Source organism: Cardiocondyla obscurior, linkage group LG07 (assembly GCF_019399895.1).
Source record: "Cardiocondyla obscurior isolate alpha-2009 linkage group LG07, Cobs3.1, whole genome shotgun sequence".
NCBI lineage: Eukaryota > Metazoa > Arthropoda > Insecta > Hymenoptera > Formicidae > Cardiocondyla > Cardiocondyla obscurior.
Genome location: NC_091870.1, coordinates 4,064,567 through 4,208,745, shown reverse-complemented (window position 1 = coordinate 4,208,745; position 144,179 = coordinate 4,064,567). Strand labels below are relative to the sequence as shown.

At 40.7% G+C, this 144,179-nt stretch overlaps 5 protein-coding genes across 5 annotated transcripts; 3 read left to right on the top strand and 2 right to left on the bottom strand.

The window, feature by feature from the left end:
* Nucleotides 1–42,893: 42,893 nt before the first annotated feature.
* Nucleotides 42,894–45,572, top strand: LOC139104046 (uncharacterized). Its single transcript, XM_070659274.1, has one exon. The coding sequence runs from the start codon at nt 42,894–42,896 to the stop codon at nt 45,570–45,572; it is 2,679 nt and encodes an 892-aa protein (XP_070515375.1).
* Nucleotides 45,573–45,842: 270 nt separating this feature from the next.
* Nucleotides 45,843–46,928, top strand: LOC139104045 (uncharacterized). Its single transcript, XM_070659273.1, has one exon. The coding sequence runs from the start codon at nt 45,843–45,845 to the stop codon at nt 46,926–46,928; it is 1,086 nt and encodes a 361-aa protein (XP_070515374.1).
* Nucleotides 46,929–60,060: 13,132 nt separating this feature from the next.
* On the top strand, nt 60,061–61,569 carry LOC139104043 (protein FAM200A-like). Its single transcript, XM_070659260.1, has 2 exons — nt 60,061–61,265; nt 61,503–61,569. The coding sequence occupies exons 1-2, from the start codon at nt 60,061–60,063 to the stop codon at nt 61,567–61,569; spliced, it is 1,272 nt and encodes a 423-aa protein (XP_070515361.1).
* Nucleotides 61,570–66,876: 5,307 nt separating this feature from the next.
* LOC139103867 (uncharacterized) lies at nt 66,877–117,857 on the bottom strand. Its single transcript, XM_070658948.1, has 6 exons — nt 117,759–117,857; nt 117,552–117,625; nt 86,228–86,384; nt 85,826–86,014; nt 67,525–67,633; nt 66,877–67,264 (listed from the first exon to the last, which is right to left on the bottom strand). Exons 2-6 carry the CDS (start codon nt 117,619–117,621, stop codon nt 67,073–67,075), a joined length of 717 nt encoding a protein of 238 aa, XP_070515049.1. The 5' UTR covers nt 117,622–117,625; nt 117,759–117,857; the 3' UTR covers nt 66,877–67,072.
* A 3,587-nt stretch (nt 117,858–121,444) lies between these two features.
* LOC139104042 (uncharacterized) lies at nt 121,445–122,680 on the bottom strand (the record flags this gene model as incomplete). The annotated part of the gene is made up of 4 exons (XM_070659259.1): nt 121,445–121,554; nt 121,700–121,859; nt 121,996–122,183; nt 122,434–122,680. Coding segments are annotated over 4 exons (705 nt in total), but the record flags the coding sequence as incomplete, so codon positions are not given.
* Nucleotides 122,681–144,179: the final 21,499 nt, after the last annotated feature.

Genomic DNA, 144,179 nt, shown 5'->3' with positions numbered 1-144,179 from the left:
CGGAGATGGATCGCACACTCCGCTGCCAATAATAAATACATTAGTTAATTTTTTTACCAAATCTTTTATTTACGCGATTCCACTTGCCATTTCAAGTAAATACATAACACTAGGAGTGTCTTCTTAAGTGAAAAATTCTCCTGGAATCCTCAGCGTGGTGCCATATAAAAATTCTGCCGGTGATGCTTTAATGTCATTCTTGTAGCACGTCCTCAAACCGAGAAAATTTGTAAGAAGTGCTTTAGTCTATTCTTGAGTTTCTTGGCATTTAATTGCCGTTTTCAAGGTGCGATGCCATTTTTCATTTAAGCCGTTGGCAGCTGGATGATGTGCTGTCGTACGCACTCGCTTTCCTCCTATCAAGTAAACCAATGCTGTAAATAACCTGCTCTCAAATTTTGCTCCTTGGTCAGTTGTAATAATCTTGGGCGTTCCGAATCTTGCAATCCAGTGTACGAAAAATGTTCTTGCCACAGTTTCTACTGTATGATCTTTGACTGATATAGCCTCTGGCCACCTTGAAATGGTCAATTATTGTGTTACGTCTCCGACTCCGCGTCTCTTTTTTTCGACATATATTAGAAAATTTAGTTAAGGGGGGAGGTAGACCGTAGTCCATTGCAATACAAAAGAAAACTTCAGAGCCTTTTAGAAGACAATTCATAAAACACTAACATATTCCGGGACAAGTTGTTGAGTGAAAGCTTAAAAAACATGCAACAAATTGTAAACGGGCGCCAACGAAAATCAGACAAAGAATTTGTCTAGACATAATACAAAAAATCAAAACCTAAAGAGCTCATAAATATTTCAACTCTGATAACCTGTTCGCCACAGGAAAAGAAAAAAAAAACTTTTTCTTAAAATTGTAATTGCGCATAGATCCTGAGCTTTAGAAAAACCAAGGGCGCGAGAGGCCCGTAATGACCGGAGTATGTGGTACAGACAAAAGCAATAAAGTCAGGTAACTATACGTCATACGGAAGGTAGAAGTTCCCCCACCATCCCTCGATGGAAATGATAGTAAAATTCTGGAAGGCTCGGAAGGGATAACTTGTTGAAGCGGGGGTGCTTCGTAGGCATATTATTTTCTTAAAACCAATGGATTTCGGGAACTCCTCACCAAAATCTAGAAACTAAGGGCGAAAACTTAAAAGTTTAAAAAAAAGAGAAAGGATGGGGTGCGAATGCCCAATAATTTTAAGATAAGAAAAGTGGAGGAACAAGCTCCGCAAATGAAAGATTAGAATTTCAGAAAACTGAAAATTCGGGAATAGTCCTCCCCTTTTCCGAGCTTATCAAATCTTGTGTTTTGGCGGAGCACGCTCTCTTGCATCTCAGCTACAGCCGCTAAAAGTTTATTTTAAATCGACGTGAGTGTCAGACAGTGCAAGACGAAGCATCTAGTGCAGAAGAAGCATTTAGAAGATCGCCTGAAAAGTAAGTCTCAACGTTTCATAATGTATTCCCGCGAAAATCGATTCCACTAAATGTACTATTCAAACCAATCGTTCTTTAATTGCAATCAAGGAGAGAAGAGAATGTCCGAGTCAGAGTTCCGAGGTTTTAATTCTGTTCGTTTGTTCCTGTGATCTATCTAATGTGTGAGAATGCCTGCTTCCGAATATCGGCCAGGATACGCTGTCGAATAACCAGCAATTTTCGGTGGTTTACGCCGCGAAATACTGCTGGAAGTTTGGCGACTATCCACGGCTAGAGAATCGGCAAGCGATTTTCGCCAAAGATAGATTACGTGGATTCATTCATGGACGAGTCAAAGGCTTCGGAAATCGTCGGTGACGAGTCTCCTTCGCTCTTTTCTTTGTTAACCTTGTAAAATTCTGTTCGAATAAAACTAAAATTAAATTATAAATTTTAGTGGAATCTAATAATAAGAAATCGATTAAGAAGAGCCGGGCGAGAAGGAATAAACAGACACGGAATCTGAGGGAGTTGGTCCGCCGTTTCTTTATACAATATCTGCTCGCGGCGGCGCCAAGCGAGGAGGTATTTGTTTTTCCTGCGCGCAACGAAGAGACCGTGGTCTCCACGTCCAGGCCCTCCGCCACCGTCGCCTATCCACGGAGACCCAGAGCCTTTATTCGGATATATCCTGCACGAGGAAATTCCTAACATCCAGCTCGAAACATCGGCCGGCAATCTTAACCTCTCAAGCCAGTCCACGGAACCGGGATCGGAACAATTCCGCCCCACGACTCCATCGTATATTCCGAATTCATCCCTCATCTCCGAACCACGTTTTCCCGTAGGTGAGCCACGAGCTTGTTCCTCTCCGCTCTCACTGCCTCCTTTTCCGTTCGAACCCGAGGAAGCCGACTCTCTGGGCGAAGATAAATCCATCTCTCTCCCAGAAGTAGACTTCCCCAATCAACCTCCATCTCCCGTCCTGAGTATTGAGGTTTTCGAGGAGCATCCGGAACCAAGAGAGGTTAGAGACCCTCTCCTGGAGCTCCTACGCAAGGCTTGTACTCCGTGGACAGATCTTGTTCCGGAAAGGGCCTTCTCCATCGGCCCTGACCATTTCGAACCAGAAGAGATCAGGAGACAAGCAGCTCGTTCTGCTCCTGATTCTCATTTTTTTATTTACTATCCAGGGGTGGAATTTCTTTTCCTGGCCCCGATGCGGCTAATTGATTTGGTCTTCCCGAGATCCACAGTGAGGGTGGTAGAGATCGAAGAGATCACATTAGACTGAAGACGTTATACATATACACACATACACACACACATTTTGTAAAAACTCGGTTCTCTGCCATGTTAAATTTATACTTATTTATCAGATTACAATCGTTCTCTTACTACTTGATTTTTTTTGCTAAGACATTAACTTTATTTTTATATTTTAAACGAAACAGCTAAATATTTAAAATTGTTAATTCTGCCTGTTTTATCGATCAATTTTCATTGTAATTTTAAACATCATGTTTATTATTAAATTTGTTAATTTTTGCGTTATTAAAATTATGAGTTAATTATTTTATAATTACCCTAATTATCCTCCATAAGCGAATAATCACGCCTGGTTTTATCCCAGAGAATAAGGATTCATTTCCTTTGTCTAAAAAGAAACCACTTACGCGCTGAATCTGAATTTGAAATTCTAGAAAACTTAATCTGCGCGTAAAATAGCGTGGATTCGAATCTCGAATCCCACGTAAAATTCGGTGGTACGTCATTTTCTTACCTTATCCACAAATACTTTTCCCGAGTATTTCCTTCAATTAACCATTTAATAAAAAATAATCTTCTTGACGTAACAATTGTTAAACAATGGGTGTATCCTTCACATGCTGTTAGTGGGCCAATAAGATCGATGTGAACGTGATCGAAACGTGCGTCGGTTACAGTAAAATTTTCTGGATTTAATCGGGTATGTCTGTTGATTTTGGCGCGTTGACATTTCAAACACTGCTTAGCTCAATTCTTGACGTCTCTACGCATTGACGGTCAAACGTATCGTTGACTAATTAGTTTGATTGAAGTCTTTCCACTGGGATGATTTAAATCGTGAAAAACGTTGAAAATTTGTCGTCGAAAAACTGCTGGTACGAATGGTCTAATATTGTGTGCTGAGACATCGCAGTAAAGAGCTTGATGGTGTCTTCTAAAAGTAAACTTCTGAAGTTTTAAAGATGTTTTGTTGTCTTGTAAAATTTCAGTAAGTTTCTGATCTTTCAGTTGAGCTTTAGAAAGTTCTTCAAAATCAATGATTGAGGGTAATCGTAGAGCATCAATCCTTGACAACGCATCTGCCACGACGTTATCCTTACCCTGTGTATACGTTATATTTGTTGTAAATTGGCCAATAAAATTTAATTGACGTAGTTGTTTAGGTGTAGCCTTGTCTGATTTTTGCAAAAAAGCATAAATTAGAGGTTTATGATCAGTTTTAATTTCAGCGTTTACATTTTCTTCGAGCCAAATTTTGAAAAATTTTACAGCATAATAAATAGCTGTTAGTTCTCTGTCATACGTACTGTACTTTGATTGAGCTGTAGAAAACTTCTTTGAGAAAAATCTGAGTGGTTCCCAAATACCTTTCTTGCTTGACTGTTCTAATACAGCTCCCATTGCGGTTCCTGACGCATCTGTGGAAAGTCGCAATTTGGCGTGAGATGCAGAATGAGCCAATAGGGCTGCATTGCTTACGTCTTGCTTTGTTTTTTTGAATGCATTAATAGCTTCTTTCGTCCAGTTGATAATTTTTTTGTCATTCTTTTTTGAGTCTCTGAGATATTCGTTTAACGGGGCTTGAGTGTTAGCTGCATCCTTTAAACTGCGTCTATAAAAATTAACTGCTCCCAGAAATCGTCGTAATTCTTAAACGTTATTCGACCTTTTATATTTTTGAAGCGCTTTGACCTTTTCTGGTAAGGGAGAAATTCCATCTTTAGTTATTAGATAACCTAGAAATTTTATCATTGTAGAACCAAAAACACATTTGTCGACGTTTATACTTAATCCATACTTTTTTAGTCGACTCAATACTATATTGAAATGCTTCTTATGTTCTTCCTGAGACGTGGGAGCTATAAGAAAATCGTCTATGTATATATAAATAAAATCAAGGTCTGCCATTACCTGGTTAATAAAGCGTTGGAATGTTTGGGCTGCATTCCTTAAGCCAAAAGGCATTGCCGTAAATTCAAATAATCCGAAAGGTGTAGTCACGGCTGTTTTTCTATATCCGCTTTGGCCATTGGTATTTTATGATATGCTCTAGTTAGGTCCATTGTTGAGATCATTTTATTATGCAGGATCATTGCAAAATCTTGTGCATGCGCGATAGGATATCTATTTGGCAGTGTTTGAGCATTTAGTTGACGGTAATCATCACAAGGTCTCCAAGTTCCATTCTTTTTTTTGACTAAGTAAAGTGAACTGGCCCACTGGCTTTTTGATGAACGGCAATAACCTTGTTCTATCATAAATTGGAATTCTTTTTTGGCCATTTTCAATTTTTCTGTGCACAATCGTCGAGGTCTCTCAAAAACAGGTGATCCTTGAGTCTCTATGTGATGCCTGACAGAATGGCATGGTTTAGTGATACCAATGTTTGGTTTTGTGACTTCCAGAAACTTTGCCAGTATAAAAGCTGCCGATCCCGTTTTGTCGAAATTATGTATCCTAGCAATTTCGCCTTTGTCAAGTTTGCCTTTGATTGATAATTCTGTATCGAGATATTTTAATGTTTTAGTTCTCAAGTCCGGTAGTAAATTATATTTGTAAAGTACATCCGCTCCTAAAATTGCGTAAGGTACCTTAGCTATCACGCAGATGCAGTGTATAGGTCTTCTTAAACCTAAATCTATAGAAATAACTCGTTCTCCGTAAGTTTCGATTTTGGATCCATTTCCTGAATAAAGAGTCCAGTTGGAGTTTGATTTTAAATCTGTTTTTCGTGGTGGAACAACTGTTATCTCAATTCCAGTATTAACTAAATAAGAAATTCCTGAAATCTTGTCTGAAACAAAAAGTCGGCGTGAATGATTGCTACCGTCGGTCGTCGCCGAATTCAACAACGGTGGAATTAGTTTTTCTTATTCAGGTTCTCTTTATTTCTTGCTGTTCACTTACATAGTTCGGAGCACTTTTGAGCCTTGTTTCCGCAGCGATTATGATAATAACAGATTTCTGGCTTTTTGTTTCTACTTTTTGATAAGTCTCTAAAACACCTGGAGTGTGAACGGGCATTTGAACGTAAACGCGGTTTTGAAGATCTGGATTCAAGTTTTGCCTGCATCTCAATAAGTCTTCTGGTGATGTCAGCTAATTGTTGCGCTAAACTATCTTCTACTTTCTGTACGGCCATAACTTCAGATAGAGTATTTACAAGACAATGTTCCATAATTTTGTCGGCTACCGATGCCAAAGCTTTAACATCGCCTGGTACAACCTGCACTGTCATGCGTACGTCGTTGGGCAGATATTCTAGGAAAAGTGTTTTCATATCCTTGTCACTAAATTTACCGGGACCTGCCAGTGACTGCATCTCTGCTAGCAACCTGGAAGGCTTTTTATTTGTTATAGAAAGTCCTGAAAGTAACTTTCTCAATTCTTGGCCTCTAGAGAGCGAATAGTGTTCAATTAATAATTTCTTAAGCGATTCGTATCTGTTACCTGAAGGAAGACCAGCGATAACATTACTAATACCATCATAGATTTCATCATCAAAGCTGGCTATTAAAGCTGCAAATTTATCAGCCTCTGATGTTCTGCGTTCTTTGAATTCGCTTTTAGCTATCTCAAACCAAGCACGTACATTAATTCCGGGTCTGAATCTACGTAACTTTACCTTAAAATCCGTATAGTTTCTGTATGAAGTAGGATATGCTGTTCCTGTTGGGAAGTAAGTATATCCAGCGGGTGCTCGAACTGGCTGTGACGCTACCTGAAACTCTGGCTGCTGTGATGGTACGAGTCTTGGTTCGTAGTACGCTATTTGACTCGATGTATCGCCTAAGTCTATCTTGTTCGCCGGTTCATAGCTCGGATCATTCAAATTTAGTTCGATGAAACCTTTATCTTGTCCTTCAGCTCCCCTAGTTTCGTCCGTAGGTTTACCGTTTATATTTTTCGGCATTGGAGAATGCATTACTTTCGCCGTACCGCCTTCAGCCATGCTCTTCTCTTCTTTTTGGCACTCGTATGTACAACCGGACCGCAAAGTCATGTGTTCGCTCATAAAGTATTTTACTATTTATACTTAATATATGAATGCTGTAAATCTCTGACGTACGTCGGAGTCACCATTTTATGAGGATTTGTATTGTCCAGAACGTCAGATTAATTAATTGAGAGAATGAGTATCTTTTATTCGGTCACAAGTTTTCAAGAGACACAGAATAAACGTTACAAAAGATCTGAATATCGCAAGAGTAAGAAGTGTAACGGTGTAGTCGGTGTAGTCGGTGTGTTCATTATATGTGTGGAGTCTCCACATTACCGACTCACCGGCGCAAACAAACTTTGATCCCGCGGACTTTGTTCTAGCAACCTTGCAATTTTATTAAAAAGGGTCTTCCCGGTGCAGATAATTTATTATAAAGAAGGTTCAGGGTCCAGTCCCCGATTTCAACAGACCGTCAGAGCTTTCCGGTCTCTTGTGCCATGCAAAATGTATTCAAATTGAACAATTGGTGGCGTAACCACCAAATTGATGAAGACGATGATGACGATAATGATGACAATGTATAATTTTTTTAATAATCTACTTTTGTATCACGTATACATATGCGCCTTTAGATTTTTTTTTTACCCTCTCTTAATTACCCTTTCCTAATTTTCTGACTGCGCTTTAATATATTCCCCACTCTATGCAAATTTTAAAAATGAAAGAGAGGATTTTTTCACAACCATCCTTGACTCGAAGTACTCAATCGTGCGATCAGTACGCTCTTGATCGCTTTGACCGTAGCAACGATAATGTTCTACACCGAGAGAAATTCTTACGAGGTACGTCGGGATGATTACGACGAAGCCACATCTCGCAAAAGAAAATTAAACGAGTAAGTTTTCTTATAATACAAAATAATATAAATTAATATAAATTAATATTATATTTTACTCTTCTTGTTTTTGATTTCCAGCGTCTCATCCAATCGAAGCGAAACGCGTTTACTCAGCAGGCGATACCCGCTGACCAGCACGGGATACAAATATCTCGAGATCGGCGTGAACGTAGTCCACCGAGTTTTGTGGAGATCGTCATAGGCGATCATCGAGGAGACGAGTTGTTGATGCCGCTCGACACGTGGAAAGAACTTTGCGAGCATAGATGGACTGTTCAGAATATGCCTCGCGACCAACTAAAGAGACCGCACAATTTTGCGAGCATAGATTCGCTCACCGTAACAGTTTGCTCCATGAACAAAGTTAAACTCGTACGACTCAAATCTTCCGACTTGCGTATGGCTATGATCGAGGCTACGTTTACCCGAATGCTCGATCTCGACGATTGCATCGCTTTAATGTTCAACGTTCTCACCAAAGCTCTCTTGAAGATCAACAACAAGTTCAAGCGATTCTATAAAATCGCATCTGCAGCGAGGAATCACACCGAGACAGTGAACGCTATACGCGACAACGATTTTGTCGACAGAAAACAGCTCGTAGATTGTGAATTGCTTGTAATAAACGTTTAGAAATATATTATATTGTATTGTATCGCATTAAAATATTTTTTTAAATAAATATTTTAATTAATAAGCAATTTTTTAAAAGATTTTTTCTCTCTCTCTATCCTTTTTTCACCGTTTTTTATTTTTAACATTATATACCGACGGCAACGCGAACGGCGCTTGTCGCGTTACCGACCGTAACGAACGCGCGGCTGCTCGCGATAAAAAACGCGGACACCTACACTCGCGAACGACCAACTACGAGCTTGCAAACAATCGCAGTAGACCAATGACAACGCGCGATTGAGCGTTTCCGACCAATGGTAGCGTGCGACCGAGCTCGCGGTAATATACGAAAATAATTATCTCCCTTCGTAAATATCAAATTCGCAAAAAAATAAAACATACTTGGCGCTTCTCACAAACAAGCACTTACGACGCAACGGTATCGGGTTACCGTAAATTTGCTTATAATTAATATTTAATAATATATATTCTCCGACAAAGAATAATATTGCCGACAAATATCAAATTTCATCTCACGTCACCATTTTTATCGCAAATTTTGTTTATATTAATTTTTATAAACATGCAGTTCCTAAAATTGCAGACAAAGGGCGATTCCAGAAAAATCACCCTTCCCCGCGTGATGTCATTACCTCTCGTTCTAGGTCACATGAACACACTAACACAGAGTGGTTTAGAACCCGCTTATACTTATCAACTTATTCCAGCAAAAGTTCCATTAAAAAAGAGCTGCAACCGGCCCCTATCAAGCTATAGCTATTTAAAGTACCGACATTTTTTTTATACCCATCATTAGTCAAGTTTTAAGGGACTATAGCTTGGCACGGATTAGTAGCAGCTCGCCGAGCCATAATACTTTTTGATAGAACTCTCGCGGGAGCAAACAAAATTCTTCTCAGAACTTCGAAAAACGTGAAAAAAATACTTACTTCTTGGAAATTCGGTACTTTGGAAGTATAACTCGTTAAAGGTTGATCAGAGTTCTTCCAGCCATAATACTTTTCGACAGAACTTTTGCACGAGCAAACAGAACTCTGTTTAGAATTACGAAATTACGAAATTACGAAATAAATAAAATACATTAATGAAACTGTGATTTCTATTTTTTTTACTTTTTTCAATTTTTAGAGGGGTAAATAAACGGAACTATTGTATTTATATTACTAATAAGAAACTCTAGAACTCTTTGAAATCTATCAAACAGAAAAAAAGAAGTATTTTCTCGTAAATTGATGAGCTGCGTAAAGTTAACCCATCATTTTTTCAAAAAATGTTTTGACCAATTTAGAGGATAAAACTTTTTCATAAAACTGTCAGAAACTAAAACTTTTAAAAGAAAATTTAAAACTTGTTTGTTTTTTTCAGAAATCAAAAACTGATGGGTTAACTTCACAGACGTGTGAAGCAAACAAAAGTGAGGCAAAATTGTCGTGGCACTTAATGTTTTTTAAAGACATTTATCAATTTATGTTATGTATTTATAATTATATGTTTAGAGTCATTAAATAATTTATTATTATTGTTATATGCGTCATAAAATCAGTTGATCAAGTAAGATGAGCTGAGATGCGTCAGAAGATGCATCAAGATGCTCCCTATTATTTAAAATATTAATTACTTTCTTTGTCTATCAAGACCAGCTTTAATAAAGACGAGTAGCAAACAAGAAGCCGGCCAAGCACGTCGTTCATTTTTATTATCTCTCCTTTCCTCCACGCATACTCCACGCATACACAATAATTATAAAATATTGTTAGCGTAAGATTCAAAGCGTATGCAAGTCGCGGGCTTAGTTACGCGTGCTATCTGTCAGCGCCCTTAATTAACTAATGTAAGTACAACGCCACACGTCCGTCCATTCTTCATTCGTCTCTAGTACCTCGACTACGCGTGTATAAATCCGACAAGCATTTATAATAAAGTTTTAGTGCCAACCCGTGCAGTTTTCACTTTGTTAAAACCGTGTACTTCCAACAAATATGAAATCTGTTAAACAATAGGTATATGATAAATAATTTAATTTTTATAAATAATTATATTAAATATTTACTGATAGTTTATGAAGCTAGTATAAGGATTTCCTTTTGTTAGAATTATTGCCAAATTGTCAATTCTTCCGGTATCAAGACGTTCAATGTTACATTTTATTTGAAAATTTACAGCGTTGTAGAACTCTTCTGTTATGTAAAACGCCAATTTGTTTCCCTTGCAAATCTGCGTAAGAATTGATGTGAAAATCTTAACACTATTAATTTCATTAATTTTATTTGATTACGTGATATCTCTGACTTGCTCAAAACCCTCTGACAATGTAGTTGGTAACTGAATATTTTTCTCTAGTAAATTGCGATACATTTTCTGCAATATGGCATCATCAACATACTGAAAAATTTAAGGAAAGTTATTTTAAAAGTATTGTAATATTCAAAGTATTCACAGTATACATAAATCCGTACAAAACCTTTTGTTCTTTAAAAAAAACTTTTTTTTAAGACAATAAATGTACGCATATACATCAGACAAGTTGTTATATATTGTTTCAATATGTCTGTTCAAAAAATAACAAACACGTCCTTGTTATTGAAAGATTTTTCAAATGAGCCTCCACTCAACCCTTAGTCTAAATTAAAATTTTCAACCCCTATTTTACCCTCGCTTACCAGGGAGTGGGGGATGATTAGTATCCATGTCATAAGATAGCTTTTTAGAAAAATCAAAATACGTGTTTTACAGTTTTCTGACATTTTTAATTTTATAAAAGTTATATAGGGGTTTCCACACTTTTAGGAAACCCTGTATGTATGCGTCATAGATTTGCAGCATAGTGCGTTTAACAATGGACAGTACCAAGCATACAAAAATGTGTGCGTGAGTGAATAAGCAAGTGGTAAGCATAAAAATATGAGATAATTCATTATATCTGTAGCAGAGAATAAAGAAGCTTCAATAGTTGCCCAATTGTCATAGCAAGCACATTTTCCGCTTCTTTATCCCACGCGATCTAATACATAACAACATGTTTTTAAAATTTTCAACAAATATGGGCTTTTTTCGTATTTCTATCCAAAGTGAGTAATAAGTTACTGTTGTGTTTTAAAATACTTTCTACGCTAGAAGTAACGGATAACTTACACTAGGCATTTCGTACTCTGCGCTGTTTTTTATGACGATAAATTTATAAGAACTATCCCGAACGTAATCCTCCAAAGTGGAAAAAGGTAATTTAGGTACAGAAAGCGCTAAAAAGCTGAGCAACGTGGCAGAATATACGGCCAAAATTACTATTGATGAAATGTAAATTGAAAGAAAAATTAATCTTATTGGTGACTCTTTTGGAAATTCTACGATTGTATAAAATACATATATCCATTATACATATTTCAGCAAAGCAATTTCAAACAATTATGCAAAATAAGTATTAAATATGTGTAATATTCATTACCTGGTAAACATTGCTGACAAAAAATGCCCAAAATATTAAAATAGTTATCAAACAATAATCTCAATGAAAAACATCTTTTTGTCTTTATAAAAGTTAACAGAATAGAAGCAATAATAATTATTATTATTATAGTTATCCAAACTTCGTAGCTGAAAGACTGGAAAATTCAGCGATAATAGAAACATTATTTTACTTTATTGATTATTGCTTTTTTCAGAGATATAATTAAATATAGTCAATAATTGTACTTCCTAATTTAGTTAACAAATATCCAAATTTTCTTTGTTTTATAATTTTAATCTATTATATTAATACACACATATGTAACTTAGTAGGTAAAAGTCTAATACAATTTACTAAATTATGCGACGTCTTGTCTAGATGGATAACTGTAGTAGCTTTCTCCGCTGCATAGCTCTCAACAGAACTAGTTTAAAAATAAATCAAGAGGTGGCACAACCATTGTGGACTTTCGCCACGTGTGGCGCCTTAATTCTCATTGTTATTCTGTTGCACATGCTGTTAACAGACTAGTGTGCGTTTTAGTAAATTATGTTTAAAAGTTTTATGTTAACAATGTCCCCATTGTCATCCTATAAATCACGGGAAGTCATCCTATAAATCACGCAAAAAGAAACGCTCGCCTTTGAGGGAGCGATTTCGACGTTGTAGGCAAAAATAGACAGTCTTATGGAAATTTTGACTGCTTCTTTAAGTGAGGTTAGAGAGCCTCGCCGCCTTCGGCATTCATCACTTTTGTCTTACCCCTCTCAACAGAAAAGAACGAATTTATTGCCGTCGGATGATATTACTGAGCTTTTTGACAAGCAGAGACAAGTGATGGTTGCTGGATGTTAACCAGATCTGCATTTGCGAAATGCAGGTGGCATACCGGCACAACCTTTTGTCATCATATGATTGATTCACTTTTTTTCCCCTTTCTAGATGCTGTAAGTATCTCAGACGAAATCAAGGTCTTTTTTTTATCTAACCCAGGTGAAGTTGAGGAGGATATTGGGGCCCTGACAAAGGAACTTTTTAGGGCAGACCTGCAGAAAGATGAAGTCCTGCCTTGGAATTAATTAGTTACGAGTAAGTGGCAGACTTTTTCTCGTCAAAGTTTACCAGAAGATCAGCGTCAAACTCTATTAAAGAGGTACCTTCCCCCTGTTATAATTACCTTTCCTAAGGCCCCTAAATTAAACCCAGAATGTAAAGCGGGTTTGAAGAACAATGCTGTCGTAAAGAGAGATTATTATAATAGTCCAAACCAAGATAAAGTGAGTATAGTCTTGTGTGCTTTAGGAGAAGCTTTGTCGGGGTTTCTCAAGCAAAGCCTACAGCAATCCTTGAGCCCTAAAACCCGCTCTGCTGTAGCGAAAGTGAATGACAGTGCAAAAATCGTAGTGGATCTGTTCTACCGTGTCTCTGTAGCTCGGAGAGCGAAAATTCTGCCTATTCTAAATCTCATTGCCAAGGGCACAGTTGCTCAATTACCAGCAGACAAGTTTCTTTTCGGTTTGACTTTCGGTGAAGAGATAAAGACAGCGACCACCATTAAAAAATCTAGTAAGGGCATTATAAAAGGAACACCTGCGATGCCTAGAAGAGTCCAATAGCCACTTAATGTATTCTCGCAAGTAACTTCCTCCAAGTCGGAAAACACCCAGGCCCCTGAACGGAGTTCAAGGACAGGTAACCGGAGGGGTTGTCACATACTGACAAACTCTTATCTTTTAAATTATTTATTAAAAATATTAAATGACATAAAATTAAATATTAAATCTATTTTTAAATTCTTATCTTTAAAAAACAATAGTTTATTGTTATCAGCTGGTACTGACCAGAGTTAACTATACAGGGTGAATCAGAGAGGATGGAAGTGCGATTTACCATATAAGACGGGTTACCGACTGCGACTGTAATTTTTGCTCCGCTCCATAAATTGCGGCACAGTAGAAGACGACCGCGCGTATCTGCTATCTCAAAATATTTATTAAATATTATTAATTATTTGTGGGCTTTAGTGGACTTTCATACCACCTTTGAGGTGCCACTTTTGGCGCGTTAATTTTTTTTTAAGTGGACTCTCGCCTATAGCTATATTGAACCACATTTAACGACCTATTTTGTCAGTATGAAAAACAAATAGATAAATTGAAGTCATATTGCGTAAGAGTACAAGCAAATGAAAACTTTCATTAACATGCAATCGTGCGCAAAATGTCCACAATTCATCTATTACTTCAGTAAATGCTCAAAGTGAGCCTTTTCCATTCTCTCACAAAATATAGCCCTTCTCAATATTGCGCTACGTATCCGGCGCAAGATCTGCGGATTTATTGCGCGGCAAGCTCGAACAATCCTGTCTTTCAGATCTTCTACGCTTCTCGGTCGCGTAGCGTAAACTTCTTGCTTAACGTGACCCACGATAAAAGAAAGATAAAAGAAAGAAAAATAAAAAAATAGACGAATAAAAAAAACATTTTTCAAATTTTTTTCGTTTATTTGTTTTTTTTTTAATTGTTTAAGTTTTTTCGTTTTTTTCGTCTATTTTTTTATCTTTTTTTATCGTAAAAACGAGCAATTTTCACTGAGGCCAAAACCATGGCACACAATTTCTCAAATAGTGAGTTGCTAGATATGATATTGTTTTACGCACAAAGTAACGAACAATCGTTTGTAGCCGCGAGGGAATATTTTCGGAGGTACCCCGAGCGGAGACAACCTCATTTTAAATTGTTTGGGAGATTAGTGACGAGGCTACGAAGCCATGGACAGTTTCGACCTATTAAGCCAGCAGGTAAATATTTAATTAAACTGCTTTTGTTAAAATAAGTTAATCTTTTAACATTACTTTCATATTTGTATAGGCCAATCACAGTGGATTAACACGGCCTTGATCGAAGAAGCAATGGCCAACGAGCTCACTATAAGTACGCGAGTCGTGGCCCAGGAAATTGGAATCAGTCAGGCATCGGATCACAGGGCTTTAAAGTCAGCTCGCTTCATTCCTTATAAAATCAATCTGACTCAAGAACTTTATAATAATGATGACATTCGCAGAATGCAGTATTGTCGGTGGCTTCTTAATGTAAGTAAATAAGACTATTATTTTGTAAAATACATTCTGTTTTCGGACGAATGTATTTTTCATAATAATAGCACGGTTAACCGTTAAAACTTACATTATTGGGCTACCGAGAATCCTTACTGGATGCAGCAAGCGCATTCACAAGTCCGGTGATGTGTGAATGTTTGGGTGGGAATTTTTCGTGACCACATTGTTGGACCTTACTTCATCGATGGTGAAATCGATGGCAAACAATACCGGAGGTTTTTAAACGGGACTTTGTTAATTTATTGGACGATGTGCCTTTAGAATCACGTAATAATATGTGGTTTTAACAGGATGGCCATCCTGCGCACACGGCCAATAAAACAAAAGCCCTGTTAAAAAGAAAATTCAGTAATCGCTGGATCGGTCTTTATGGACCTCACGAATGGCCGCTGCGTTCACCAGACTTTACACCGTTAGACTTCTTTCTGTGAGGTCACATTAAGCAAGAAGTTAACGCTATGCGAGCGAGAAGCGTAGAAGATCTGAAAGACAGAATTGTGCGAGCTTGTCGCGCAATAAGTCCGCAGATCTTGCGCCGGGTACGGAGCGCAATATTGAGAAGAGCTATATTTTGTGAGAGAATGGAAAAGACTCACTTTGAGCATTTACTGGAGTAATAGATGAATTGTGGACATTTTGCGCACGATTGCATGTTAATGAAAGTTTTCATTTGCATGTACAGTCACCGGCAATAATGGCCTGTCGCACTGCGGCGACGGCGGCTCCCGTGCGTGAGGTGGGGTAGTGTGCGTGAGGCCTCACCGCGGATCGCGTACGTGAGACGCGGAACGCCGAAAGGAGCGAGAGGACGGGGGAAAATTTGGTGGGGGGCGTTCTCATGCTCTCTCTCGCTCGCGACTCGTGAGTGTGAGAGAGAAAGCATGAGTGAACGTTAAGGAATTATTATAGGCGCACCTTTGCTCTCTCTCTTGCACGCGTTCGTGTTTATACGGATAGACAAGGATAGAAGTATATCGCGAGAGTACGCTATTAATTCTAGCGTATACTTTAAGACATTTCGCGACTTTTAACAATCGAAATTAAATACTCATGTTACTTAAATTTTAAATATATATTTTTACATTACGTATAATTTAATTTTGAGATAATTTTCGTTTTCTGTCTTAAGAAAAAAATTGTCTTTCTCAAGACAGAAAACAAAAATTATCTCAAAATTAAATTATACGTAATGTAAAAATATATATTTAAAATTTAAGTAACATGAGTATTTAATTTCGATTGTTAAAAGTCGCGAAATGTCTTAAAGTATACGCTAGAATTAATAGCGTACTCTCGCGATATACTTCTATCCTTGTCTATCCGTATAAACACGAACGCGTGCAAGAGAGAGAGCAAAGGTGCGCCTATAATAATTCCTTAACGTTCACTCATGCTTTCTCTCTCACACTCACGAGTCGCGAGCGAGAGAGAGCATGAGAACGCCCCCCACCAAATTTTCCCCCGTCCTCTCGCTCCTTTCGGCGTTCCGCGCCTCACGTACGCGATCCGCGGTGAGGCCTCACGCACACTACCCCACCTCACGCACAGGAGCCGCCGTCGCCGCAGTGCGACAGGCCATTATTGCCAGTGACTGTACTCTTACGCAATATGACTTCAATTTATCTATTTGTTTTTCATACTGACAAAATAGGTCGTTAAATGTGGTTCAATATGTCTACAGGCGAGAGTCCACTTAAAAAAAAAATTAACGCGCCAAAAGTGGCACCTCAAAGGTGGTATGGAAGTCCACTAAAGCCCACAAATAATTAATAATATTAAATAAATATTTTGAGATAGCAGATACGTGCGGTCGTCTTCTACTGTGCCGCAATCTATGGAGCGGAGCGAAAATTACAGTCGCAGTCGATAACCCGTCTTATATGGTAAGTTGCACTTCCATTGTCTCTGATTCACCCTGCATATACTTATCGATTTTTCGTTGCTAGTTGGGATTGTCGCGAATTAGTTATATACATTTATCGATTTTTATACCCTTTTATTTTTATTAACAAAGCGCGGTAACTAAGTCTCTAGCGGGGGACTTAGGGGTTTCAACTTATAAAAAGAGCAAAAAATTGTCGCAATACGCGTTATGACCAATCTTAATCAGTATTGTCTCACCAGTCAGACAAGACAGTTCTTTGAAAATCAGAGTGTTGAGTGAAGCATTTCTCAAAGATTCAATACAAATTATAAAACTCAAACCAACTCGAAAGAAAGAAATTGAAGGAAGTAAAGAGCTTGAAAAGAAAAAGAACTTAAAAAGAAATTTAAGAATTTGTAATTATTAAAGGTAAATTAATTTTTGATTTTTTTAAATTTTAAATAAAGAACTTTGTTAATTTTAATTTATTTTATATTTTTATTTAAATTTGGTAATCGATGATTGTTCAAAATTGCACGCACATTTTGAATATGGAATCGTGTTGCCAAGATCCTTGCCCTTCGCATAAACATTATCGCGGCCGTCGAGACCATGGGACCCCCCTTAGATAGGGTCTCCTGCACTATTACTGTAGTCAATGACACATGTGCAAGCTCGCACCGAACTTTCTCCGAACAATGCGTGCCTAGTCACGCTTAGAAACAGGATATGAGCAACTTAATAAACAGTTCTCGCAATCTGGATCTTCCCATATTTTTCCATCTCTTTCATAGTTGTTAAAGGCAATATCCAAGCCAGCTTTTGTTAGAGCAACTTGCGCTCAGTTCCGCCTTAGCTTTCCACGCGTGCAGACTACGTTGGTCTCTTAGTCTCGATCTGCAAGGATCTATTACTTTGCCGCAAGCAATCGCGCGCCGCGAACATTATAAATTTTGCCGGGTAGTGTACAAAAATAAATATTGCATAATTAACCAAGAATTTGCATTTGTACCTTTCGAACCTGCATTTTATTTCGAACAGTGATTAATTTCTTTACGTGTGTTGTGTACTTAAAGGTGTACCTGCGGTACTTCGCAAACAAAGAGTGGTTGCGTCGAAGAGTTGCGTCTGGTTTACGCTACTTTATGTAGTCTGCGCAGAAAGATTTCTGAGCGATTTTACTGCCGTCGCTAGTAAGCGTATTCAATTTTTATTTAAGTAAATGAAAAAACGCGCGGAAAACGTGTGCCAATTAAAAGGTCCCGTTACCAAATTAAAAGAGCCATAAATCTAAACCAAAATCCCATTTTCTTTATTAACAAACTAAATAAATATTTAGAATCAAATTTACAAATTTATAAGTTAATTCCAATCAATTTTCTGATTAATTACATTCATTTTAATTTAATTATTTAACAAATCAGATCCGCGTTATAAAACTTATCAAATTCGTTTTCTTTTTGGTTCGGACGATTAAAATCCTGTTGCGCAATCTTTGTCCGATCCCAGGTAAAATATTTAAATGTATTGACCTCAAAAACGGACTAAATTTTCACAATATTCGGGACGTAACAAAATAAAACGTATATGGAGTTTTTATTTAAGGGTATTGAAAAATTTTTTGTTGCTGATAAAAAAAACGTTGCATATATGAGAACTCAGATTTTGATAAAACTTTGTACACATGTAGAGATGGATATTAATTAAATTAAAAAAACAAATACATATATATACAAGGTGAGTCTGTCCATGTGTAAAATTCTATACGGATAGGTAGGTCTTGGGGAGATAAGTAAAAAAGTTTTTTACCGTTTTGGAAAATTTTTAATAATTATTGAGAAAAATAATTAATTTGTCTAGCCTAGTTCTTTATTCGTTTATTTGTTTCGATCGTTAATAAACGTATATTTTGTTCTACAACGCCAGTCTCGTTGCATAACCGGACCTTCTCTGATCGAATCCCGGAATCCCGACGAGTATACCGGGCATAGCTCGCTAAAGATCGACATTCGGTCGACCGGATAACGAGGTTGTATCAATTTTTTCACAAACTTTTACATGAAACGAAAAGTGAGCTTTAACTTAACATTGTGATTAAAATGTTAATTTAATAACTACTGTAATATTATTCTATTTTTATTTATTCTTTTACGGTGCAAAATATCCAAAAATGCTCGAAAAGTATTAGGAGTATAGGAAGTATAAGTTAATGGCACTGTGAAAGCCGCCGTTTCCATGAAAAAGTCGAAAACATTTCAAGTGCTCGAACTGACTGCTGTAGCAAGAGGAAAAGAGACAGCAAATGTATTAATCTATTCTTCTTTACCGCCTAAACGTCGTCGAAGCGGGTTTAAGCGTTGAGCAGACACGGACATAGCCTTCGCTTCAGTGTGTACTTAGATAGCGTTTGCTGAATAACCCTCACTAGTCCCCCACCATGTTGCAAACGTTCTGCTTGTCTCTTTGAGTTGGCATCGCTGGGCGCCATACGTGGCAAAGACTTATAGGATGGTCGATGATTGAATTGCGGGAGATGGCTATCTACAGCTTCAGGTTTGCGTGATTAATTTTACTCTGCACGGCTCCTATAAGACTGTCAGAGATCCTTGGAGGAATTAATGACTCACTGTAGCTCAACTTAACAATGTTTAATTACTGAGTGATAATGAGATACAGGATGACTGGCTCAAGCAATGTAAACTAAACGCTAGTGTAACTCGGATTTGTCTCGACACGATTTCTCGTCTAATCGATGATCGCAAGACAAGAGAGGGGAAAGAAGGGCTACTAATTTCGTATAATATAATAAACTTCACTCTGCAGAATCTCCACAGACTATGGAGAACGTATAAGAGTAACTCTTTGTAATATTTTCGCACCCCAATGCCTTGTACGAAGGTGTCGAGATATATTGATGGACATCTCTTTTGCCGATTAACTTCTTCTTTATTAATATGAAATTATAATTGATAATACTCGGGAATGCAGAACCGCGGAAACACTCTTAATGCGGACTATACGCTGGACGCTGCTATATCTGTAATCTCTCTAATCCTCAATCTCTAACTCACTACTTGCTTGATCGTCAATCCTTATTCAAATAAATAAAGCGTGAGAAGAAAGGACAAGAGACGCCCCTTCCTACATGCGCGTCATATGTGCGTGAGGGAAAGTAGCGCAGCCTAAATTGCCTACAGACTCACAGTGGTGGTGCCATCTCTTGATTTATTTTTAAACTAGTCTTGTTGAGCTCTAAGCAGCGGAGCGCTACTACGATTATCCATCCGGTCAAAACTAGTATAATTGTAATCGAACTTCACCAAGATAAGTTTGTTCAATTCTTCAATACTATTGTATAAGTGCTATTACCCTTAAGTATAAAGACCATTGCACTTTAGCAATTTCGGGTCTTCTAAAGAAAAGGCAATATCGTGAACGTATTAATGGTACCGAAAAATCAATGACATTTTGTCTAGGATTTGTTATTGTAAATGCGGAGACGCCAATGTCGGCTTTTTGGGCCACCAGTTGACCAATTGCTCCTGTCCATTTCTTTTTCTCTTGACTCCAATCACCGAATCTCTCTACTGGATTCAGAACTTTTACCGTAAAGTTCATCACTTTACTAAGCTCTATAAGCAGCTGACCAAAAAACCCATCAATTTTGCTATCCTTTATTGAAACCAACGGTGAATTCTTCATGCAATTTTTAATACAATCATGAGGTTAATCTAGGAGTCTACGAATTGTCAAATTCGCTTAAAAATTATTACAATATTTGGTAAATATTTACATTAACGCCCCCTCCTTAGATTTTCTTTAAACTTGGAAAATGGGTTTATTTTGATGTGTTTTAACTTTCCTGAAAAAAAAATTATTGCTCTATTCTTATTTTTTATTAATTTTTATGATTTTTGTTGTCGGTAAGTCGGAAAACAACAAATTCATCACTTTCAAATTATCGCGCATGCTTTTTCATTATATCGCGCATGTTTCTTCGTTGACAGAAAACCTGAAAAGATTAAAATTTATAATTCAAGCAAAATGGCTTATTTATTTGAACAAATAAATAATAATTTATCGCTTTTTGTTCAAAACGTTGTTGGAGACGCTAAATTATGGCCCAAATTTATTCGTGCTATGTTTTAGAATTCAAATTTAATTGATCACAACCGTATAATATAAGTAAATTTTGCATATGTTTAATGCAATTTCGGAAAATTTATTGCACAACATTTTAGCTTTCACAATAAAAAATGCATACACGAAAACACAGAATACGTGAAATTCAAAACAGATTTGCTTACGTAAATTACAAGGTAATTTTATTAGCTTAAATTTATTAGTAAGAAATAAACACGGATTCTAATCCATGGGGCAATGAGCGAGGCGCGGGAACGGGGAAAGGATCTACGGCGAAAAAAGTGTGAGGAGGGGAAATCTCACAGGCGTAGAGATGAGGGATTGTGAATACGATTGATTCACCCCCTCTCCTTTTTTCTCTTTATGTTTCCACGTCGATGAGTTTGTGGCGAGAGCATGAGCCTCGCCACTAAAGGACAAACACCAGCTCTGGACGGCACAAGGCCGTCCCCGAAGTAACCCGAGCGAACATCGGCCCAGGCGGCGCCGGACACGCCTAGCATAGTTTGTCGGACTATCTGACTTTTCGATTTGTATTCCCGATATCTATCTACAGTTACTGGGAAAGAAACCTTAAATCAAACACCCTGTATAAAAAGTTATTACTTTCAGAGAACGAATTTATAAATTGTGTAACGTTCATATAGAACAAAATAGCTGAATCAAAATGTCGACACAAAATTTGTATGAAGATCGCGTGGAGAATTATATTAACGTGACATACCCGGCTATTGGGGTAAATACAATTATAAAATATAATATATTAAAGTAAACTAAATTTTAATAGAAAATTTCAGAAAACAGAAATTTAAAAAATGTTATTTTTTTACAGCGCATATTTGTTGATGATAAACCACCCTACGAGGTAGAAATTTATAACATGTTAAGGTTGCAGATACCTCACATGCAACCCATAAGTTATCCATATATAAAATAATAATTTTATTGAATATAATAAAATTATAACACTTTATTTTTTTAGAATGTTGTAACACGGTAACTTTTACCGGGGTAAAGCTCACCGGGATCTGAGGTACGGACAGAAATCGAAACGTGATTAAATACAAGACTACTTTATTACAGAATATTTCTTAGAGGTTAATATTTACTGTTGTAACCCGACCCTATCAACTACAGGTTCTTGTACATGAAGTGGGCCGTGGTGGGCCGGGTTAACAATCGATGCCCAGCAGATCATTCGACTTTTGGAATCTGCTGATTTATCGGCGCCTTGTAATTATTTAGAAGGCCATGACCGAAAACGGTCCTTGCCCGGAGGTACTGGAAAACCGCTGACTGTTATAAAAAAACCGCGACCGGCTGATGTCCGCGGGTTATTCGCAAGATCAATCGTTACGCGTTACCTTGCCCATCACACGCCTGAACTAAACTGTGTAATAAGAGGAGTTATTATTACAAAAAGACTCTTTATTTGTCAACTCCTGTACATCTTCGCGGGTTGACTCTACAGTCCGGTAGAACGAACTTCTTGCACCGACTGCGGTGCAACATTACAAAAGAGTTGCGCTTGTTGTCGCGGACATATAAGTTTGTGTAACCGGGCTTCAGGTCTCAAGTGAATAGAAAGAAAAAGATCGCAGTCGCTCGGGCCGTATCGGGCGTAATAGTTCTCCGTGGTCGCAAGTCGTCGGCGCAAGTGTACAGGTCGGTCGCGGTGTCCGGAGCCGGGTGAACCCGGTAAAACGAAGAAAGCTCGGAAGCGCTCGAGTCGGATAGAACGCGGTATCGAAGGCCGGGTGAGCTCGGTCGAGGAAAGACTCGGGAACGCCCGAGTCTCGAAAGTGTCGGTAACAAAAGCCGTGTGAGCCCGGTCGAGGAAGGGCTCGGGAGCGCCCGAGTCCCAAAGGTAGCGGTATTGAAAGCCGGGTGAGCTCGGTCGAGGAAAAGCTCGGTAACCGCCCGAGTCTCGGAGGTAGCGGTAACGAAAGCCGGGTGAGCCCGGTTGAGAAAGGGTTCGGGAGCGCCCGAGTCTCGGAGGTAGCGGTGTTGAAGGCCGGGTGAGCCCGGTTGAGGTAGGCTTGGGAGCGCCCAAGTCGTGGTGGAGCTGTCTCTGGAGTGCTCTCCAGAGCGAGAAAAGGTATCGATTCGCGCTCGAGCCGGTTTATATACCTGAGTGCTCGAGAGAGAGGGAACCCTCTTTCGAGTGAACTGTAGCGGTGCGCGGCACGGGCGGCTGCGGGCGGTTGGTCGGTCCGCGTTATTTGTTGCTAATGTTCGGGACTGCGTGAACTTTTACATGTGCGATCGATGATGGTCGCGACGCGGGGTCTTAAAAAATAATTAAATTTAGTGACTTTTGCCACAATCTGTATGTTTTAACATACAACCAACAACAAGACATCGGTTTTTAAATATCAATTGCTATACTCCCTAAGCATTTAAATTGAAAATCGTTACCAGATATTTACAGCGTGTACGTAATCGCTCTCGGATACTATGTCATCTGTTAACGAATTGTAAAACGATTCGCGTTATGGTAAACATGAGTCTTCTAACTTTTCAATAGAATCGATATATTCATATAAAAAGACACTTTTACGCGTTAATAAATTAAAATTTTCGTTACTTAAATTAGATAATTCGCATCGTGACACTCGCAGTTTCCTCTTAAACACTCCTCTTAAAAAAGATGCTAATTTCTCAAGACTAGTATTTAAGAATTTAAATGGTAATTATTCACTTTAGGGAAGACAGCTCCGATGACCTTGACCTTGACATATGTTGTCAAGGCCACTCCCTCGAGTAACAAACTCAAGGTCATAGACGACGGTCGTGCTTTTTTAAAAAGTTATAACGAAAAAAAATCTTATCAAGATCCACACATCAATTACAAATGGAGTGGATTAGGTTAGTTTTGACAATCGTGAGACCTCCCGCAGGCGGACCGAACCTCCTGTCTGGCATTTTTAATTATTTACACCTCCTTAAAAAGTTATAACAAAAAGAAAATTTTTTTAAGCAGACATATTGTTGTTGTTTTATATCTATTACAAAACGTTTACAACGTAAAATTATTACGGTAACTGAAAAATTATAACTAGGTACCTAAAGTTACCGACTTTAGTTTAGTTGGATTAATATACCGAAATATGAAACAGACCGAAATATAAACACGAAGTATCAAATTCTATTTCCACATCTGTGTTTATTCTTACATGTAGTGTAGAGCAGCAGGACACAGTTGTTCCTCTACTACGGATGTGATTACTTATTATCACGCTCTTTTACGAGTTCATTCATTTAACGTACAATTTTATAGAATTATTACAATATTTACAAAGCAAAAAAGTGCTTCAACATCATGTTACATGTCCACGATGCAATATGGATGTTGAAGTTGTAACGGAGCACCCGGCAATACACCGTTCCGGCCACAACATCGGTCGGACGCCGAACACAACACCGTCCAGCGGAGACCCGGGGCGCGGTGCGCTCCAAACATTTTTTAAACTTGATAAACAGCGCGAATTACAACGGCAGCACATCTGCTGTCGTTCCGCGGTTAAGTCCGAGCACGGTCTTTCGTTCTCCGAAGATGCAGACGTGGTCGCCCAAGTGTCCGTTTGCATCTCTTTCTCGTTCACCTGTGGCGCGTGTGAGAATTAATAAGATTATCAAAGCTGGTGGAGGCTTCGGCCAGTTTGGAGTGGGTCTCTCCAGATTCTTTGATCATAAGGCCTTTGTAAGAAAAATTTTGGTGGCCGCGTGAGTCTTAGCAGTTCTAGGTCAATCCGGTGCAGTATCCAAGGGCGAAGTACGAAACCGGTGACGTGTTTTGCCTTTGTCTTCGGCTGGCCCGTGAAGTAAGGCGATGTTTGTGCCTTTAAGTATCCCCGGTATTCCCGGTGGGAAGACAGTCTCTGCGATAACCCTCGGAGTGTTGTTGTTAACATCTGTAGTAATCTTAGACTCGTCGTCGACTTCTTTCTTCTTCTTCGGACTCTCCGGCATCAACCTCGGTGTAAGCGGCTGTTTCCGTTTACTTCTTCTGATTCGTCTTAGCGGCATCCGTGAATGTTTGACTTTAATTCTTTTTCAGAATCGTTTCCGCTACTGTGCGTCAACTTCTGAGCACTAGTAACGTTCTTTTCAAAAGATCGGCAAAAATTGTTTTTTGTTGTTTATCTGTGGATCCTGCTCGTATTTATATTGATCTTTATCTTCTTTTAACTGCGGGTTATCATTGTGAAGATTTATTAGCTTGCGGAAGGGATGCAGACAAGAGATTTGAATTATGCTTAGAATCCTGTTTAATACTCTTTTTAATCTCTCTCTCACATTTTACGTAACAGTCCTACAACAAGTCTAAACTCGTAACGAACAAAACAGTAACGGTAAGCGGGAACATCTGCGCCAACTACACTTACGCACGTCCTTACATTATTTCCTTTTGTGCGGCGCCTAGCGGCTGCTCGTCTTATCAACGTCGCGGTCGCGTTACCGCGGCATACGCGGCTGTCTGCCGAATTGCGTTTCGGCGCTCGCCGGGTTGTCGTTCCTTAGATGCTCATACACCCCGCAACTGCTTTATTTGTGTCAGCCTTTCGGTCGCCACATTATTATTTTTCTTTTACCTCAAATCTAAAAATTATTAAAATATTTCACCGCTGATAACAGAATATATTTGTGCATTAAAAAATAAAAATTTGGGTTTATTGGTGACAACTTGCCCCATTGCGAAAAAGGGGGTCCAGTGCGAGGGGCTTGCTAACATGCGACGCAGAAGGGGCCTGTGTAAGAAAACTTGCTGACACGTGAGTTCAACTACTTAAGGTAATGAACGGGGGTGTGGGGATGAGAAAAGGATGTACGGTGAGAGAAATGTTTTGGAGAGGGAACTCAATGGTATGGAGACATATGAAGAAAAAAAGGGGAGAAGGTAAATCAGTCATATTCACAATCCCCCGTCTCTACGTCAGAGAAATTCCCTCTCCCGCGCTCCTTTGATCACAGGTTAGTGACGATGGTACATACACCGTCGATAAAAAGACTAAATTTGTGTATCCACAAGCAAAGATTTGTGTTTATCGACGACGACATGCCTGCCGTAAAAAAAGCATGAACAAGTTAAAAGTAAGTTTTTATACAGGGTGTCCCAAAGTCATGTAGACAAACTTTGGAACTAGGTAGATCTTGTCATTTTAAAACAAAAAGTCCTTTATCATTTTTTATTTCGAGTAATATTAAGCGAGATAATAATTATTGAAAATTATGTCTTTTGGGCGGAGATTACTGCCTCCCACACTATGCAGAGACGCTCTATCCATTGGTAGTCCCCAATCCTTGCGTTCTCGATCATCGATAAGAAAAGTGAAGGCGCGCAGGGCGAGATAGGCTGTTACGATCGGCCCGCCTAGATAAACTGGTCTAAACCAGAAATTAAAGAAAGGCGACGACGCGTAATAATACAAAAAAAATTATCGATGATCGAGAACGCAAGGATTGGAGACTACCGACGGATAGAGCGTCTCCGCGCAGTGAGAGGCAGTAAGATCCGCCCATAAGATCTAATTTTCAATAATTATTACCTCGCTTAATATTACTCGGAATAAAAAATAGTACAGGACTTTTCGTCTTAAAATAACGAGATCTACCTAGTTCCAAAGTTTGTCTACATGACTTTGAAACACTCTGTATATAAATATATGGTGCGTAAAGATGGTAGGTGAAAGTGATTTTTGCTGACACGCAATTTTTAATTCTTATGGGAAATGAGCGAAGTGTGGGAACGGAAGAAGAATCTACGGTGAGAGAACTGCGTGGAGAAGAAACTCATCGGCGTGGAGACATAAAAAGAAAAAAGGAGAGGAGGTGAATCAATCGTATTCACAATCCCTCATCTCTACGCATGTGAGATTCCCCTTCCTCACACTCATCTTGCCGTTGATCCTTCCCCCATCCTTGCGTTTTGCTCATTGCCCTATGGATTAGAACCCGTGTTTATTCCCTACTTTTATTAATAATTAATAGAATTATATTTGTTATTTATTTTTTTAATTAATAGAAATATGAACGACAACGATGTAGCCGCGTGTACAGCTAGTGTTTACTTCAAAGAAATATTAGATTTAAATTTTAATCCGTATAAAAGAAACTAAGATAATTTTTTAAATTAAATTATTACTAATAATTCTCTGCTATAAGTAAAGCAAAGAATGTAAAGAAATGTTAGATTTGAACTATTTCTAATTAGTCTCAGCTATAAGTAAAGCACAGAATGTAGTAATAAAGCAGAGAATGTTCACTAATTTGAATTTTTAATTAAAACATTAAATTTTTTTTAATTTTAGATTAATACAATATTTATTTTTCACGAGTACAATTCGCCAACAATTTTAAAAATCTTACAAAATTGTTCAGTAAAAATTAACTCTAAATCCTTTAACAAACAAAGAGTTTTTTCTTGATCTTAAAAAATTAAACTTAAAGTAAAAATATTATACCTCTGATCCATTATATTAAAAACCAAACCAAAAAATATTTAGAAAGAGAGAGAGAAAGAGAGAGAGAGAGAGAGAGAGAGAGAGAGAGAGAGAGAGAGAGAGGGAGAGGGAGAGGAAGAGGAAGAGGGAGAGGGAGAGGGAGAGTGAGAGCGAGAGCGAGAGGGAGACTAAAAGGGATAAGGAGAGGGAGAGGGAGACTGAGAGGGAGAGGGAGAAGGAGAGGGAGAGGGAAAGGGAGAGGGAGAGAGAAAGAGAAAGCGAGCACACTGTAAACATCAACAAAGTTTCCAATGTCTAACCAACTTCCGACCAAAACATCTCCCTTATTATAAGCTGTTCAAAGTAATATTACTAATTTTCTAATTAAATATTTGTTTTACGGCAAAAATGTGTAGAACATAAAATCTGTATCTAAACAAGCTCTACAACTTTTGTTTGAAACATTTTTTTAAATTTGCAGTATTTTAAAAGATAAACGTAAAAAATCGTTTTATGGTTTTTTATGGTTTTCGCCATAAATATCCATTTCCGCCAACTTTCACTATGGGATTCGTCAATAGCATATTAAGATACACAAAACCAGGGAGGGGTATAAAAATCGGGGGGACACCATTTTTGGAAGTACAGCCTAAATTCAACCTAGTACTCTATTAAATGTTTCTTTCTAGTACCATATCTAGGAATGTTCGCCCGAACTTCACGCCACAGTCGTTCAATATTTTGCGTGTGTGCTTCTAAGATTAAAAATATTTTTTAATTATCAAAATCACTATTGTATTTTATTTAACATTTTATACCGGTTTTCGGATCCACAAAATTTAAAGAATGATTGACGGTAAAATCTTTAAAATTTTCATTGTTTAAACATTGGTACACTTTTTAACAGTCCTACGTAATAATACTTTCGGGTAGTATCCATTCTTTGATGACTTCTATTAACGTAGAAGAAGACCTTTCGAGAACCACTACTATAAACATTTTTCCGCGGTTTCTTTCGTAACCACCAAAAATTTATTTACCGTTTATAATTCTACCTCTATTATATTTCCTATCTTAGCTTCGCCAATTTCTACAATAATTCCTTCACCTTCAAATTTTTTAAAATGAGATTTAACCCAATCAACGCATACCTAATTATAAATAATCATTGTAAATAATATTAATATTATGAAATTAACATTAGTAATAATTATTAAATTATTATTACTTTACGACAAAAGTTCAGCCAATCTACGATTGTTTTAGACGAAAGTTCTAATTCGTCTTGCAAAAATTTTTGACGTGGCGATTTAATCATTAAAAAATATGCAACAAATATGCAACATTGTTCTAACGAAAGATTGCAATTATAAAACCGCGTGTTATTTTAGCGACTTCTCTAAAAAGACATCTTTTTTTTTTGCTTTTTTTGTGTAAATCAATTATAAAATATGAACTAGTACATGTAAATTCTAATAAGTTTAAATTCAAATTAATATTATTTCTACATATTTTACATTTTAAGGTATTATTAATAACGTTGCATTTTACAAGAAAATTAATTAAACTTTTTTTTTATTCACAAGAATTAAAAATTCATGCAACTTCATGATTAATTTATTAAATTGTAAAATTTAACCTTCGCGGTCTTTCTGTCAACAAAGAAACATGCGCGGTATAAGGAAAGAGCATGCGCGATAACTTGAAAGTGATGAACTTGACGTTTTTCGACTTATCAACATCAAAAATTTTTTTAATTAAAAAAAAAAGGAGAATAAAGCGAAAATTTTCCTTCTCAGGAAAGTTAGAACACATCAAAATAAACCCATGTTCCGTTTGAAGCAAATCTAAGGAAGAGGCGTAATTGTAAATATTTACTCTATATTCTAAACTAATTTGTGACTATGAAAAAAGTTTATGAGATAATATCATTTATTGATTATCAAGAAAAGTACACGACAATTTTTGAAAAAAATCTAACTAAATACTTACTTTCACAGATATCAAGCGTACAACATCACCATACATGTTACTTCGTCTACTATAAAAATTTTTTTGCGTTCTCAAAAGTAAACCTTTATCGGGAGTCCATAAGGCTAAGTCAAACGTTTTAATGAGATTATCGCGAAAAGCATACCACTCAACAAGAACCGGTCGAGTATAGCACAAAATCAACATCTGGGTACTGAAGTCTACATTAAATACATTATTAGTAGGATGTCTACAAAATTCCTCTAAAGAATTTCCAGGACGCTGAAGAAACATAATGAGCCAGATAGGGAAAGAAATGGGTTTTATACTTTTTGTGGTCTCGATAAACTCGCCCATCGTTTCCTCGGTGTCAAGGATAACGACAAATAATGGCTGTGTGATACTTGTTCGATATTTAGTGTAATCATTTTTCAAATCCGTGAAAGTTATAGTTATAGTCATGGTATTCTGCCGCGAGAATTCGTGTGACCACATGTACACTAATTTCGTCGTATTTAAATCTACATTCACATCTAAAATATCATATTTTTAAAAATATTGTTGGAACATTAGATATTTTCTACATTATAAGTAAATAACAATTTAAATTTTTTAATAATATAATTCAAAATTAAAAAAAAATTTAAGTTTCTATTTACATATAGATATATTGTATTCAATTTATTTTTAGCAATTAAATAATATAGAAAAAATTTTCTAAAAGTAATAATTGAATGATATTGTATTAAAGCTGAAATAGTTGCAAGTGTAATTATGTTTCAACATTTGTTTAAACGTTTGCAAAAACAATTATGAATTTAGTAAAAATGTAGTAAAAAATTATGCAAATTATTCTTAATATTTACCGTAATTGTCAGACCGCACGAAAATAACACACGACGTGCGATAATACTTGTGAATGTCTTTAATCAGTTGGAAATAATTATTAATGCTCATACCTTCAGTCAGCGATTTAATACCTAACACAAAATGAAGTATTGCAACTAATCGTGTTATTCTATATATCATTTTATTAAGCAAAAAGAAAAATAAATATCTAAATAAACTAAAAAAAATTTTTTAATATAAAAATATTTTTTGTTTAGTTAACACTGTTACAATATATAATTAATTAAAAAATGTTAGTTTTATAAATCAAAGCAAATAAATATAATTGAAAACCATATAAATAAAAAAAATTTTACTTAATCTCGTAATAATAAATTAAAGGTTTCTTGTCAAAAAATTTTCTCTATTACAAGGGTGCGAGTACGTGACTAAAGAATGATTATCGCAAAAGAAAATTTATCTAATCCAAGGATCTACATGTATGAAAAAATTGATATGAATGTGTGACAGCATTATTACAAATTATATAAATACGACGATTCAATGTTTATCGGTCAAAACATCGGTCAATTTAATAAATTAGTTGTTATCGTTAGAGAAACCCTGAAGCCGTTTTACCACTAATTACAAGTTTAAACTATTTTTTAAATTTGCACTACGAAATTGAAAGACGTGACGTCACGTTCGCTTTCATTTGTAACGTAGCATTTTTTTCTTAAAGTATATACTTATTATTAATTTTATTTTAATAGAAGAAAGAAGAATGATAAAATATGTGAAAGCAACATTTAAAATTAGTAGATGTATAGTGATGGATTCTGGACCACTGTGTGTGAGTGTGTCCGTTTGACCTATAGCGCGTGGTACTGACGTCACGTGGGGAAGAGAACACGCGGTTTTCTGACGTCAGGCGGGAAAAGGGGCATTCTGATGATACAATCATGTTCACGGCCTAAATTTGGTTTCCGCGAGGAAAAAGACAGTCGACGTCGACAGCACACGTCAACAATTTACATCTTTAATCATTTTGATTGTCGAATGTTTATTGGGGGAGGATTGCGCGCGACCGCTGTACGTTCGTAGCATGCGGCAGCGTTCGTCGCGTACAGCTGTGCGTTCGCAGAAGGGTATCTTTTCTTGTAGATCAAGATGGGTGTGAATAAACGTCTATTATTTATGAAATGGGTAAAAAGTCAATAGAAATTAAATATAAACATATTTTTGATTTCAAATAAAACGTAAAATATATTTTCAGACTAAAGTACAATTTTTTTATTATAAGAGTTTTTTTCTTAAAAAATTTTTTTTTTGGAGTCTTTGTTATATTTAGAAGAAGATGGGCATGAAAGAACCAGTTTTAGAAAAGAGTTAAAAAAAACAATTAAGACAACACTAAAATATAATGTTTATTATTCTAATATTTTGTTTATTTATTTGTTTATAAAAAACTATAAACAAAAGTATAGGAGATAATTATTTTGATACTTATTTTTTGACTTAAAACAAAATTAAATTCGGTTTTTTCATAACACGGTGGTATTGAAAGAGCCGTCAAATATCATAAAAGAGCCGAGTGTTTGTAATGAAAATTTTAACTAAACTAAGTGACAATTATCAAGGAAATTTTGCAATTAAAATTATTAAACAATTTTTATAAACATAACAAAAAAATACTAACGTAAATTCTTCATATAAATTGTATTTAAACCAAAGTAACTTTTACTTAAACATAATAAACATAATAATAACATTGTTACGTCCAAAACCTAAGATAGGAAAATATTCAAGAAAATTGGAACGTTATCGATAAAACAATGCAAACCACTAATTGCCGCTGATACAAAAAAATGGACCGTACAGTTGCGGCAAAGGCGCACGTGCCAAGGTTTTAAATTCGGGTCAACTCCTTAGATAGGCGCTATGACGCCTTTTCGAATCCTATGCGACCTATGATATTTTTTTAATAAAAGAATTAAATCTTATTTATTAGGATTTGGCCGCGCAAGCCTCGAGCGGATAAAATTTAAAGCTAATTGAGAGTGAATTTAGACTGTTTTTATTGAATTAAAATTTTATTACAATTTCACGGTAAATTTAGACAACAAAAGATTTATTTAATAAATAAAAATGACAAACAATTATAAACTTATTATTGCTGATTTGTAAGATTATGGTATGAATGTTTGTGTATGTTCGCGGGTGTACCATTTTTCGGTAAGAGTAACTTTACATATGGTGTTCTTGATGTATGTGTGAATGGCAGGGTGCGTGAGAGTGTCGACAGGGCGGGGCTTGGTGAGGAAAATGAAAAATTCTAGAAAAGAGATGGAAATTGGTTTGACCCAAAGGGATCATTACTTATCTCTGCTCGGTTGTTATGATGAAAATGATAAGAGCCTGTCCAAATACAATGGCCCGTATTCTGAGCTCACTTTTAAGGGCGCTTTTATAAAAACGTCTCTAAATGTGTGACCAACTTTAGAGGCGCGCTGCTAAAGTCGCCCGTATTCTAAGCACACATTTAAAGGCGCCTTTAAGATAAAGGTACATTTATGTGTACCAGTTAATTTTTTTTCTTTAACGCGATCAAAAAACGCACATATTCTTTAATTAACCAATATTTCTGTTAAACTTTCCGTTTATTATAAAGAGTAACAGCAAAAATTCTTGTTTTTTTTTCTATTTTTTTAATGATGGGTCGATATTAATCCTTGTAAAAATGTGAAAAGTGATAAATTATGAGAAAATATCACTTTCACTTCTTTAAAACTTTGAAACCATGCGTATAATAATCTTAAAATTTTACTGGGATTAATATCTCATTATAGATTGGTATTCATAGTTACTTCTTATTTCAAAATTATTTTAAACAATGTCTTAAGACGATGATACGATTCTGTAATTGGTTTAAAACCAAATAAAACTACTTAAAACAATCTTTAAAATAAGGACGGACTATGAATATTAGCCATATAATATTACTTGGCATGAAAAAAAGTTTTAAATGTTAAGTTTAAAAAAATAAGTCACGTTTGCCGTCACTCTTTCGAACGAGTTTATTTTATTCCGAAAATCTCGCGGATCACCATCACGAACTGCATTTACTTTCCGAACTTCAATCGCATAATTAATTTCGTTAATAATATCCACGGTTAACATGTTTAAGGTAATTAAAAAATTTATTTTTAGTCGCTACACGTTGTAACTGGTGCAGTAAGTTAGAATAAAACAAATTATATTTGATTTACTCCAACTTATTGCACTAGTGTGCATAAGTTCAGCAGTGCAGCGACTGAGAACAAACTTAAGATGATTGAAATTAATCTTACGACACTCACGATAGGTTGAAGGCACCTTTTATATACACGCGCATTTTCAAAATTAAAATTTTTTTTAATCGTTTTAATACGATTAATTTTACTACATGGAGTTTCGTTTACTCCTAAAAACTTTGCGTATATCGTTTTTTTATATAAATTTAATTAATTAATGTCGCTACTAATTAGTTAAGTCGCGACACCGATCCACCTGTCAAATCGCATGGGTGCCGCCATATTACATTTTCGTTAAATGTGTCGCTAAATGTGCTACAGACCATGGTGGAAGCAGAGAGCTCAATTTTGAATCGCGGCCGGCTACGCGTACAGATGCAGAGGCTCGTCCGTGTGAAACCAGCGCTTCGGCTGCCGTCGGATAGCTGAAAAAGCCAGAGCTATACACTGTCTGTCCTACTCTTTTGCGGCGTCGTCGGTAACTCGGTAGTTTTGGTATCGCGCAAGCATGATGGTAACCGCTCGAATGCGAACGGCTGCTCTTATTTACCATGTAGTACACGGACCACCAGAGATAGCGTTCGGCGGTACGCTAGTCTCTCCGATCTGAGGCGATGGCGGTATACGTGCGCTAGCGCGTCACGCTTCACACAATGAAGCATGCACGTGTGCCGCGGAGCGTCGAGGAGATCGAGAGGACGGGGGAAAATGTAGTGGGGCACGATGTTTAAAATCGTTAGATTATGCTATTCTAACTTTTTAAATGCCAGACTATCGAATGCCGTCAGAGCGACGCCAGTCTGGTTATATGAGAGGCTTTGTTTCAAATAATATTATTTTTCTGTCATCATAAGAATCTACTCGAAAGAAACTATTCTAAATTTTTCGTGCCTTATCTCGCTCAAGACGGGGCAGTCCCGAACGAAACCTAAGATGCTCTTTGTTATAATAGAAAACTGCTCTACTTCCTTTGAAGCAATGCCTCTCATGTCAGTCGCCTTCTTATACGCATTAAGAACGCATCTCTCGCTAATACTATCGCGGCCAGCAGAGCCATTCTTTGTTAAATTAGAAACATTATAATAATTTCTCCTTTTTCGTGCCCAGCAGTGACTAAGTGTTAATCCTTGCAAAAATAAAATTTATAAAGTGCAACCTGTATTCAAGTTTTTTCGTTCGAACCTTCATCTTAGTGCGAACATTTTTGGTCCTTCGAGCCGGATACGCATATCCTTGCCCATTCAAAAACTTGTTACAGTGCAGTGTTGTGTAAAAGACTTAATCGACATGAGTCAAAGCATGGATTCATTAATCCGTAGCCAGACGGATTTATACGGGCGTATTTCACGCTCGGTGGAAAATTTAAAAAAGGGAGGTGCGGCTAAAATCACTCCCGGCTCCATCGAGACTCGCTTGAGACTTCTCGATAATTACTGGAGCAAATTCGAAAAGGGTCATGAAACTCTTCATACTAGTTTTTGGACGGAACTTGCCGAGCATGATTATGTTAAGGCCGATGCCTATAGCATGGTCGAAGAAGCCTACGTCTCGCAGCGGGCAATCTTGATGGATCTTGCAGAAGAACATCGCAAAACGGAGGAAAAACCCGAGCTCTCTCTGCGCGAGAGCGAAGTTTCCTCTCGACGCCAGCTTCCCCGCATTCAACTGCCTACTTTTTCTGGAAAATTTGAGGACTGGCCTGCATTCAAGGATCTTTTCCAATCAATAATAGCACGAGATTCATCATTAATGGAGGTAGAAAAACTCCATTATTTACGCTGCTGTCTCAAGGGTGAGGCAGAGCAGCTAGTAAAAAATATTCCTACCACCGCCGACAACTACGAACGAGTATGGACTATGTTAAAAGAATATTACGCTAATCAGCGTATGCTTGTGCGATCCTGCTTTTCAACATTTACTTCATTGCCTAAGATGCGGACTGAGTCTGTCCAAGAACTAAGACGACTCTTCCATAATGTACTTCAAACTGCCGGAACAATGGAAGGAATTCGCCGCCCTATTACTGATAACGATCTCTTTATCCATTTAGTGATCGAGCTATTGGATTCTCGTTCACGCCGCGAGTGGGAAACAACGATCGGTGGCACTACCGAACCACCCACCTTTGAAGAGTTAAAAAACTTTTTGGAAAATCGGTTGCGGGCTCTAGAAGCTCTATACCCTGCGGGACATGACACCTCGACAAAAACAACAACTGTTTCTAAGCCAGCCCGAGCTTTGGTTACGCACACCGCGCCATTTAACACGGGAGGTAAGCCCTCCTCATGCTTTTTATGCAAGGGAGATCATTATATCCTTGCATGTAGTGAGTTCTCCAGGAAAGGGCCTGCAGCGCGCCGAGACTATGCCGCCGAAAATAGTTTGTGCATCAATTGCTTCGGAAAGACTGCCGTTAGCCAGTGTCCTTCAAAAAAAAGTTGTGTCTCCTGCGGAAGACGGCACCACTCAACCATTCACGAAACGTTTGTGGCGAGGGCTTAGGCCCCGCCACTAGACGGCAGATGCCGTCCCTGAGGGCTAACATCGACCCGAACAAGACCGAACGCGCCAAGCGAGGTTCGACGGGCGACCACCGGCCCGACGATGACGCGCGCCGCCGAGGTAAGAGTGGGAACTCCCCCACTCTCATCTCGGCGACTATATAAGCTGAGCTCGCGGCAGACCAAGTACCTTGTCCGTTCCGACTCCTCGTCACGAACACCAGTCCTCCAGATCCGATAGGCTTCGGGCGCTCCCGAAGCCCTCTCTAGTACTCTCCGACTCGGGCGCTCCCGAGTCGTCCCCGGGCGCTCCCGGTGAGAGTCTTCCGCTGCTTTGGGCGCTCCCAAGGCAGAGTTAAACTTCAGGTTCCTGGAGACCTCGGGCGCTCCCGAGGCTCCACCACCGAGGCGACCGGATACCGCCGGCGCCCCCGGCTAAGCCGGACCACCGAGATCCCCTGGACGGGCGCTCCCGTCCAGGTGGTAGGATCTACCGTACGGCACGCCGCCGACGACACCGCCGCGGTCGGGCGCTCCCGACTGCCGCCGCTTCCAGGGCACCCAGTGCCACACCGAGATCCCCTGGACGGGCGCTCCCGTCCAGGCCGTAGGATCCGTCGTACGGCACGCCGCCGACGACACCGCCGCGGTCGGGCGCTCCCGACTGCCGCTCTCCGGATTACCCCGGGTAACCTTTTGGTTCTCTTGGACGGGCGCTCCCGTCCAAGCCTAGAGCCTGCCGCACGACAAATCGTCATCGGCACCGCCGCCGTCGGGCGCTCCCGACGGCCGCCACCTCCAGGGCGCTTCGCGCCTTCACGCGATCCCCCGGACGGGCGCTCCCGTCCGGCAACGGATCCGCCGCGCGACAACCAGTCGCCGGCACTGCCGCGGTCGGGCGCTCCCGACCGCTGCCCCTCGGGCTAGCCCGAGCAACCTCGGCCCAGACCCCGACCGACCGCTGGTCTATCGTCGTCTCGACGAACTCAGGCTCCGGCGAGCCTCAATCCGGCAACCCCGCGGCACGGCAAAACCCCACCGTTACATGGCGCCCGAACAGTAAAATTGAACACCACGACGACGACGGGCCGGCTTTATGAAAACGTGGATATACGAAAGGACTAAGGTCGAACTTGCGGCCGAACTAAGGCGTCTCGGTCTGGAATACGACGGACCGATCGACAAGCTGAGGAACAGACTCAGAAAACACGTGGAAGACAATCCCGGATTTCAACCAATGGCAAAGGCGGTAGACGCCCAGTCGCCACCACACATCGCAATCAACATGATAGACGATGACGACGATAACGATAGTGCATCGATCGCGCCAGTGAACCAAGGAAAAGCAATGGACCAGATTAGAAAATGGGGCTGCCATTTTGATGGCCGAGACCCGCTCGGATTCCTAGAAAGAATCGAGGAACTCCGAAGAGCGTACGGATACGAAGAACCTCAGATGCTCCTCGGGCTGCCAGAAATGCTCCGCGGAGACGCACTCCTGTGGTACAGGAACAACCAAGACTCGTGGACAACGTGGAAAGAATTTGAGGACAACTTTCGTGCGCAGTACCTACCCCGACGACTACGAACGCAAACGATGCGAGAGATTCAAAATCGGCTCCAGAAACCGCTGGAGTCGTTCCAACAATACGCAACGGCCATACAAACGCTAATGCGCCGAGCCGGAGGCATACCGAAGAAAGAACAGCTAGACTGGATCTACGAGAACCTCCTCCCCGAATACAAACTGTACATACGAGTGAAAGATGTAAAGAATCTAGCCGAATTAAGCGAGCAGGCCGCGAACTACGAGGAGATCCGCAAACAGGTAGAACAAACGAGCCCGAAGCAAAAACCCAATACACCAGTACCGACGGCCGCTGCGGCAACTTATAACCGCGAAGAATGCTGCTGGCGGTGTAAACAGAGAGGACACACCCGCCAAAACTGCCGGAGACCACCGATCAAATTTTGTTCCCAATGCGGAAAAGAGGGAGTCCTCACGCGAGAATGCCATCCGCGCCAGGAAAACGAACGAAGGGCCGGAGGCGACGCCGCCGCCAACCGGTCCAACACCAGCCGACAATAAGGTTCTACCCGCGGCCACACCTGGAAGTATCAATAGGAGGACACCGGATACAGGCACTGCTGGATTCGGGATCGGAAATTTCGTGCATTAACAAGGAAACCATGCAATTGGCGGAACAATTAAATTTCGCGCCAAGAACGGACACAAGAACGATACGTTTGGCAGATGGAGCGACCACGGACAGCCAGGGAACAATAACGCTCCCAGTACAAGTAGGGGGGCGACTCTTCTGGCACGAACTACTAGTCATGCCAACCTCAAGAAGCGCAATGCTAATTGGGGTCGACCTGTGGCGCAAACTAGGGATAACGCTACACCCACCTCCGAGGCAAGGAGGCCAGGAGGCAGGACGAACCAAGACAAGTGCGGGATTAGCGGCGCATACAGGAGAAGAAAGAGAACAACTAAACAAGTTCCTGGAAACCGAACTAGCACAATTCGAGTCCATAAGAGGACCTACCGACCTGACCACGCACGAACTTCGAATAAAACCGGGCCAGACACCGATTAAGCAGAGATACCGACCAAGAAACCCAGCAATGCAGGAAATAATAAATCAAGAGGTAGAACGCATGGAACGAGAACACATAATAGAACCGTCGGCAGGAGCTTGGAGCTCACCAGTGGTCTTGGTAAAGAAGAAAAATGACCAGTACCGCTTCTGCGTCGACTTCCGCAAAGTAAACGAAGTCACCGAGAAAGACGCATACCCGCTACCGCAAGTAAACGCCACGCTGGACAAACTAAGAGGAGCGCGCTACCTAACAACACTCGACCTGAAGGAAGGCTACTGGCAGGTGCCCCTCACACCGAAAAGCCGCCCAATAACGGCCTTCACGGTACCGGGAAAAGGCCTGTTTCAGTTTCGGGTAATGCCGTTCGGGCTCCACTCGGCACCAGCAACATTCCAACGGCTGCTCGACACAGTACTGGGACCGGAACTAGAGCCGCACGTCTTCGTATACCTGGACGACATAATTATCGTAAGCCACACATTCCAGGACCACCTAGAACACCTAAGCGAAGTATTCCGGCGCCTGAGAACGGCTAAACTCCGGCTAAACCCGGAAAAGTGCCACTTCGGCCGAACGCAGCTGAAATACCTAGGCCACATAATCGACAAAAAAGGGATCCGAACAGACCCGGAAAAGGTTAGCGCCGTAGCAAACTGGCCAGTCCCCACTACCGTGCGGAAAGTCCGCCAGTTCATGGGGATGGCGTCATGGTATAGACGATTCATCGGGAATTTCTCAACACTAGCGGCGCCACTAACACGCCTAACGAAGAAAGGGATAAAATTCTCATGGAGCGACAAGGAAGAAACGGCATTCCAGCAATTAAAAGCGGCACTAACGTCCACTCCAATCTTAGCGTGCCCAGACTTTACACGGCGATTCATACTCCAGACCGACGCAAGTAACGATGGCCTGGGAGCAGTGCTGACACAACAGCAGGAAGATGGCGAACGCGTTATCGCCTACGCAAGTAGGACGCTGAACAAGGCGGAAAGCAACTATAGCGCAACGGAATTGGAGTGTCTAGCGGTCGTATGGGCAATACGAAAAATGCGCGGCTACTTGGAGGGCTACACATTCACGGTCATAACAGACCACCAATCGCTGAAGTGGCTACAGCATTTGGAAGAACCAACCGGAAGACTGGGACGGTGGATGTTCGAACTCCAACAGTACGACTTCGAGGTGCGATATAGAAAGGGAAGCTCGAACCAGGTGGCAGACGCGTTATCCCGCCAGCCAAACATATGCACAACTGAACGAACGAGTACATGCAAGTGGTATAACCGAATCCTGACAGGAGTCCGCGCCACACCAGAAGCGTTCCCGGATTACGAGGAACGAAACGGACGACTATACCGCCATATCCTCCACGATGTTGACTTCCGAGAGGTCGACCCGTCCGAGCAATGGAAACTGTGCATACCGCGGCCTGAAAGAGCGATACTCCTAGCCCGACACCACGCCGAACCAATGGCAGGTCACCTCGGGGTCGCAAAAACAATCGCACGAATGGTCAGACTGTTCTACTGGCCAGGAATGTTCCAAGACATCACCCGTTACGTCCGCCAATGCGAAAACTGCCTGGCACACAAGGCTACATCTACCCGCCCAGCCGGTAAGCTCCACACCGAACCAGTCAGCGCGTCGTGGCAGCAAGTTACCATGGACCTAATCGGCCCACTACCACGATCAAAGAACGGTCATGTGTGGCTACTGGTCATGCAAGACCGATTCTCAAAATGGGTAGAACTACAGCCCCTCCGACGAGCCACCGCACCGGCGGTAACAAAAGCAGTGGTCGAAAAAATCCTGTTTCGCCACGGATGCCCCGACCAGATCATCTCGGATAACGGAACCCAGCTACGCTCAAAACAACTGGAAGAGCTACTACAAGCATGGAGTATCAACCACCGAACAACGCCGGTATACACACCGCAATGTAACCCCGTGGAACGAACAAACCGATCAATAAAAACGATGATCTCGCAATATACCGGCCGCAACCACCGAAACTGGGACGAGCACTTGCATCCGCTACAATTCGCGTACAACACAGCCCGACATGAGGCCACGGGATACACACCGGCATATTTAAATCACGGCAGGGAACTCGCGTTACCACACCCGGACGACCGAAGACACGCCACGCCTAAAACACCGCACGAGACGCAAAGACGCCTCAACGACGCGCACGAAGTAGTACGAATCAACATGGCGCGAGCATTCCAACACCAGGAATCCCACTACAACCTAAGACGACGGGAATGGCGACCAAAAATAGGCGATATCGTGTGGAAACGCGAACACACGTTGTCGAATAAAAGGGCGGGAATTAACGCCAAACTCGCAGCTCGATACACCGGACCAATGACGGTCAAGAAAATCCATTCACCGGTGATAGTGGACTTACGGGATGCGCATGGAAAGGCGCACAAACACATTCATGTGCGCGACCTTAAGGCAGGTCCCCTGCCGGATGAGGAACCACGTGACCAGGAACCACGTGACCAGGAACCACGTGACCCGGCAATCGGGTATATAAGTCGGTCAGATGGGACCACCGATTCAATATCTAGTAATAGAGCAGCAGAGATGGCTGAGCAGGACATTCTGGATATCTTCGGCGATAACCTTAGCGATCTAAGCGACGAGGAAGCGGGGCCCCAGCAGGTGCCAGCGAAGAGGACGGATCCCCCGGACCCAAAACGGGATGTCCCAAGAGTGGGATCCTCTGTGCAAAGAGGCGACCAAGCGCAGCGTCGCCACACGCAGTGGCTATCAGAGCCACCCCCGATGAGGAGACCGGGGAGGCGGCCGCCCAGCGGGCCAGCCCGCGGACCAACAGCGGGACGGCGGACCCGGGACGCCGTGACAACGGCCACGGAGAAGCTCGAGGCCCGAGCAGCGGGCAGACCACCACCACGGGCACCGACAGCACCCGGGCTACCGGGACCAAGGCAGCCGCCACGACCCGGACCAGCGACCCCACACCCGGGGCCACCAGTCGGTCCGCGAACACGAGGCCCACCACCATTCGGGCCACCACCAGTCGGGCCACGGCCACGGGGACCACCCCCGTTCGGGCCACCACCGTTCCGGCCACCCCCGTTTGGACCACGCCAGGCTGGGCCAGCTCTGCCACCACCAGAGCAAAGGAGGGCACAACGGGAACCGGCACCACCGGCAACATCCGGGGCGATAAACTGCGGGGCGGTGACGAGTAGCAACCCGCCCGGTCCCGATGACCCATACGTCAGGGTCAAGCTACCAACGGAGGAGATGGTGGACGTCCCGGTGTCCGCGGTATGGAAGAACCGCAAATACCGGGCACGAACAGCCAGCGGGAGGTGGCTGCTTCGATTCGGCGCAGATGGCACCATCCGGACATGCCGCCGCCTAGAAGACACCCCTTAAAAAGGGGGGGGTGATGTGGCGAGGGCTTAGGCCCCGCCACTAGACGGCAGATGCCGTCCCTGAGGGCTAACATCGACCCGAACAAGACCGAACGCGCCAAGCGAGGTTCGACGGGCGACCACCGGCCCGACGATGACGCGCGCCGCCGAGGTAAGAGTGGGAACTCCCCCACTCTCATCTCGGCGACTATATAAGCTGAGCTCGCGGCAGACCAAGTACCTTGTCCGTTCCGACTCCTCGTCACGAACACCAGTCCTCCAGATCCGATAGGCTTCGGGCGCTCCCGAAGCCCTCTCTAGTACTCTCCGACTCGGGCGCTCCCGAGTCGTCCCCGGGCGCTCCCGGTGAGAGTCTTCCGCTGCTTTGGGCGCTCCCAAGGCAGAGTTAAACTTCAGGTTCCTGGAGACCTCGGGCGCTCCCGAGGCTCCACCACCGAGGCGACCGGATACCGCCGGCGCCCCCGGCTAAGCCGGACCACCGAGATCCCCTGGACGGGCGCTCCCGTCCAGGTGGTAGGATCTACCGTACGGCACGCCGCCGACGACACCGCCGCGGTCGGGCGCTCCCGACTGCCGCCGCTTCCAGGGCACCCAGTGCCACACCGAGATCCCCTGGACGGGCGCTCCCGTCCAGGCCGTAGGATCCGTCGTACGGCACGCCGCCGACGACACCGCCGCGGTCGGGCGCTCCCGACTGCCGCTCTCCGGATTACCCCGGGTAACCTTTTGGTTCTCTTGGACGGGCGCTCCCGTCCAAGCCTAGAGCCTGCCGCACGACAAATCGTCATCGGCACCGCCGCCGTCGGGCGCTCCCGACGGCCGCCACCTCCAGGGCGCTTCGCGCCTTCACGCGATCCCCCGGACGGGCGCTCCCGTCCGGCAACGGATCCGCCGCGCGACAACCAGTCGCCGGCACTGCCGCGGTCGGGCGCTCCCGACCGCTGCCCCTCGGGCTAGCCCGAGCAACCTCGGCCCAGACCCCGACCGACCGCTGGTCTATCGTCGTCTCGACGAACTCAGGCTCCGGCGAGCCTCAATCCGGCAACCCCGCGGCACGGCAAAACCCCACCGTTACACGTTCCTTCGAAGCCCAGCAATCATGCACAGAACAACTCAACCAGCAGGATCAACTTCAACAGGTCCGTCAACCAACTTGTCGCAAAAGCCGGAAGAGCGTCCTGCCACGCAAAACGCCTCAGTCACGTCTCTCCATTTGCGTAATTATGTAACTGGACGAGTCTCAGTTTTATTGGTCACAGCAAGGGTTATAATTACCGATAAGTATAACAAAAAAATAATAGTGCGAGCGCTCATAGATCCGGGTTCGGAAGTATCAATTATATCGGAAGCTCTCGTGGAAAAATTACATTTACCCCGAAAATCCGACACCACCACAATTTTCGGCATTGGTGGTGATAAAACTTGTTACGCGCGCGGTCGTGTAAATTTCAATTTAAAATCTTGTGTGAATCAGGAATTTTGTGTAACGATTTCGGCTTTAATTTTACCCCGTGTTACTGTTAATACACAGCGTATTATTAACAATAATGAGTCATGGCCACATTTGCAAGGCCTAGTGCTTGCTGATCCTGATTTTTCCTCTAACGATCCGATCGATTTAATTTTAGGAGCGGAAGTTCACGCCATTATAATAGAAAATGGCTTGCGAAAGGGCACAGCTAAAATGCCCGTAGCTTTAAAAACAGCATTAGGATGGATTTTATCCGGATCTACGGGTGAAATTCAGTCTGCCTCTTTTGTCTCCATAAATCACTGCCAAACTCAAGAAAACATAGTAGAACTGGTATCGCGTTTCTGGCAACAGGAAGAATTACCACTAAAATCAATCCCTCTTACCGACGCAGATCGAAAGTGCGAGGAATTTTTTACTGAAACTACTCAACGATTGCCGTCAGGTCGCTATATGGTTAGACTACCGTTCGCTAAGCAAGGTCCGGAGTTTGCAAACTCTCGACCGTCATCAATTAATATTTTTTCAAAGCTAGAAAAACGCCTTAGCTCACAACCACATTTACGCTTTCAATACAACCAATTCTTACACGAATACGAAATGTTAGGACACATGTCCAAAACAACGCCTCCAACATCTGACAAGCATTATTACCTGCCTCATCATGGGGTATTTAAGGGCAATGACCCTAATTCAAAATTACGAGTAGTCTTCAATGCCTCTGCACGCTTTAAAAATTCAGAGTCCCTCAATGATGTATTGCTTAACGGACCTAACCTACTTCCTGCACTTTCTGATATAATTTCTAATTGGCGACGGTATCAGATAGCTATAACCACAGATATTGAAAAAATGTACCGGCAGATTGAAATTCACCCAGAGGATCGAGACTACCAGCGGATAATTTGGCGTCCGAGTTCTATTTATGAATATTTTGATTATAAACTAAATACTATTACTTATGGATTATGTTCTGCGCCATATTTAGCTAACCGAGTAATTAAACAATTAGCCCTCGACGAAGCGAACAATTTTCCTTTAAGCGCATCGGTTCTCCGTCATGAAACTTACATGGACGATATTTTGACTGGCGCAGATTCAGTATCATCCGCAAAAATTTTAATTACGCAGTTAATTAATATTTGCACGGCGGGCGGTTTTCCTTTAGCCAAATGGTCGTTCAATAACAGTGAACTGAACAAAATAATACCGACATCTGAGCCAAGCAAGGGTCCAGTAGATTTTTACAGTGATATTACTCACACTATTTTAGGCCTTCGCTGGAATCCTACAGAGGATTTCTTTTATTTTCATGTAACACCAATAGAGAATCAAATACCTACAAAAAGAATAGTACTGTCCGAAACAGCCCGGCTTTTCGATCCTCTCAGCTGGCTTGCGCCGGTCATTGTTAAAGCAAAAATTTTAATCCAAACGCTCTGGCTTAAGGGAAATAATTGGGATCATCCATTAGATAAAGACGATTTCAATTTATGGTATCAAATTCGCAAGGAATTAATAAAACTGTCGAAAATTAAAATGCCACGGTGGCTTAAGACCACGAAAACAACATCTTTAATAGAATTGCATGGTTTCGCAGATGCCTCCGAGCGAGCTTACGCCGCGGTAATTTTTGTTAAAATTAGCCAGAATAATGAATCCAAAATATCATTATTACAAGCCAAAACTCGCGTAGCACCACTAAAAAAAGTATCTTTACCTCGATTAGAATTGTGCGCCGCCACTCTTTTAACTCGATTAGTTATACACGTTCAAGCTACTATAAAGTTAAAGTTTAATAGTATTAACCTTTGGTCTGATTCTACCGTAACTCTTGCCTGGCTCAAGGGTCACCCTTCAAAATGGACCACCTACGTAGCAAACCGCGTATCGGAAATCCAGCAATCATTACCATCTGCCTACTGGAACCATATTCCAGGCCATGAAAATCCTGCCGACTGCGCTTCTCGCGGTCTCTTGCCAAGCGAACTGCTAAATCATCCACTCTGGTGGTCAGGCCCGGAATGGCTCAAGCAAAACAATAATGAACAACCAAAACAAAATAATTTTGAAATTAATTCTGAAGAACTAAGTGCTATTGAAAACGAGCAAAGGTCTCACGTACTTACTATAACCACGTTATCAAAAGAGAATGAGTTATTATTAAAATTTTCGACATTACTTAAGTTATTGAGAGTCACTGCATTATGCCGACGCTGGCTAAAGGGAAGCTCAAAGGGACCATTATCTTGGTCTGAAATAAATAAATCACTTAATTTCTGGATCATAACAACACAACGACTTTAGTTCTCGGAAGAAATTAAACTATTAACTGATGGAAAATCGCTTCCTCGAAACAATGCCTTATCTCCTCTGTCTCCTATTATAAGCGAAATCGGAATTTTAAGAATCGGCGGTCGGTTACGAAATGCGTCATTGTTACGGGATCAGCAGCACCCGATAATATTACCTAAGCGCTCAAATCTAACCTTTTTAATCATAGATCATTATCATAAAAAGACCCTGCATGGGGGACCGCAACTAACATTGTCAACCATAAGGCAACGCTACTGGCTTATGGGAGGCAGAGCGTCAGTAAAGGAGCACATTAAAAATTGCGTACTATGTGTTCGTTGGAGAGGCACATCTCCGCATCCTCAAATGAGCGACTTGCCGCAAGCTCGGGTTACGGTAAATCGTCCATTTTTAAATACCGGAGTAGATTACGCTGGACCTTTAATGGTCAAAACAAGCAAGGGTCGAGGGCAACGAGCCCATAAAGCATTTTTGGCCATTTTTATATGTTTTTCCACGCGCGCTATACATATTGAATTGGTCTCAGACTATACAACAGCAGCCTTTCTAGCAGCCCTCCGACGGTTTATTTCTAGGAGAAAAATTTGTTCCACTATTTCAAGCGATCAAGGAACTAATTTTGTCGGAGCAGACAAGGAGTTACGAAAATTCTTTGCGGAAAGTATAAAAAGTAAGGAATTTACTCAAACCATTGCCAATCAAGCAATTAAATGGAAATTTAATCCTCCATCTGCACCTCATTTTGGCGGAATATGGGAGGCTGCTGTTAAGGCTACAAAACATCATATCCGACGGGTCATCGGAGAGGCTACTCTAACATTTGAGGAAATGTATACTTTACTAACACAAATTGAAGCGTGCTTAAATTCTAGACCCTTGTTACCACTCTCCGATGATCCCGAGGATCTAGAAGCACTTACACCAGGGCACTTCCTTATAGGAAATGCATTAAATGCCGTACCCGAGCCATGCTTGGCTAATATATCCGACAATAGACTTTCCCGCTGGGAACTCGTGCAAAAAATGCGTGACCATTTCTGGCGGCGTTGGTCAGCCGAATACTTGCCTACGCTTAATATACGCTCTAAATGGCGAACAACTCAGCCAAATCTGCAAGTAGGCATGCTCTGCTTAATAAAAGGTGAAACAACGTCGCCAGGTAAATGGCCTCTTGCACGAATTATAGGAACTCATCCGGGTTCTGATGGACAAGTTAGGGTGATAACAGTACGCACTGCATCATCCACATTTACGCGACCCGCCGTTAAAATTGTTCCTCTGCCTGTACAAGATACTTCTTTTGCAAAAAATTCGTCAGCTCCTGACGAGGCGGGCGGAAATGTTTAAAATCGTTAGATTATGCTATTCTAACTTTTTAAATGCCAGACTATCGAATGCCGTCAGAGCGACGCCAGTCTGGTTATATGAGAGGCTTTGTTTCAAATAATATTATTTTTCTGTCATCATAAGAATCTACTCGAAAGAAACTATTCTAAATTTTTCGTGCCTTATCTCGCTCAAGACGGGGCAGTCCCGAACGAAACCTAAGATGCTCTTTGTTATAATAGAAAACTGCTCTACTTCCTTTGAAGCAATGCCTCTCATGTCAGTCGCCTTCTTATACGCATTAAGAACGCATCTCTCGCTAATACTATCGCGGCCAGCAGAGCCATTCTTTGTTAAATTAGAAACATTATAATAATTTCTCCTTTTTCGTGCCCAGCAGTGACTAAGTGTTAATCCTTGCAAAAATAAAATTTATAAAGTGCAACCTGTATTCAAGTTTTTTCGTTCGAACCTTCATCTTAGTGCGAACACACGATTTGATGTTCCATCCTTTAGAGAAACGCGTGATGGAGAGAGAACGCTATAAGTTAGGCACTAGATCAAAGCGGTATACAATATCGCTCTCGCTCGCACGCGTTTGTTTAGATGCGAGCGTTAAGGACAGACATATACGCTGCTCGAACGCTGGCGTTTCGTCTGTTCTTTCCGCATACACTATGTGCAGTCTGTTCTTTCCGTATACACCGCGAACAATAATATATTCACGTGCACCGCGCGCCGACATAGCGTTTAAATGTAATGAAGTAAAAGTCATTTAGTAATGACATATTTTGAAAGAAAATATGTTTTCTATTTACTTAAACTAAAATTAAAATTAAAATAATTTTAAAATGTTTAACATAAAATATTTTGTTACATTTTATTTTTGTATTTAATGTATTAAGATTTAAGATGATTTATCATCAATTTAAAATAAAATTAATAATTTATACAGGGTGTCCCAAAGTCATGTAGACAAACTTTGGAACTAGGTAGATCTCGTTATTTTAAGACAAAAAGTCCTTTACCAATTTTTATTTCGAGTAATATTAAGCGAGATAAAAATGATTGAAAATTAGGTTTTTTAGGTGGATCTTACTGCTCCTCACACCGCGCGGAGACGCTCTATCCGTCGGTAGTCCCCAATCCTTGCTTTCTTGATCATCAATAATTTTCTTTGTATTGTTACGCGTCGTCGCCTTTCTTTGATTCCTGGTTTAAACCAGTTTATCTAGGCGGGCCGATCGTAACTGCCTGTCTTGCCCCGCGCGCCTTCATTTTTCTTATCGATGATCGAAAACGCAAGGATTGGGGACTACCGATAGATAGAGCGTCTCCGCGCGGTATGGGGGGCAGCATGTGCTCTCTTGGGATTGTGCCGTCCAGCGTGCCGGACCGGAATAGATGTTTAAGTATATTACGGCAGACAGATGAGGCCACTACGGGTTGTTCGGAAGAGAAGAGCGATATTCGTATCGTACCTGTAGGTCGTCGAAATTATGGGGAAAACATTGTCATGTGCCCCGCGGCGGAAATCTCTGGGTCTTTATCCATTGGAGGATCTCAGATTAATAAAGTTCTCGTTTCATAGTTCGAATACGGGAGTGAGCATCGGGCCCAGAAAGCAGCGAGAGCGAGTATCGACCATCGAGGTAGGAAGTCTACGACGTACTTTTTGCCTGTGTACGAGGTTCAAGATCCAGGATCACCGATCGACGGCAAAGCCATTCTACAAGTATCCCTCTTCAACGTGGGGGGACTTCGCCGCCGTTGGATTCAACTACGTCACGTGGGCAGCACGTGTCAGAACTTGCGCCAGCCCGTTGCCGTGAACATTTGTGTGCGTGAACATCACGTGTGAGAACTCTGCGCCGGCCCGTTGCCGTGAATATTTGCGTGCATGCGATCCGCGTGTCTGAAGATATCGTAAATAAGGTGTGTAAGTACTCTGCAGTTTTTGTATATAGCGTCGGCTCGTGCCGAGTAGGTTATTGCGCGCGGAACGGAATTTTCTCTTATGTATATAGAGAGTTAATATTTTTCGGGTTCTTATAATTTTTTTAAAGTATTGATCAAAGACCGAGGCATATTTCGTGCAACGTTTCTGTAAACAATTTAATATTCTGCGTGTTGAATCGTTATTATTCACAGAATTCGTTAGTAAGGAATAGAGTCGGGAAATTATCCTTTGTCAGTTTACTTTCTTTTGGTTCTCTTTATTTTTTTAGTAGCCTTCGAGCAATAATTTTCTGTATTTCCTGTGGGGAAATCTTAAATTTTTTTGTAGCCTAGGTGCAATGAAAATTCGTTTATATGTATATTTATATATTAATGTTTGTTTGAAATTGTGGGTTTCATCCCCGAGTTACAGAATTAAATCTCATATTTCTTTGAATTTTTGGTTTTGTAAAGATATTAATGTGTGATTTCCTGCACACTGTTTTCTTTTGTGAGATTTTATCTTTTTGTAAATACAACGTTCTTGTCCAACGTGTCTATTTTCACTCGGCTTTAAACCTCGCGTCACGCTTATTTCTTTTCAAAACATACTACTCACAGCTAGGGTTGCCATCCGTCCGGTTTTCCCCGGATTTGTCCTAGTTTAGAAGGCGTCCGGGAAGCGTCCGGGCGGGATTTTTGATAGCGTCCGGGTTTTTAAATTTCCAACAATAAGTATTTAAAATTTCAGTAATTTATAACTATACTCACGAGAGAGTTGTATTTCTAGTGTTTCCTAATCAATGGTTAGCTCTCGCCACAGCAAGAGAACGCTAGTGTCGTCTCAAGTCTAAATTAATCTAACCTGTAACGCGGTAATTTTATCGGCGGAAAGCTCGCCGGGAGCCAAGGTACGAGTAAGAAGTGAGACGTGATTAAACGTGGAAAAATATAAATGATACTTTATTATCAACTCAAAGATAAATGGCAACACAAAAATAAACCTATAATACAAAAGAAATCTACAGCTAAAGTAACGCAGGAACAATAGAAATATTCTAGCCGCTCGGTGGAACGGTACACGACCAGCCTTGAATTCTCGGATCGACCGGTGTTACGCTCTGAGGGTGGCGGTATACGGCCGCGAGTCGTCTTTGCGCTGATCCAGGGTGGGCCTCGCGTCCGGGGGAGTCACGCGGTCGGGAGGCGGCGGCGCAACGGGTGGTGCGAGCTCTCTGAGCTGTATCGTTTTGAGCGGAGCGGCGTGCTCGCAGGTCGGCGACGTGGTGTAATAAACTCCCTGAGTCGTGTCGTTCGGCCGGGAATACGTGGTCGCGAGTCGACGGTACGATGTACAAGATAGGCCGTTCAGGCCGTGACGGTCGGACAGGTTTCGCGGTCGCGAGTCGGCGGTAAGAATACACAAGATGGGCCACTTAGGCCACGACGATCGGACAGGTTTCGCGGTCGGGAGTCGGCGGCGCCGGTTACATGGTAGGCCGTTCGGGCCGTGGCGGTCGTACAAATTTCCGCGGCGCGTAAGTTCGCGGCGCGAAGTCCAGGGAAGACCGTTCGGACTGTGGCGAGGGAGATCCGCGAGCGTCCGGACGGAAGAAAGGCCCAAGAGTGCCGAGTCCTGGGGAAGGATAGCGGTATCGAAGGCCGGGTGAGCCCGGTCGAGGACAGGCTCGGGAGCGCCCGAGTCCTGGAGGCAACGGTATCTAAGGGCGGGTGAGCCCGGTCGAGGACAGGCTCGGGAGCGCCCGAGTCCTGGAGGCAGCGGTTTCGAAGGCCGGGTGAGCCCGGTCGAGGACAGGCTCGGGAGCGCCCGAGTCCTGGAGGTAGCGGTATCGAAGGCCGGGTAAGCCCGGTCGAGGACAGGCTCGGGAGCGCCCGAGTCCTGGAGGTAGCGGTATCGAAGGCCGGGTGAGCCCGGTCGAGGACAGGCTCGGGAGCGCCCGAGTCTTGGAGGTAGCGGTGTCGAAGGCCGGGTGAGCCCGGTCGAGGACAGGCTCGGGAGCGCCCGAGTCCTGGAGGTAGCGGTATCGAAGCCGGGTGAGCCCGGTCGAGGACAGGCTCGGGAGCGCCCGAGTCCTGGAGGTAGCGGTGTCGAAGGCCGGGTGAGCCCGGTCGAGGACAGGCTCGGGAGCGCCCGAGTCCTGGAGGCAGCGGTTTCGAAGGCCGGGTGAGCCCGGTCGAGGACAGGCTCGGGAGCGCCCGAGTCCTGGAGGTAGCGGTATCGAAGCCGGGTGAGCCCGGTCGAGGACAGGCTCGGGAGCGCCCGAGTCCTGGAAGTAGCGGTATCGAAGCCGGGTAAGCCCGGTTGAGGAAGTCTTGGGAGCGCTCAAGACCTGGAGGGTCGGATGCTGGAGTGCTCTCCAGCGAGGAAAAGGTGCCTCGTCTGCGTACGAGGCAGCTTATATACCCGTGGGCCGAGAGTGGGGACCTCCCACTCCCGAGCGGTCGGTGGCGGTGCGCGGTGTGGGCGGTTGGGCGGCCCATGTCACGCGGTCCGGTGATCCGCGCTACACGCCGCGGGCGGCTGGTCGGCCCGCGTAATTAATAATTAAAATGGCCGGTGTCCGCGCGCTAATTCCGGGCGATCGGTGTTAGTCGCGGCGCGGGGTCTGAATGTACTTAGCTTTTAGTGGCCTAGGGCCACATCACCCCCTCGTTTACCCCGTAGGTGCCTCCTGGACCCTCCGGCACATGGTGAGGCGGCCGTCTGTGGCGAAGCGTAGGATCCATCTCCCTGTGGTGGTCCGGGCTCGCCATTTTCGGTTATGCCGGATGGCCGACATAGGTACGGATATGCACGTACCATCCGGCAGTTGGATCGGAACTGCCAGCGGTATTCCGGGCCGCGATATCCAGCCTTCCTGGCGTATGTAGGCTGGCGGGGCCGGTGTTGGAAGGATCACTGGCACTGTTCCCGGCATGCTGGTAACCGCCGGTGGTGGTGGATGTGCCATTACTGGGGCGCTGGCTGGCCCGGCTACCGTGTCCTTCTGTCTTCTCGGTACTGCAGCGGCGGTAGCGTCGTCCGCCATTGTGGATGCAGCCGCCCGAGCGTCGGCCTGCCGGAACGCGGTCGATGTGGCCGTCACGATTGGTTTTCCGGCGGTTATGATGCTGGCCACGGTTTTTATTTCCGCGCCCGGTGGCTGCACCATCTGTATTGCGCGGATGGTTGGCCCGCGGCGGGACGTTGATCCGCGCTTCAATCCTGGCGGCATTGGCGGGGGGGCCTTTGCCCGTTGTCCTCTTGCCATTTTTTGGCCGCGTGTCCCCGTGTTGGATCCTGATGGGCCGGTGGGCAACGATCTTTCGGCGTTGGCGGTGGCGGTTCGGCTGGTGGTGCCGCCATGTTGCGCCCTGTCCTTGCTGCCGCTGCTGGCGGGAAGCCTATCCTGCGGTGGCCGTTCGCGTGCCGTTTTCCCTCCGCCTGTGGCTGGCCTCGTGGTCACTACGCTGCCAGGTGCCGCCATCTTGGTTGCGGCGGCAGTACGTGCGGCCTTCTTCCCTGTTGGCTCGCCTCGTGAGGTGGTGGCAGTGGCTTGGCCTCGGCTTCCTGGCGTCGGTCTTGGCGTGGCCGGCGGCGGTTCTCCCATCCAGCTGATATGCCGATCTCGGCTGCTGTCGCCGCGCTGGACGCTTGTCCCGACCCGTGGGACTCGATATCGGCGCCCTGGGTCCACGGGCGGTGGCCAGGCTCCCGGCGGTGGACTGGCCGGCGAGTCACTATTCTCGCTGAGGCTTCCAAACAGCTCTTTGATTTTCTCGCGTTTATCCATCGTGGACGATAATCGCTCGACTGATATCTGGGTCGACGGGGCACGCTTTATATATCCTGATTGTGGGGGTTTCTCGGCCGTGGATTGGTCGCTTTCTTTAGGTGGGGGGTCCGGCTTTAAGTCCTGAATGTGAATGTGCCGCTGCCAGCGCCTTCGGCCGTCACGAAGATCCACGATGACCGGTGAATGAAACTTCATTACTGTAAACGGGCCCGAATACTTCGGCGCTAGTTTTGCGTTGAAACCGTCGGTTTTCCGTGACAATGGATGTTCCTTTTTCCAGACTGCATCACCGATTTGAGGTTGCCATTCTCGACGTCGTAAATTATACGTCGTTTCTTGGCGCTGGAAGGCTCGGGCGAGATTTATTCGGACTAGCTGGAAGGCCTCGTGGAGCGAGCGCTGTGTTTTATGCGGCGTCGTTGGCGTGGCGTGGCGGCGATCCTCGGGATGCGGCAAGGCTAATTCTCGTCCGTGGTTGAGAAATGCAGGCGTGAATCCGGTGGCGTCGTGTTGCGCTGTATTAAATGCGAACTGAAGTGGCCCGAGATGTTCGTCCCATCGTCTGTGATTCTTTTGCGTGAATTGCGAAATCATTGTTTTTATTGTTCGATTGGTCCGCTCGACCGGATTACACTGTGGGGTATAAATCGGTGTCGTACGGTGTTGAATGTGCCAGGCGCGCAGCAGGTTTCTCAGTAGGCGAGACTTGAATTGAGTCCCGTTATCGGAAATAACTTGGTCCGGGCATCCGTGTCGATACAAAATTTTCTCGACTATGGCAGTCACCACCGCCGTGGCTGTGGCCTTCCGCAGTGGGTGCAGCTCCACCCATTTTGAAAAGCGGTCTTGCATGACTAAGAGCCATGTATGACCTTTGCGAGAGCGCGGAAGAGGCCCCACCAAGTCCATGGTGACTTGTTGCCAGGGCGCTGCCACGGGTGCTGTATGTAACTTTCCGGCTGGTTTGGTAGGAGATGCTTTATAGGCGAGGCAGGTTTTGCACTTCCTCACGAATCGGGTGATGTCGCGGAACATGCCCGGCCAATAGAAAAGCCGAGCCATACGAGCAATAGTCTTGGCCGTTCCAAAATGGCCGGCGCTAACATCCGCATGATGTCGAGCGATGGTTTGCTGTCGTTCTGGTTTCGGTATGCATTGCTTCCATTGCATAGCTGGATCAATCTCTTTAAAATCTACCTCGTGCAAAATGAGGCGGAATAAACGTCCTTGTTGTTCCTTGTAATCTGGGAAGTCGGTAGGGTGAGTTCGGACCCCGGTGAGAATGCGGTGGTACCAATTATCCGGGGGCGGTGCCTCGGTGCTGGCTATGGCCGGTTGGCGGGAGAGCGCATCGGCCACTTGATTGGCTGCCCCCCGGCGGTAACGGACTTCGAAGTGGTACTGTTGCAGCTCAAAGAGCCAGCGGCCCAGCCGTCCTGTAGGTTCGTCCAAACGTTGTAGCCACTTTAACGCTTGGTGGTCGGTGATTACCGTAAATGAGTAGCCCTCGAGATATCCTCTCATTTTCCGTATCCCCCAAATAACGGCCAGGCACTCTAGCTCGGTGGCGCTGTAGTTCTTCTCGGCTTTAGTAAGCGTACGGCTTGCGTACGCGATGACACGCTCGCCTTCTGCTAGGTGCTGCGTCAGGACCACCCCTAGGCCGTTTGTGCTAGCGTCGGTCTGCAAGATGAAACGACGGGAGAAATCCGGGCAGGCCAGAACTGGGGCGGTAGTCAGGGCGGTTTTGAGCTCGGTAAAAGCTTTTTCTTCGTCGGGGCCCCAATTCCACCGGGCGTTCTTTCTGGTTAGGCGTGAAAGCGGGGCGGCTAAACTGGAGAAGTTGTTGACAAATCTTCGGTACCACGACGCCATTCCCAGGAATTGTCGCACCTGGCGAAGAGTCGTTGGTGGCGGCCAAGCGGTTACGGCCGATGTCTTCTCCGGATCTGTACGGATACCCTCGCGGTCGATAATATGACCGAGATATCTTAGTTGTGGCCTGCAAAAGTGGCATTTCTCGGGGTTCAGGCGTAATTTCGCGTCCCGCAGGCGTTGGAATACCATCCTTAGGTGAGTTAGGTGCTCGTTGAAGGTACGGCTTAGAATAATGATGTCATCGAGGTAGACCAGTACGCAGGGTTCGAGTTCAGGGCCGAGCACCGTGTCCAAAAGTCGCTGGAACGTGGCCGGGGCCGAATGAAGACCGAACGGCATTACTTTGAATTGCATCAGGCCCCGTCCCGGAACGGTGAAGGCGGTGATTGGTCGGCTCTCCGGATCCAACGGCACTTGCCAGTAACCGTCTTTCAAATCTAGTGTCGTGAGGTAACGTGCCCCTCGCAGTTTATCAAGCGTGGCGTTGACCTGAGGTAACGGGTACGCATCCTTCTCAGTGACTTCATTGACTTTTCGATAGTCAATGCAAAAACGATAGCGGCCGTCCTTCTTCTTCACAAGTACAATTGGAGAGCTCCAGGCCCCGCGGGAAGGCTCAATGATCCCGTCCTGCTCCATGCGCTCGATTTCCTGGTTTATTACAGCCTGCATGGCCGGATTACGTGGACGGTATCTTTGCTTGATTGGCTGGTCGGTCTTTAGTCGTAAACGGTGTGTGATTTTGTCGGTAGGTCCCCTGATGTTTTGGAATTTTCCCAGTTCACGCTTGAGAAAATGTTTTAGGCGTTCCTCTTCTTCCGGTGATTGGACCGCGAGTCCGATTTTGTCGAGACTGTTTATCTGCTTCTGGTGTGAGCTGCCTGGTGGGATTCGCAGTGTTAATCCGATCTGCTCCCATAAATCTACCCCTATGATCATGGGGCTCCGAGCGTGTGGCATAATCGTAAATTGATGCCGAAAGATATCCCCTTTATATCTAATGGGTAATAGCAGGCTGCCGGCGGTCTCTGTTGTTTCCCCGTCTGCCAGCCTGATTTGCTGTCGGTCCGTCTGGCTGTGATAGCCTAGTTTTTCGGCTAGGTTTACCACCTCGGCATTTACGCACGAGAGCTCCGAGCCGGAATCCAAGAGAGCCTCTATCTCTGTATTTCCGAGCCGGATCGGAAGATGTGGTCGGGGCCGGAACCTTAATTCTGGCTGGCAGTGGGCCGGTCGGTGCTGTCGGTACCTCCGGCCCGTTGGGCGTTTCCCGTAAACGGATAACACTCCCGCGTAAGTACGCCGTCTTTGCCGCAACGGGAACAGAATTTGACGGCGGGACGGCGGCATTCGGCTCGAGTGTGGCCCCGCTGCTTACAGCGCCAGCAGCACTCCTCTCGGTTGTAAGAGGCGGCTGCGATGGCCGGGGGATGGCTGGCTTGGTGTTTCTCGGATTGCTCTCGGCGCTTGATGTCTTCGAACTCTGAGGCTCGTCGGGTGAGGTCCTCTAGGTTGTTTATATCTCCGATTCTGATGTACAGCTTATATTCGGGCCTCATATTCTCGTAGACCTGGTCGAGAATCTCGTCGGCTGACAGTTTCTCAGCGCGGCGTGCCATGGTCAGTAAAGCGGTGGCGTATTGTTTAAATGGTTCGCCAGCCCGCTGTATGCGACCATGCATCTCCCGGGTCAACTGAGCACGGTATCGGTGCGGCAGATAAAAATTGCGGAAACTGTCTTGGAAGTCCGTCCAGCACCTCCATCGTGCCTGGTTGTTGCGAAACCACAGCAATGCGTCGCCCTTCAACATTTCCGGCAGTCCAAGTAGCAGGAGATCCCCGGGATACCCGTAGGCGCGCTGGAGTTCCTGGATCCGCTCAAGAAATGAAAACGGATCCCGTCCGTCGAAATGCACGCCCCACTTCCGGATCTGGTTGACAGTTTTTGCATGGTCGATTGTGCCGAGGAGTTCCTCATTTCGTGGTGGCAGTGGTTCTGCCCGGTCGGGGGTGGTTTCCTCCATGTCGATTCCGGGGACGGGTGCTTGTAGTGGCAGCAACTCTTCCAAGTGACTAAATGCCGGGAGCGGATGATGCCGCGGAGTGCCGGCCGCAAAGACCTCTATTTGAGCTGAGGTATTTAACTCGGCGCTGGTTTTCTCTCGGAGGCCGCGACTGATTTTCCGGCTTTGGCGGCACCGTTCTATTCACTGCCATCGGGGGTTCGTAACTGGGGTTAGATTCCACAAATCTTCGCAGGCGGTATCGCAATTGATCGCAGGGGCCGTCGTTATCGATTTGCAGGCGGGTCAATTCCTCGGACAAGTCTCTTTTGGATAATTTATAGATCCAGCTCTTCATTTAGTTTTAATCACGTCTCAGTTCGGTCAGGTCCCTGTTCGGGCGCCATGTAACGCAGTAATTTTATCGGCGGAAAGCTCGCCGGGAGCCAAGGTACGAGTAAGAAGTGAGACGTGATTAAACGTGGAAAAATATAAATGATACTTTATTATCAACTCAAAGATAAATGGCAACACAAAAATAAACCTATAATACAAAAGAAATCTACAGCTAAAGTAACGCAGGAACAATAGAAATATTCTAGCCGCTCGGTGGAACGGTACACGACCAGCCTTGAATTCTCGGATCGACCGGTGTTACGCTCTGAGGGTGGCGGTATACGGCCGCGAGTCGTCTTTGCGCTGATCCAGGGTGGGCCTCGCGTCCGGGGGAGTCACGCGGTCGGGAGGCGGCGGCGCAACGGGTGGTGCGAGCTCTCTGAGCTGTATCGTTTTGAGCGGAGCGGCGTGCTCGCAGGTCGGCGACGTGGTGTAATAAACTCCCTGAGTCGTGTCGTTCGGCCGGGAATACGTGGTCGCGAGTCGACGGTACGATGTACAAGATAGGCCGTTCAGGCCGTGACGGTCGGACAGGTTTCGCGGTCGCGAGTCGGCGGTAAGAATACACAAGATGGGCCACTTAGGCCACGACGATCGGACAGGTTTCGCGGTCGGGAGTCGGCGGCGCCGGTTACATGGTAGGCCGTTCGGGCCGTGGCGGTCGTACAAATTTCCGCGGCGCGTAAGTTCGCGGCGCGAAGTCCAGGGAAGACCGTTCGGACTGTGGCGAGGGAGATCCGCGAGCGTCCGGACGGAAGAAAGGCCCAAGAGTGCCGAGTCCTGGGGAAGGATAGCGGTGCCGAAAGGCCGGGTGAGCCCGGTCGAGGACAGGCTCGGGAGCGCCCGAGTCCTGGAGGCAACGGTATCGAAGGCCGGGTGAGCCCGGTCGAGGACAGGCTCGGGAGCGCCCGAGTCCTGGAAGTAGCGGTATCGAAGCCGGGTAAGCCCGGTTGAGGAAGTCTTGGGAGCGCTCAAGACCTGGAGGGTCGGATGCTGGAGTGCTCTCCAGCGAGGAAAAGGTGCCTCGTCTGCGTACGAGGCAGCTTATATACCCGTGGGCCCGAGAGTGGGGGACCTCCCACTCCCGAGCGGTCGGTGGCGGTGCGCGGTGTGGGCGGTTGGGCGGCCCATGTCACGCGGTCCGGTGATCCGCGCTACACGCCGCGGACGGCTGGTCGGCCCGCGTAATTAATAATTAAAATGGCCGGTGTCCGCGCGCTAATTCCGGGCGATCGGTGTTAGTCGCGGCGCGGGGTCTGAATGTACTTAGCTTTTAGTGACTTAGGGCCACAAACCTAAAACCAGTTGATCGATTTACTCCCTGTCAATCAGTGGCGCAACGACTGTATATACGAAAACGAATTGACACATTTGCATAATAGACATCAAATCGTAAATCAATTCGTCAATACTTGAAAGTTGATACCTCCCATAAGTTGAGTATTACTTATAAATTAGTATATTATTGTACAAAAAATTCATTAATGTTAAAATAATTTTAGACTTTTGTTGATTACGTGTTTTATTTCATTAAAATTTTAATAAATTTTGTATATGTCAATTATCTTTTTTATATGTAGATTTAAAATGCCTAAACGTAAATGCATGTTTAATTACAAAATAAATTTCCCATAATGAAAAAGGGAAGATATGACTGGGAAGCTTACTGTACAATTTGTTCAACGAATATTTCAATGGCAAATTTAGGTATTTTTGTTCGCTGGGTAGGATAGAACGCTGGTTTATAGATGTACGCCTTCTTTCTATATATACAAGTATATTTACAGATCTATGTACATTATGTTTGATATCGTTTAAATCGCACCCACTGGTGCTTTTACAAAATAACGCTTTACAACGTTTTATAACCGCCTTTCGCGGTAAGAAATGTGTGGGGCGGTGAGCGTCACCTTTATGGGCCCCCACTTATCATCGCCTGGTAGTATCGGAGGCTCGGCTTCGGAAGATGAGGTGGTAGCCCAGGGATCGCACTGGACTCCACTATCCGTGACCACAGGGGCGTGTTGTATAGCCCTCTCTGTGGTGCTTGGCTCACACTGCACTCCTCGCTCTATCCGCACCGGTGGTGTTGGTGGGATAGGCGAGAGCAGCGGATTCACTTGGTTCCACCGGGGGACTAGTGTAACACCAAACGCGTACGTCACCCGGTGCGAGATAAATCCTTGGTGGCCTCGTTAGTCGTGGAGGCGTGAAGTTGGCCAGAGGAGGCTTCCACTCCAGGAATTGGAAGTGCGTGTGACGTGGCGGCTTCTTAAGTCCTGGAGGCCGTAATATTCCCGCTAGTGGCTGCTGCGGCGGAAAGACCTTAATCGATACTATCTTCGGTGTCTTTGCTTCCTCGACCGGTGGCGATGGCGGGCTGTCAGGCACGGTCTCTAGCGTCAGGGCGGTCCTTTTCTTACGGCGGCTCCTCCGAGTCCGCTTCTGCGGAGTCCCTGTCTCCGGACTCTAGCTCTTCACCGTAGGTGGTAACGGCGGCATGCGTCTATGATCTGCTTCGTGGCAACGAATACTGCCTCGTCTCTCAGTTCAGTGTGCGTCGGCTGAGCACTATTTCGTATACTGTGAAGTGTGCGTCTATTCGAGCACTACTGACCGTATTCAAAATGCGATCTCCTTATGGGGATAAGGCGATATCGCAAGCTCCATCGGTGCCGCTTATATAGCGGTCCTTATCGCATCTGACTCTCGCGAAAGCTCTTCGTCTTTCGCGACGCCTGGCGGCCGCGGCTGTTATCAGTCGGGCCCGGGGCTTTTCCCCCACCAAGCTTCCGGGCCTTCCGGCATACGTTCATGTACGCCGGGCTGCATCTGTCGTGGCGCGCCGAGTGCCAATTTGCCGGATTGTCATCTCGGCCGCCACAGCAAATAAAGGTGCTGTTGACATAAAGGAACATATAAATACACAGAAGCATAAAACTAATTTAAAAAATTAAGCAACTACTTCGAACATTGCTACATTTATGATTCAATCTAGCTCCTCTGAAGACCACCTTATTCGAGCAGCTGAAGGTGCAATGGTTTTCCATACAATATCCCATCATATGTCATTTAAAAGTTTGGATTGTAGCAATGCCCTTAATAGAGAATTGTATTCAGGGTCAAATGTAGCAAAAAAAAATGACATGCAATCGCACGAAAGCTACATCTATTGCGAATAACGTACTAAACCCTTTATCAATTACCGAATTAAAAAATGATTTGCAAGATATGGATTTTATAAGCGTATCTACTGATGCTAGTAACCACGGAAACATCAAACTATTTCCGATTATTATTCAGTATTTTAATTATAAAAAGAATGGTATTACTTCGAAGCTTCTTGATATAGAGAATACTGAAAATGAGACAGCCAACACAATTACTGAACTTATTATCAAGCAACTTCGTCAGCATAATCTTTTATCAAAATGTATTGCGTTTTCTGGAGACAATTGCAATACAAATTTCGGAGGCAGAGAACGAATAGGAATCAATAATGTTTTCCATAATCTCCAAGTGAATTTAAATTCTAACATTGTTGGTGTTGATTGCTCTGCACATATAATTCACAACGCGATGCACCGTGGATGCGATTTGTTGCCTGTAGATGTAGAGTCTATTATTTTAAAAATTTATAATTATTTTTCCGTTTATACTGTTCGAACAGAATCCCTTAAAGAATTCTGTACCGCTGCAGACACAGAATATAAACAGCTCCTTTTTCATTCAAAAACGCGTTGGTTAAGTTTGTTTCCCGCTATAGAGCGATTTTTGAAATTGTATGAGCCAATCAAAACCTATTTTGAAAGCTTAGACGAACCACCGGTTTTGATAAAAAAGTTTTTTGCAGATCCTTTTTCAGAAGCCTATTTATTTCTTATTCATTCAATTATGCATATTTTGCATTCAAAAATTGAAAAGTTAGAAAAAAGTGATAATTCCATTCTGGAAACAAGGAACATACTAACATTTATTACAAAAAGCTTAAACAACAGAATTAATGAAATCTTTTTGCCATTGAAAGTTCAGAATATTTTAAACAATCAAGATGAAAACACTAAAAATGAATGTATAAAATGTTGTATGGATTTTTATAACAAAATTAAAACATACATAGAAAACTGGATAAAACCATTAAATGAATTTGAGAAGTTTGATTGGATGTTTTTGCCCAATTTAACTGAGAATACTCCTTGGACAGTTGTTGAAAACACAGTTCTATTTTTACAGGAAAAAAATATTATAATTAATGAAACAAAATTATTAGATGAATGGATAAATTTAAAGACTTTTAGTAAAAATTTAAGCAAGCAAGACAAACTTTTGACTGCAAATCAACTTTGGTTAAATTTTTTTAAAACACTTAATGCTTATTTGTACACTGAATTATTAAAAATTGCACAATATTTTTTTTGCATACCGGCTCATAATGCCAATGTAGAAAGAGTATTTTTATTAATTGCTCAACAATGGACGGAAGAAAGAAATATGTTAAACATACAAACTGTTTCGTCATTGATTAAAATAAAATATAATTTTAAAGATTATAATTGTAATGATTTTTATAAATTTTTATGTAGCAAGCAAGCCGTTTTAGAATCAATAGGAAAGACTGAAAAATATCATAAGACTGCAAAAACAGAGTGATCTCTTTATTATAGACTTTAATTTACTTTGTTTTAAAATAATTTGTTTATAAAAAATAGATTTTATGAAAGAGTTTATAATATATAATAAAATATAGTTTATAATTATAGTTTATAATATATAATAAAATATATAGAAATTATATACATATATATAAAAATTTTTATTTAATTATTTCTTTATTTTTATTAAATAAGGATGTTTCTCAATCAATAAATATATTTAGAAAATGTCCGGGTTTTAAGTTAAAAATCCGGGGTTTTCAAACTGTTTCTCCGGGTTTGAAGAATTTATAAATGGCAACCCTACTCACAGCTCATATTTTTGGTTTTTTTTTTAGCGGTGTTAAATATGTAGCGAGACCCCCTTGTTCTCACCACTAGATCGGGCCACCATCCGCCCGGCCACGGGCAAGCGCTATCTCGAAGGTGTTTGAACCTGACCGACCACAACCAGAGGTCTAGAAGGTATAAGTACCCGCATTTCCAACCAACGAGTATTAAAGCCGCAGCTGCAACTAGATCGAGATTTGTCCTGAACCGGCAGCAGTCATTTGACCGCACACAGACGACTTTCAGAAGCAATCCTATCCTAATCTAGAGAGGTTACTCGGACATTTCGCCGTACAGCGACTCGGGGGCTTACTAGGTCGCAATCTCGGAGATTTATCGGAGCACTGATTTGCCAGCTCGGGGCATCTCAAACGGTTTCCCCTAGCACTTCTCATACAACCTCTACCTCTTGACACTAAGTCACTGTTTACGTACTTGGGCCTTACGTCGGCGGTCGTCACAGACGCTCCATATACGACCTCGGTACACGACGCGTTCGCGACCGGTTTCTGGGGAATTCTTGGTCAGCTTCATCAAAACACTCCTACCAGTCTCGGGGGTTTCTCAGACTTGTCCCTGTGTAACGGTTCGGGGATTTCCGGCTATGTTTTTGGGAATTTTCCAGAACACCGCTTGTATCACCTGTACCTGCCACGCCGTTTGCGCTCCACCGACCGCTGGCATTACTTGCAATCGCCGATTTACTCATGTTTCAACAATTGCTTGCATCGCGTGCAACTTCCGCACCACTGCTTGTGACCACCGTTAGTTGTTCGCCTCGCTTGCGACCGCCGACTCGTTAACGCTGTGCTGATCGCTCACATCGCTTCCAAGTACTCACAAACGTTATCGTGCTTACGCTCCTTAGGCAATTCACGCACGTCCGACACAGCGACGTCTCCGCAACCGCAACCGCAACCGCAAGTCCGTTCTGTCTTTTACACGAGCTACGATCTCAATACACTGTACGTATTGTAAATAACGCTTATACATAATAAAAGTATTGTAGCGAGTTGACCGTCGAGATACCGACACAGCCTTTAAATCGCACCGATGAGTTTGTACGGCCTTGAAATACGCGCGCGGTTTTTGTTAAGTACCGCCGTTTCGGAACGCGATTTCCGAAACGGATAACACCAAACGTCCTCGTAAGGACTCGAGTCCGATCGTCAATCGTCGTTGGCGGTCGTTTCTGAAAAAGTCGCAGTCGCAGTCAGTCAGTTGCTAGCATAAAGTACGAATAGTCGCTTCGCGGGCCTCATATACAGGGTGTCTCATACCTTATGACGCATCCTGGAGAAATAGGTAGATCCAATTGTTAGGAACAAGAAAATCCCATATCATTTTTTAATTTGGGCGTTTATTTACGAGATATCAACAATTATATTCGACCGAGAACGAGACGATGCGACGACGCGAGAGCGAGCAGTACGGCGATACGGGAGGCGTGGTAAGCGACGTTACACGAGCGAGACGATGCGTCGTCGCATCATTTCGCTTTCAGTCGAATATAATTGTTAATATCTCGCAAATAAACGCCCAAATTAAAAAATGGTATGGGACTTTCTTGTTCCTAATAATTGGACCTACCTATTTCTCCAGGGTGCGTCATAAGGTATGAGACAGCCTGTATATCGTAATAAATGTTTATGAACTTTATGCCTTTTTGGGCTAAATCCTTACGGGAGATTCCTACAGTATATATATTGTTACGCCGGGAACGGGTCGGCGAACGTCTCCGCGTTCGCGTCTCTTACACTCACTCACTCACACCCGCGGCGCCTGAGCTCCGCGAAAGAAAGGAAGGCGTTTTATAAAAACGAACGGGAACAATTTAATAACAGAGCAAGTAATCGATACAACGTCTGCACCGATTCGAGACACGGGCAGAACTGTCATTTCTTAACCATAATAAATAATCTTCGTTCCCCTGGCAACGGGGAACAAAAAACCTCGGAGCGAGCCGGCAGCTTCATGCTGCTCCGTATACCGGGCGTAACAATATATATATTGTTACGCCGGGAACGGGTCGGCGAACGTCTCCGCGTTCGCGTCTCTTTCTCACACTCACACTCACTCACACTCGCGGCGCTCGAGCTCCGCAAAAGAGAAGAAGACGGATTTAGAAAAAGGAAAGACAAGAGTTTTAATAAGACTTAACCAAATACATCCGCACCGAATTAAGTCTCGGGCAGAACTGTCATTTAATTATAATCAATAATCTTCGTCCCCTAGCAATGGGGAACCGAAACCTCGGAGCGAGCCGGCAGCTTCACACTGCTCCGTATACCGGGCGTAACAATATGTTGCACCGTAATTGATGCACGGGATCCGTTCGTTCGGTCGGGATGTAAAATAAAGTTTTTCTTAGTTTTTATAAAAAATAGCGTTGGTTTTATTTGTATTTTCCTGCGTAGTGTACAATCTTTCGTCGCAGTGTTAAGTTACGTGCCGTTTGATCAAAACTTACTGACTTGCACGAGTTCGGGGACTTATGTATTATATAGCGGTTTGTTATTCTTAGTCAGCAATTGCGAAAGCCATTGACCGTGTGGTCGAATGTCTTCCGCTGATAAAACGGTGTGGTGAAAATGCTGACTTATCAGTATTGTAGGCTTAGCGGATTCCATACGCTTTGGCAATCTGCCGAGCCGTAACTTTAAATTGGCGCACGCGGTGTTAGTCACCTGCACCTAAGGGCTCGGGTTACAACATATTGTTTATATAGACAGTGACAGGGTCTTCTTTTGCACCCTAAACCCAACAGGCGTCTTCCGGGCAAGGCATAAGTTTAAGCGTTACAATAGGAATAAATAAAGAATAAAGCAAGAGAAGGAAAAGTAAGAAGAAAATAGAAAGAGAAAAAAAAAAGTTGTTATAAAAATAGAAAGTGGAAAATAGAAGAAACAGAACTTTTAAGAGAAGAAAAGAGTCCAAAAGAAGAAGAGATAGTAGAAAAAGTAAGAAAATGCAGAAAGTTAAAATGTGGGAAAAGATGTGAATTTCACAATGTAATAAATATTACGGACCAACAAAAGAAAAAAAGGTGCGAGAGTATGTAAAAAAGGTTAGAAGGAAGAAAGATGGCAGAGAGTGGCAAAGTTCAAATTAGAAAACGAAATGAGTAGTAATGTAGATTAAAAAACCAAAAAAGAAAGATCTTGTAAAGTATGTGGTTTTGAGTAGGAGATATAAAAACATATTTAAGAGAAATGTACAAAGTCGGAAGACGACAAAACATGATAAAAATGTTAGAGCAGATTTAAAAGATATCCAGAAAAAATAAAATTTCGATGAAGATGCTTAAAAAATTAAAAGAAGAAAGAAAGGTAGAAAATGTGAGTGGTTTTAAGAAAAAAGAAAAAGAGTACATGGCAAAAACAGTGGAAGCGGGAGTTCTGAAAACTGAATAAAAAAAAAAGTTAAGATCTCCTTCTCTCTCTCTCTCTCTCTCTCTCTCTCTCTCTCTCTCCCTCTCCCTCTTTCCCTCTCTCCCTCTTTTTATTCCTGCTGGTCATGGATTGCATTGGTAGATTGATTGAGTTGTATGTATTATCAGTTGTTTAATTTTATAGTGAGTTATTTTAATGAATTTTGCGGTGTAAATAGTAAAGTTAATACGTAGTTAGTAAATGTATCTTCTTTTATAAGTAGAGTGGAGATCAGCAGTGTTTTCCGCATAGGAAAATAAAGCACTTACATACAAAAATACTTTGGCGAACTTTGCGTAGGCGTTGAATGACGAGGTGATCAAGTTGTTGTACTTAAAGATATTTTATATACAATTATACACAGTTATTTACAATTGTGTTTATATGTCGTTTAAATCGCGCCCACTGGCGTTTTTTTTAAAGATCAACGAGATAGCGCCAGCTAGTTTAGGCGCCACTGACGATATGAAATATGTGGGGCCGTTATAATGACCAGGATCGGTCTCCACTTATTGTTTCCTGGCAAGACTGACGGTTTAGCCTCTGACGAACTAGTGGTCGCCCACGGGTCGACTTGCGTACCACTGTCTGTCAACGTTGGAGCGTGTTGGATAACTTGTTAGGTCATACTTGGCCTGACCTGTATCCCGCGCTCTGTCCACGCCGGTGGTGTAGGCGAGACAGGAGAAAGAATTCCTGGTGGAGCGCCTCGCCACCTAGGACTAGTGTACTGCCAGATCCTTGTGTCCCCATGAGCGAGAAAGATGCGCGGCGGCCGAGTGAAGCTTAGAGGCGTGAAGTTTGCTAGAATGGGTTTCCACTCTAACAATTGAAAGTGTGCGTGCCTTTACGGCTTTTGTGGTTCTGTCGGCCGAAGGACCCCACCAAGGATTGTTGTGGCGGAAACACGATGACGTCTTTGATGATCGGTTTTCGAGCTGCTTTTATTGGCGGTGACGGAGCTCCACCTGGCGGCGATGGCGGACTCGTCGGTATAAGTTTTGGTGTAAGCACCGATTTATTTTTGCGACGTCCCCTCCGGGTCCGTTTCCTTTTCGGTGTTCTTCTTCAGAACACTTAGACGTTGGTGTCGTCAGTAGCGGTAACGACTGCAAGATGTGCTTAGAGATATCTAGCACTATCTCTTGTTATAGCTGACTGTGCGTCTTAATGCGGAGCACTAGCTAACTTCATAAGCGATCTTTCTGATCTAGGATTAGGGTGATACTCGAATTTGCACGGCCCGTCTTGTACACGGGTTCTTGCCGCTTTTGACTATCGCGTAGCTTTTCTCGCGTGGCACTACCTGTAGGCTGCAGTTAACAACTGCAGAGCCGGAGCTTTTCGCTTGCTGGAATCCCGAGCTTATCTTGCGCTCGCCGGCGTGCTCGCGCGTCTGGCAGGTTGCCGAGTTTGTGGCGCGTTGATATGCCGGTCGGCGTATCGGTCGCCACAAATACTATTACATTTTTTGCATTAAATCAAAAATAGCATAAGGAATAAAACGGGAATTTTATTATAAGAAAAGTAATTTTTCACGCCTGTAACTGCTAGCGTTAATTTTATTGTCAAAGTTACAGAAGTCAATTTTTGCGAAACTTTATTAAAAGTTTTTTTAACTCGATGACGTTATCAACAAAGGTTTGATAAAAGTATGTTATCGTACATATTTTTTAGAGTTTAAACACGATCGTAAGTGTGGATCAAACTGTAAATGGTACAGCATCATACGGAAAGATGTTACTGACCTATTATTTTCAATAAATCTCCAAGTGTCTTAGTAGACAAAAATTTGTTGAGAATCGGCAGTAAGATATGATTAAGCTCATTAGTGACCATTGTTTCATTCAGAGTCAAAGGGATTAAATTGGAAATTGTCTTGCTCAATAATTCGGACGTTTCTGCATCGTAGTAAAGACCCGTTGCGTTAAACTGCATGTGATGGAAAAGAGAAAGTTTTTAGAAACATAAATTTACTTATTTTATATTTGATATTACAATTTTCTCTCCTACTCTTTCTCTTAAAAAACATTAAAGATGATTAACAAAATATTATTTGCACATGTAGCATATTCTTTTGAGTGAAAATCCACTAACAAAATTATGTGACTAGTTAAGTTACTCAATACATTTATTTTGATATAAAGTGACGCATGACTCTAAAAAATTTATAAAATACATAATTTACTTACGTCCAACGTTTGTAGGTTTACCAGTACTGACAATTGTTTAATTTTTAGATACTGGCCACTCAATGTAAAACTAACATTAGCCTGAACTCTGAAGTCATGCAGGACTGCGCTAAAAGTTGAACATATATATGTAATTTAACATACATATGTAAAATTAATATTTAAAGAATTATTAGGTTGACAATACGAATAAGTATATAGAAAGACACATTTTGGTAAGGTTCCGTTATAATATAAGTTTTTCTCTGCATAAATGCCTGAAAGAGCAAGAGAGTTGCATAATATTGCAAGTACAATTGCAACCAACCAGGAGAGAGAATTTCGCAAGTAAGAACGATATGAGCAAAAGAAGAAATCAGATAGAAAAAGCGAGAGAAAGTCATAACCTATAATTAATAGATAAAAGAATAAGATTAAAGACAGACGGAAGATTGGTAGTGTTGCACCGGGGCCGGTGCACGGGGTCCGTCCTTCGGGATCCGTAAGGGAGGGCGATAGATAATATAGATTTCAATAAATATTTAGAACTTTATTTGATTGCGTTGTTACACTCCTTTCGATTCTCCTGCCTTTTCCTTTGGTCGGTTCGGCGCACGTCCCCGCGTTATCACGCGTCCTCGGCTCCGCAAGGTCTCCTCTTACACGGCACGCGACCGAACTATTATTACCTCACGATCTCGGTTTACAGCACGGACTCTGATGCGACTGCCCGTCCGTGACGGTCCGCGGTTATTTAATAGTGACGCAGGGCCTTGGCGTCATCGAGTTGCAATGCCGAACTTCAGTTGTTCGGCGAATGCAACCCTAGCGATTTCGGCAATAAGTTCTCGCAAATGTTTCTCTTTTTGTTTATTATTATTTAATTGCCTAAGGAGGTTTGCTGATATCGCATCCTCCGATGTTATTTAATTACGAGATACTTATGCCGAAATGCCCTGCGTCATGTTCCGTGTTGTAACGGGGTTTGGGTTACAACAGTAGTAATGAAGAGGAAGGTAAACGGAGAATAATGGAAAAAGAAGATAGCTCTGACAAGAAAACAAACAAGAAGTGTAATAGAGACGAGCAAATGCAAGGAGATCGATAAGAGAGATTAAAAAAAAAGAAGGAAAGAGTGTGATGGCAATGAACGACAAGACTGAAAAGAAGGAACGTATTAGAAAGCCCAGAGAAGAAAGTGTAATAAAAATAGTATAATAATGGAACGAGAAGAAAAAATGGTGGCAACGAAATGCTGCAGAGGATTGATATGATTTTGGAAAAATAGAGTCGGATGAGAAAGATAAATATAAATGAGAAACAAGATGGAAAGAAATATCGACAAAGATAGAAGATAAAATAAGTAAATTAAAGGATAGTGTAAAAATTATAGATAAAGACGTAGGAAGTAAAGAAATAAAACAAGTGAGGAAGAAGATGGAAATTTCGGATAAAAATGTGAGGAAAATAATAGACAATTTAGAAAGAAGGACATAGTGATAATAGAACTGAAAGAAGAGACAAAACAGAAGAAGTGGGATATAGAAAAGATAAAGCAATAGATAGAAAAGAAAATAAAGGTGGAAATGAACATAGATAGTATGTAGAAAATAAGTAGACAGGAAAAAGCTAAAAATATGATAGGATTAAAATGTAGCAAGTGGAGAGTAAAACTGGAGATAATAAAGAATAAAAATAAAGAATGGAAAAATTGAATATACATTAATGACGATTTAACAAGAGAAAAAAGAAAGATACAGAAAGAAATTAGAGAAAAAGCAAAAGATAAGATAAGAGAAAATCCAAGAAAAAATAAAAAAAGGATATAGAAGAATATAGGTTAATAAACAGAAACAGATTTGGACCAAAACAATTGCTTATTTTGTAGAGAGAAAAAAAAGTAATAGTACTAAAATAAAGAAAAAGGGGGAGAGAAGATCGGATATCAAAAAAAGAAAACGGATATTAACAGGGAGAAGAGATTAAAATGATTATTTGGATGTAGTAGGCATAAATAAGATAGGGCAAAGCGGATTGCAATATATAAAAAATGTTTGATATAATACATATAGTAGAAACGTAGACAAAAAAAGAGATGGGAAAAGTTTAGAAAAAAGATATAAAAGTTATAAAATAAAGGCCATATAGAAATAAAAAAAAACAGGAAAAAAGGGTAGAGCTAAGGAAAAGGTAATACTAGTTGTTAAAAAGGGAATATATGATTAATAAAAACAAGGTACAAATAAGCGCCAAGTATAGGCGCGCAAAAAGTGTATTTAAAAATAAATTTTTGAACAAAACCGCTTGAAAAAATTTAGTACCTTTTTACAAAAATTAAACATTACAAACCCATGTAAAACTGTACAAGCGTGGACCTAGAATCGCTCCGAGCCAGTGATACTATCAACTTCGTGAATAATTATTTTAAAAGTTCTATTCGTATGTAGCGAGGGCATAAGTCTCGCCACTAAAGGGTAAGACAAGCCCTGGACGGTATCAGCTCAGGCGGCGCCGGACGCGCCGTACATAGTTCGCCGGACGACTACCGGTTCGACGATGGCGCGCGCCGCCGAGTTGAGAGTGGGGAAACTCCCACTCTCATCTCGGCGGCTATATAAACCGAGCTCGCGACAGAGCGAGCACCTTTCCAGTTCCGATCCTCGGCCCGAACACATCCACCAGATCCTAAAGCTTCGGGCGCTCCTAAAGCCTCCTGTATACTCTCCGACTCGGGCGCTCCCGAGTCGAACCCGGGCGCTCCCGATGAGAGTTTTCCGTTACCTTGGGCGTTCCCAAAACAGAACATATCTCAGGTTCCTGGGAACCTCGGGCGCTCCCGAAACCCCGCTATCGAAGCGACTGGATATTACCGGCGTTCCCAGAGACTCCGGACCACCGAGATTCCCTGGACGGGCGCTCCCGTCTAAGCTCAGGATCTACTGTACGGCATTCAGCCGTCGACACCGCCGCAGTTGGGTGCTCTCGACTGCTGCTGACGTTCAAAGCACTTGATGCTGACACGATCCCCCGGACGGGCGCTCCCGTCCGGCATTATCCGCCGCGCGACAGCCAGTCGGCGGCATCGCCGCAGTCGGGCGCTCTCGACCGCTGCTCTCCGGGTTATCTCGGATAACCTCAGTTTCCCCGACGGGCGCTTCCGTCGGTCTAAGCCATATCTAACGGACGAACACCCACTTCGACGTTTTCTAGAGTCAGTCAGGCGATCCCGAGTGACTTGCGATTCGACCCGAGCCTCCTTTCCCAAGATCCCTGGTTTGTGACAATAAACGGCTTTTCCTCCGCCCGGCCTAACTCTCGCAGTTCCCTTGCTGAGTACCAGCTTGTGCCCTGCACGAACTCTGGTTCCGGCGAGCTTAATTCCGGCAAAACCCGCACGACAGCAGGAAAGTCGCTACCGTTACACGTATAATTTAAATTAAAAGTACTCTCTCCAAAAATAATGAGATTAAGAGGTACAGTAGTGCCTCGCGGCAAGTATAGGCGCAGCGAGGTACTGCCTGCTTCTTATACACGAAACGCTTGAAAAAATCCGTAGACTATCGAATCTTAACAACGACTGAACCGATCGCTTTTTCAATAAATTTATTGTGTAGATAAGGGTCAAATTATATTATAAAAATGTTTTTATGTTTTCGCTACATATTCTATAAACGAAGATATCGTGATATAAAATTTTCTTTTAAGAGTAAAATCAGATTCTAAATCTTATTATCATCATTATTATCGTCGTTAACGCGAAAAACATCGTTTTTGTTTTTGCGCAACTAGATGGTGCGGATTGATTTATCGACTTTGTTTAATATTGACACATAAGGTTAGTGATTGCGTATCAGTGTTAATTTTTAACAATATCGGTAATTTGTAGCTTTCAAAAATACACATTTGAAAATTTATTGAATAAATTTTTGTAACATTTCTCGCAATTTATTCTTAGTTAACAAATAGATAGCTTGTAGAGAAATGCACATATCAAATAACGGTTGTTGCTATTGACACAGAATTTCACATAGCTTGTTTTAAAACTAAACAAAAGTTCAATTGTTTAAACAATTTTTTTACAAAAAAGTTACTCATTGAATTTTGTCGTTGAACATTTCTAAATTCGTATTTCTAAATAGGTTCATTAAATAGCTTGTAATTGATTTATCACGACTCGAGATTCTCGAGAAATCTTTGGCTACGTTCAACAAAAAAAACTGCTTTGCAACTTATAAAAGTAATTTATTAACAAATTGATATATTCTACAAAGACACTCGTTATTAAGTAACGATTGTTGCTTTTAACTCGAGATTTTGGATATTTTGTTTAATGGCTTGTTTACGATAATGGTAGAGTGGATGTGAGGCGATAAAGAGATCAGAAATTTGAATAATTACTTTTTTTTATAATTAACACAGTTTATTATAATTCAAATTAATAATGCACAAAAAAGGCCCTTTTGCGAGGGTTAGGTGCCGAAGCTGTAATTGCACGCAATAAACTTTTTATAAAATTGAACCATTTTATAACGGCTCTTGATACGTCTGGTTAAACGCATAGACAGAATGCTACTGGGGCTCAGTGGACCCTGTGATGGAAAAGTTACTTCTCCTTTTTTAATAGCAAGTGTTGAATTGTAGGAAGACCCGAGTGCATTGGAAATTAAATTTTAATGGAAAGGTAATCTAGCTAGATAAAAGACGTATCTTAGTAAAAGACATGGAGGCCTGATCAAGTGTTTATGAAAAGTAATAAACTCTAATTTCTTGCTATGGCAGAAATATTGCATAGCATTATACAAATAAAGCTTGAAACATTTCATTTCAAACAGGCTGAACAAAGTCATTTCAATTGTTTAATAAATTTTTTTGCAAAAAATTTATTTATAGAATTCGATCGTTGAACGCGACTATGATGTTGTTAAAAAAAGATATGAAAATTGGACACTCGGTCTTGTAGATATTCATTTGTTAACTAACAAAAATATTAATAATGAAAAAAAAACTATACTATGTCATTCACAGCATTATCCAACAATTAAATCTGATGAGTGACTTTTTTTACAAAAAAATTGTTTAAATAATTGAATTGATATTTTTTCGGCCTTTAAGCAAAGTATCTAAAACCCTGAGTCGACAACAATAACTGTTACTTGATAACAAACGTTTCCGTAAAAGATATCAATTTGTTAACTGAGGTAAAGATTTAAAAAAATAAAATAAAGAACATACAATAATATTTTCTTTATATAACCAACAGAAAGTCATTCCAATTGTTTAAACAATTTTTTTTACAAAGAAGTCACTCATCGGATTTAGTCGTCAGACAAAGCGAAAATGTTAAAAAAAAATTTGAAAAATTGGACATTCGGTCTTGGAGATGATATTCATTTGTTAACTAACAAAAATGATAATATTGAATAAAAAATTATACTGTGTCATTCACATCTTAATTCGACGATTAAATTTAAAACGATTATTAGCAAAAAAAAATTGTTTAAACAATTAAAATAATTTTTTTCGGCTTTTAAACAAAGTATTTAAAATCGCAAGTTGAAAGCAACAATCGTTTTTTATTTGATATTGTAACGAGGTCCTGTTTTACCTCGCGGTTTCGGTGTCGGATTACCGACCCGATTTACATACCGACTCGCGGAAACTTTGGCGGTATCGGCAAGATAACGAGCCATCGCGCCGGCGCGGTCGGCTTGGTAACGGGCTTGTTTGCGGGTTTCGTGACAGTCTTATAAAGACCAAAGACTACAATCCATCAGTTTTCCGCCCTTGGGAAAGTGCACGACGATGACGACGTGCGTGTAAGCCGACACCGGCAAAAGAGTGTCATCAATTTTCCGCCCACGAGGGAGGACCCATTGATTTTCCGCCAGTGAAGATCCATCGATTTTCCGCCCGTGAGGATAATTGATTTTCCGCCTGGTGGGATCGATCACGGCGAGGGAGAGTGACCGATTAGTGACTGAGCATCGTACCGTGAGTGCCCGTTTTGTGACGGAGAACCGGAATTTTTCTTGATCACAAGGAATTAATTATTTTTTGCATACAGGTTCCAGCCAGGGGCTGGACCAGGACCGAACGGGGACGAGATTTTGGAGGGAAGCAGGGGAAGCTTGCGAGCGCCACGTACCAAGCACGTGATCGGCAGGCCGAGCGCAGGTGCCGGCACGAGGACTGCAACGTGCAGAGTTAAGGACGGCGACGACGGTCATCACCTCGCCGTAGGATCATACCGGGAATATCCTGGTGCACTGAGCCCTCGGGAAACTTGCTGTACTTTGGGGTGCTGTGTTCGCCGCGTCGAGAGACGTCGCATCGCAGCCGGTCACCGCGTGGAAGCAGCATGCGGCGAATACGTTAAGAACTTTGCGTGTGTAGAGCCTCGGGGTAAGGGGGGTCTCGTGTAGAAATTTGCGCGTGCTACGGTACGTTTCGTGTGCGTGATAGGAAGATTTTCGGCTTTTTCGAGTTATAAGTTTGTATCGAGAAATATATTTACTTTTTTTTGTAACAGAGCGCCGCAAGGCTTGTATACCGTGGAGAGAGTTGCGTTCCGAGCGTTTTTGGCATTCCGTCGATTGTTTTTGCGTGCGTTTGTAAGTTGGTTGCGTTGCGTGTATATAGTTCGCGTTCCCTAGGATAATTTGGCGTCGTGATAGGCATTGCGAGCCTTCTGTATTACCGCCGTTGCGTTTTGTTAATTCGTTGCGTCGTGAAGTTTATAACATTGTCGTATATTGTGACCCAACGGGCAGCGACACGATTCGTGACTTACTTCTAGAATCTCGTTGTGACATTTATACCATCGTCGTACATTGTGACCCAACGGGCAGTGACGACTTGAATTCGGGATATCGTACCGAAAATCACTTTGTGCTAACTGAGCGAGCCGGGAAAATTTGTTTGAAGTTGCCGGTTCATCCCCGTTTATAGTTCCGGTAACTATCTTCGTTTGTTTTTTTTCTTTTGGTTTATTAAATTTTGCACAATATAACGATCGTTTTTGTAGAATATATTATTTAAGGTTTAAAGATTTTACAAGGCACTACCGTACCTCTTAATACGCAATCACTAATATAAGCACTTCTTACCTATTTGCCTTGGCGCGCCGCCATGGTGAACCACTGAGTGGAGACAACCAATAAGAGCGTAGTTTATTCCTCTCGCTCGCTTGAGATACTGACTTTCGATACTCTCTTGCAATACTTGTAACAAAACGTTTCCTGACCGCTCAGCGATACTTTTTATACTGTAATCTCTTGATCGAAATATAATAAGATGATTGTAAACTGTCCGAGTAAAAATCTAGTAGTGTAGTGCCTTTCAGTACCTACACCAATGTAGCAACTAGCGCTCACAGCTACACTCCGAACTTGCAAACATGCTTGTTACACATGTGAATATACGAACGAATGCGAACCTTATAACTCTCTTTTGTTATTTTCGACGATTGTATTAATTAGAATGTATCGTTACTTATCATTACGCTCCCAAATTGTACAATCGTACATTTTATTAAAGATAGTATTGTGGATAGTAAGATTTATATAATTAGTTACACCTATTCTTCCATAATTGGTATTCATCTTACACTAAATTAATTTTTAACGCCATCTGTTGACGAAAAAACGAAAAGAACATCGGACTGAACGACGACGACAATAATAATGATGATGACAACGACGTTTCTTATTCTTATTTTACTCTTAAAAGAAAAATTTGTATCGCGATATCTCTGATTGTAGAATATGTAGCGAAGAAAAAAAAACAATGGCTCGTATTCTGAGCTCACTTTTAAAGTCGCCTTTAACTAAAGGTGCCTCTAAAAGTGGTTTTATAAAAGTGGTGATGTTCTGAGCTCACACTTAGAAACACCTTTAAAAGTGACAGTCACTTTTAGCCTAAATGTGCACTTTTATATTGAAAAAGCTATTCTGAACCCACTTTTATAACACATTTATAGGCCTTCGCTAAATGTGCCATTAAATGTGGTCTGTAGCACATTTTGCGGTACATTTAGCGAAAATCCAATATGGCAGCACCCATACAATTTGACAGGTGGGTCCGTATCGCGACTTGACTAATTAGTAGTGACGTTAATTAACTAAATTTATTTAGAAAAAGGAGATACGCGAAGTTTTTAGGAGTAAACGAAACTCCATATAGCAAAATTTATCAAATTAGAACAATAAAAAAAAAAAATTTAATGAAAATGCGCGTATATACAAAAGGTACCTTCAACCTATCGTGAGTGTCGTAAATATAGTTCGTGATCGTGATCCGCGAAATTTTTGAAATAAACTCGTTTGAAAGAGTGACAGCAAACGTGACGTATTTTTTTCAACTTAACATTTTAAACTTTTTTTATGCCAAATAATATTATATGGCCAATATTCATAGTCCGTCCTTATTTTAAAGATTGTTTTAAGTAGTTTTATTTGGTTTTAAACCAATTACAGAATCGTATCATCGTCTTAAGACATTGTTTAAAATAATTTTGAAATAAGAAGTAACTATGAATACCGGTCTATAATAAGATATTTATTCCAGTAAAATTTTAAGACGAGCATATTCATAGTTCCAAAGTTTTAAAGAAATAAAAGTCATATTTTCTCATAATTCATCACTTTTCACATTTTTACACAGCTTAATATCGACCCATCATTTAAAAAATAGAAAAAAAAACAAGAATTTTTGCCGTTACTTTTTATAATAAACGGAAAGTTTGACAAAAATATCCGTTAATTAAAGAATGTGTACGTTTTTTGATTGCGTTTGAGAAATAAAAATTAACTGGTACACATAAATGTACCTCTATCTTAAAGGCGCCTCTAAATGTGTGCTTAGAATACGGACGACTTTAGCAGCACGCCTCTAAAGTTAATCACACATTTAGAGACGCCTTTATAAAAGCGCCTCTAAAAGTGAGCTCAGAATACGGGCCAATCTGTTTAAAGATTACGTAATAGTAATTTATAGGTCCGCCACGGGGCAGCACCTCGTGGCCGATCGCTCCAGATCGATATCGATTCGGCGTTCGATTATCGACTGCGATTCTCAAAGTCGATACCGTCTCGCGTTTTTTCTTGTTAATCATTGTACAAAATTCACAGTGTGTGCCTCGTGTGCTTCTCTCGTGCAGTTTTCGTTATCAAGTCTTCACTCAGCGTTAATCATCTAGTTTGACTCATCTCTTTGACTCACTCAAAGCAAAACAAGGATCTGTTGACACTCACCTCGTGTGCAACTTAAGGAAAATCACCGGTCTGCACACGGCGTGGTAAGCCTCGTGCTCTATTGTCTGGCAGCTTACTCAAATGCGTAGCCCATATCGAAAGAGAGAGAGAGGAGGGGGAGGGAGAGGGAGGGGGAGGGAGGAAGGGAGGAAAAGAGGGAAAGAGGGAGAGCGGGAGAGAGGAAGAGAGGAAGAGAATCGGAAACTAAAAGACTAGAGGAAAGTCGAAGGGATCATCCCGGTATCACATGCTGACAAATTAATTATTTAAATTATTAAACTGTGGGAATAAAACTTTAAAATTCAACAAAATTAAATACCGATTCTATTTTTAGAACAACAATAAGTAATTGTCACCGGGGGGACCGAGCCGGGTTAGCTATATAAAATAGTTGATTTTTTCTGTTATTATCGGGGACCGAGCTGAATAAGTTATATGATTTTTTCGATCGAATATTGACGGGAAAACAGTTACTAATTAGCTATATTTAATTATTGATTTTAAAATACCCTTCCTTCTTGATTTTGAAAGAGGTGGTAAACCAAGTGTTTAGCGGGGTCAAGGGGATGCACATCCTATAAAAGAGCGTGCGAAGAAGCGCGAGCGATTATTTGATCATTTGGATCAGTTGATCATTTGAACATTAGAATTATCATTGAGAGTTATTAAATAAAGCGGTTGATGGTCAGAAAAAGTTTGACTGATTCCGATTGAGTTTTGAGGAATAATTGAGCGAGAGAACTAAGGAAATTGAGCTAAAGATTTTGAAAGATCGAGAGTTGAAATTCCATTGAAAATTGTGAGAGATTTAATATTTTAATTTGAAATTTAAGGTAAATATTTTAATTCTAAATAAATTGTTATTGTTATTTTAATTTCAATATTTTATTTTGAATAAATTTGATTTTGGTGTCGGACTTTAAATTGAAGGAAGTTGAGTTAATTTGATATTAGTTATTATTTATTGTGGTACTCCTTGGAGGTGTTTCTGTAGAACATCGCGAACGAACAGTGTCGCGTTTGATTTGGTCGCGTTTTTATGAAGCGCGTGCAGAAAGATTTCCAGAGATTTTCTGCTGCCGTCGCTAAGCAAATAAACTAAGATTTTGAAATTTTTTGTTAATGAAGAAACGTGCCGGTAAACGAATTTAGATTAAACGACTCCGATACCAAGTCAAAAGAGCCCTTGAAACGAAACAAAATCCTTTCTCCCTAATCCAGAAATTAAATCAAATTATTGAATTTATTAAACCAAAGTATAAATTAATTCCGATTGATTTCCAGATCAATTATCCGAATTTTAATAATATTCTTAAAACAGATCCGCGTTTTGTGATTTATAGAAATCTTTATCTTTTCGGTACAGACGATTAAAAATTAATTTCACAATCCTTGTTCGGTCCCGAGTAAAATTCTTAAATAAATTGACTCAAAAACGGACTAAATAATTACGTTTATCAGGACGTGACATCGGCTTAAACTACGGGAGAAAGTAAGCGTAAAATAGTCACGTAAGGAACACGCCGATGACATGGCTGCCCGGCACGTGGCAAGCCCGCGCCTGAGCGACGACGGCACCTTTGAGTGAGCTCGTGATTACTCGGGATGCGGCCATTTTTGCAGATCTGCGGAAGCACAGCGACGGCACAACATGTGAGCTCGCTGGATCTCGCCGGCCGCAGGCAGAAAGCAAAGGTAGTTTGTGGAACATCGCGTTAGGTTAAAAGTCATATGTACAAGCGCTGTTGCCGGGACTGCACAAGGTCACGATAAAGAAAGAAAATCTGTACATCTAGGAATATTATAATTGTGTAATATTTGTCTCAAATGCTTTTCTCTTCTCCCAAGCAGGGGAAGGATTTTTATGCCTAAAATAAATTTCTTGTTGTTGCCTAAATTAAGTATTTTATTATATTACACTCTTGGTATACATCCTGCCATCCATCATATTAAAGTAGAATCAACTCTTGTATTATTTAAAATTGTTAGAATTTATGCTTGTTATTAAAGTTACAAACACACTCTAATAATATAAATTGACCCCAAGCTACACAATGAACCTTGTTTTAAAACGATCAGTACAACCATTATTGAGAATTTATTATTGACAAATTTTCTGAAGCGGTGTTTGGTGTAAGAGAATCTCGGTAGTACGCTGCGCCTATATTTAGCGCGAGATACTACCGTGCCTCTATATAAGGTTAAGTGAATAAGAAGTAAAAGAAATAAAGGAGTATTAATGATAGAAGAAAAGGGAAATCTGAAATCTAATACTTGCAGTTTATTTGAAAGACAATATAGAAATACGTTGAAAATACAAAAGAGTCACGTTAAAACAAAGTAAAGGAAATCAGATAATTATGGAAAAAGATTTCAATACTAAAATAGAAAGAGACGAAGGGACTGAATTGAAAGAAGAAGGGCTAACAGAGACAAAAAACAAATTTATAAATAAAGAAGAAGAAGAGGTTCTGCAATGGACCAAAAGTAATGGCATGTTTAAACGCAATGGAAGTTGCGAGGGAGATGAGCAGGGAGAATACACGAATATATGTATGAGCGAGAGAGTGTACAGTAATTGAATACCTAATAACAAACAAAAAAAGAAAAGAAGTAATTAGTGAAATAAAAATTGCAGAGAAAACGAAATCAGACCATGTGTCGATATAAGTCAAGTTCAAAAAATTTCTTAAAAAAAATAAGAAAAAAAAAAGATTGAAATAATAAATTGATCAGAAGAAGGAAAGAAGAGTTGTAGAAAAGCATTAAAGGAAGAAGTAAAGTATAGAGGAAACAATTGAGTCAAACATAAAAAAGCGATACAAAAGTCAATAATTAAAAAAAAAATAAAACATAGAAAAATTGAGAATAAATGATGAGATGAAAAATGTAAGAAAATGAATAGAACAATGAAAACAGCAAAAAAAGTAAAAAAAAAGGAAAAAAAATAGAAGCATATATTTAAAAACAACAAAAGATTATAGAAATAGTAAAACTTAAAGAGATAAAATGTAGTGATAGCTTAATTGAGGAGATGGTAACTGATAAAAGCAAAAAGAAATTCTGGCAGGCGATAAATAAGGATAAAAGAAAAAGAACGGAACTTGATGACAAAATTACAAGAAAAAATTGGCTAACTCACTTGCAACGAGGTACCAGCGGGCACCTCGTTCCGGCAAACAGCAGCTGACCCGCCGAACCGACTATCACACAGCGAGCACAGGGGCGCGGTGAGCCCCAACCCTTTTTAATCGCTCACGAAATTAAACATGCGGCTAAATCTTCGCGGGCTTAGTCAACCGAACACACCATCTGTATCGCGCGTATTAACAGACTCGCACCGAGCGCTGCGATGCCGACCCTCGGTAGCCCGGGCACCCCGGGCCACGGATCGTAGATATAAAAAGGCAGGATCCGGAGCGATCAGAGAGTTCTCCGAACTACTGAGTACCGTACCGGTTCTCCGCTCGGTAAAGCTACCTAGAAAATCCAGTGCCGCTTCAGTACAGGGGTTAAGTGTTCTCGGCCTCTATCAAGGATTCTTGGCCGCGACTCGACTTCTTCTCGCTGCTTCCGGGACCAAAAAACCATACCGATAGTCGGGGGGTAAACCGTGCTTTGTTTCCACCGAGCGTTGTCGGTCTATCGGTGGCCCAAAGCCACGAAGTCGCTCTCAAACGCCTGGCCGGTTTCCTCGGACGCGGCGCGATCCCGGGGTGGAGTGTACTTCTACTCTGCCGAGCGTTCTCGGTGATCGCAGTCCGCGCTTCCGCCTCCTAACTTGCGTCTCCTTAAGGGGCCCCATAAAAGATCCGCCATTACCAAAGGCCCGTGTGCCGAATTAACACGCCACCCGGGACATTTATAAACACCACGTCACGACACGTCGCGCAATTTCCAACGCTTTACGTGCGACGCGTGATCCGCCACACGCGGGCTCAGCGGTCCCGACGCGCCTTGTATATAAATTGTAAAAAGACACAGTACGACCGTAATAAATACATGTAAATAGCACCCGCGTTTAGATGTTTTTGCTCTTCTCGCCAACACCCCGACCGGACCCCGCTTCACGCGACGACACACCGACCGCCGCAGCAAGTCGCTAGACCGTGTCCGGCCGCTCTAAAAAGACGGGGTGTTACACACTTTAAGCAATAATTTGGAGCAAAGAAAAAGGAGAAAAGAAAGGGATATAGATAGAAAAGCTAAAAGAAACAAGAAATAAAAGAACTAGAAATAAAGAGAGAAGAAATGGAGAAATGTATAGCAAAACTAAAAAGAAAGAAAGCAACAGGGCTCAACAATATATGTGATAAAGCATTGATCAAAGAAAACGAGATAAATTTGGATAAAGAAGACAGAGAGAGTGTTACTGATTTTCTAGAAAGGGAATAAGACCAAAACAAGTGTTACGTCCACGCTCTTTTAATTTCTTTCTTTTCGGAACATTCTGAATCCACAGAGATGACTAACAATAAATAAAAGGTCAAGTGGATTGTTTTTAAGAAAAGAGTCATAACAACGGAAAATTCGGAAAAATGAATCAGACTGCCCTACGATAAGCGGTGCGCACGGCACCCGTAAACAACGCCCTTTTGAATCATATAAAAAGCGCGAGCGGGCGGAACATTCATTCATTCTAAAAAAGTCTCTTGATACCTGGCATTATTTTAACCGCGATTCGTGAGTGCTCTAAACCGAAGGAAGAAACAACCGATCCGCTAGCCGCTCAAACCAGCCGATCCACGAGCTGCTCAAATCCGCCGAACTTCCACCGGAATCACGAATCTACTGCTCCGCCAGAGGAACGTTTGACACTATAAACTTCGCCTGTTTATTAACCCGCCTAAGTAGTAAGTCTGATTCTCACTTTTTTCGAGTTTCCGTAAAACAATTATTAAATCGATTCGCTCATTTATAGTGAGCCGAACTTGTCCACGCACTTCCGCTGACTCTGATAAGAATACGTCGGAATACGACTACTTACTTACTGAATTAAAGAGAAAACTTCCCATGCCATGCGGCGGAAGTTACAATTGTAAAGTGTGCTACCCCGAGCTCCGATTGTACGCGGATTATTGCGAGGCCCAAGGCCCATCGTTTTCTCCATCGCCGATCGCGTCACCTCACCGCCTTCCCTCGTTTGCTTCTAATATTCCTCCTCCGGTTCCTCTCCCGAGTTTTTCCCATTCTTTTTCCTCTCCATTCGCAGCTCTACCTAATTCCAGTTACCGACATTTCCTCGACAAGATAGCCGATAAATACCCTCACCCGCCTCAAGAAACTCCGGAACCTCAATCCTTCCCTCCTCCAGCTTTTAAAACAGAATACAACCTTTCTGACAACGATCCTGTCATGTTTGTTTATCATCCTAAACATCAAACTTCTTTCATTCTTCCTGAATCACACCTGCCTACCTTTTTCTCTCCTCCTGTTCCTTAAAGTCATCTTTGTGGATACTAATTTTAATTAATTAAAAAGTTGTATACGGATTATATTGTAACTTTAAGAAATATATTTTGTTTTTGTTTTTTTTATAATTCTGCCTTCTCAGATTATTTTAGTTATAAGTCGCACCGGCCCCATCCCTGATAATAGGTGATACTTTTATCACCTTATCAAAATTAGCGGCCACCGGTCACGCAGCTTAGATAAGACGTCATATTGTCTCTCGAGGCATTGACTCTTGTCGTAGCTTTCGGTGTGAACGGTATCTCGAGTACACTATTTGCTGTGTATCTCGAGATTATAAGGTCAAGTTACCCAGACCTGCCTCATCCTTTCCTCCTATCTTTAATAATCAACGGCCTGGACGTAACACAAGTAACTATAGAGATGTTACAGTAATGGAAACAGAATATAGGATTTTTGCGGAGATTCTGAGAAAAAGGTTTAAAGAAAAGACAGAAGAAAAAAATGTACTAGAAAACACTCAGATGGGATTCAGAAAAAACAAAGGAATAATTGACGCTATTTAGGCACTAAAAACGGCAATAAGAGAAAGAATAAAATTTACAAAAATGAAAAATATACGTGTTTCTGTATCACTGAATCACTGAATCACTTTTAAACAAGAAAAAAGGAAGGAGTCACTTAATTATTTATTAACAAAACAATACACAGACTTGCCGTCGCGCGCGGACGGAAGCTTTATAATCGAATAGCGGTAGCACGCTAAAATGCCAGAATTGTAGCGAGTTTGCGAGATTCGCGGTTATGCAACGCAGTTGTACGCGTATTAAACAAATGAAGCGGCGACGCGCGAAAGATTCTAAGAAGTATATGGCACTTAGGAGTAGCTCTGTTCTCTCTAAGGTCCAGATAACGGCTAACACCGGCGGCGTTGGCCGATGCCTAACTTCCTTCTCAAAAGACAAAGGCATAAAGAGACGGGATTGTCCTGGCTTCTAGAACGATCGAGGATTGAATGACATTTTGATTATACGATATGACAATTGCAAGAACTGCTTGACAATTGTGTATCGCAATAGGTGCCAGCTTGGCCGCAGCTAAGATTTCGAACCGTCGCAGGCCAGAAAAATACTATCATTTTTTGTTCGAGATCTTAAACAATATAAAAGAAGCCTTTAACGCGATAAATGGAAAAAAAATCTAAAACAATGGAAAAAAAAACTATAAAAAGAATATAAAAGAAAACAGAATACACAATCGTGGCAAATAAAAAATAATGTGGAAGGTTTACAACAAAAAAGGAAGTAAGATAGAAATCTTTGTTATTCAACATAGCGTTCTCAAAAATGGAAGAAGAAATAAGTAAAACACAAAAAAAGGAATAGGAATAGGAATAGTAATATGTAATAAATAATAAAATAGTAATAGGAAGAAAAAAGATTTGGACCTTAGGATATGCAGATGACGTAGTTTTAATACTTGATAATGACGTAGAGTTAAAACAAATAATTAAAATAATTATATAAATTTTTGAAAAAAAAAAACTGGAATTAAACATTAAAAGGTCAAAAATTATAATTTATAAATGAAAAGAAGGCAGAACGAAAGAAAAGATATTTAAATAGAAAGGGGAGGAAATTCAAAGTTAAAAATTTTTCTATTTAGAATGCAATATAAAAGAAAATAACGGAGATAAAGAGCATGGACTAATTGTAACAGGAAAAGCAAGAGTAGAAATGGGAAACATGCAGGGGATAAATGAGAGAAACTTCAAAATCGATTGAAAAAGATGAATGAATGAAGGTATTTAAAACATTAGTTAACAGTATAATGATGTACGAAGTGGAAATGTGGAGATGGAAGGAAAAAAATAAAAAAAATGCAAATAATGTATATTAAATGAATATTAAGATTAGATACAACCCTGGAACATATAATAAGAAAGGAAACAGATAAAGGTAAGATAGCAGTTAAAGCCGAAAGTAAAGCAGTAAAGTACAAAGAAAAAATAAAGCAATATGAAAAAAAACAGTATTAAGAAAATTCTGGAGAGTAAAAAGTTATATAAAGCAAGATAATACAAAACTTCAGCAAGACAAAGTAAGCTTCCTAAATAAATATAGATTTTTAATAGAAAAACTACTAAGAAAATGGAATAAAAGTAAGTCAATATGGAAAAAAATTGAGTAAAGGAGAAGAGATATAGAAAAACAAAAGAGAAAAGTTGAAATAAAAAAATCTAAGTATGCAAAAGAATTAAAATAAATACTTGAAGAAACATAGAGAAGATATTTTGAATGAAATGGGCCAAGTAAAAAAGAAATATTAAATACGCTAGGGAAATTTAAATTGGGAAATAAGAATAAGACAAATTGATATTGGACGAAGGAAGAGAAAAAGATACATAGAATGTAAATATCTGAATAGAAAAGGAAAGAACTGGAGGGAATGGGTAGGGAAGGAAGAAAAATACGTAGTTTATTGACAGGAAATAGAAAGGATGAGAAGGAAGATAAAAGAGGAGTAAATAAAGGGATAGGAAATGATTAAAGAAGGATAATATAGTTATATAGAAATAAGATAGAGAAAGTTGTTTAGAAAAAAAGATACATAATATTAAAAATAATAATGTTAACTATTGTAAAAGAGTAATGTTAAATAATGTTGAGATTGCATCGCTTTTTTTTTTAAGTTCGCTCTCGGTCGTGTTGTATGAGTCTTGTCTCTTTAAATTCCTTGCGATACCGTTATGCCTTTCCGCTGTGGATGCCTGATTCAACAGCTAATCTGACGTAAACGCGCTGCCGGCGTCCTATTGTTATTGTCTTAAGAGTACCGCGTTTTGTAATGAAACGACCTGTTCGCTCTCATTTGAAGCGTTCGTATTTTTATCAACAAACTAATTTTTCGAGACTTTTCTTAGTGATGTATTTCCTGTGTGAGAACATGCCTGAATGATCTCGAAGTCAGGCTTTTTTTCGCACGTACCGCTTGCCGTGCCGAACTGCGAGTAAAAAACAGAGACACGGCTCTTTAACTCTGTAATAGCACGATTCCTATCTTACAGTGTTTAGGTTTTTTCTATACGCTCTTATCTAATATGGTGTAATTAATGTACGATTCGTGACACTCACTGTTTCATGAATAAACTTATTAAAATTTAATGAGCTAAATAATTTTTGTTGTGATTTTAAACAAACAATAAAATTCTTATATTATTGAAAGGTTATTGAATAGTTACATAATTAAATAGAGATAGACAGGGTAGAAAAATAGGGCATTAAAATAAAAAAAAAAACTACTGTGAGGAACTCAAAAAAAGTTGGCGGCAATTGCATGTTTCGCACAAGTATATAAATTTTGTCATGATTTAATAACACGCTTTGTTGCAGCTGGTGTTGCCTGATAAAGTCACGAAAGTACTAAATGAAAAATTAATTGTTAGTCAACTCAGCTTCCATTTTTTTACATGTATATTTTTGGTTTTGTACTTCGTAATAAAATACGAACGTTCTTCACCAGAAAAATAGCAACAATTTTTTGTCATAATTATTAAAGTACAACAATAAATAAAATTAATACAATTTTATTTAGTTATTTAATTTTTTTACTAATTGCCAAAAAACTTCAGGATTTTTTTAAAAGAAACGAATACTTACTTTATCTCTCCATTTCCGTAAGTGTTAAAAGCAAGAATTTGGCCATTCATAGAGTAATTAGTACTCGCGGCTATCGACGACCAAATAAGATCCACGTTCGCTTTTAAACCAAATAAACTGAAATCGGCACTACTAACATTATATGAGGACAAACTGTTAACTGTAACATTTGTCAAAAACGCTTGAAGGCTGGAAATATAACAAAAAAAAAAAATAAAAATTATTGTAGATTGCCATTAAACAGTTGTGTGATTACATTTTTAAATTAATAATGCATAAAATAAAAATATCTTACTACTTATTAGATTAAAAATTAAAAATTTTGTTGTATATTTTTTGTTGGTTTAAAAGTGAGCGTACTGATTTAAGCGTTGGTGGATAAGTTCAAAAAATGGCACGTACTCTATTAGATTCAATTGTTTAAGTTTAATACTCAGTTTGTCAGCCGTGAACGGATCGAGAACGGGAATTCCAAGCTCGCTGTCTCCGTTTTGCAGCGAAGACTTTAATTTTTCGAGAAATTTTTCCAACTGCGTTTGACGCGCATAGACCTCGCCACCTAGATTTAAACATTAACGTTATATACAGGGTGTCTGGTTCGTTTTGTCACTCCCGAAATTTTGGGGTAGACAATAATAATTCAAGACGAAAAGTCCTGTACAATTATGCAAAATTCGTCACCGTTGATTTTATTAAAATTATAATGTCTCGGCGAATAAACGCTAAGAAATCTATGGGCTAGGCGCGGCGATGGCATTGTTTAGTTTTCTGCAGAAAGTAGCCGAATTGAATAATAATGATTGGCGAGCGGGTTTGGCGAATAAGCTCTAAGCAACTTAGGGGCTGGTCGCGGCGGCGACGGTGTCTATAAAGATGTAATCTGAGTCAACTCAGAAGGAGACAATCGCGAGCGCATTATTATTCGATTCGGCTACTTTCTGCAGAAAACTAAACAATGCCATCGCCGCGCCCAGCCCATAGATTTCTTAGCGTTCATTCGCCGAGACATTATAATTTTTATAAAATCAAACTTTTTTATCATATTCTCTCAAAGGCAATCCTTTTATTTTTTGTCGTCAAAGTAGCCGATCTGTACTTTTTTGTTATACATTACAATTCAGTGCGTTTTTTTTTCAAGAGTATAGTTAATATATGAGTCAAGTAATTAATATCTAATATAATTGATCTTTTATAACTTATTTTTCACTGGAAGATATATATATAAGGATAAAAGTACAGAAATTGAATTGGACTAGACATTGATTATTTGACGTATATATTTATTATGCATTTTCGATGTGACGCATTGAAATTATATATATAAGGAAAAATTATAGATCGGTTACTTTGACGACAGTTAAAAAATAAAAGAATTACTTTTTAGAAAATAAAATTAAGATGGAAAATTGAACTAGATATTGATTATTTGACGCATATATATATTTATTACGCTTTTGAAATAAGACGTACTGGACTGTAAATATAAGGAAAAAAGTACAGATCGGCATTTTGACGACAGTAAAAAAATAAAAACATTACCTTTGAGAAAACTTTGTAAAAAAATTAATTGGATTAGATATTGATTATTTAACGTATATATTTGTTATGTCCATGAAACACTGTCCTTTTTACCTTTTTTTTCAAAGATAATCGTTTTACTTTTCTACTGTCACCAAGGAAACCGATCTGTATTTTTTTCTTTATATGTACATTCCAGTGCGTCAGATTTCAGAAGCATAATAAATTTGTATGTCAAATAATCAATATACAGGGTGTCTCAGACATAACGAAGGATACTGAGAGGATAAATAGAACTAATTGAGACAAGTAGAAAAGTCCTGTACCATTTTGCAAAATTTTCAACTGTTATTTAGAAAAAAATTAAAATGTACAAATTGTATAGGCGTAAGAGCGACAAGGAAGTTACGCGTGAGTGAGCGTGACAAGCGACGGCGCCATTCTTAGCCATTTGTTACACCGTGAAAGTGCCGTGGGGTCCGTTCTCCGGAGAGACTGGTGTAATCAAGAATAAAGTCGTCTTTTTATTATATTGGTTTATTTCTTTTATTTCCTTTGTCGTGCGGATTACAGATGGTCACTTCACGCTATTCACTGGATTACAATTTCTCGGCACGATTCTTAATTGCGACTGACTGTCCGGGCCGCGGCTGCCCCTATATATCTCCTACTGTTGCTATGCCAAAATTCATAGCAATTAGCGGAATCGCGGGTGGCAACCGCGACTGTCCTCGGACTTCGCGTCCCGGCCGAAAATGCCGGGTTATCTTGATCGGCGGTATTCTGCCGATCAAGCTAAACGGTCGCGCGCGTGCGACATTCCGGCGTTATTCCCGAGCCTCTGTTGGTAAGGGCTCGGAATATAACATCCCTCCCTCCTAGGGAGAAGAAAAAGGGTTGAGTGTTTTAATTTGTTCAAGTCTTTTTTTTTTACAAGTTCCCTTTCTCTCGGGGAGAAAAAAGAAAAACGTTGAATTTGTGATACGTTTTTCTTTTTTTTTTTTTGTTGTTGTCAATTATAGTTTATTTTTATTACAGTATTTCTTTCTTATTACAGTAATAGTTATAATAATGACCGTAAGTACGGTTAATGTTGTACTTAATCCTACGGAATATATTATTATCGTTTTTGTTCTGGACGCAATATTATTATTATCTAGTTCGGAACGCAGTTTGTTTAAATCTAAGCTTAGTTGCAATAGTTCATTTTTGTTTCGTACAATCGGTTCCCTTTGTATATTTTTTAATTGTGACGTAATTTTAGCAATGTTAGTTCTATCTTTAATTGGTATTATAGTAATATTATACGTTGGTATATAAATATTGATGTCGCTTTCTCCTAGCAGGGTTTTTGACTGTATCGTGAGGTCGTTCGTACTTAATTGGCACGCGTTTCTTAGTATTATTTTTCCTGACCTAATTATGTTTATTTTTTTACTTGACTTATGTTTACATCGTAGTTCAATGGTCTGTGACGCGGTCGAGTATAGCCACGCTTGGGGCTCGTTTAGTGCCGTCCATATGCTAACATTAGATATGATATGGCGGGTTTCGCATTTCTCGGGTTGATGTTCCGGCTCGGCGAGTGCTAAAGGCTCTTCTACAATGGCAGTAACAAACGGTCGTAAAGTCGTAAGTTTTAAGAAAGTAACCAATTGTATCAAAATTCTAAAAGAATGATGTAATATAATTGGTTATTTTCTTAAAACTTACGACTTTACGTCCGTTTGTTACTGCCATTGTAGACGAGCCTTAAGACTTTGCAAGGTGCGTTATCCGGTACATGGTACGTCGCGAAATTGTTTTCGCATATAAGTTTTTTATTTCCGCGGATACAACTATTAATTTCATCGCGGGTTAAGCTTATATATTTGTTGTTTTCTTTGTCTAACGCGATATATTCGTGCGCGGTTTTGATTGTTTTGAAAATGTTAGCGTGGTCATACACGGGAAACGGTATGACCGCTTTTAATTCGTATGTCGTATCGGTGACGACTGGAAATTTAATAATGATCATGAGAGCATTGTGATCGCGATAATGTGCGGTAATTGATATATACTTTTCGATTTGATTCCAGTTCTTAGGATTAGTATCGAACGGGAATTGTGACCCTTCGGGTAATTGAATCGTTGCATGTAGTAGCTCTGTTATGATCTTGTCAATCGGTAATAGCCGTGTGTTAATGATACCTTTTTTAGTCCAAGAGATAAAGTCGATGGTGTCTTGTATGTCAGTCAGTAGGTCAGTCACGAGTATTCTTAATGTGTTGAGATGTTCCGTCATCTCCATTTGCCGCGTTACTCTATCTATCTGCTGACTTAGGAGGATAGTCGCGTTCGTTAAGACGCGGTCGTGTTGCTTGAGTTTTATCTCTAGCTCTTGTATATGGCTTAGTGTACCGTTTAATATTTTAAGCTGATTTTTCGCTACGTGTTGAGTCGTTTGCTGGCTTGCAATTAGCAGTTGTAACTGCTCTTGAATAATTTTTTCGTTATTGGCGTCCATTATGCCGAATAAAGTTTTCCCTACTGTGCCTACTAAGTCTATGAGACCTCTTTTAACGTGTTGAATTTCATAGGTCGCGGTTAATCTGTCTAATGCAGTTATTAGTTTATTATTTTGCATTGTAACCAACATTGCTAAATTATGACATTTATCTTATAATAATTCGCCGTTATACGCTTCATGTAGTTTATTACAGGCATTTTCCGCGTCGTCAACTTGGTTTTGTAATTTCTTAAATCTAATTTCAAAGTCTGCGATGTTTATTATTAATACTAATTTCCATGTAGTGTCGGATAGATGGAGAAGTCCGTGGTCCTCATAATATAATCCGGGTTCGTGGGTGAACTGTGTAATTGTATAAGGTGCGGTTTCGATTGCGCCCTTCGCGGTGGTGAGCGTTAATCTGAAATGTTCACTGGTTAGGTATGTGTGTGTAAAGGTGTTAGCATATCGTACCGGATAGGTGTGTGAGTTTCGCGGGTCGTCTTCATCGTGGGAATGAAGATGCAGCGTCGGCTAAAGGTACGTACTTTTTATCTTTGGTATAGAGTTTTATGCACGGATAACAATTACTTTCTCGGAACTTCGGTTTATCAAAATTCGCTCTCGGCTTCAACGTTAAGGTTTTTCGTTCGTCTCATTAGTAAGCCGCTAACTGTCATTACGGAAGCGTCGGTCGGTTTAGACGAAAAAAGAAAAAAAAGAAAAGAAAAAAGGAGAAAGTAAATAGGAATTTATTTAAGTTAAAGGTATATTATGTGTGTGTCCGTATGGTTTATTGTTCTTTTGTGTTTTTTAGTAGATACACAGCAATTTTGTTACGTCTGTGAGCGATGTTACTTGGCCTTTAGGCCAAGGGTGTGTTCCAATTGTATCGAGTTGCGGATGCGGCACCAAGTGAGGTACTTGTGGCACCGCTTGGAACCGCGTCTTCAGATGCGGACAACAAGAGATTTAGAGTATCGCCAAGTGATTCTAGTCCCTGGCGACTTTATTCGTAAGTAGAAATATTTTTTATTGTGTTGTGTGTAATCTTGTTGCTTTATTCTAAAAACAAAATTATTTTTTTTTGCTTACTAACTAATTTGTTTTTTGCTTATGCTTAATGTTCTATAAACGCTTTTAATCTATTTGCATGCACTCTAATTGTTTTTCTACCTTTCCTTATACTATAATTAACATCGCTATGCTTGTCTGTTATTATATACGATCCTATCCAAAGCGCATCTAATTTCTTGGACCGGCCGCGTCGAACTGTTTCGTCGTGAAGTAGGACAGAATCTCCGACTCTGAACTCGCGTTTTCGGGAATCTTTGTCGTAATTTTCTTTCGCCTTTTCTTTTTCGGTTTTCGCGTGATCGTGTGCGAGAGAGTTGGAAGCCCGTAATCGTTCGCGTAATTCATTCGCGTAATCGTCGTATGAATACGTTTCTTTCGGCGCGGTTTTCAGTGCTGTCGGTAATGTAGCACGATGTCCGTAGATAAGTTCGAAGGGGGTCAATCCGGTTGCCGTATGCGGGGTTGTGTAATATGTAAACATTGCGTATGGCAGTCATTCATCCCAATCGCATTGATCTTCGTTAATGTAGTGCCGTAGATACTCGGCCAGTGTTCGATGCGATCGTTCGAGTGCGCCGTTAGTTTGCGGATGATATGCGGTTGTTTGGATTTTTTCAATCCGTAGTAATTTGCAAGTATTTTTGAAAATATTGCTCGTGAAATTCGTTCCTTGATCGGAAAGAACGTATTCCGGTATCCCGTGTTCAAAAATTATTTGAGTCACGAACGCTTTTGCTACGGTCGCGGCTTCTTGGTTCGGGATAGGAATCGCTTTACTGAATTTCGTGAGATTATCTTGAAATGTTAAAATGTATTTATTGTTACTGTTCGTTATCGGTAGCGGTCCTACTATATCTAGAGCGCATTTTTCAAACGGTTTAGTAGGCGTGTCTGTCATTACTAGCGGCATTTTCGTCTTCCTTGATAATTTATTTTTCTGGCACTGTTCGCATTTCTTTATGTATTCTTCTATGTCTCTTCTTATGCCTGGCCACTCATGCTGTAATCTGATGCGATGTAGTGTACGTGTGATGCCTTGGTGTCCGCTTATCGGTGTGTCGTGGTATTCGTGTATAAGCTTCGCTTTTTCTTCTGTTGAGTATGTATTTTCTTCTTTTAGTACGTGTACTGGAAGCTTTTCTTCTTGCTGCGGGGGGGTTTCTGCTAAGCGCGTCCGCGTTCGTGTTTTTCTTACCGTCTTTATGAACTATTTCGTAGTTATATTCTTCGAGTTTTAATCTCCACCTTATCAGGCGGGACCCGGGATCATTTACATTAAACAGCCAGATCAATGGTTTGTGGTCTGTTACAATTGTAAATGTTGTTTCATAGATATAGGTAGTGATGCGCATGAGACAAGATAAATCTCGATCTCGTCTCGATCTCGTCTTGAAATCGAGACGAGATTCAAGATCGAGATTACTTGTAACATTCAAGATCGAGATCGAGATTCAGGATCTCAAGATCTTGACGAGATCAAGATATTTAAAATTCTCGTCAAAATTTGGATAAAATATTTTATTATTTTACATTTTTACAATATGATTTTACCGATCGACGACACATAAGTGCCGTGATTGGAATGTCGAGTTTACGGTCGGTAATGTTGTGCTAGCGCTCGGCGCTTGGCTCGAAGTCGCAAAAACAATTTGTTTGCGATTCTGTTTTTTTATTACTCTTGACAACCGGTGTGCACGGGTGAGTGGCAACTATTTTTTTTATCTTAACGGTGACATATTTAATGGTGTCATAATCATCTCTGGATCTTTTCTCGATTATTAATACCCGGTTTGTTGCCTGTAATACGTGAATTGTGAGTGAAAGACGATTTAGACCACGGTTTAGATTTATTTTAATGATAATTTTGTTAGTATTAAAAGTGGAAGAAAATCTGTAAATACTACAATGTCTAAACGTCAGCATTCTGCATCTGGTAAGAAATAATGCTACTTTATATTATATGCTACTGTATATTATATAGTAAAGCTAAGGGCAGGTTTGTTTATGTTATTTGTATTTATATATGGTATACAGGGTGTCTTGCGAAAAAGCGGAAAATCTCTTGGATGTAAGTAGATATTAAGAATATAAATATAAAAGTTCTATAGCAATTTGTCAAGTTTGCAATCTTAACATTGATACAAATTTTTATAACCGAACGAATAAGAGCGTGCTCTTATTTGATAGATTAAAACAATTCGTATTAATGTTAATATGGCGCATTCGACAAATTGCTATAGAACTTTTATATCTATATTCTTAATATCTACCTACATCCGAGAGATTTTCCGCTTTTCGCGGGACACCCTGTATAGTAGGAAAACTACATATTAAACCATTATTTGATATTTTAGATTCTAACAGTGATAATAACGATGTTAATGATAGTCAAGACCTTTTAGCATCGTCTTCTACATCTACACCAAAAAGAACAAAACTTTCAATATATTATAATGTGGATGTAGATGATAAAAAAGAAAAATTTGGGGTGTGTAAATTACGCAAAGAGCAAAAAGTGAAGAAAATAATTAAAATAAAAAATTCAAATACCACAGGATTAAAAAGACACTTAAAAATTGCTCATAAAAAAGAATTTGATAAATTATATGATTCCTTTCCACAATCAAAAAGTCAACAACAACTTTTACATTTTCTGCAGCCGAAGGTAATTTTAGTAAATTTTAAATAAATTACAATATAATAATAATAAATAATAATAATAATAAACAGTAATAAAAATAATAAAAAATAATAACAATAAAAAATAAAGAAATAAATATACGTAAATGTAATAAATTAAAAAAAATTTATTTTTAAATTTGTATACTGGTTAGCAATAATACATTATTTTTATTTTTATTTTACTTTAATAATTATTTTATAATTAAATCAAATTTTTTTACAACTCAAATTAATATTTTATTGAGATTTATAGATTTGGTTGATTATTTTCTTTTTAATATCTATAATGTTAATAAATAATATTTATTTTTAATTTCAGACTTCGTGTAGTAATGTTAACTTTGCAGAAAAAGTCGTGCAATGGTTAGCAATAAAATATTTGCCATTTAATTTTTTTGATGATACTGTCACACAGAATTTTTTTACTACATTAAATCCTAATTTTAATTATCCCAAACGTGATGCTATGAAAAGGAGAACATTGGAAATATTTGAAAAAAAGAAAGATGAAGTAATTAATATATTAAAAGCTAATAATTCAACAATTTCTTTTACGGTTGATGGTTGAACATCCATTGCTGGAAAGTCCTATTATGGAATTACTGCCCATTTTATTGATGCAAACTGGAAACTGCAGTCTATCGTTTTAGACTTTGTACCGTCTAACGGAGCCCACACTGGCAAGAATATAGCAACGTTATTCTATAATTCCTTAATAAACTTTTCTATTGAGTCGAAGATTCAAGGTATCGTCTTGGATAATGCTGCTAGCAATACCGTTTTTATTCGAGAGCTACACTTAATTCTGCAAAGTGAAGGTATCGACTTCAATTGTGAAGACAGTCATTTTCAATGCTTTGCACACATCTTAAACTTGGGAGTTCAGGATATGCTGCGTGAATTGCATTTGCAAGATGATCCGGAAAAGTGCGAAGAAAGTGATTCCGACCATTCCGATACGGATGAAGATGCGGCTACAACAAATAATGATGCTCTCAATACGCCCATTAAAAAAATTAGGGCTCTCTTTTGTAAATTAAGAAGATCAGAACAAAGTAGAAATATGTTAAAAAGTGCATGTACTATGACCGATACGAAGTTTTTGTCACCAAAAATCGATGTGTGCACACGCTGGAACTCAACTCATGACATGCTCAAAGTTGCATTATTATTGAAGCCTGTACTGATTAGTTTATTTCAAAGTAATAATGCATTTCACATGTATTCACTTTCCGAAGAAGAGTGGTCTTTGTGCTTAGAAGTTCAAAGATTTTTAAAATATTTTAAAACTGTATCTACGGTTCTTGGCGGTGACAGATATGTATCCTTACCGTACGTCATAGTAGCATTCAATATACTTTTGGACAAAATTGAAAATAAGTTGCACAACTTTAAACCGCACTAATAAATTTGAATTATTGAATGCATATCAAGCTGGTCGAGATAAATTATTAAAACATTACCACAAATCTAACTGGATTTATTGTATTTGCCTCGTGCTAGATCCAAGACACAAAATTGAAAGTTTTAATGCCACAACATGGGGACAAGAAATGAAGGAACAAAGTATAAAAAAATTTGAAGATTTATATAAGAACAAATATTTTATTTCTTCAAAAAGTTCTTTAAACGATGATATACGTAATTCCTCGACTAATAACGACGATGATATTGATTTAAGTTCAATATATGAAAAATCTGTTAGCGATTCCGATTGGAGAAACGAATTGACAAAATATTATAATACAAGAAGAGCGGACAAAGATGTAGATATATTGGCATGGTGGTCAACTCATTTACATGAGTATCCATGCTTATCGAAAATGGCTCGAGATTTTCTAGGAACGCCAGCTACATCTGTTCCAGCGGAACGACTATTTTCGAAAGCTGGATTAATTATACGGAAACATCGTAATCAGTTAACTGGTGAATCTGCCAGATCACTAATATGCCTAAATTCATGGTACACGTCAAATTTATTAAAATAACTTTATATAATTTTGTTCTGAAACATTCATTTATATACTTTTGTAGTTTTACTGATTAAATTATCTTTCTTACTTCTGTAAAACATTAATATAAAATTATTTCTTAAAAACTTCTTGTTTAAATTAATTAAAAAATTATATTTACAAATTTAAGTAATAAAATCATAAAATGTAAATAGTAAATATGAAATCATGTACAGCGTGTTCCAAATAACATAAGAAAGCTTCGTATAGTTTTCCTATGTTATATGAATTATTTCATATAACATAGGAAAACTATACGAAGCTTTCTTATGTTATTTGGAACACGCTGTACATGATTTCATATTTACTATTTACATTTTATGATTTTATTACTGTTAATTATGTATCGTCAAATCTCGTCAAGATCGAGATCGAGATCGAGATTATATATTCGAGATTCTCGAATTTCCGAGATCAAGATAATATTTTCAAGATTTTTCAAGATCGAGATCAAGATTGCATAAATCTCGTCTTGTTTTGTCTCGTGCGCATCACTAGATATAGGGTCGGAAATGTTTCACCGCCCATATTATCGCGAGTAGCTCCTTCTCTGTCGTGCTATAGTTTCTTTCGGCCTTGTTTAATATACCGCTTGCATATGCAATTGGATGATCCCTTCCTATCTCCCCTTGAGAGAGGATGGCTCCGATTGCATGATCCGAGGCGTCCGTCGTAACGATAAACGGGCGCGTGAAATCGGGGTATTTAAGTATTGGCGCGGTAGTTAAATTCTCTTTTAATATTTCGAACGCGTTTTGTTGGTCCATTTCCCATCGAAATTTTTCGTTCTTTTTCGTGAGCATTGTTAAGGGTTTCGCGATTTTCGAAAAATTTTTTATAAATTTTCGGTAGTACCCGGCTAGTCCGATAAATGATTGTACGTCTTTTAACTTTTTTGGTACCGGAAAATTTTTTACCGCGAAAATTTTGGAAGGATCGGGTCGAATTCCATTTTCGGTTATCAGATGTCCGAGATATAGTACTTCTTTTCGTAAAAACTCGCACTTGTCCGGTTGCAATTTTAAATTATTTTCTCGTAAACGTTTGAAGACGGCTTCGAGTCTCTTATTGTGTTCCTTTAATGTTGATCCGTAGATGACTATATCGTCTAGATACACGAGACACTTGATACCGTGTAGACCCGATAAGACCGAGTTCATCATGCGCTGAAATGTTGCCGGTGCATTTTTAAGTCTGAAAGGCATCCTATTGAATTCATAATGTCCCTCGGGTGTAGAAAATGCGGTTTTCTGTTTATGCTCTTCCTTCATCTGGATTTGGTGGTATCCTGATGCCAAATCCAGGGTCGTAAAATACTTCGTGTGCCCGAGTTGATCGAGTATATCGGTCATATTTGGAATAGGGAAAAAATCGCCTATTGTAATATCGTTTAGCTTTCTAAAATCGACGACTATTCTTAGTTTCGATTTTCCGGATGCGTCGGCTTTTTTGGGGACCACTAGTATGGGTGCGTTTCATTGGCTTGCGCTGGTTCTTATAATTCCTTCGTCGAGCATCTTCTTTACCTGCTCCCGTACTTCTACCTTATGTTTCTCGGGCAGTCGGTAAGGGCGGCATCTAATTGGCCTACTTTCCTTTTCCGTGACAATTTCGTGCGCGACAGAGTCAGTAAAGGAAAGCGGGTCGCCTTGCAACTGGAAAATGTCGCAAAAGCTTTCGCAGATTTTTGTCAATTCACCTTTTTCTTCTTTATTCAAGTGTTGGATTCTAAGCTGCTTTTTAACGTGCTCTCTTCGCTGCTGCATTGCGGCTATATTTGGCTTATCTTGTAACGCGAGCGCGCTGACCGTGCACAATTGCGGCTCTGCTTCTATGTGTACTGCGGGTGTATGGAATGGCACGGCTGTGTCTCGTGTGTTTAAAATGCTTATGGCACAAGTATTATTTTCAGGGGCCACTAGACAATTGCCTATGAACACGCCGGGTTTAAGTTCATCGGCATATATTATTCCGATCTGGTTGCTGTCGGTGACGGCTTGTATTATCGTTTCGCTTCTCGGTGGTAGCGTCGTGCGTACGTACGGTTGTAGCGGGATCGCGGCGCGGTTAATTATCAAAAGTCCGTTCTCGACGTCGTATACGGTGCGTTGCGCTTTAAGAAAATCCATCCCGAGTATCCCGTTGTACGCAATGGGAAATTCGTCGGGCACTACGTGCATAACGTGCGAGATCGTACTGTCTCGCAAGTAAATTAACACGCGGGTTGTTCCTATTGTTTGCGCCTTATGTCCGGTCACACCAGTTAGAGCCATCGATTCAGTGTAAATCGGTGTATCGCCCTTCAGCTTCCCCACCTTGACGAGGGTGATAGCAGCACCGGTGTCCAGCAAGAACGTCATTTTCCCGCCCGTGGCTTGTAACACGGGCAGGGTGACGAGATCCAAGTGACGATTCTTGTTGTCGTCTGAGATGTGTGACACTTGATAATCTCGCGCGGGCCGTGTCTCGTAACGTGCCTCGTTATCTCCGCGCGTGTCGTCGTGTGTCGGTTGTCTCGTAGGCGCTCTCGCTCTCTCCTCCGGTAAGGTTGAATGCACCGTGGTCGTCCGTCGGGGTGTTCGCGGGGGAGCTCGGTTATCGCGTCGTGCTCCTTGCGGTGTCTCGCTGTCTCTTTTTAACTTACGGCATTCTTCGCGCGTGTGATATGGCTTGTTGCAGTAATTGCAAAATTTGTCCGTGGTACTAACGCGCGGTATATTTTCGGCTCTGGGCAAGCCGTACCTGGGCGCGTACCTGCCGGTGCGGCACAGAAATCCCGGGTGCCCCTGCCTCCCGCATCTGTTGCATGTTGGCACGGGGGGCGGTTTGCCGGGGTGCGCGGGAAGTTTCGCTCGATGTACGCTCGCTCGTTGTATGTGCGTACGGGTGCGCTACGCTGTCTTTCTTCCGCTGCAGCTCCTGCTACCGCTTCTTGTAGCGTCCTGTAGTTCCGCGACCGGACGATTGTCTGTAGATGCGGCAGCAGACTCGTCTGATAATTGTTCAACACTTGTTTCTGGAGCGAGTTCCATATCCCGCGTTTTTCGTCCGCCGTGTAGTTGGAGTCTTCGCTCAACGCGTCATATAGCTCGGTTACTAACGTGTCGGCTCGGGTTCCGTATGTTTGCGCGCTTTCTCCCGTGCGCTGACGTAGCTGGTTGAATTCCAGCTGGAGGTGTGCTGTACCTCGTCGCTGCACGTAGCCCTCTTCGATTTCGCGTATGAATTGCGCGAAGTTTAGAATTTGTTTTGATTCAAATCGCGAGAGTACTCGTCCCGTAAGTTTTGTGTAGAGTATAGCCGCCAATAACTCATCCACGTCTTCCAGGTCTACTTTTCGCGCTGCATATTCGCATGCCTTAACGAACTTTTTTACGTTGTTTTCGCTTCCGTCGAATGAGGGTATAAATCCGATTGCGTTTTGCAGCGTTAAGTATTGCCGCGGGTTGTTGAGAGAATGCCGTACATCTCTTTGGGGCCGTCTCGGGGGTGGCACGGGGTGCTGCAAGGAGTCCGCCGTCCTGTTGAGCCTGGCGCCGTATCTTTGCGCGAGATATTCGTTCTCTAATCTTCTACTACTCGTTGCGGTCAGTGATATCGCGTCGAGTATCGTGAGCATCGCGTCGTCGCGCGTTGTGCCGCCTGGTCGCGAGATTGGTGAGGAGTGTCGACACTGCGGTTGTGTTGTGTTTGTGTTAGCGCCGGGTTCCGTGTTGATGATAGAGTTTTCGCCGTGTGAGGTCCGCGCTCTCGCGCCTTCCCCGCCTGTAAGCGAGGGCTCGTTCCTTTCGCCGTTATCGGTCATCATGAATATAAATCGCTGGTCTTCGGGTGCAAATATTTCGCTCACTAGCGATCCTATTGACGATCGGCGACTTTGATTACCGGATTCTTCGGCTTCTCGGTAATTCACGAAATTCGCGTTATTCGAATACATGGGTACAGGGAGGGAGATTCCGTTCGTAAATTCGTAAATCGCGCTATCGCGGTCCAAGATTTCGCCGCCTACCGTTATTTCGCGGATAAAACTTCGCGTCTGATTCGTTAGCCTGCACGGAATTCTTTTAAAGATAGGTTGTAGGTTTTCGGGCTCGGTAATGCCGTTTAACCACGATAGGCGCGACGTGTGACAGTGTAGTAGGAATTCGCCGCGGTACATATAATCTTATTCGCTTTTTCGCCCTGTATATATATATATATATATATATATATATATATATATATATATATATATATATAACTAACTTACAATAGCGCCGGTAACAGCATGCTGCTTGATAGCTGATGAGTCGCGATGTTTTCAGCTTGGCTGCTCGTACGCTTCTCTGTCTCGTAGTCGGTCTGCTTGGCTGCTTATCTGCGTGGCTGCTGCTTCGTAGTTACGCTGGTCAAAGGATGCTCAGGTTTCACGTCCGGCTCTCCTTTGCTTCTGGTATTCTTCTATCTTCTCATTCATGAATGAGTTTTCATGAATTTTTTATTTGTTTGTTGCAGAAGTCCCGCACTACCAATCGGACGCTTAGTAAGCGGCGAAAAAAGGGCGACTTAACTCCGGAGGGCGGATCCCACCGTTGCCACCAGTTGTTGCACCGTGAAGGTGCCGTGGGGTCCGTTTTCCGGAGAGACTGGTGTAATCAAAAATAAAGTCGTCTTTTTATTATATTGGTTTATTTCTTTTATTTCCCTTGTCGTGCGGATTACAGATGGCCACTTCACGTTATTCACTGGATTACAATTTCTCGGCACGATTCTTAATTGCGACTGACTATCCGGGCCGCGGCTGCCCCTATATATCTCCTACTGTTGCTATGCCAAAATTCATAGCAATCAGCGGAATCGCGGGTGGCAACCGCGACTGTCCTCGGACTTCGCGTCCCGGCCGGAAATGCCGGGTGACCTTGATCGGCGGTATTCTGCCGATCAAGCTAAACGGTCGCGCGCGTGCGACATTCCGGCGTTATTCCCGAGCCTCTGTTGCTAAGGGCTCGGGATATAACACATTCGTCTGTCGCGCTCATTCACGCGTAGCTTCTTTGTCGCTCTTACGCCTATACAATTTATACATTTTAATTTTTTTCTCAATAACGGTTGAGAATTTTGCAAAATGGTACAGGACTTTTCTACTTGTCTCAATCAACTCTATCTATCCTCCCAGTATTTTTCGTTATGTCTGGGACACCCTGTATAGTCTATTTGAACTTTTTAACATGTTTTCTTAAAGTTAATCCTTTTATTTTCTACTGTCGTCAAAGTAGCTGATTTTGTACTTTTTCCTTATACAGGGTGTCTGATTGAGTAGTGAGTATCTCATAGGTATAGGTGGGATTTTTAGAAACAAGTAGAAAAGTCTTGTACCATTTTGTAAAATTCTTAATCGTTTTTGAGATAAAAATTAAAATGTATAGCGTAAGAGCGACAAGGAAGCTGCGGGTGAGTTAGCACGACAGGCGACGCGCTACTCGCCTTCGCTTTTTAATAATTTTAAAATTTCGATCAAAAGAGAAAGCGTTTTTTTGTTTTTAAAATTAGATCCAGCCCAGCTTTCAAATAATAATACTAAAAAAATATTTTTAAATAAAAAACGACACTCTGGAGGTAAACAAGGCAGTGAAACGTACACGGACCCAAGTTTGCCAGAATGAGATCCAAGTGGATTATTAATTTCAAAATCGTCAAAATATACAAAGAGAGGTAAAACAATATTTTCCTTTGAATATTGATTTTTTTTTTAATCTATAAACGACCTTGAGTAAAATTTTGAAATCCCAAATTCTCTTTATTCAAATAGTTCATATAAGCCAAAGTGTCATTTAATGCATTAGGTAACTCAAAAAATTTAGTTAATACAATATCTAAAGGAACATATTGACCGTATACTGCAGCATACTTTCCTTTTATGATATTGTTACATCCACGCCCTTTTTAATTTCTTTCTTTCTAGAATATTCTGAATCCACAAAGATGACTAACAATAAATGAAAGATCAAGTGGATTGTTTTTAAGAAAAGAGCTTTTTATCTATAGCAACGGAAAATTCGGAAAATGATTCAGACAGCTTTATGATAAGCGGTACACGCGGGACAAATAAACTTTCTTTATAGAGCGTTCTAAATTCATAAAAATGACTAATAATAAACGAAAGTCAAGTGAAAAAGAATTTTATCTACAACTATGGAAAATTTGAGAAAATGATTCAGGCAGCGAAGCTCGCGACAACGCCCCTCTTGAATTGTATAAAAAGCGCGAGCGGGTGGAACAGGTATTCATTCATTCTCAAAAAGTTTCTTGGCACCTGGCATTATTTTACCCGCGATTCGTGTGACTATTCCGAGTGCTCCGAACCGAAAAACGAACCAACCGATCCGCTAGCCGATCCGCTAGCCGCTCAAATCCGCCGATTCTCCGGACGCACTAAATCCGCTGATCTCACGAATTTGCCGATCCGCCAGAAGGACGCTTAGACGCCAAGGCCATTTTAAATTTCATCCGTTTTTATTAAAAATCGCCTAAGTAGTAAGTCCAACACTCATTTTCTCGAATTTCCAGTTACAATTGTTAAATCAAATCGCTCATTTATAGTAAGCCGAACACGACCACGCTCTTCCGCCGAGTTCAAAAACTATACGTCTGACTACGATTATTTATTAGTCGAACTTAAAAGAAGGCTTCCTATGCCATACGGCGGAAGTTACAATTGTACAGTTTGCTACCCCGAACTTCAACTTTACGCAGATTATTGTGAGGCCCAAGGCCCGTCGTATTCTCCGACTTCGATCGCATCACCGAACCGCCTTCCTTCCTTTACCTCTCTTACTCCTCCACCGGTTCCTCTCCCAAGTTTTTGGCATTCTTTCTCTTCTCCTTTCTCTCTTCTACCTAATCATCGATACCGACATTTCCTTGACCAAGTAGCAGCCAAATATCCTCACCCGCCTCAAGAACCTCCGAAACCTCAATCCTTCCCTCCTCCAGCCTTCAAATCCGAATTATCCGACAACGATCCCGTCATTTACGTTTACCATCCCGATCATCCTATTCCTTTCATTCTTCCGGAATCACACTTGTCAAATTTCTATTCTCCTCCTGTTCCTTAGCATCTTTGTGGATTCTAATTATAATATTATACTATTAGTCAAATTTGTCATTAACTTCACTTATACATTTTTCTATTGTAATCTTACGGAAATATACTTGTTTTTGTTTTTTTATAAATCTGACTTCTCTAATTATTTTAGCTTTAAGTCGCACCGGCCTCATCCCTAATAACAAGTGATTCTTCTATCACCTTATCAAAATAAGCGGCCACCGGTCACGCAGCTTAAATAAGACGTCATATTGTCTCTCGAGACATTGACTCTTATCGTAGCTTTTGGTGTGAACGGTATCTCGAGTACACTATTTGTTGTGTATCTCAAAATTTTAAGGTCAGTTTCCCAGACCTGCCTCATCCTTTTCCTTTTATCTCTAATTATCAACGGCCTGGACGTAACAATATTATCCTTTTTTTTATTACGGAAAATTTTGCCAATTTTATATGAAACAGGGGCAATATAATTTCTAGATTTTGCCAAATGTTTAAAAGAAATATATTCTGACAAAAAATTTTTAAAAGGATTTTCCAAAATATTAAACATATTTTCTATTTCTTGGATGTCATTCTGAGCACAATTGGAGGTTTTTAGAATATCCATTATTTTTTGCTTTAGAAATGCTAGATATTCACTGCCAATCAAAGAGTTTACATCAGCTGTCACTGTCTGGATTAAGTTTCTTGGAAAACGAGGATTACTATATAATTTTGATATAAACATTTCAACTGATTGTTGAAGAGACAACTCAAATTCTTGAGAAAATACAGTTTGTATTTTCGTCAATAGAAACTTCTTCCTCTGACAGCTCTGTAATTTCTCTGATTGTTTTTTTTTTTTTTTTTTATTTCTTTTTCCTTTTCCTCTGTTTAAGTTAAAAAGAAATTATGAAAATTTTGTAGATGTTTTCGAAAAGAATTTTTTGAAGAAAAATTCCGAAAACATTGATTTTCACCACACTTATATGTTGGCAAATTGGGATGTAAAATAATAAAATGGGTAAATAAACTTCGAATAAAAGGAACATTTTTTTTACATAAGAAGCACGTTGGCATTTTTATTATTACTTATTCTATAAAATATAAACAATATAAAAATTTTTAACGGGCAAACACAATAACAAATTAAATTTAAAAAATAATTACAATAAAATGCTGCATTTTGTTAAGAATTCTTTTAACAAAATTTCTACAGTACTATAATGAGGATCGTACTGTCTGTTACGTGGCATTTTCGTTGGCATTTTTGATAATGATTTTAATAAGTAATTATTTTTCAGAATCTAAAAGGATTATACTGTTACTATTATTGCCTGTGATTTGTTCTTCTCAAGCAAGAGTAAAATTTAATAAAAACCAATTTTGAAGACCCAGTATAGCGGAATCAATTTCGGGATTTATTTTACATATTAAAGTAAAGTCTTACGTACGCACAAATACCCAAATATAGGCACAAATAGACACAAGAATTTATTATTAATAATATTTGTATTTTTTAGACGTCGGAGAGTACCAAAGCTGAAATTCAACAGAAACAAATTAAAGCACTCAAGCTGAAGCAAACTGTCCAGCCATTTATTATCGTTACGAGTTTAACTTTAAGAGAAATAGAATGTTATTACGTTGTCGTTGAAGACATTTTATACAAAGTAGATAACATTTTGAGAGCTGTTTCAAGATTTTTATGGTGCTGGATGTAAAATATCCTGTTGAAAGTGAACAGGTATGGTTGCTTATTCAACAAACTTTTTACAATCAAAAAAGTAAATACGATAAAATAATCAAATCTGTGATCAAATTAAAAAAAAAGCTTGAGATAAATCGTGTAAACGTTTAATTTATAAGTATATTAAACAAAAAGCATTTTTTTCACTTCATAATGTTTTATTGTTCTTTCTGTACTTGTTCATACACTAAAATTAATTATCTTATAAGTCATTTATCGCATTTTCATAAATATTCTTTTAACCGATTTATTTGTAAACAAGAGAACTGTTATCGCGAATTTCAAAATTTAAGTAAATTTAAAGAACATTTGTTAAACAAACACGCTTTTAAAGTACATATTAATGTATCTCCTCAAAATCAATTAACAATTAAAAACAAAGATTTGAATAGTAATGAGGAAAGTAGACAAGACGCAAGCAAGAATATTAATTATCACTATGAAATTTGTGATATGCAAAATTATCAAGATTGCGATAATAATAAAAACTTTTTAGTTAACGACATAAAAAATCAATTAGCAGAATCTGCATCTTCTTTTATTGCTACCTTTTATAGTGATAAAAATATCCACGATCGTCACATACAAAAAATAATAAATACCACAAAGAACTTTATAGAAAATAAAATATTATTAAGTTTAAAGAATAATATATACAATGTTTTAAAAAAATCTAATATTGATAATAAAATAAAATTACAAATAGAAGAAATGTTTCAGGTCTATAAAAACTCTTTTTACGGTTTAGAATCTGAATATAAAAGACAAATTTTTTACTGAAAAAGGTAGTTTTATAGAACCTGAATATTATGTAATTGGTACGAGAAATGTACATAAACGTCATAAAGGATTAGTTTCACTCACACCCGTAAAAGCGACAAGTCAGTTCGTTTCAATTAAAAAGACATTAAATAGTTTATTTCACATATCAGGTTTTTTAACAACAATACTAATTTATATGCATATTTTGTTAGAAGAGAGTAATATAATTTATAATGTTGTTCAAGGTAAAACATATAAACGCTTGTTAGCTCAATTTCCAGCTAATTCTTAAGTACTACCTCTTATTTTATTTTATGACGCTTTTGAATCTCAAAATCCTTTAGGTGGACATGCAGGCAATCAAAAAATGGGTGCAACTTAATTTTCTTTTTCTTATATACCGCCACAGTTTTCTTCTAAATTAGACAATATTTTTCTTACTTTATTATTTAATGAAAAGGACAGAAAAGAATTTGGAAACAAAAATGTTTTTTTACCACTTATAAAAGAACTTAAAGTATTTAGAAAATACTCTTGTATTTAAAACTGACGACAACAAGAATATTTACGTTTGTCTGTTATTAATTACAGGCGATAATCTTAGATTTCACGAGATTTGTGATTTTGTTGAAAGCTTTGTTGCTAATTTTTTATGTCATATGTGTAAAATGTCGCGTGATTTATTACAAGAAACAACTATTGAAATCAATGCGTTTTTACGAACAAAAACAAATTACAAAATAGATATAAAAGTAAACTACGTATCACAAACAGATATAAATAAAGAATGTATTTTTAACAATTAAAAAAATTTTAGTTTATTTGATAATTTCGGATTTGACATTATGCACGATATTTTTGAAGGTATATGCCAATATGATCTGTCTCAGTTAATTTTATTTTACATATATGAAAAAAAAATATTTACCCTTGATAAATTAAATAGTCGTATAAAAAAATTTAATTTTGAATTCCAAGATGGTGTAAATCGTCCTCCTTCTTTAAAAAAAGAAAAATAAAAAAAATTTTGTTTAGGATTTTCTGCGTCAGAAACAATTACTTTTGTTAAGTATTTTGTATTGCTAATTGGCGACTTAATTTCTACATCTGATAAATACTGGAATTTATATGTATCTTTAAGAGCTATTGTCGATATGCTATTGACAAAATCAATAAAAACTGCAGACATTGAATATTTAAAAGTATTGATTACGGAACATTTAGAAAATTACATTGAATTATTTGGAAAAACTTTAAAAGTAAAGTTTAATAATATGCTTCATTATCATCAAGCTTTAAACAATTTTGGTCCGCTACTTCATATTTAATGTATGCGTTTTGAAGCTAATCATCAAAAATTTAAAGCATTTGTGCGTATAACCTCTAGTGTCAACTTATCTTTAACTTTAATGAAAAAAAAAAACTAATTTATGTTAAATAACAGAATTTTGAAGAAATTTTCGTTTCAAGAAGAAGTGCTTTTCGTATGTGATTCTTGTAATTTAATTAAAAATCATCCATTGTTTTTTCGTTTTAAAAGCTGTTTGCCAAATATATCATTATTATTGGTAAAATGGGTTAAAATTAATAGTTACACGTTTAAACGTAATATGACTTTATGTTTGGATAACGATGACGTTTTACCTATTTTCGGAACAATTTTAATTATAACCGTTGATGAAAATGATGACTTTTATTTTGTAATTAAAAAATTAGAAACTGTGGGATTTTCTTATTATTATGCTTACGAAGTGTTATCAACTGGACACTATTTTCTTTTAAAATTAAAAGACTTATGTTTATTTAATTTAATTTCCTTAAATATTAAGAAAATTACAGGCGGTACTTTGTATATTGTATACAATTAATATACAGGGTGTCCCATACTAAACGGACGTAATTTGAGAAGTAAGTAGAACTGGTCTAGACGAATAGAAAAGTCTTATACCATTTTGTAAAATTCTCAACTGTTATTGAGAAAAAAATTAATTTGTCTAGCGCAAGAGCGAGAAGAAAGCCACGCGTGAGTGAGCGCGACAGGCGAGTATCTAAAAATGGTGCCGTCGCTTGTCGCGCTCATTCACGCGTAGCTTCCTTGTCGCTCTTGCGCTAGACAATTTAATTTTTTTCTCAATAACGGTTGAGAATTTTACAAAATGGTATAAGACTTTTCTATTCGTCTAGATCAGTTCTACCTACTTCTCAAATTACGTCCGTTTAGTATGGGACACCTGTATAATATGTACACAGAGAAAACGATTTCTTTAAACACCTCTTAAAAATTTATTTGGATTTATTTGTTGTATTCAAACAACATAATATCGTACGAAACAATAGTTTTATTGATTAAAAGAACTATTGTTTTGTTGAATTAAGTAGCATTATTTAAACGAAAAAACAATATTATTTAAAGTAATTTGTTTAAATGAAATAATACTTTGGTTGTTAACATAAAATTTTATTCAGTGAAACAAATATTTATTTAAATAAAAAACAAAAATAATTTTTTTTATTTAAATAATAAAGTTGTTTCTTCCAAATAAATTTTTATTTGATACAAATAATTTGTATCAGAAATGTGTGCTACGCGGTCGTGTTGCGTAGCGCGGAAGGATACATCTCCTTGGTTTTCTAAGAGTAGGGAGAACAAAAGCGATTCGGCATTAAAACGTGATTGAACGTGCAGTAATAACGTGCGCGCAGCAGTGTGACTACACAGAAAGAATATACGCAAAGGAAAATAAAACGGTAAGCCTATAACGCGTTTTTTTTTCATATTACTGTAAAAAGTTGCACAATACAATAATACAATACATACTATGCAATACGGACCACCTCGACGACACGTGGCCGATACCGGACCGGCAAATTATTAACAAAACGTGTAGGTCGGTGCTTGTTAATATGAACAGTTATTTAAAATGCAAATTTTAATATTTCGTCGGTCCGGTGTTGGTTCGTGTTGTCGAGACGGAATAATCTGTATTGCATAGTGTGCATTAATCTGTAATTGCAAAATATTAGATTAAGGAAAAAGTAATCAATTATTTTTGAAAAAAATAATGGATTACTTTTTCTCCAACCTAATATTAATTTATCATGTAGTGTATTATTAATATTGTTACGCCCGGTATACGGAGCAGCATGAAGCTGCCGGCTCGCTCCGAGGTTTCGGTTCCCCGTTGCTAGGGGAACGAAGACTATTTATTATTAAGAAATGACAGTTCTGCCCGTGACTTAATTCGGTGCGGATGTATTTGGTTAAGTCCGATTAAACCCTTATCTTTCCGTTTTCTAAACCCGTCTTCTTTTCTTTCGCGGAGCTCGGGCGCCGCGAGTGTGAGTGAGTGAGTGAAAGAGACGCGAACGCAGAGACGTTCGCCGACCCGTTCCCGGCGTAACATTTTGAGGGCTCGTCCGGGATGGCTACGCATACGGCGAAGAGGAGGCGATCCCGTCAGGAGGATCCTGCTTCGTCTGAGGCGGCGGCGTTTGAGTCGCTCCGTCAGGAGATGCGTCAGCTGCGGGTCGAGCAGGAGCAGAGGGAGGAGAGTCTGCGGGCCGAGATTCGTCTGCGTGATGATGCGATCACAAGGATGCAGAGCCGAATCCTGCAGCTAAGTCCCTTCAATAATTTCTCGCGCGTCTACGGTGTTCTTCCGGCGGAGGGGGGCGCGAGTTTCGTTCCGGATGTCCCTCCGGTTGAGGGTGACGCGCGTTCCGTGTCCGGGTTGAATTTAAAATTAGATACGTATGACGGTTCCGTTCCATTGCAGGAGTTCTTCTCCCAATTTGATTTGATCGCTCGGGCGAAGCAGTGGGGACAAGAAGCGAGAACTGTTGCCCTTGTTTCTTGCCTTCGGGGCAGAGCGCGTTCGGTTCTCTGTACTTTTCAGGATTCCGAGGGCATGGGCTACGCGGAGCTTAGAGCAAAGCTCGAGTTGTGTTTCGGGGAACCGCGGTCTTCTCAAAATTATTATTCTCTTTTTACTAATCGGAGACAGAAGGAAGGGGAGGATTTTGCTTCTTTTGGGACGGAATTAGAGCGGTTATCTCAGTTAGCTTATCCTGAATGTCCCTATGAAGTACGGGACAAGATCGCTTGTGCACAGTTTATTTCTGCGTTGTTAGATGGTAGGGTTAGGAGAACGCTGCAATTAGAAGGGATCTCTTCACTTAAAAAGGCGATCGAGAGATCGAAAGTGATCAAGACGATTTTCGGGGAATCTTTCGATAGGAGAGCGTCAGGTTTTCAGGGGCGCGCGAGTTCTTTTAGGAATTTTAATTCTTTTCGTTCGGAAAAGTCCAGGGGGGACGTTAAGGAAAACGAAGGAAAGGGGGAAAATTCGGTAAATCCTAGGAAGTATAAAGGGAATAAGTTTTCTCGGGAGACGAAGGGGGGGGCTCGAGGAGAGTGTTGGCTTTGTGGGAAGCCAGGACACTTCCAGAATCAGTGCCCTACCCGTAAGGGAAACTCGGAATAGTCGACCTCTTCGGGGGGGGGTCGGCTAAAGTAAAGGGGGCCCCGAGAGAGTTATTTTCCAGAAGAATCGGCTATTCTTCACGTGATTTTTGTTTCGCAGGAAAAATTAATGGTAGAGAATGTAATTTCAGGGTTGACACAGGCTCTGATATTACTATTTTGAGTTCTAGGTTTTTCGGAAAGGGGAATTCAGGTTTGCAATCGCTTAGAGAGGGGCTAAGATTTCGATATCCTACAGGGGAAGATGTTTCTATTAGAGGAGAAGCTAAAGTTTCTATGGAGGTAGGAAAGTTTGCTCTTGAAATGAGCATGTTTGTAGCAGAGATTTCGGATGATTGCCTTCTCGGGGCGGATTTTCTGAGGAAGGTTGGTTTTTCCAAAATTTTTGACGAAGCTTTTGGTTCTTGTCGGAATTCTTTGAGGGTGGCCAGAGTCGAACAGACTTCCGGGGTGAATTCTTCTTTTCCTCAGAAGCTTTTTGAAGAAAGCTTGAAAGGATTAAATGATGAGCAGAAGAATGTAGCTTCTTTATTCTTTAGAGAATTTCAAGGGATATTTTCGGAGGAAATTGTTGCAGGGAATTGCGAATTAGTGAAACATAAGATTGATGTAGCGGACGCTCTTCCGATTAGACAGGTTCCTCGTCGGATTCCTTTTCGAATGAGGGATGAGGTTGATGGAATTATCAAAGATATGAAGAACCGTGGGGTAATTGAGGAGTCGCAAAGTCCTTGGGTTTCTCCAGCAGTTTTAGTCAAAAAGAAAGATGGGACAATTAGATTCTGCGTCGATTATAGGACAGTTAATGCGGTCACGGTAAAAGATTCTTTTCCTCTTCCGAGGATAGATGATATTCTAGATCGTTTGGCTGGGAATTCCTGGTTTGCTACTCTTGATCTTAAGAGTTAGTATTGGCAAATCAGGATGGATTCAAAAGACAAGGAGAAAACGGCTTTTTCCATAGGAAAAGGACTTTGGCACTTCACTGTCATGCCTTTTGGTCTCACAAATGCTCCGGCAACTTTTGAACGGTTTATGGAAAGGGTTTTGGAAGGGCTTCTTTCTAAGAGTTGTTTTGTATATTTAGATGATGTGATAGTTTTTGGAAGAAGTTTCGAAGGACTTATGGAGAATCTTAATGAAGTGTTTCTTCGTTTAAGAAAATTTAATTTAAAAATCAATCCAGGGAAGTGTGTTCTTTTCAGTAGGAAAGTTAAGTACTTAGGTCATGTGGTTTCTTCAGAAGGGGTAGCTACTGATCAGGAGAAAGTAGCAGCAGTGATAGATTGGCCACTTAGGTTTTTGCTCGTATTATCGGAGATTCGTGAAAGGTTTTTTTTCAATAGCAAAGCCACTTCATTATTTGACGGGAAATTTGGTGAAATTTTCTTGAACGAATGATTGTCAGGAGGCTTTTGAATCCTTGAAGCGGGCCTTAACTTCTCCTCCAGTGTTAGCGTTCCCGAAGGAAGAAGGTCAGTTTATTTTAGATACTGATGCTTCTGGAATAGGAATCGGGGCTGTTCTTTCACAGAAGCAAGGTGATGAGGAGAAAGTTATAGCGTATTTCAGTCGGGTTTTATCAAAGTCTGAAAGGAATTATTGTGTTACTCGACGCGAGCTTTTAGCCATTGTAGATGCAGTCAAATCTTTTCGTCATTTTTTTTTAGGAGGGAAATTTTTAATTCGCACGGATCATATTTCTTTAAGGTGGCTCTTGTCTTTTAAGGAACTCGAAGGTCAGTTAGCTCGCTGGGTAGAAAGATTACAACAATTTCAGTTCGAAATTGCTTACAGGAAGGGGACTTCTCATGGGAATGCCGATGGTTTATCGAGACGGCTTTGTGAAGCGGAAAACTGTCGGTATTGTTTTAGGGTTGAGCAAAATAGTCTTTCCGAGGGAGGTGAGACTGTGGCTCGAATAGTCTTCCAAGAAGAAGAGTTAGATCTTTGGAAGAAGGATCAGCGGGAGGATCCGAGTCTTAATGTTTTAATACAGGCGAAAGAGTCTGGGGAACGTCTTTCCCGTTCGGGATTTTCTTCTTCAGATATAACGGGAAGAGTTCTTAATTCATATTGGGATTCCCTCGTTTTAGAGAACGGAGTTCTTTATAAGAAATGGATAGCTCCAAATTTAAGGAAGGTGCTGTTTCAGTTAGTGGTTCCTCGTAAACGGATTAAGGGGGTTCTGGCTGATGCCCATGATTCTCCTTCGGTTGGGCACTTTGGAATCAATAAGACTCTAGATAGAATTCGGAAGCGTTTTTATTGGGTTTCTTGCAAACAAGATGTAGAAGATTGGTGTCGTTCGTGTTCGGTTTGTTGTTCAAAGAAGGGACCTTCCGGCAAAGGAAAATCTCCTTTGCAAATTTACAATGTCGGATCTCCGTTTCAGAGATTACAGATGGACGTTCTTGGTCCTTTTCCTATATCTTCTTCTGGGAATAGGTTTCTTTTGGTGATTGTAGATTGTTTTTCTAAATGGGTGGAAGCATTTCCGGTGAGGAATATTAGGGCAAGAACGGTAGCTGAAGTTTTTGTTAGGGAAATTATTTCGAGATTTGGAGTTCCTGAGGAAATACATACAGATCAGGGACGAAACTTTGAGTCCGGTCTTTTGAAAGAGTTGTTGAATCTTTTGGGGGTTAGGAAAACTAGGACTACTGCTTTACATCCACAATCGGATGGGCAGGTGGAGCGACAGCATCGTACAGTTTTGGAATATCTTTCAAAATTTGTTTCAGAAAATCAAAAAGATTGGGATCGTTGGATTTCAATGTTTCTGTTAGCTTATAGGTCTTCGAAGCATGAGGTTACTGAGGTTTCTCCGGCGGAGCTTTGTTTTGGCAGGGATTTGAGGTTACCGTTAGATTTGACGCGGGGAATGCCTCCTCAATCTTCTCAGTTTTCAGCTTCTCAAGGAGAGTTTGTTAGGGGTTTAAGACAAAGGCTTGATGAAATCCATTCTGAAGTCAGGAGGAAGATGGCGGTTAAGTCCTCTCGTGTTAAGGCATTTTATGACAAGAATGTTAGAGATATTTTATTCCGAGAGGGACAGAAGGTTTGGTTTTTTAATCCTTGTAGAGTTAGAGGTAAGGCTCCTAAATTACAAAGTAATTGGGAAAGACCTTACTTGATTTTGAAAAAGTTAGGTGAGGTGGTGTTCTGTATTCAGAAGTCGCCTAAGCATAGAAAAAAAGTCGTTCATGCGGATAGGTTGGCTCCGTATTTTGAAAGGAAAAATTTAATGGATTTTGGGGGCTGTGTTTGTTTTTTTTTTGGGGGGGGAAAATTGATTTTTTTTTAGATACTGCTTTTCTTCTTTTTCTTTTTTGAGGAGGAGTTTAACTAGACGGAGAGGAAGGAGAATTTTCTTCAGGAGAGACGTGTTCCGCCCCATTTCGTGATGAAGAAAGACTTTTCGTTAAGAAGACTGTTCTTCCCATGGTTTTTGATCTGTGGTTTTCCATGGGACGAAGGGCTAATGCCGGAACGGAAACTTGGGGAGACCTTGAGTCGGTGGGTCCACAGAAAGTTATGCCCCCCCCTTATTTGAAGATTTTAATTTCGAGAAGAGGAACAGCGGAAGCGAGCTGAAAGCCAAGGACGGAAACATCTTCACGCTGAGGGAGATTCTTCGCGTTGTTTCGTGGTGTTCGGGAACTTGGACAGGAGTTCAAGATGGAACAGGAAGCCACGGAGGCCTCCCCCTGATTGTCGGGGCGACAATCTGGAAGAGAGGGGGGGGACAGTGTTACGCCCGGTATACGGAGCAGCATGAAGCTGCCGGCTCGCTCCGAGGTTTCGGTTTCCCGTTGCTAGGGGAACGAAGACTATTTATTATTAAGAAATGACAGTTCTGCCCATGACTTAATTCGGTGCGGATGTATTTGGTTAAGTCCGATTAAACCCTTATCTTTCCTTTTTCTAAACCCGTCTTCTTTTCTTTCGCGGAGCTCGGGCGCCGCGAGTGTGAGTGAGTGAGTGAAAGAGACGCGAACGCGGAGACGTTCGCCGACCCATTCCCGGCGTAACAATATATTAATTAGTGTGTGTGCTGTTTAGGTTAATAGTAAGAAAATGAATTCCGATTCTATTGCTACCTTTTTACAGGAATGTAAATTAGAGCATTTTATATCAACATTTGCAGGTAATTTATATTTTGTTACAACATATTTAACATTATATTACTTTTCGTTTTGTTTTTATTTTTGTACATTTTTATATTCATTGTTTTAGAACACAAAATTGATGATATAAGTATTCTGCCGTTTTTAACAGACGAAGAGTTAAAAGAACTCATTCCACTATTGGGGGATAGAAAAAAATTCCAAATTGCACTTACATCACAAAAACGGAACTCATCAGACAAAACGTTAATTCAGACGATAGACAATTCATTAGACACAAATGCAGAGGTATAAATATTTATACAGTTTTATAAATTAACACTTTGGTTGTCAATGTATTATTGGTGAACACGTAGAAAGTGATCCCTCACATGCCAATGTATCACCGATGTTTTATACCCGAAGATAAGACAACGGTGATACACTAGCGTGTGAGAGATCACTTTCTCCGTGTTCACTGGTAATACATTAGCGGCCAAGGTGTTAAACAATTAAGTTTTTCTTTAAAAAAAGTTTTCTTTTAATTTTATATTAATTTTCTTTACATAATATAATTTGAGATATTATTTGAAAATGTAAATTTAGAAGAATTCAATGAGCCTACTGAGAAAAAACCCAAATACGTATTCGTGAACTATGATGTTGCTTCTACTTCATCAAGTAATTATTTTGACGAAACAGAAAATACAAATAGTGATAGTGATAATACTGTCATCAATAATGATATAATTACGGGCGTATTAAAAGTATCAGATATTAATAATTTTAATTTAAAAAATCTGTTAAATAATCACATAATCAGAAAAGCTATTTTATTAAAATATGCGAAAACAAAATCTCTTGATAATAAGGACAGGAATAATTTGTGTGACATAATTATATGTCACTTCTTAAATGAAGGAAAACGTCTTAATAATACAACAATAAGCGTATTAGCTGACAAAATTATAGAAATTTTTGAACAAGAAAGAAAATCCACATATTTTGTGAGTCCAATAGGGAAACGTAAATCACGTTACAATAAACCAGAAATAGCGAGGGGAAAATTGGTAGATAAACACAGAAATAAATTGACTATTATAAGAAAAAATCTAATAGCGACCAAAATTGATACAAATAAATCAAAACAAGGTAAATTTCTATTATATTAATTTTACTTTTTTACAAGTGAAAGTACCAGGCGATATTGAGACTTCAAAGTTGGAAAAAAGAAAATTTCTGTACAAGAAAGGTTTGACTGTACAACCGTACATAGTAGTAGTAGGTCCTACTTTGACTAATATTTATGCCTTTTATGTTATAATCGAAGATAAAAATTATCAAACTAATACGCTTTTTGATGCTATCAAATTTTGTTTTCAAACTAATTTTGTTTTTGACTTAAAGTATCCAACAGAATGTCAACATTTGTGGTATCTCATGCAATGGGAGTTGTTTAACGTTACGTATGACAAAGATATAAAAATACCATTTTTAAATGACATATTACAATGTAAATATTAAAATTTTATGCAAAAAATTTTAAAAGTAAAACTTATTATTGTTTCTTACGAATCTTTATTACGTATATTAAAACTTTTTTTGAATTAGACTTTGCTAACGTCACTTCTATTAATTAACGAGTTAAAACAAAATTTTTTAGAATGGAAAGAAAAAATAATATAATATGTTTTAAATGTTTTCGAACATTTAAAGATATTAATAATTTTATAAGACATATGAAATGTTTACATCCCTTTTTACTTTAATATAATTGTAAGCAAAATACTTACAAAAAAATACTTGCATTGTTCCTTTACAACAAAAGTATAATTTTTTTTAAAGAAAAGTTAATATATTTGAATTATTAAGTATATTTCAGTTCAATTTATAATATTATATTAAGCTTAATATAAGATTAAATTTATAGATTATAGTTTATATAATGAGTTACTTATTGAATAAAATTTATTGTAAATAAAACTTATTTTTGTTTTTTTTTAATGTATTTTAATGTATAATTACCTGTTTCTTAATATAACAAAATAAACTGATATAATATGTTGAAAGTTTTTTAAATAGATTGTGCTATGGTTACAAAGATAAATAAGATTAACATTTAGTTGATAATTGTACAAATATAGGTATATTTGTATAATTATCAGCTAAATGTTAAAGTTATTTATTTTTGTAACTATAGCACAATCTATTAAAAAAACTTTCAACATATTATATCAGTTAATTTTATTCAAATAATAAAATAACTTCAAAGAAAACAACAGGATTATTTAAGTAAAATAAAAATACTTTTAAATGAAATAAAGGTTTAATAAATTTAGAATAATATTTAATTAATTCAAATAAATAAAATAGTTTTTCAAACAAAAAATTTATTTTAATATTCCAAAATTCTTCTATTTAAATAATAAAATTATTTTAAAAAACTAATAAAATTATTTAATTTAAACAAATAATAATATGTCAAACAAAAAGTTATTTGTAATAATAATATATATTATTTGAAAAATCAAATAATTGTATTTGTTGTTTCAAATGAACAGGTTTGTTCGACTATGTCAAACAACATATTTCTTTATTTTAAATAAATTTTATTAAATCTAAAGAAACTTTTTTCTCTGTGTGTATGTAAGTATGTATATTTATATGTAAAAAAAAATATATATATAATTTATATTATTTCTATGTTTAAACGACAAATATAAATTATATAATTATTATAAATTTTATTATATATAATTAATAAAGAAACAATATTCATAAATAAAATGTTTTATTTGAGGAACCAAATTATTTGTTTGCTATAAAGCAATAGCTGTTTCAAAATCCATTTGTTTTTCGCAACAATATTTTGATAGCAAAATATTAAAGTTGTTATAACAAAATTAGTGCGTAATGAGAACAAAATACAATCAAACAAGATATTTGTTTAATACAACAAAACGGTTTTGTTGGGGATATTTTAACCAAAATGTTTGGTTGTTTGAGCAAAATTTTTGTTCTTACAACAAAACATTTTTCCTAGTGTAATATATATCATTTTGAGTGTAAGGATATTTACGTAAAAATTTAATCGTTATACATACAATGTAATACGTTCTATTTACAGTTAAAAATATTTGTTTATTAGAAGAACAAGCAAAAATAATTTAAATTTATACAGGGTGTCTCAGCCCATGTGTATAATCCTATACAGATAGGTAGGTCTTGGGGATATAAATAAAATATAAATAAAATAAAAAAGTTTTTTAACATTTTGAAAAATTCTCAACCGTTATTGAGATTTTTTCAAAACGTTAAAGAACTTTTTTACTTATCTCCCCAAGACCTACCTATCTGTATAGGATTTTACACATGGGCTGAGATATCCTGTATATTAAATGGTAGTATAATAGCCTTCTGAATTCTATCAAATTCAGCACCTCCATTTTCCATTGGCACCAATACTTCCGAAAAACATTTATATAAAGTCGCAAATTATACAATACCTACACTACATTTTTTGTTCGTTAATTGATTATTAACTAATTGAATTAATTTATGTGTACTTTTTTTACATGACTAGCTTCAGAAAGGTAAAAAATAAAATGTTTCAAGTAGATGGCTTAGAAATAAATCGTCTAAAAATCGATAGGGATAAGTTAGGTATATAGACGTAAAGATAAGTGTCATATAACTACAAAGGTGACGTATTTCTAAAGAAATAATAGTTTGATGTGTGTCTAAAGGAGCATTAAAAGAGAAAAAATACAATGTATACTTACTATTATTGTCTGTTTCAATTGCCAAAGCATGGCAAAAGATCAGGATAATACCATAAGCTACGAGATTCATTTTCCTGCACAAAGTAGAAAACAGTTTGGTTGGTTATTTTCGAAGACGACAGAAACAAAAATATTTTTAAAAATCAATAAATTTCTCGTTGCCTTGAGTAGTAAACAATTTCACGAATCAACAACGTAGACACGTACCTCAATACTTTCGGCTGATAAAGAAATTCTATAAAATTCAACAAGTTACCAAGTCAAAGCTATAGATTACTTTGATGGGTACATTCATTATTTATAAACACCTGCATAAAAATAAATTGTGACGATAATTACGCACGACTTGTTTGTAAGTTAAGTCATTTGTAAATGTCACGCGATTGTCCTTGTGCTTACATGACTTGCGTCGCGTGATAAGAATCTTGTGAGTTATGAATTAAAAAACTTTTTTTACTTGAACCTCATACATATACAGGGTGTCCTAGGCATAACGAAGGATACTGGGAGGATAAATAAAACTAATTGAGACAAGTAGAAAAATCCTGTACCATTTTACAAAATTCTCAACCGTTATTGAGAAAATAATTAAAATGTATAAATTGTATAGGCGTAAAAGCGACAAAAAAGTTACACGTGAGTGAGCGCGATAAGCGACGGCGCCATTTCTAGCCATTTGCCTGTCGCGCTCACTCGCCCGCAGCTTTCTTGTCGCTTTTGCGCTAGACAAATTAATTTTTTTTCTCAATAACGGTTGAAAATTTTTTAAAATGTTAAAGAACTTTTTTATTTATTTCCCCAAGACCTACCTATCTGTATAGGATTTTACACATGGGCTGAGACACCCTGTATACAGGGTGTCCCGTGGAATGCGGAAAATCTCTCGGGTGTAGGTAAACATTAAGAATATACATATAATAAAAAAAAGTTTTTACAAAAAACTAATTAGTCTCATTAATTAGTGATTGATAAAAATAATTACTTATTGTCATCGTTACCGTAACTTAAAGAGTTGCTTTCCTTGTTGCTGTTTTATAATATTTAATATTATGAAATATTAATATTAAAATTTTTAACATAGTGCTTTTAAATTTATAATTGTAGGGTTTATTCTTTTAACTGAACTAATTTAGAGTTTATCTTTTTTCTATACATATAATGTGAAGAATATAAAATAACAACCATTGATTGAAAAACAAGCCGTGGTAACCTTCAATGCTTAAGCATTCGTTGCGTATTACAAAACTGTATAATATGAAATGTAATTTTCTTGTAAAATATGAGTTAAATATTTTGCAGCGACAGTAGATGTGTATTGACGGGTTCTGGATGAGTTCCTATTAGTGTGTCTGTGTGATCTATGATGAAGAGTAGTCACGTGCCACGAGAAGGGTGTGCTTTTAGGTATCGGTTCTTTGTCGATGATTCTAGGAAGTTTCCGCGAATTAAATGTTCATACATTTTAATATAAATAAAAAATTCTTGGAAAAATGTATAAAAATAAAAAAAAATTTTTGTCGAGCAAAGTAGCGATACTTAGTAACTCAGATAGTACACGAACATCCATAGGATGTCCAGTGGAATCTGTTTTTGGATGTCAGACGTCCATTTTTAGTTAAAAAAAATCCGTTTTTTTTCCATAAGACGTCCATAAGATGTACATTTGATACATTAACGGACGTACATAAAATATCCGAAATAAATCCGTTTTCGGATTATTTTGGATTTCTTATGGACGTATTATAGAGCATACAGGGTGTTTCGTTACAACTTATTAACCCGGTATGAGTAGATAGATCTCTTAAATACAAGTATGAAAGTCCCATACCATTTTTTAATTTGGGCGTTTATTTACGAGATATCAACATTTATATTTGACCGAGAGCGAGACGATGCGACAACGCGCGAATGAGCGGTGCGGCGATACGCGAGGCGTGTTTAAAGACATCACGCGAGCAAGACAATGCGACGACGTGCGACCGAGACGATGCGACCGAAACAATCGCGTAAATGTATCGTTTCGGTCGCATCGTGTCACTCACGCATCGTCGCATCGTCTTGCTCTCGGTCAAATATAATTGTTGTTACCTCGTAAATAAACGCCCAAATTAAAAAATGGTATGGGACTTTCATACTTGTATTTCCGGGTTAATAAGTTGTAACAAAACACCCTGTATACAGGGTGTCCCAGATCAGTGGACAATGCCGTAAATGATAGGTAGATTTAATCGAATTAAAACGAAAAGTCCTTTACCATTTTGAAAAATTTTTAATAGTTTTCGAGAAAAAAATTAAAATATATAAAATGTATAGGTTTAAGAGCGGCAAGAAAGCTACGCGTGAGTGAGCGCGACAGGCGAATGACTAGAAATGGCACCGTCGTCTGTCGCGCTCTCTCAGCCCACGCTTCCTTGTCACTCTTACGCGTACATAAATAATTTTTTTCTTGAAAACTATTGAGAATTTTTCAAAATGGTACAGGACTTTTCGTTTTAAATTGATTAAATCTACCTATCATTTTCGGCATCATCCACTGATCTGGGACACCCTGTATGTATACATACAGGGTGTCCCGCACCATGTGTCTGTTGCACCGCAGGGTTGCCGTGGGGTCCGTTCTCCGGACAATGTAGACGGGAACTCGTGGAATAAAGTCTTAACTCGTAAAGTTGATGTGTTCCTTTATTTTCCTTGTTTTTGTTTTACAGCCTTCGACGCCACGCGTATAATCTAATTCGATTCTTAATTGCGACTGCCCGTCCGGGCCGCGGCTGCCCATATATATCTCCTGCTGTTGCTATGTCAAAATTCATAGCAATCAGCAGAATCGCGGGTGGCAACCGCGACTGTCCTCGAACGTCGCGTCCCGGCCGGAAATGCCGGGTTACCTTGATCGGCGGTGTTCTGCCGATCAAGCTAAAAGGTCGCGCGCGTGCGACATTCCGGTGTTATTCCCGAGCTTCTGTTGCCAAGGGCTCGGGATATAACATGTCAATGCTTCTAGGGATAAGTATATCGGGAATACAAATTAAAAATTCTAGTGCCATTTTGCAAAACTCTTAATAGTTATTGAGAAAAAAATTAATTTATTTAGCGCAAGAGCGACAAGGAAGCTGCGGGCGAGTGAGCGCGACGGGCGAATGGCTAAGAATGGCGCCGTCGCCTGCCGCGCTCACTCACGCGTGGCTTCCTTGTCGCTTTTGCGCTAGACAAATTAATTTTTTTCTCAATAACTATTGAGAATTTTGCAAAATGGCACTGGAATTTTTAATTTGTATTCCCGATATCTACTTATCTCTAGAAGCATTGACACATGGTGCGGGACACCCTGTATATTAATTTATTGAATTGTTTGACAAAATGTACATTGTTTTTTTTTAATTAGTTTTATTTTTAATATTTTTTAAAATACTTATACCATTGCACTAAAATTTCTAATTATATATTAATTTGCACAATTACTATAGTTAATAATATTTAATATCACCAGTTTGTATTGCGCTTTTTGCAACGTAACGCTATTACTAGAAAATAAAATTAACGTACATTTTTTCACACTTACTGATCTATTTTTCCTCTTTAACTCATAAGACTTTTCAGGCATTGCGTTAATTAATACTTCTCATCATACTTCTCCAGCCACTCATTTTTAATAGCTATTTTACTGCGACATCGAGCTATTTTAGTCTAATTCTCTACAACATACTCGACATCATGCTTTTTCTCACACCAGGTGTGCCTGTTATTAAAATGTTAAGTTCGCTTCCGTGCATGTTAAACATCTTACGGAGATACAGCAATCATTCTTTTCATGGCTTAACCAACTAGTTATATTAAAATAAAAATTAAAATCTTTGCAAGTTTTATAAATTTTAAACCAATTATTAATGTTTTTACACATTCTTTCTTTCTGATTCTAATCTTTCCTTTACTCTTTGCAACCACTTCTGAATCTCTTTCTCGAACACTTTTTTAAAATGATCTGAATGTTCTTGACCGGAAACTAAAAAAAGAAATTTTTATAAACAGAAATTCCTTTTCTCTTTTACATAGATTACTTGGATTAGATTAAATTTAATAAATCACCCAAAAGAAATATCGTTATTATATTGAAGGCGATAAAAAAACGATTGTTATTTAATACTTACCAATTAGTAAATCTGCGATTTTCAAATTACAAAACTTTTGTTTAGCTTTTGCTCCTAGCCAACTATATTTTTCAGCTAATTCGTTTGTTATTAAACGACAACAGTTACGTTTTATAAATTTGTAAAGAGTTTTTCCTCCAACTCGAAATACCTCTATAACCTGTAAAAAAATATCAGTTAAATAAAATAACAATTGTAATAATACTTAACACGTTTTGTATTAATATCACTTAAGATTTGTTTTATATATGTAAATAATTCAATATTATAAAAGAAATAGTTATGCAATATCATACCGATGCTTGGAAATTATTCGGCCGATTCAAAAATTGCTCGGTTTGCTGTTCAAAGTCTTCAACGTCATTAAAAGGAAGATGAGGAAGAGAATAGATTGATTTTTTTTTTACATTGGTCACATTTTGCTGTTGTTGCAATAAACTATTTTTTATATCTCTTACGTTGTTCGAAATCAAGGATTTGTTTTCTATAAAAAAAGATAAAGTCTTAGTCATAATAACGATGCGTTGTCCAGCCGGATCTATGTCATAGCGCATCCGGGACAACTCATGCGATTATCAATTTGTACTTCTATACGTGCTGTATCGCGCCTGGCAACGGGAATATCCCTTCGGAAAGATCCAAGTTCAAAGGTTCTTCTTTGTCAAAAGACAAAGAAACTGACCATTCTGGTCTGATCGCGTGGCCGATCATGTCAGTCTTCGGCTAGTACTCACTGCAAACGCATCGCAGCATCGCGCTATTTGCCTTTTGTTTTAATCCGCCGTGATTCTTTAACCGTACATAGCAAGTATTAAACTCGCAGCAGCTTGTCTTCGCTGTATTTGCATAATAAATAAAAATACAGTCCATTATTAATAATTCGCAGAAATTATTATTTCCATCTTCATCGTTCAATCGTGAACATACGTCATCGACCAATTGCCACAATTGTGTTTTGAAGAACATTTGCTGACGTATTATTTTTTTTTAAAAGTTGTAACGTTAGCGACTTTCAGTGTCGTGTAGTTTGCCGGATTGAGGCTCGCCAGAGCCAGGGTTCGGTGGAGCGCGATAGGTCGGACTCTTAGTTGCGGTCTAGGCCGACAAGAGCGCCCGTCGGAGAGACTGAGGTTGCGCGATCTGGCCCGAGGGGCAGCGGTCGGGAGCGCCCGACCGCGACGGTGTCGTCGGCTGCGTGCCGTACGATAGAATCCAAAAGCCTAGACGGGAGCGCCCGTCTAGGGAATCTCGGTGGCTCGGACTATCCAAGGGCGCCGACGGTATCCGGTCGCCTCGGTGACGGAGCCTCGGGAGCGTCCGAGGTCTCCAGGAACCTGAGGTAGTATTCTGCCTTGGGAGCGCCCAAGGAAGCGGAAAACTCACCGAAAGCGCCCGAAGCCTTTAGGAGCTGGAGGATGTGATCGGTGCTAGGATTAAGACCGGACAAGGTACTCGCTCTGCCGCGAGCTCGGCTTATATAGCCGCCGAGATAAGAGTGGGGGAGCTCTCACTCTTACCTCGGCGGCACGCGCCATCGTCGGGCCGGTGGTCGCTTGACGAACCTCCCTGGCGCATCCGGTGTTGCCTAGGCCGGAGTTCGCCCAGGACTTCCTCGGAGACGGCGTTGGCCGTCTAGGGCGAGTGTTCGTCCTTTTAGTGGCGAGGCTTACGCTCTCGCCACATCACCCCCTTCCTTAAGGGGCATCTTCCATGCGACGGCAAGTACATAGGGTGCCGTCCGCGTCAAACCGCAACAACCATCTAGCACTAGTAGTACGTGCCCGATATTTGCGGTTCTTCCAGACTGCAGATACTGGAACGTTTATGGTCTTTCCAGTCGGCATTCTGAGTTTGATGAACGGGTTATCGGCTCCCGGTGGATCGCGCAACATCATCGCCCCGCAATTGGTCACTTCGGGCGTCGGCCATAGTGATGGAGGTAGTTTTACGAGTCGTGGCCGTAGTGGCGGTGGTACCCAAGGCCTCGCTGTTTGTACTGGAGGTGGTCCCCAAGGCCTCTGCATTGGTGGTGGTAGCGGCGGCCTAAATGGTGGTGGTAGTATCGGCCTCAGTATTTGTTGCCATCCTGGCCTGTGTTGCGGTGGTGCTGGCGGTGCTCGTGGACTCGGCGGTGGTCTCCCTGATGCCCGGGCGTCCAGTGCCTCTGTAGCCGCTGCTAGCGTGTCGTAAGTCCGACGCCTTGCCGTCAGTTCCGCCACTTGCCGTCTCCTTGGTTTGCTTGTCGGTGGTGGCTCTGACAGCCACTGTGTATGACGGACCTGTGCCTGGTCACCCCTCTGCACTACTGATCCTATTTTCGGGACCCCACGCCTCGGGTCCGGCGGTTCGGCCTCTTGCTGCGGATTCGGTTCCTCGTCGCTGAGGTCACTCATGCTATCACCGAAAATGTCTAAGATATCTTGATCGGCCATAATCGGTATATCGCTGGATATTGAAGCACTGGTCCCGGCTGCCAGTTTTATACAGGGTGTTCCATGCCTCATGACCCACCCGGGAGATATGGGTAGTTCTAATTATTTCGAACAAGAAAGTCCCATACCATTTTTTAATTTGGGCGTTTATTTACGAGAAATCAACGTTTGAAAATTTATTATATCCGACCGAGAGCGAGACGATGCGACGACGCGCGAGCGAGCGGTGCGGCGATACGCGAAGCGTGGTTAAAGACATAACGCAAGCAAGACAATGCGACGACGTGCGACCGAGACGATGCGACGACGCGTGAGTGACACGATGCGAAGACGTGCGAGCGAATTTAAGTACAATCGCGTCGTGTCACTCGCACGTCGTCGCATCGTCTCGCTCGCGTGATGTCTTTAACCACGCCTCGCGTATCGCTGCACCGCTCGCTCGCGCGTCGTCGCATCGTTTCGCTCTCGGTCGGATATAATAAATTTTCAAACGTTGATTTCTTGCAAATAATCGCCCAAATTAAAAAATGGTTACGGACTTTCTTGTTCGAAATAATTAGAACTACTCATGTCTTCCGGATAGGTCATGAGGTGTGGGACACCTTGTATAATGTTAAAACTAACAAATAAAACTGCATAACATTTTTTTCTTTTTATTAGCAATACTCAAGTACTTTTTTGCTAGGGCGTAAGCCTCACCACTAAAAGGGCGAACACTCGCCCTAGACGGCCAACGCCGTCTCCGAGGAAGTCCTGGGCGAACTCCGGCCCAGGCAACACCGGACGCGCCAGGGAGGTTCGTCGGGCGACCACCGGCCCGACGATGGCGCGCGCCGCCGAGGTAAGAGTGAGAGCTCCCCCACTTTTATCTCGGCGGCTATATAAGCCGAGCTCGCGGCAGAGCAAGTACCTTGTCCGGTCCTAATCCTAGCACCGATCACATCCTCCAGCTCCTAAAGGCTTCAGGCGCCCCCAAAGCCTCTCGCATACTCTCCGACTCGGGCGCTCCCGATAAGAGTCTTCCGCTGCCTTGGGCGCTCCCAAGGCAGAATACTACCTCAGGTTCTTGGAGACCTCGGGCGCTCCCGAGGCTCCGTCACCGAGGCGACCGGATACCGCCGGCGCCTCCGGATAGTCCGGGCCACCAAGATCCCCTAGACGGGCGCTCCCATCTAGGCTTTTAGATTTTATCGTACGGCACGCAGCCGACGACACCACCGCGGTCGGGCGCTCCCGACCGCCGCTTTCCGGGTTATCCCGGACAACCTTCGGTTCTCTTGGACGGGCGCTCCCGTCCAAGCTTAGGACCCGCCGCACGACTCTTAGCCACCGGCATCGCCGCAGTCGGGCGCTCCCGACTGCCGTCACCTCCAGGGCACTTTGTGCTCACGCGATCCCCCGGACGGGTGCTCCCGTCTGGCAACGGATCCGCCGTGCGACAGCCAGTCGCCGGCACCGCCGCGGTCGGGCGCTCCCGACCGCTGCCCCTCGGGCCAGCCCGAGCAACTTCGGTCTCTCCGACGGGCGCTTCTGTCGGCCTAGACCGCAACTACGAGCCCGACCTATCGCGCTTTACCGAACTTTGGCTCCGGCGAGCCTCAATCCGGCAAACTACGCCACACCGAAAGTCGCTAACGTTACATGGCACCCGAACAGTATTATCAACCAGCACGACAATGACGGGCTTGCTTCATGAAGAGTTGGATATACGAAAGAACTAAGGCCGAGCTTGCGGCCAAACTAAAACGTCTCGGTCTAGAGTGCGACGGACCGATTGAAAAGTTAAGGAACAGACTTAGAAAATACGTAGAAAGCAATTCCGGAGTTCGACCAATGGCGAAGGCGACAGACGTTCAGTCGCCACCACATATCGCGATCGATATGGCAGACGACGACGACGACGCATTAGTGGTCTCAATAAACCAAGGAAAAGTAATGGATCGAATAAGAAAATGAGGCTGCCACTTCGACGGAAGGGACCCATTTAGATTCCTCGAGAGGTTAGAGGAACTACGGAGAGCATATGGATACGACGAAGCCCAAATGCTGCTGGACCTACCGGAGATGCTCCGCGGAGACGTACTCCTATGGTATAGGAACAACTAAGGATCATGGGCATCATGGAGGAATTTTGAAGCTAGCTTCCGCGCACAGTACCTACTAAAACGACTTCGGACGCAAATGTTGCGCGAAAATAAAACCCGGGTCCAGAAGCCGTTAAAAGCGTTCCAACAGTACGTTACAGCCATACAGACACTGATGCGACGGGCAGGAGGCCTCTCAGAAAAAGAGCAACTAGATTGGATCTACGAGAATTTACGACCTGAGTACAAGCTCTACATAAAAATAAATGTTTGAAAAGACGTGTTTCAGTATACGAAGTCTATATTTAATTCTCTCCGTACAAAAAAGTGTTTAGAAACGCGCGACAATATCGCAAAAAGGCACACGTGCCGCACGCGATCTATTCTAGACACCTGCTTTACAATGCTCGACGCGTCAAGTAATAGACAGAACGAAAACTAAAACCGGGGAATCCGCACGCTACTTTAGATTCGACTGTTCGGCACGGAAAAATGCCGCTCCTTTTATACCGCGAAACGTTCTAGTATTTTCTGGAATATGCCGGCACCAAAAATACGTCACGATGGAACAATCTCGGTCGTTCCAGACGAATTTTTACCGGCATATCGTAGGAAATATAAATTAAAATAAGTTGACTCGATGTACAAAGCGTCGTGATGAAAATATTAACGCCGCGTGTTAGCGACGAAGCCAGCTGTTTGGCACGCGAGCGCGGCGTGATCAATACGGCTCCGGCTCGCTACGTCGTGACATCGAAAATGTTCCCTTTTTCCCGAACAATGAAGAACGTGCGAAATCTAGTGGACTTAAACGAATAGGCCACGGAATATAAAGAAATCCGTAAGCAAGTAGAAGCAATTTGGAAGCCCGACACTCCGGCACCGGTCATCGCCGCAGCAACCTACAACCGGGAGGATTGCTGTTGGCGATGCAAGCAAAGGGGACATACTCGGCAAAACTGCCGACAAACACCAAAGAAATTCTGTTTCCGATGCGGGAAGGACGGAGTCCTGACTAAGGACTGTCATCCCTTTCAGGGAAACGACCGACGGACCGAAAGCGACGCCGCCGCCAACCGGTCCGCGAATCGAAACTAAAGTTCTTTCTGCGGCCAAATTTACAAGTAACCATCGAAAATCAAAACATAGAGGCGTTGATAAACTCCGGGTCCGAAGTCTCGTGCATTAACGCGGACACACTTAAAACGGCGGACTCATTCCACTTCGCGCCTGAGAAAAACACAAGGAATGTCAGGATGGCAGACGGCGGCACGATAAATACGAATAACAGCATCACGTTGCCCGTCCATGTACAAGGGCGAGTATATTGGCACGAGTTTGTAGTCATGCTGGAATCCAGAAGCTTTATGCTAATCGGGGTAGACCTGTGGACAAAACTGGTCCTAACACTGCGGCCACCACCTCAGAGAAAAAACAAACTGGAGAACATCTGCATGACGGCTGGATTGGTGGCGCAATCAGCGGAAGAAAAACGAAGGCTACAAGAATTCCTACGAGAAGAACTACAAAAATTCGAGGTAGTGGCAGGGACCACCAAACTGGCAACACACTACTGTAACATCAATATTTCCGTCGCGATAGCTCGTCAGAATCCGGGGTACGAGTGAAAGGAACCGAGACGTGGTTAACGTAAAAATAAATGATTTATTATGCTTAATTGAGAACAAAAGAAATAACACAATAGAGTATGAACGTAAGGAAAGAAACAATACAATAGTATAAAAAGGAACTAAAAGTTAACGAAGTATAACTCGTATCAACATCCACCGGGAGCTGGATTGACACGGGAAGCAGATCGGGCCGCTCAGGCCGTATCGTACGTATCAATTCCGCGGTCACAGGATGGGCCGTCCGGGCCGTAACGCACGTACAGTTTCCGCGGTCGCGAGTCGGCGGCGCAGGTTACAAGGTGGGCCGTCCTGGCCGTATCGCTCGTATAGTCTCCGCGGTCGCGAGTCGGCGGCGCAGGTTACAAGGTGGGCCGTCCAGGCCGTATCGCTTGTATAGTCTCCGCGGTCGCGAGTCGGCGGCGCGGTAGCGTAATTTGCCTGCGAGGCTAAATGTTAAGGCGGGGTCGGCGAGAAAGAGATCCGGGAGCGTCCGGTCAAGGAAGGCTCGGGAGCGCTCGAGTCTTGAAAGTAGCGGTGTCGGAGGCCGGGAGAGCCCGGTCAAGAAAGGCTCGGGAGCGCCCGAGTCTCGGAAGTAGCGGCGATTTCAAGAGCCGGGTGAGCCCGGTCGAGGAAAGCTTAAGAGCGCCCAAGACCTGGAGGGTCGTTTGCTGGAGTGCTCTTCAGCGAGGAAAAGGTGCCTCTCTCGCATTTGGACCGGCTTATATACCCGTGGGCTCGAAAGTGGGGGTAACCCTCTCTCGAGCGTTCTGTGGCGGTGCGCGGTGCGGGCGGCCGGTCGGCCCGTGTTACCAGCCGCGGTGATCCGCGCTACGCGCCGCGGGCGAATGGTCGGCCCGCGTAGATTTCACGAATGGACGGAACCGCGCGAACGTCGTGGGCGATTCGGTGGTCGCGGCGCGGGGTCTAAGATTATTGCCTGTTCGTGGCCTTAGGCCACATTACCTACGAATAAAGAAAGGCCAAATACCGGTTAAACAGCGATACCGTCCGCGCAACCCTGCGATGCAGAAAGTGATCAATAAGGAAGTCCAATGGATGGAGCAAGAGGGGATCATTGAGCTATCACAAGGAGCATGGAGCTCTCCGATTGTGTTGGTAAAGAAGAAGGACGGAAAGTACCAGTTCTGTGTGGACTTTAGGAAGGTGAACGCGGTCACCGAAAAAAACGCGTACCCGCTACCTCAGGTGAACGCCACACTGGACAAATTGCGAGGAGCCCGGTATCTTACAACACTAGATTTAAAGGAGGGTTATTGGCAGATACTTTTAGCAAAGGAGAGCCGGTCAATCACGGCCTTTACAGTCCCGGGTAAAAGCCTTTTCCAGTTTCAAGTGATGCCGTTCGGACTGCATTCGGCACCAGCGACTTTTCAGAGGTTGCTTGACACGGTATTGGGGCCAGAATTGAAACCCCACGTATTTGTCTATCTCGATGACATTATCATAGCAAGCGAAACGTTTCAAGACCACTGTAAACACCTCCAGGAGGTTTTCTGCCGGCTTAAAAAGGCCGAACTTCGCCTCAATCCAAACAAATGTCAGTTCTGTCGCCTGCAATTGAAATATCTTGGCCACATCATTGACAAGAATGGCATCCGAACCGACCCAAGTAAAACGGCGGCAATTGCGAAATGGCCAACACCGACTATTGTCCAAAAAGTAAGACAGTTCATGGGCATGGCATCGTGGTATCGCAGGTTTATTGAGAAGTTCTCCGAGAAAGCGGCGCCACTAACGCACCTGATGTAGAGAGACTATGTGTGTGGATGTCTCACCCATACAATTATACGCATCCCAGTGACTCTCATACGGGGTCGATAGAAATTACGACACTCGTAATTACAGCTTGAAGGCTGTAACGACCCTGCTTTTGCGTATACCGAATCGTCGGCTCGATGCGGGACGCGCCCGTGCGCTTGTCGGTCTTCCGGGATTCGAATAGATAGGGTCCGTAAATGCAGCGAGCCTGGTATTTAAATGTATAGACAAAGGTTTATTAAATGAATAAGAACATAACGCGTATTTACAATATGTACACTGAGCGTGAAACGGCCGCGCGAGCGGCGATCGAGGTTCGACAATAGCGAGCGAAGCACGCGGTATCGGCGTGTCCGCGACGCGCGAAGTTTCCTACGGCCACGTGCCGTTCGGCGGCACGTGCGAATGCGGTATGCCGGCGCGGGAATATATCGCAGGTGTTCGCGTGTTTCGCCGAAATCTCTTGCTATTTCGCGGTATCGCTGACGCGGGAATAGATCGCGGATGTATGCGTATTTTCGCCGAAACCCTTAGGTCTTTCGCGGTATCGCTTGGCGGTTTCGCGGAGACAGGGAGTGAAGCACCGGCTTGGTGTCGCGTACTCGAGAGCGCTCGAGCGAGACAGAGATCTCTCTACCCCGTGGTCGGCGACGGTGCGATAGGAACTGTTAATTCGTGTTCGGCGATTCCACGCGCCCGGTGGTCGAGGTCCGAGATGACTCGGAGGAGGCAGAGTTCGCTCTACCCTCGAGCTGACCGTGCCGGTGCGTTGGAAGTCGTGAGCACAAGGTTAGGAACGAGCCCCAGGATCACCTGGTGGAGACAGAGAGCGCTCTACCCCCGGATCGGCTCTAGGATGTCGGAGATGCTGCTCGCAAGCGAGCGGATCGGAGACGGTCCCGCTGAGCTCCGGCATCGCGGTTTTATACAAAAAACGAGGGCGCCGGGCTTGCGGGGCTCAGCGGGGTTACGGATGATCCTGCCGTGGCGCCGAGGATCTTGTTACGGCGTGATCGCGAAACGGTGGTCCTCGCCGTCGTTGGCGCGTTCGGTGGCGTTCGGCGGAATTCGGCTAAGCCCGTGCGGGGACTTAGCCGCGAGACGATAGCTTAGCGCGTGCTATCGCCTATTCAATGTATCGATAATATAAGTTTGGGGCGCACCGCGCCCCGGGTCCCCGCCAGCGGAGTTTTGCCGACGGCCGGCCGTTGTTCTGGCCGGGGCGGTGCATTTCCTGGGTGCACCGTTACAAGGCTTTATCTCGTAAAATATATAATATGCACTCGCGGAGGAGACGACCGCGGAGGATCTACAATACGTGTTGTCTCACGACGCTGCTGTATCTAACTGCTAAATTCTTAACTGCTGCCGATCGTCCGATTTTCTGAAATAAGTAAAGCGCGAGAGGGAGAATAGGAGAAACTCCCTTTTTGGATGCGTGGCGTGTATGCGCGCGAAGGGAACCGTTGTAGTCTGCATTACCTGCCATGTGTGGTAAGAAGTGCAGACTACATTGCCTACACTGACGCGAAAAGGAGTAAGGTGGAGTTGGGGCGAAACAGAAGAAGCGGCGTTCCGAAAATTAAAGGAAGCTCTAACATCCACACCGATACTGGCCTGCCCGGACTTCACGAAACAATTCATACTACAAACAGACGCTAGCACCCTAGGGCTCGGCGCGGTCCTAACTCAACAACTAGAAGTGGGCGAGCGAGTAATCGCATACGCGAGCAGGACGCTGAACGCCGCGGAAAAGAACTACAGCGCAACCGAGCTGGAGTGCCTAGCGGTAGTATGGGGCATCCGTAAAATGCGAGGGTACCTGGAGGGGTACAAGTTTAAAGTAATAACAGACCACCAATCCCTCAAATGGCTGCAAAGCCTGGAAGAACCAACAGGAAGACTGGGACGCTGGTTATTCAAACTTCAGCAATTTGAGTTCAACATCAAGTATAGAAAGGGTAGTTCCAATCAAGTGGCGGATGCACTGTCGAGACGACTGGCCATAGACAGTACAGAGAACACGACAACATGCAAGTGGTATTCCCGCATAACAGAGAAAGTCCGGAATAAACCAGAAAATCATCCAGATTTTAAAGAAGAAAACGGACGACTCTACCGACACATCTTGCATGATGTAGACTTTCGAGAAGTCGACCGCCGGCACACCAGTGGAAGCAATGCGTACTTCGGCCAGACAGAACTGCACTGCTAACACGCCATCATGCGGAACCGATAGCCGGGCATTTTGGGGTCGCGAAAACCATTGCCCGCATGGCCAGACTACTACTGGCCGGAAATGTTCCAAGATATTACGAACTACGTATGAAAGTGTCCAACATGCCTGGCACATAAGGCAGTTTCGGTGAAACCAGCGGGAAAACTGCACACGGCACCAGTATGTAGTCCATGGCAGCAAGTCACCATGGACCTAGTAGGACCGCTGCCATGGTCAACTAATGGACATATATGGTTACTGGTAATGCAGGATCGGTTCTCAAAGTAGGTAGAACTCCAGCCACTACGTCAAGCCATTGCTCCGGTCATAACAAAAGCGGTCACTGAGAAAATTTTTTTCCGCCACGGATGCTCCGATTTAATTATATCGGACAACGGGACACAACTGAAATCGAAACAGTTAAAAGAACTATTCCAGGCCTGGAAGATTGAACACCGCACGACCCCAGTATACACACCGCAATGCAATCCGGTGGAAAGAACAAACCGCACAATTAAGACTATGATTGCGTAGTTCAACGAGTCGCAACCACCGACGATGAGACGAACACTTAGGTCCCCTCCAATTTGCGTACAACACGGCACGACACGAGGTGACCGGATATACCCCGGCATACATAAACCACGGTCGAGAACTAGCACTGCCACATCCGGAGGACAGATGGTATTCGACGTCAACAAGCCCACATCAAACACAACGATGGTTGGAAGACGCGTACAAAGTAGTACGAATAAATATGGCACGAGCCTTCCAGCGTCAGGAGTTTCACTACAATCTGAGACGCCGGGAATGGCGTTCAAAAGTGGGAGACATAGTGTGGAAACGCGAGCACACACTGTCCAAAAAGAGCGCGGAAATCAACGCAAAACTAGCCGCGAAATACGCCGAACCAATGACGGTGAGTAAAATTCACTCACCGGTAATTGTGGACTTACGGGACGCACATGGAAAGTGGCATAGACAAATTTATGTGCACGACCTTAAAGCAAGTCCCCCACCCGATGACAAACCACGTGACCCGGTAGCAGGGTATACTATAATTGCTGTATGGTATACAGGGTGTCTCGCGAAATGCGGAAAATTTCTCGGGTGTAGGTAGACATTAGAAATATATTTAGAAAAGTTTAGCATCAATTTGTCGAGTTCACAATCTTAACATTGATATGAATTTTTATAACCGAGCGAATAAGAGCGCGCTCTTAGAAGCGATCCACGCCTAATAGCATTGGCTCTGCCCCAGCTTTTTCGTCGCTTAGCGATTGTCCGATCCCTCCTTCCTCCCCATCCGTGTCTTCTATCTTCACTCGACCCGCCGAAGAAGAGATTAGCCAATCGCTAAGCGACGAAAAAGCTGGGGCAGAGTCAATGCTATTAGGAGTGGATCGCTTCTAAAAGCGCGCACTTATTCGCTCGGTTATAAAAATTCGTATCAATGTTAAGATCGCAAAATCAACAAATTAGTACTAAACTTTTATAATTATATTTTTAATGTCTACCTACACCCGAGAGATTTTTCGCTTTTCACGGGACACCCTGTATAATTAGTTGACGGAACAAATTCATGATCTAGAGAATTAAAATATATTATACGTACAAAGCATCGACATCGCGGCTTTTATAACATGCATGTATATTAATGATTTTATACATTTAATTTTTATTTTTTAATTTTTTATTATTAATTTAATGTACGCGCGTACAGTATGTGCAATAAAAATAAATATAATATGCAAACAACTTTATATATCTTTTTCATTGATTTGTTGCACCGGGGCCGGTGCACGGGGTCCGTCCTTCGGGATCCGTGAGGGAGGGCGAAATTATTTGTTTTAAATAAAAAACTTAGAAGTTTTATTCTGTTACAATGTTACACCTTTTCTATCTTCCTAAGTTCCCTTTTGTCGGTTCGGCGCACGTCCTCACGTTTTCACGCGTCCTCGGCTCCGCGAGTTCTCCTCTTACTTGGCACGCGACCGAACTTTGATTATCACCGCTCTCAGTTTACGGCACGGACTATGATGCGACTGCCCGTCCGTGACGGTTCGCGGTTATTTAATAGTGACGCAGGGCCTTGGCCTCATCGGGTTGCAATGCCGAACTTCGGTAGTTCGGCGAATGCAGCCTCAGCGATTTCGGCAATAAGTTCTCGCACGTGTTTCTTTTATTATTTAATTTCTTAAGGAGGTTTGCTGATCTTGCATCCTCCGAGGTTATTTAATTACGAGATACTTATTCCGAAATGCCCTGCGTTATGTTTCGTGTTGTAACGGGGTTTGGGTTACAACAGATTGTATTATTAGGCATGTAACGAATAAAGTTTAGTCTACAATGAATCATTAATCGTTAATTTGCACACGCCATCTCTCATAATTATAAAGCGTTTGCAAATTAATGATTAATGAAACATTGTAGACTGGGCTTTACATATTTGTTACAAAAACGCAAATTATCTGTAGTGAAAAATAAGTTCCTCGAATGTTGGATAAAGAACGTTGTATAAACGTTATTTTTGAAACAAAAATTTTTAACGTTTCCCTAACATTTTACGCAAGTTTTATAAACGTCGCAAAAACATTGTAAATGCGACGTCGCACTTATTAAAGTTTTTTAAACGTCTAAAACATGTTACACGTGCAACGTCGCATATGTAAGGTAATTGATTCTGGACATTTCTGGTTTCTGAAACGTTATCAAAAAATTAATGCAACTAAACGTAAAATGTCGCACGTCTATATTGCAATGCTATAAAAACGTTTTTGCAACAGAATATTGTTTAGCAGGTATCTTGTTAAAATAAATATACAGGGTGTCCCAAACATAACAAAGAATACTGGGAGGATAGATAGGATTGAAAGTAGAAAAGTCCCGTACCATTTTGCAAAATTCTCAACCGTTATTGAGAAAAAAAATAAAATGTATAAATTGTATAGGCGTAATAAAAAAAATTGACTGTTAAAAAAAAGAGACAAATAAAAAAGTTGATATTAAAAAACATTAACAGTCAATTCTTTTTTATTGAGAATTGCGAGCACGATATTTTCAAGGGTAGTCGATCATCAGCATCGTCTTGGCATTGAGATAAATTGTGACAATGCAGTACACGCCGCAAGATTACACCGATATGGTGATAGCGTATGGATTAGCGGGTGAATGTGCATTACGTGCAAAAGAAATTTACGCAGAGCGTCATCCAAGACGTCGTCATCTGTTGAGACGCACGATTCAGCGGATTGTAAATAAATTACGTGAAACAGGTTGCCTTGTTCATTTAAAGAAAGATATACCTGCACGTCGTCAAGTTCGCAACGAAGAGCGAATTTTAGAATTGTTTGATAATGAACCAAACACAAGTATTCGTCGTGCGGCGCACGAATTAAACATGTCGCGATATGAAGTGCATTGCACTTTACGAGATAATCTGTTGCATCCGTACCATTACCAGCGGGTGCAACAACTTTTACCCCGAGATTTTGAGCAACGGATTTATTTTTGCCAAGGTCGGTATTAGTATTAACTTTTTATATTCGAGATAATTCAATTGTAAGGCCATAATTAATAAACACAACTTTTTCCAGAATTCCTCGCGCAATATCGGCGAGATGCAACGTTCCCGGACATTATTCTATGGACGGACGAATGCACGTTTACGCAAAACGGCATGTTTAATTCAAGAAACCACGTATATTGGTCGGACAAGAACCCGCACGTAGTTAGACAAGAGACCTTCCAATCGATGGTCTATTAACGTATGGGCAGAAGTTATTGGAAATCAAATAGTAAGTACAAATTTAAAAAGAACATTTTTATATTTTTATTAAAATATTTTATTATTTGTAGATCGGTCCATACTTTTTGCCTCCACGTCTAACAGGACCCGTTTACAGACGGTTTATCGAAAATGAACTATCTATCTTATTAGATGACGTGCCGCTTGCAATAAGGCAGTAAGCAATTTACCAACACGATGGAGCACCGGCACACTTGTCTCGGGCAGTACGCGAGATTATAAATACAAGATTTCCGGACCGTTGGATAGGTCGTGGTGGCCCGATCGCTTGGCCAGCACGGTTACCGAACTTAACCGTCCTCGATTATTTTATTTGGGGACACGTAAAAAACTTAGTTGAAAATTCTAGAAATAAAACAGAAAATGAAATGCGCGAAGCAATTATTGCGGCATTTCAAAGAATAGATCAGGACATGGTGCGTCGTGCCACGCGTGACATAGTTAGAAGGGCCGAATTATGCTTACAGCAGAGGGGAGGCCACTTTGAACAATTATAATGATCACGAATGTGAAAAAGTGGATTAGGCCTACCGGGGACACCACTTTAAAAAAAACGCGCTATGCTATCTACCGCAAGATAATGTGGAAATGATAGCACATGAAAAATAGGCGAATGCGTCCGCGATCATATTATACCCGCCAAAAATTAAATTGTTAGGCCCATTTGAAAAGCGGGCTATTAGCACTAATGTAATTATGCTATCCTTATTTCATTTGTGCTAATTGCGCGCTTGTTGAGCTCAACAATTTTTTTCTTACCGGATATAATATTGATCGCGAGAGCCTTCGCTTATTTTTCGCCGTGTTCAGATGATTCTTCCCGCTCGCCGCTCACCGCTCGCTTATCGTCACGCGCTGACTCCGCCTATTTTGTTTGTAATATTCGCGCCGTCGTCTGTCGCACTCGCTCAAATTGTGTCTTCCTTATCACTCTTACGTGTATTTACGTGTATTATATTTTAATTTTTTCCTCGAAAATGATCAAGAATTTTGGAAATCTGTTCAGGACTTTTCGTCACCGTTTTTATGTCCCTACCCACAAATTTAAGATTGGACATCATATTTCGGACACCCTGTATGTATAAGTTAATAAATATAAGACAAACACAAAACAAAAATGTTACACAATATATAGGGAGTCCGCGTTCATGTAAAAAAGCTTTTAATGGTAGGTAAAACTTCCGAAAATAAATAAAAAACCAAATAGACACCCTGTATACTGACCTCAAATTTTATATTGGTGTTTTTCATTTTCATCAAACTTAAATCACTTATTTTCAGTGAATATGTCCTCTTATGTAAACCAACAGACGACAATAACTGCGTATAAACTGCAAAGCGTTACGAGCAACGTGTACGTTTTGGGCGCCTACACGGTTACGATACACTTGCTTTTATTAGGATTAAGTTAGGTTAAGTAATATCTATAATAAACAGTAACGCGATCTATAGTTCTTAGGGCCGGCACACACACAATAGAAAAAGTATTTAGGCACAATATATCAACTAAAATGCTGTGAAAGTACAAATATGTGCTGACGCCAGACTTGCTTGGACGATCGAAAGAAGCTAACTGAACTGAAAAAACGTTTTGCGCATCTCAGAGCGCATATCGGTCATGTCCAAGCCACCAACGGAGTCTTGGCCCAAATATACCATATATGTAATACTATATTGCCAGCAATACGTATCGAAATCTTTGCGGCAAAAATGAAACGAATGCGCTCGCGATTGTCCCCTTCTGAGTTGACTCAGATAACATCTTTATAAACACCGTCGCCGCTGCGGCCGGCCCCTAAGTTGCTTAGAGCTCAATCGCCGAACCCGCTCGCCAATCAATCAATCGGCTACTTTCTGCAGAAAACTAAACAATGCCATCGCCGCGCCCAGCTCATAGATTTCTTAGCGTTCATTCGCCGAGACATTATAATTTTTATAAAATCAACGGTGATGAATTTTGCATAATTATATAGGACTTTTTGTCTTAAATTATTATTGTTTACCCCAAAATTTTGGGAGTGACAAAACGAACCGGACACTTTGTATATAAGGAAAAAAGTACAGATCGGCTATTTTGACGACAGTAGAAAAATAAAAAAATTATCTTTAAGGAAACATCGTAAAAAGATTAATTGGACTAGATATTGATTATTTAATGTACATTTTTGTTATGTCAATAAAATATGGCGTACTGTCTTTTTTACCTTGTTTTTTCAAAAATAATCGTTTTACTTTTTTACTGTCACCAAAAAAGCCGATCTGTACCTATTTTTTTATATGTACTTTTCGGTGCGTCAAATTTCAAAGCATAATAAATATGTGTATCAAATAATCAATATATAGTCCATTTGAACTTTTTACCATGTTTTCTTAAAGGTAATCCTTGTATTTTTCTACTGTCGTCAAAGTAACCGATCTGTACTTTATTCCTTATATATATGTCTTCCATTGTCACATATTTCAAAAATATTCTTTCAGAGGATTTAATTTGCTATTTTTCTAAGTTCATGGGTAGAGATTGTGCATTCTCCATGCATCTATATAACTATAATTTGAATTTTAATAGAGAAACTGTATCTTGGTCAGATTCTAAATCTTAATGATACTCTAAAAATTAAATTTGTTATTTACTTGATTCAGTGCTTTTATTTAACAATCAATTGTCTCTAAGTACTCTAACGAATTAATATGTTCAGTCTCTAATCCGACTTACAATGTTTAAAATTGCCAGAGCAAGATTAAATCTGAAACTGGTGTAAACGATTTATACCCAAATGCCTATCCGTCACCAAGTTTAGGTTGGCAGTTTCTATTAACTTTAAAACATTGGTAACCCTGTCAGGTTGTTTAGCTAGTTCCCGTGCGAGAGCAGCTCGTTCGAAATTGTGTGGGGATGACCAATGGTCTCTCCGCGGGAAATGACTTTCTATCACCTCCTCGATATTGGTCGTTTCAATCTCTGAACGAGCCCACACTACCGCCAGTGATAATTTGAGTAGATTAATGATTGCACACACTGATTGTAACTCAACTTTGTTTAATTAATATGACTGAAATTATAATATGCTGAATACTGGCTTTTCCTGTACTGCTCGTGTCTCACCAACGTAATCCGTACTTGTACAAACAAGTCTCTCACCGTTCTCTCTGACGATCGCTAGCTAAGAGGGGGAAACAGGGCTGCCTACTACTTAAATCTAAAGGCTCTGACCCTGCAGAATCCCCACAATTGTAAGAGCGCCTGCAGAAAAGACCGTTGGGTCGAGGAGTCGGTTAGAGAAGCTTGAAGCGGTAGCAAAAGGCCAAAATAAAGATCGGAAAGCACCAGAATTCTAGACTCTTTATTTCTGCCCAGCTTGGACTCCAGAAGAATTTTACACTGGCAACGTCGGAAACAAAAAATGTCCCTTTTTGTTCAAAATTTAGTTTTCTTCATGCACAGGACTAGAATTTCTATTTCTCTGCATTTGTGAGTAGAGATTATGCCTTTTTTAAGCATTTATATAACTTTCTTGTTAATTTTAATTCAGAAAATGTAACTTGGTCAGATTTGCAGTGATAGTTAAAAACTCAGAATCGGTTCTTGTAAACTTACGAAGCTCATCTTGGACACGTTTTACTCGTTGTCTTAATTGAAATCACTGTGCCAAACGAGAACTTAATCGTACAACGCGTATAGAAACGGGAACAGTTTTTCTATTGAAATTTTAACTACAAAGAATGAATTTTTGAAGATTTTCATTAAACTTAATTATTTCGACAGTAGCTCGACTAGATTAATTGAATCATGTGTAGAATCGGTTAATACATATTTCTGAATCGTCCGAGCAATTGTATATTCCCTGGATTAATTTGTTATTATTTTCTAACACAGTTAATATTTACTGATTTTTGACTGACACCCTAAAAGTTGAAATTTTGATTTACTTGGTTTTGTACTTTAATTTTGCTATCAATTATCTTCAAATATTTTAACAAATTAGTATATAAAATATTTATTCTGTGGTTTGATGTTTACAATTACCAGAACAATTTTAATTTTGAAAATGGCTACGAAGCTGAAGAATATCACTTTTTGTATAAAACTTAATTTTTTTCTTCTAGAGGATCTGGTTTTCTATTTCTTTACATTCGTAGTAGAAATTTTTTATAATATCTAGTGCATCTGATCAATTTTACCTTATTTTCTCTAAAGTAACCTTTTTATTTTTTACCGTCCTTAAAGTATTCGAACTATAATTTTATCCTTATATAAACTATTCCGTGCATCATATTTCAAAAGCATAATAAATATGAACGTCAAATAATTAATATCTAGTTCTATTGATTAAAAATTTACATCGTTTACACTAAAACGAAAAAAGTTCAGATGTCGTCAAAGTCATCAATTCGTGAACTGTCGTCAAACTAACAAAAGTCGTTAAATTATACAATACATCATTACGGTTATTTTGACGACGTCGTCAAAGTATACGATTTACATATAAATTTTTGACGACGGGCGTCAAAACAACCAAAAGTCGTCAAAGTAGCCAATGCGCACGAAAAATCGTCAAAGTATACAATTGACATATATATATATATATATATATATATATATATATATATATATATATATATATATATGTAGCCGCCTGGTCAAGAGAAGAAACTAATATAAGTGTAAAGGCCAGCGCACACACTTTTGCATAACGCATAACGCATAAAGCATAAAGATATCATCCAATCAGAGTTCTTTATTTTCATCCCCACCATTCATTATGCGAATATTGCATAGTGCGTAAAGCATAATGCATAAAGGGACGAAAAATACGTAAGAACGAACTTTTATGTATTATGCAAAAGATCCATGCCAAGATGTCGTTATATTTCCAGTCATTTTAGCGGTTTATTAAGTTTCTAAACTCTATTTTGTTTGATGAAAAAATTAAATAGTAAAAAATGGATCATAAGTATTATTCTAATACTGAATATATTGAAAATTTATATGTGGAAAATGAAGACAGTTTTGGTTTGCAAAATATTGAGGATGAAATAGACCAGCAAAATGAAATTGAAGGAGATGCTCTGCTTATTTCTTTAGTGCGTGATTACCCGTATTTACATAACAAAGAACTCACTAATTTTAAAGATTATTTACTTATATTTCTTTGTCGTAATTTACATACTAAACATAATTGTAAAAAAGCTAACAATAAAAATTTTTCGTCGTCGTCTATTTCAAATCGAAAATCTGCCATTGTGTTGTGACGTCTCGGCTTATGGATTTAGGGGAAATGTTAAAAAAGACCAGAGTGTCGATATTTATTTCTCTACTCTAGGTATCCTAGGGTCTAGGTTGGAGTTGCTCTTTTTTAGTTTAAGGGGCAATCTGCATGCACCGATACCCTGGGATGGCAAGAGCCTTTTCTGCCTTATCGTAAGAGGTTAAAGGAATAAATTCTTTTATCTTAAAGTTTATATTTTCTCTTTCGGAGTACAATTACTAATTAATTTATCAAAAAGTTTGTCTATTGTTTTTTTATTGGGAGGGTTTTCGCCCAAGACTTCTACTTCGGTATCTGAAGTTGTAAGATCGATTGTCTCCACTATTCGTGGCGGACGGTGGACCGTAATGAAATGGCCCTTCTGAATACTAAGTATCCGGGGCCTCTGGGCTTAGATGGCCCGGGCTGCGGATCTTTTGGGGCGGTCTTCTCGGGTGCCCCGACAGAATTAAGAGGGGGAGAACTGGGAGGTTGGTTGGCGGTGGCCTTTTCGACGGTGATGAGGTCTCTCAATCGCCGGTAGATCTCCGCCCTTTCGCACCTTTTCTTTCCGCCTCTATATTTCTTCCTCCATACTATTTAGAATCATAATGCGTAAATGCAGACGATTTTCATCGAGCTTGCACTATTAGGCAAATGATTTTATGGAATAAGAGAGGGAAATTGTGATGCGGAAGTATGCCTATTGCTTCTGAATTACACGAATCGCAGATGACCGTTCAGATCGTGGTGCGGCTATGCATCGGAATATTAATTAAGTACATTACTCGCAGACAATTAGAGAGAAGGGAAAATTGTAATGCAAAAGTATGCAGATCGTGGTTAAGTTGCACGTATTTGCAGACAATCCCTCAGATCGTAGTGCAATTGTGCAGCTGCATTACGATTATGCACATGCTTGCAGACAATTCTAAAGAAGGGAAGAATTGTGATGCAATAAGATGCAGACGATTGTGAGAGAAAAGAAATTAAATTGCGAAATGCTAGGATTCGTATTTAAGATGGCGAGTATTGCAGACAACCCTCAGGTCGTGATGCACTTTTCGCAGCGAAAATCGATTCTGCACTATTGAGCAATTAATAGTTGAAATAGGAAAGGCTTGATTTGCAAAATGCTAAGATTTGTTATTTAGGATGGCGAGTATTGCAGACAACCCTCAGGTCGTAATGCACATTTCGCAGCAAAAAAACAAATCTGCACTATTAAGCAAACGTTAAGGACTGAAAAGGATCTGATTTGCAAAATGCGAGAGTTTGTATTTGAGATGGCAAGTACTGCAGACAACCCTCAGGTCGTAATGCAAGCTTCGCAGCGGAAAAACAAATCTGCACTTTTGAGCAATCAATTATGGAAAGATATGGTTTGATAATTTGTTCAGGAATATGTATGATTTAATACAGAGGAGGAAGAGAAGAACGACTTAGCGGCCAATGTTAATTTTATGCTTGATCATTCTTTTTAAACTCTCCGGATTTGTGGATGTACCAGTAACTAGTTACATCAATTTCTCTTAATACTAAAGGAGTCAGGTTTGGAAATAAGGTGAATTGTTTCAAAATTACAATCAACTTACTTTGGTTTTATTGCTGAATGAAAGCAGCGCCTTTACAATGATAAATTGGCTCGGATGGTTCATGCGGACGCAGCGTGATTACAAATACGACTGTTAACTGGAAGCGTCTTTGCAGCCCTCGGGTGGCTTCCAGGGTTCGCACCGTTTTGGCTCTTATAAATTTTGGAAAAAGACTGAACGCTCGCTCGGGCCGCGGGCCCGCTTATATAGGTCTAGCATCCCTTGCCTTAGACGACAGGGAAACGGGCCTTTTGCGTCTGAGATTTTCGGTATGACGCAACTAGCGGCGGAGAAAGAGTATGGAATTTCTTCGTACATGTACTGTTTAATAATTTGGGGGGTTCGGTTTCCCCTAGCGCTGATAGCGGTGCGATTGAAACCTGTAGCTCTGAATGTTATTGTTAGATATCGCGAAACTATGCGTTTCTAGAATTGGCGACTGATCTGATGCCGTGTGAAAGTTTATTCTCACGCGATTTAAGTTTTAAACATTCAGATTCACAGATTAATCTAACGGGTGTATTAAAATAATTATTGATAAAAATTATGCAGGTATGAGAGTAGACATGTTAATATTCTTAAATTCAATGTTGCAGAATGAAAAGGATATATGTGCTTATATGTACGTATATTTACAATGGACGACGCATGATTACAACAAGTAATTTTAACAATAATTGTTTGTGCGCTTATGATTACCGCAACGCTGCGCCTGTGGAACGGCAGCTCGGCGGACAAGCATGGTTGCTTATTAGCCGTTTGAAAGGCGCTAAATACGTGCGCTTGGATGCTCGCATTTGGTAACATGGGTGGTCTCTTTTCTTAAAAATAATTTAGTATTTAAGTAAAATATCTTTAGATGGGATCATTTGGTATTACTAAAAGTATTTTATGAAATTAAATTAGATAAACTCTAAGAAAAGATGGCAGCGTAAGCGAAAGTGATACAAGTTCAATATTATAAAGTTCAGTAAGCGATTATCGATTTCTACAACGTTGAATTATTAAATTATTGAATTTAGCTTACTCCACGTGTTCTTAGAGTTTTAACAATAGAACTCTTTTCCTTTAGCATTCAATAGTCAGCCGGAGACATCGGGTTAGCTGTAATGTTTATCATATGTCAGCAGATAGAGCGCGGCGCCTCCATTTTGTTTATCTCATAAATTAGACATTTAGGGACCGCGTGTGCGACTCAAGGATCCGATATCTCTGGCTGTTTATTGTTCGCGCTCTTGACTTTTGGCGTCTTCTTGGCTGGCCCTTTGTTCATTGTTAAAGGAAAAATACTTATTCTAATGATCTATAATTATTTGACGGGACGCTTTGCATTTTATCAACTTAAAATAACAGTTTCTAAAAACGCGAGAGTATACGGCGGTATAAGAAGATGAGTCGCGCAGCGGCTCATAAATTGTTAATATATAAAAAATGGAAAAATTATATTCTAATTCTTAGAATGCAATCAAGTTCTTTTAAATTGACATTGATTGCATTCTAAGAATTAGAATATAATTTTTCCATTACGCGTAAATATCTTAAAATATCGCTACATGTTCTGTTTTATCATTAACAATGTTAGTTATTTCTTAAGGTCTACCATAGATTATTTCTTACAGAGAGGGACCGTCTATCCAAAAGACCAGGTTGAGAATCCTTACTTTCATGCTATTGGTCGAATCGATTT

Coding starts and splice junctions, on each gene's coding strand:
- LOC139104043 (XM_070659260.1), top strand. CDS start 60,061: ATGACATGCAATCGCACGAAAGCTACATCTATTGCGAATAACGTACTA. Junction 61,266..61,502: donor TTGACTGCAAATCAACTTTG/GTTAAATTTTTT, acceptor ATTTTTATGTAG/CAAGCAAGCCGTTTTAGAAT.
- LOC139104046 (XM_070659274.1), top strand. CDS start 42,894: ATGCACAGAACAACTCAACCAGCAGGATCAACTTCAACAGGTCCGTCA.
- LOC139104045 (XM_070659273.1), top strand. CDS start 45,843: ATGGGAGGCAGAGCGTCAGTAAAGGAGCACATTAAAAATTGCGTACTA.
- LOC139103867 (XM_070658948.1), bottom strand. CDS start 117,621: ATGAATCTCGTAGCTTATGGTATTATCCTGATCTTTTGCCATGCTTTG. Junction 67,634..85,825: donor TACGGAAATGGAGAGATAAA/GTAAGTATTCGT, acceptor TTCAACTTTTAG/CGCAGTCCTGCATGACTTCA. Junction 67,265..67,524: donor TAAACCTACAAACGTTGGAC/GTAAGTAAATTA, acceptor CATCACATGCAG/TTTAACGCAACGGGTCTTTA.